The following is a 113,857-nucleotide window of genomic DNA, read 5'->3' as shown; positions in this document are numbered from 1 at the left end:
AGTTCCTTTGGAGGCAGTGTGGCATATTAATGAAACATTTTGGAATCAATAAAGCCAGGAGCTCTGAGTCTGTAAGAACTGAGCATGTTCACTGGTGCCAGAATGTTGACTGGCTTTTGGATGGGAGGGTAGAAAATGGGGGACAGAGGATGGAATGATAAAAGACATGGCTGGCAGCCTGGCACTCTGAAAAGGAGCACCCCACACAGCAACATTCAAAGTCCCACTGAGAAAGAAAATTTTGGAATGATTTCCTGAGAAGTCCCAGGAAAGAGTAAGGGGGTCCATGTTCCAGTTTACATAATGCCCTCAACTGTACCATTCCTAATGCCCAAACTGCCTGCATATGCACATTTATTCTTGTTGGTGCTGCTCCTCATAGAAAATGTTGAATAGTTGGTCATACTGCCCTCCTGTGGTAGAACCACAGAACAGCCTCAGGCCGGGAGAGCATTTGAAGTGGGGAAAGGGAAGCTTTTCACTCTGCATAAACTTCTGTCTCCTATTGAGGGAAGAGAACAACTCCAGAAAGATGTAAGCAACCATTATAGATCAAACTGCGGGAGGCAGTGGAAGACAGGAGCGCCTGGCGTGCTCTGGTCCATGGGGTCAGACACGACTAAACAACAACAAGGGCCTGTGAGAAAATGGGAAGAGAATCATGCTCTTTGTGTGGCCAGAAAGTGCTGGAGGACATGTGGAAGGAGACCGATAGTGCAGATTTTCCAATGTGCTTGCAGATGCAGGATTGATTAGGAAGTACCAAAGGCCCTCAATCTGGAAGCTTTCAAAATATTTAGTGCCCCATATAATTTGGGCCACCAATGAGGAAATAGGTAAAAGTGCTTTTTTTTTTTTTGTCAAATACAGGCTGCTACTGTTGGGCTTAAAAAAAAAAAGTGCTCCATTTACGAAGACTCACGCTTTTCAGAAGAGTAGAGAAATGTAGCTAATTAAAGATGTAAATAAATGTACATCCTTTGTGTTTTTTCCACAATTTGGGTGGAATAAATATGTGACAGATACTTATGTAGCAGCTAAAGATGAAAGGATCTGTCAGTTTCCATCCTTTCTCATTTCCCCCTTACGTTCAGTTCTCATGAAAATTACGCAGCATTTTGAATAGATTTTTTTCCTAATAAACACATTTTTATATGCAATTTTCCCTGATATCCACGAGTTTCTGTATGTTATTTTCACCAGCATCTTCATTTTTTGGCATACTTTCCCCTAACATATGCATTTTTGTAAACAGTGCTTGAGGAACCGCATTGTGACATTCGGATAAGTGCGAAGGAGGACTGTGCTTCTGTTCTCTTTTGAAAAGTGCAAATTTGATAAATTTACTGAACTAAATTTCTCCTCCATCCCTAGTGGCAGCCTTTACTGCCACTGCACAACAATTGGTCGTGGCTTTTAAATTCACACCTAAACATTACTGATAATACTGAAACTTAGCCTGACCTTTGCCTCTGCCCTGATTATAGAGAACAGTTATGACAATGTAACACTTCCCAACCCATCCATTTGTCTCAGTCTGCTGACTAGAACAATAAAGAATCTTGCCGAATCTTAAAAGACGAACACATTTAATTATGGCACAAGCTTTAGTGTCCACTTCACCAGATGTACAGCATGATCCTCAGTTGGTTGATATATACAAATGGATATATAGAAGATGAAAAATTAAAAAGCACCATCCGTTACATGGCAATGAAGTGCAAAAAGCATAGTTGGTGGCAGTTCAATTAGACACGAATTAAATTCAAGCTGCTCAGCAAAGGAAAAAATGTTCCTTTGTTTGTGCAACTTTATTTCAAAACCCCTTCATGGATCAATGCCTTGTCGTGGCGAAGGGGCTTGAATAACTCAGAGAAGCTATGAGCTATGCCATGCAGGGCCACCCAAGATGGACAGGTCATAGTGGAGAGTTTTGACTAAACGTGATCCACCTGGAGAAGGAACTGGCAAGCCACTCCAGTATCCCTGCCAAGAAAACTCCATGGACAAAGACAACATGATCGCCGAAGAATTGATGCTTTTGAATTATGGTGCTGGAGGAGACTCTTGAGAGTCCCATGGACTGCAAGAAGATCAAACGTATCCATTCTGAAGGAAATCAGCCCTGAGTGCTCCCTGGAAGGACAGATCCTGAAGCTGAGGCTCCAATACTTTGGCCACCTCATGAGAAGAGAAGACTCCCTGGAAAAGACCCTGATGTTGGGAAAGATTGAGGGCACTAGGAGAAGGGGACGTCAGAGGACAAGATGGTTGGACAGTGTTCTCGAAGCTACGAACATGAGTTTGACCAAACTGCGGGAGGCAGTGCAAGACAGGAGTGCCTGGCGTGCTATGGTCCATGGGGTCACGAAGAGTCGGACACGACTAAACAACAATTTCAAAGCAAGCATTTGCAGAATGACTTGAATAGAAGCTAGCCTACAAAGGAGGCAAAATGCTGGGATTCAACAGGAGACAACCCCGGTACATTGCTCTCTGAAAAGCTCCCAATTGGAGGTGAACTATGTGGAGCTCCTGAGTGGAGCCAATCCCAGTGCAGCTCACAGTTGAGAAAACACTGGAGGCCTCCAGGTTACTCCTTTGCTGCCTTTGCTTTGTCCATCCCATCACTGATGTCATATGGTGCCAATTGTGGGGCAGGTGGGCATGGCTTGGGAACACTGTTTTTAAGGGCTAACCGAGGACTCCTGCCAGCAGTTTCCCCATGCCTGAATTAGAGCTTAAAGGTAAAGGGACCCCTGACCATTAGGTCCAGTCGTGACCGACTCTGGGGTTGCGGTGCTCATCTCGTGTTATTGGCCGAGGGAGCCGGCGTACAGCTTCCAGGTCATGTGGCCAGCATGACAAAGCTGGTTCTGGTGAACCAGAGCAGCACACGGAAACACCATTTACCTTCCCACTGTTGTGATACCTATTTATCTACTTGCACTTTGACGTGCTTTCGAACTGCTAGGTTGGCAGGAGCTGGGACCGAGCAACGGGAGCTCACCCCGTCGCGGGGATTCGAACCGCCGACCTTCTGATCAGCAAGCCTTAGGCTCTGTGGTTTAACCCACAGCACCACCCGCGTCCCTGAATTAGAGCTTAGGTGTATGCAAAAGAAGCACAACTACCATTTACAACAACTATGAACGTATATCTTATCTGCCAACTAAAGCAGAGAGAGATATTTTTCTTTTTAAAGACACTTTATAGAATAAAATGTGGGCTTCATTTTGGGATGGTATGTCACTTTGATTAACAAAATGAATATTTTAAAGTGGCAAACAGTCACCATCAAAAAATGAAGTCCACATTTTATTCTATAAAGTCTTGGAAAAAATAATGCTTCAGAACTTGTTTGTGTTTTGTTGTGCCAAACTCTCATGCATAGCTGCCAAGTTATCCCTTTTTTTAAGGGATTTTCCCTTATGCTGAATAGGCTTCCTCGCGAGAAAAGGGAAAACTTGGCAGCTATGCTCTCATGAAATGTTGTGTCCAGAACACCTGATGGCGCTGTTTCACCAGGCGTGCATATTTCTGTGTGGTGGATAATACTTAGCACTGAGTGTGACTGGGATCACCTTTACAAAAGGCAACTTAAGTACATCGGAAGCTGGATCAGGCCCATCTAGTCCAGCATTCTCTTGTAACAGTGAATTCCTGAACAAGTTAAAAGGGAATTTTGAAAGTCCTGAGTGAAGATGCTGAAATCTTTACCATGTGAATGGAAAAGTGCTGGAGGAGATAAGGAAGTAAATAAAGGAGATGTTAGGTGAGTTAGGTGCGATCAAGGAATCTCTAAGCATGTGGTCCTCTCGAGTGGTTTCCATTCCAAAGCAAGGTGGGCCTATTAGATTTTGTACAGACTTCAGAAGCATTAATAAGATCACCGCATATGATGCCTATCCAATACCCAGAGTGGATTCTATGTTGGAGTTGTTGGGATCAGCCAGCATCAGGGTTTTTGGAAAATGGAATTGGAATAATCATCTAGGTGTAAAACAGCATTTAACACTGAATGGTATATATGGATTTACTTTTCTTCTGTTTGAGTTAAATGATTCTTCTGCATCCCAAAGGGGAAAAGGAATCTTTATGACAAATGATAATCCCTCCTTATTTTTTAAAAAGCAGTACCAGCAAATCTAACCAGCAAATATGTGTTGCTCAAAAGGACTAGTATCTTAAAATCAGTATTTATTCAATTTCCAGAAAAGGGGGTGGGCACTACAGGTATACTAGTGATTTTTTTCTTTTCTTTTCAGCAAATATTACAGACCTATTACGAAGCTATCAGAAGCCTCCTTCTTTCTATAGGTATTTGACATACAGTACATTCTGCAAAACAACTCCAGAACATGGCTGCATTTTTATTTAGTATTTATATTATTTCTTCTTTTTTAAAAAATATACATGCCAGTTGCTTCACTTTTAGTTAATCCACTATTAACACAAATAATACACTATAAACAAAAAGAAAGTAATTCCAGTACACTTAAATGGAGTTGAAAAGAGCTGTTGACGTTGCATGTGCGTCCATTTACATATGGCTGGCAGAATGACTTTAATAATATACAAAAACCTTCCACATCATTCATGTGGATAACAGGCTGGGAGAAGCTGTTCTCTTTTGCTATAGTTGGTCCATAAAATGTCCCTGAGATACAAATATGGCAGAGAGTCTTTCCAGCTCCCATTTTGCTCAAGCATCTTCAAAAAAAACCCACTCATCTTCCAGCGTGATTAAAGCATTTACTTTGTGCAATATGGTTTTTCACTCTCTCTCTTTCTGTATAGAAACTCACATTAGGCCTTGTCCAAGCTTGGCAAATAAGTTTTTAACTGTAATATGTCGGGTACAGGCTGTTTACTGTCATGGTAGAAGCTTAGTCCCGTAAGAAGTTCCACGTCTCTGACTCGGGTTGTATGGAACTTAATTCTCTCTTCCACCCACGAGGACTCAGGCTTGCCAGTCTGTTGGAGCAGAGAGAAAAGATCATGTAAAAGATTGCTATAGAGTGTGCCTGTCTTATTTAAGGGCAGGGGGAATTGGGATTACTCACTGCGCAGCTTTCACTGTTGTCTTCTTTGTGAGGTATAACATAAGATGCAACATCAAGAGACCCTTCGCATTGCCAAGGAGTCTGGGAAACATTTTTACAACTTGTCAAGATAACGAAGTAGTGAGTTGGAATGAGGACTTCTGGATTATTTGTGAGCCTGGAATAATAATTTTAAAATCAGTATTTTAAACTTTATCCTTGTAAGTGTTTGAAGTTTTGTCACACCACAATAGAATGGACAGTGGGAATCAACAAAACATTAAAACAGCATTAAAATGGCTTGATCCTGCTAAATGCAACCCACCAGAAAGTTCTGCTGTGAGAAAACATTTTTGAAATGAATCATATAGGAGAATTTGCTGATGGATCACGTCCCTTGATGTCAGAGGCATGAAATGCGTTTCTCTGGAACTAGGTTTCCATCTTTTAAAGCTTTACTTCCTCATTTTAAAGAAAACCTACTGAAGCTTTCCAGTTAATGATGCTGTTATTGCGTTGTTTCGAGCAGAGTTCATGATAATTCAAAAGAACTCTTTGGAACCATGAGTCTAGCTAAATGGAAAGTTAGAATGGTTTTCCTAAGGAAAGCTTTGAAAGAAAGAAAAATTACAATAGCAACTCAGATGAAGGAAGGAATTGAATTTGTCGAAATGACGCTAGGTATCTGTATAGCAGACTCACAGGCTGTATTTGGACTGAATGCTAAATCTTGGTTCAGCACTACATGAATGACTGGGCTCCTCTCCTCTGTTCCTCTCCCACAAAGCTGAGCTGCACTCCAGAAGTAGCTGCTTCCATTTCCCCTTAACTGGTTGCTATTTAGTCAGAACTAGAAATCCTATAGTTAGTGTAGGCTTATTTTGAAACAAACTTCAGTCAGCATTAAATCATGTTCCCTGATTCAGACAAAACAAAACAAAACAAAACACAGTTAAGGGAAAGTGGAAATGAAATCTTCCAAAAAACTTGTTGGAGACAGAGGAGGGGGAGTGTTCAAGCTTAGGAGGGGGCTAGGCTAACTTTGCCTAATACATTAAAGTGGGCATGCACTTTTGCATTATTATTAATATAAAAGTAAATGTAAAGGGGCCCCTGACCATTAGGTCCAGTCGTGACCGACTCTGGGGTTGCGCGCTCATCTCGCATTATTGGCCGAGGGAGCCGGCGTATAGCTTCCAGGTCATGTGGCCAGCATGACAAAGCCGCTTCTGGCAAACCAGAGCACACGGAAACGCTGTTTACCTTCCCGCTGTAGCAGTTCCTATTTATCTACTTGCATTTTGACGTGCTTTCGAACTGCTAGGTTGGCAGGAGCTGGGACCAAGCAACGGGAGCTCACCCCGTCACAGGGATTCAAACCGCCGACCTTCTGATCGGCAAGCCCTAGGCTCAGTGGTTTAACCACAGCGCCACCTGGGTCCCTATTATTAATATAATGTAATATAAATTATTATTTATAAATGCACATACTGCTTAACGTCAAAATAGGCTTTCAAGTAGTTCATCAGTTATAAAAAAGGGGAGGGGAAGAGTGAAAGGAATTCCTTATTCACATATGCTGATATACGAACTTAACCAATCCACAACTCCCAAACTAATGTGAGGATCAGAACTTACTTTATCCACCAACATTCATACTTCATGCAATTCTTGACTCAGAAACCATATAAGAATATGTTTAAATACATATTTGGGAGGGCACAGGAATATATATTTTGAAAGAAATGTGTTTTAAAATATAATTTAAATATTTTTAAAAAATATTTAAATATAGATTGTTGGCTAACTTTCCAAAGAAATAAAATCACAGGTGACTGCAGAAATGGAACACAATGAACTTCTAGGTGAACTCATAGGTAAACGCATGTGAAAGTGAAACAGACTTATTGGCCCATCAGTACTGCTGAGAATACAGAAATGGGAGATAGAGATGATAGATGATAGATAGAGATAGATAGATAGATAGATAGATAGATAGATAGATAGATAGATAGATAGATAGATAGATGATAGATAGATAGATGATAGATAGATAGATAGATAGATGATAGATAGATAGATATAGATGATCGATAGATAACAAAATAAATTTTATCTGATGTTTCATCCCAGAAATTAACTATAGTAAGAACTTTTCTATGCTAGCTAGTGACATAAAATTGTAATATGGTTTTAAAAATAGCTACAACTGACATATGTTTACCTTTTCACTTCCTCGGGTGTATCATATAAGCCATTGTAGTCGTGATCAAACACAGGGCCAGCAATGACATGGACACCATTTCTGTCTGCAGCATAGGCTGGCAGTAGGACTGCATTAAAGTAGTTCCATATCACTGAAAACGCAACGGGAGCAGTTGAACAAGGAAATACAAGCACCTTTCCTATCAATCACACATGCAGGATAAGAGGGCATCTTTTGGCATTTCCCTTACTAAGATCATCAGCTGCCTTCATTATTCTTATTTGCCAAACTAGTTTTGTGTTGCAGGAATCCCCTGGTGGCTGGCAAATATGACATCTTTGGGATATTGGAGGCCTCATAACACATAATCTCTGTGGCCTAGGGAATTTCCCTTGATTTGTATATTTTAGGCAAACTGGGGCAATTGCCTTGGGCAGTGGCACGGGGGGGGGGGGCGGCAAGCAGCTGCCCTCCAGCCCCTCTGCTAGCCAGCCCTGCTGCCTCCTCATACCATTCTTCAACACTTGCCTCCAAACATCTTTACTTATTAGTGAGTTTCGGGGTTTTAGGTAGCAGGCAGTGGTTTTAAAAATAGAGAGAAGACACAATTAACCCTTACCCTGGAAAGCATGGTACATTGGTACAATATTGCTTGATAAAAGTGCTTCATTTTTACTGTATCTTTCATCCTTTATCAGATCTGAAAATTAAAAATGTATAAACAACTATTAATTACAAAATTTGAATGAAATGTCTCAAAAAAGGGTTACGCCTCATTCCCCTCCCTTTTCTGCCCACTTCTGGGTCACAGTGATGTGTGCATGCACAGTTGCGTGTCAGTTTAATGCACATAAATCAGTTGGTGCCTTACATCTTATATATAAAAGCAGAAACTGCAACTCTTGCTTTGCTTGCTAATAAATTTTTCTGCTCAGAAATGAAAAGTAAACAGAATTACTTGGTGGGAAAAGAAATCCATAGTTTAGCTGGGGATGACTTTTATAAAATGAACACATCTGGCTGCGGTTCGAAGGAATGCGACTGTCGACATTGAAACAGCTTGGGGTGGCTTCTGAAGATGCAGTCCAATTGTCCTATTTAACAAAATAGAGCATTAGTTGCCGAGTATGCATACCGCACATTACATAAATTGCCAGATACAGATTCACAATTCTCTCCCTTACTCTGACTGTCATCTATGAAACGGTTTAGCCTGTGAAGCTTTTTTTGGGCCAATACTTATTCCAGTCTCTGTTTGGTTGGCTGAACATATTACTTGTGAAGACCTCTCTAATAGTAGAATTTTATAATTCCAAACCCCTTCCAATTTTGCCACACCACCAGGAACAGGTCTATGTGGACCTATTTGGTGAAAATTTCATTTTGGAGCATCAGACATTTTTCAGACCAAGCTGGTCATAGCTAGGGCGAGACAACATGTGACATGCAAACGTGAGAAGCACATGGATGAGTTGTGGTCCACCTGGCCTTTGTCCAACAGAAGACTGTGACAGTGGAGGACTTCAGGCTGCTGTGGGAGATCTTGGATGTATAAACTTCAAATTCTTCAACTTGGAATTCTAATCAATTCAATATCTAGCCCTGGTACTCTCGACCTTTTCAGGCTGAAGCACCCACTTTTAATACAAGCATGCATTTTGATGACCCAATTCTTAATCTTGTACCATATGTTTTCATGGTGGTGGTGATCTTGCTGCAACCCATCTTGGATCAGGACGCAACCCACTGGCGGGTCCTGACCCACCTGTTGAAAACCAGTATCAGTAATTGTCTTAGTATTGTTTAGGCTCACTACTCTTGCCCCTCCTGATAACTTCTTTTCCCCCTTTTAAATATAAACTGTGTCCTTAATTACTGAACATACTTACATGCTTGTTAACCATATAGGCACTCCACAGAGGCATCTTGATCTTGTAGCTAAAGCCATTTACATAATGGTAGCTATGAAGAAGACAATAGACCTGCTTCTTTTGGAGCACTCTGGGCCTCCCAAATGGCAAACTATATTTTTCAATCTTCTTTACTAGAGTAATAGGAAGAAAAACACAATTCAGTTTGCTTCTCCTGGAAAGATTTTCTGCTTAATTTATACTTTTCTCTAAGCAGTTACTGTGCTTACTTTCTGAAGTAGTGAAATTTATCTGTTGTCGAATCTGTGGCAAGAGAAAGCAAAAGGTGAGGTCATCATTTTGTGTACCATCATACCAAGCAAAACATTTCACCAAAAGCGTCCTGTTTTTTATGTTCCATCTTTGTTCCTCTCAATCACAGGAGCCCCATGAGTGGATATACAGAACTCCATGGTTTTAGCCAAGAGTGCCTTCAATTGCTGCATATATTTTTTGTTCTCATGAATACTTACTGAAGAATCACATGGGCAACCACGGTGATCTGCAGAGGTTCTCTGTTGTGTGGAAGGGCATGTCGAAGGAAGGCTTTCTTCCTTAGGATGTCTCGGCATATAACTGGCCTGCTTCAAGAGGTGGTTGAGGCTTCCATAGGTTCCATTGTTGGGAGCCGGTGTCAAGCCAAGTAGATCTACAGTTGTTCAGAAAACAATGGCAAAGATGTTCAAAGGTGCACTTCTGCACTGCAGTCCATTTGCAACTATGATCATGAAAATGCCATGTCTTTAGAATTTCTGAGATTTTTTAATTCTATCTATGCTGGTGGTCAACTGCAAGGCCCACTGGAAGCTGATCATAAGCATAAAAATATAAGACAGTAAAATAAAGTAATCACACGCCACAGGTGGGTCTCCTGGAAGACAGAATTCCAGAGCCTGGGTACTACCACTGAGAAGGACCTCAGACGATAGTAAGATGTGAAGTTGTGCTTCCTCTAAAGATATAAGTGAGTAGGCAGACTCATATGGGAACAAGCAAATCTTTAAATACAGTATATTATAGTCTGCTCACTACCCAAGAAACACTGCTTGTCATATGTATAGAAGACAGCTTGGGATCATCTGCATACTATAAGGCACATTTGCACACTGGCCAACCCCAACCATGATTCAGCCTACAGCAGGGATGTCCAACAGGCTTGGACATCACAATCTACTGGTAGATCTCCAGGAGATTTTGGTAGACCGCAGTCAATCGCTGGTTCCCTTTCCTCAGCGGTGGTAAAATAGAATTGGGCCCCGCCCCCTTGGCTCACCCTCTATTGTTGCAGGATCTCCAGAACAGAAGATGGAGCTTTTGCAGTGAAGTTGATTGTCTCCTTAGCAATCTTCTGGTGAGTGACTTTCCCCTTTCCCCCTAAAGAAAGCTCAGCAACTTTTCCCTGAACACCCCCCCCCAAAGGGAACTGCATTCCCTAAAAGAAGCTCAACAACTTTGACCTGACCCCCCCCCCCAAAAAAGGGGTAGATCGCTGCCAGTTTTTTATTCTGTGAGTAGATCGCAGTCTCTCAGGAGTTGGCCGTCCCTGGCCTGCAGGAATAGTCTACAACTGCAATAATTTTTCTCTCATTTCCTTCACAGGGCGATAGCTTCACTGTTGAGAAAGGTTCTAGAGGTGACACAAAAGCTTGAGCCCCTTGCAGGCTGTGATGCTGCTACTAATGCACGATAGGCTAAAATTCATTCCCTAATACAGAGCAGTCCAATGCAGCCTCAAACGGACAGGGATTTCACGAGTGTGAATAGTATTTACAAACAGTTTTCTCCCAAAGAGAAAATTATGTGATAATGTGTAGAATGCAAGGAAGTTTGTGCAACCATTTCAATAAATGCACACTGAGAAAATGAGAGCACTATTGATGCTAAGGGGAAACAAGCTATTAACCTGGATAATCAGGTCTTCAAGGGCCATGCAAGAGAGCTTTAATATACAGCTCCCATGAATCTGTATGTTGATACTGCATTTCATCACATCACTTACAAAGTTTCAAAATGTAAGACAACAAAACATGTCTTTATGGTGAAGCTGAAGGCTTATTTGGCTTCTTGTGTATGTCCAAAAACCCACGAAACTTAGCACTTCCCTCAAATATCCGCATACACACACAAACTTCATATCTAGTTAAACACTTATTTCAGTGGGCTTTTGGAAACAGAACCTTAAGTGTGGGGCAGTTTGCAATGGGTAGGGAGAGCTCTAAGAAAGGGGAAATAGTAAGATATGGGAATCCTGAGAAGGTGAAACACATATAGAAATAGAGTAAATAGGAAGAGGACAAGAAGGGGCTAAAAAAAGTAGGGTTGTTGTTGCTAGATTGGAAATTGACATGGGCAAGAGGCAGCAGAGTCCAGCAGTTTCCCACTATAAGAAATGTATCCATAATGTATATGTAAAACTCCAGTCCAATCAAAAACTATTTTTCAAAAAGCTTTGTGAGGTGGGGGTGGGGGTGGGGAAGCAGCCACTTTACCATACCACACATTAAATTGTAGATCTCAATGTTTTCGAAGGGATCAACTTCAGTTTGAATCTTGAATCCAGGTCCAAACCCAATAAACAGAGCCTAGAATAAAACAGAAATTATGTTTTATATGTATGAAATGAATCTCTCTCTCTCTCTCTCTCTCTCTCTCTGTGTGTGTGTGTGTGCGTGTGGGTGGGTGGGTGGGTGGGTGACATACTCATTTGGAACATCTATTTAGAGTGCAGTCCTATTCTCATTTATCTGAGAATAGGCATGATTTAATTCTATTTCTATTACTTCTATAAGGTTGCAGAGTTAGTCTTTAACTAACAATGGTTAAATTGCTCTGAATACAAATGCAGTCTAAACTCATCTGAAATGATTCTCTGCTACAGTTATTTCAGGGGACATCAGAATGACCTTTCAATAGGCTCCTCTACTTTATTTAGACTGTATGTGTGAGGAATAGATAGTTGGTTCACATATATTTTTCTGAACTGTCTCCAGCAGAAGTAAACAGTGACTAATTATGCCCCTGTGTCTACGTAGCCCTTAAGTTTATCTAAACATGTAAGACCAAGATAGCCCTTTTTAACGGCATACAGGAAACCCAGCTTTAGTTGAGGTTCTTTTTTACTTTCTTTGAACAAATACAATATGTATTTCCTTGCAAGTGTTATTGAAGTCATAGTATAAATGTTATCATCTACCTTTATTCAGACTACAGCTGCATCCATCAAGACAAACAAAAGCAAATAACAGACTGCTACATTCAAGGCAAATGAGTTTCTTATCTCTTGTGCTAATTTTTTAAAACAGCTGTTATTTGTGCAGTCACTGCTGTCTGCTATATAGAACATCAGCATGCCATGCTTCTCGGTAACAACCGATGTTCCTACAGGAAAGATCTTAAACTACTACTTGTCTCCCGCAAATACCGTTCTTTTGAATTCCCATGTAATTTTCACATTTAATAAAACCAAGATCTAGTTGTAAGACTGCTCCAGTTACCAGAAAAATCTAGCAGACAAGAGCTGATACAGGGATGATACCTGTATTTGAACTACATTTTGCAGATGTACAGAAGAATAAGTGTTGGGTTACCCAGTCTCATCCCACCCCATCACACTCAGAACAGGACAGAATCTGCAATTTAAAGTAAGATAAATGCCACATCTCTGGTATTTTATAAACCTGTATGGGTTCTTGACCCAAATATCAAAAGTGAGATAATTTAAAATGCTGGCTGTCAAGATATAAAATTCTTCACCTACAACCTGAATTTGGAACAGTCCCATGAAAGCAATACAGTGGGGGATCTTTTAAAGATCTATAGATTAGCTCACAGGTGCCTCCCAGCAATGATCCAGCCCCATAATACAGGTAACTGGAATAAGCCTAAGTAGGCAGGACTCAGGTCTAGATGGCAAGGAGGGTCAGTGGCCAGGCATGAGTGAGAAACATAGAGGGAGCATGATAGAGATCCCAGCATCAAAGACTACCCCAGGATCATTAAAAGCTTTGGAAGCGCACAGAGGGGAGGGACCCTATTTACCTGCATATTTGCAAATGCATTGTCCGACCCATGGAATCCACCAGTGCAATACTTGAGCTCAGAGGGCATCCTACAAAACACAGACATGAATACTGTAGATAACTGGCAATACTTGCCAACTGGCATTACAGAAAAAGCTTGACTAGCGCAACCACTGTCCCTCGAACCTTCCTTTTCCACAGTTTGTTCCTCTTCCTACTATTCTGAGCACCATTTGCTGAGACTATGTGATGCCGTTTCCATTGTCATAGCCAAGGATGGCTGCCTCCCCATCAAGTAAATAAAGAAAAATACTTAACTGAGGTTTTGCCACCGTCCCACCCCCCTAAATCCTAGCTACGCCCATGGGTGCTTCTCAAATCTCTTCATTAGCTTCTTATCCCTTTCCATATCCAGGACTAACTCCTTGTCCTGCTCCTTAAAATTCTTCTGACCAACAAAGCTCAGCCTCAAAATCCAACAAACTAGCAGAAGGGAAAACCCAAGGAATGTTACAAATATATAATTTGATCCCACTTAATAGAAATAAGCAACAAAACTCAGAAACATACGATTTGTGTTATGGTGCTGGAATGAAACAATGTTTCTATGCACAAGTAGAGTTCACGGGCCCTGTAAAAAAATTAAATTTTCATAGCCAGGAATGAAAAAGTGGCCACTTACCGAGCAAGCTGCCATTGCTGGTCCATATAAAAATGCACTGGCTCAATCCGGTCATTCTTGGCATAATGAAATCGCTTGGGGAGCAGTTGCTTCAAGTATGCCTTGAAAGGTTGATTTGGGACCAAGCACTGAAAATGTTGAAATTAAAAACACTTATTTAATCCTGTTACACTTGCAAATTTTAAGTGTCCCCGAATGGAAACACTTGAATAACTCAAACGGTAAAGCTATTCAAATGCTTCTATAGAACACTTTCAGGTCCCCTTCTCTCTCTCTCTCTCACCCCATCATGGGAGCCACTTCCATGTGATCTGGTGTCATACCCACAAGGGTAAGCCTGATAAAGAATGTAGCTATGATTTTACAACTGGGCAGATAGTAATGACTATACTTACTGTAAGGTTTCTTACAATGCCTTCGTAATCAACTGGAAGAGTTAGATGAAATAATTAGTTACCTAAAGGTTAAAAGAAAAATGAAAATAAAGGACGTCCTAATAAGTCATAATACTTCATATTCCATAGCAAGCATTCATGACTCTCTCCTTTTTTTGCCATAGCCTTATCTACACCAAAAGCAACACTCTTTACAGCATAGCACAAGGGTGTCAAAAACCAATGTGGACAGTCCCTTGCTGGCATCAGGCTGACTTGACTGAAAAGCCACACACAACATACTTGAGTAATGTGAGATTTCTCTGAGTGCTCAGTACATTAGTTAAACCAAGAGAAGTGTCTAAATAAATAAAAAAACAAGCAGTAACTGTCATCTTTCTGGAACCTACTCGAGTTTTGTGTTCTTTGAAATATCATGCCCTTGGTATGAAACAATTTAATTGCTTTAAAATGTGCCAGCTCTGTATCCCCCCCCCAAAAAAAAGAAATCAATTGCATTTATTCACTCGTGCGAAAGAAAGTTAAGATACTGTCAACTAAAAATGCATCATGGAATTGTAGATTTCGAAAGGGCCACAAGTGCCATCTACTCCAACTCCCTGCAATGCAGGAATCTTTTGCTCAATGTGGGGCTCGAACCCCTGACCTTGAGATTAAGAGTCATGTGCTCTACCAAAGTATGATTACATGTGGCATCTTACTGTATTGTATTATATTGATAGGATACTGGGGCTGTGCCTCAAGATAGTCAGTGGCTGCATTTGCATATAACCCTGGCCATCAGCTCCATGAAGATGCCTGCAAAAACTAGAGTTCTTTTCTACCTCCCCACATCCAACCAGCTTAAGTATTCCAAAACACTTAAGTTATGCTTTTCAAGTGATTAAATCACTGCAGAGTTGTCATAGAGAAGAGCTGCAGTGCAATGGTGCATTGTTCTATCATTTTTGCTGCAATCTTTACCTCATTGACCTGAGAATAAGCCCCACTGAATTCAATAGGACTTCCTTCTGTGTATATATGTTTAGGATTGCACTCTAGATGTTTTTCAGTTGTTTCAGATGCAGCTAATGAACACAATAATTCATTTATTTGTTCAGTTTCCATTTTAACCTGCTCTTTGGTCAAACAAAGGTCAACCATTCCCAGGACTGAAGCGGGAGAGAAGCTTGACATGGTTATTTTGTTATCGACCTCTTGTAGTACAGGCTCGTTCCAGTATTTAATTTGCTGTACTTTTAAAGTTGCAACACACACAAATAAGTAGTATAAATTAGTCTAGTAGTTACATACAAGAGTAATACTCATCTGGAACTTTTTGGGGTCTCAAGCGAGCCGCAGGTCCAGGTACTACAAACAAGTCTTGAACATTATCCAAGTATGTATTTAGGTATGCTGATTTGCTGCAGCTTGCTGCCTCCATTCCTTCAAAGAAAGAAAGAAAGAAAGAAAGAAAGAAAGAAAGAAAGAAAGAAAGAAAGAAAGAAAGAAAGAAAGAAAGAAAGAGAAAGAAAGACTCTTTTTAAGAATAGCTCACTGAGACAACATAGAATCATAGAATCATAGAGTTGGAGGAGACCACAAGGGCCATCCAGTCCAACCCCCTTCCAAGCAGGAAACACCATCAAAGCATTCTTGACATATGCCTGTCAAGCCTCTGCTTAAAGACCTCCAAAGAAGGAGACTCCGCCACACTCCTTGGTAGCAAATTCCACTGCTGAACAGCTCTTACTGTCAGGAAGTTCTTCCTAATGTTTAGGTGGAATCTTCTTTCTTGTAGTTTGAATCCATTGCTCCGTGTCCGCTTCTCTGGAGCAGCAGAAAACAACCTTTCACCCTCCTCTATATGACATCCTTTTATATATTTGAACATGGCTATCATATCACCCCTTAACCTTCTCTTCTCCAGGCTAAACATACCCAGCTCCCTAAGCTGTTCCTCATAAGGCATCGTTTCCAGGCCTTTGACCATTTTCGTTGCCCTCTTCTGGACACGTTCCAGCTTGTCAGTATCCTTCTTCAACTGTGGTCCCCAGAACTGGACACAGTACTCCAGGTAAGGTCTGACCAGAGCAGAATACAGTGGTACTATTACTTCCCTTGATCTAGATGCTATACTCCTATTGATACAGCCCAGAATTGCATTGGCTTTTTTAGCTGCTGCATCACACTGTTGACTTGTGTCAAGTTTGTGGTCTACCAAGACTCCTAGATCCTTTTCACATGTACTGCTCTCAAGCCAGGTGTCTCCCATCCTGTATTTGTGCCATAGCTCACCAAGCAAAATTACTAGAAAGACATGAACAACAAATGAATGGAACAATCCCGTACAAGTTGACTCAGAAGCAAGCCTCATTAAGTTCAATGGAACTTACCCCCAGATAAGTGTGTACAGTACAGGATTGCAACCTTAGTAGTATAAATAGTCTTTGACATTTCAATAACAGAGCAATCCAAACTACAGGAAATGGTGTAACTTCTGCCAGGTCGCTAGGTCTAATGAAAGAGCTGAAGGAGGTTTGGGATCAGCATCACTCTGCTATTTCTCCTTCCTGCTCCAGCCACTTCCCTGGATCATACCCCTTTTTTGGCAGTGTGGGGGTTGGCGGGTTATGCTCACTTAATTTATGCTGCTCATCTGAGCCAGGGTGGAGAATTTACAGTGGCACAGACACAACTCAGTTGGGACAACCCATGAGCTGCTGGATCTAATCTCCCCACCCCAGAAGATTGTTTCGATTGTACCATAAATGTTGTAAATTGTTGCCTATGGTTTTTTTTTCTCCACCTCAATCCTAAACACGGAAGTAAGTCATTGTGACTTAAACTGGATTTACTTCCATTTACTTTGGACCCTTCTGAGATACTGATATGAGATATTACAAATAATGAAGAGTATGAACCAAATCAAGTTAGAGAAAATATTTATTCATTCACACATAAAATTTATAGGCAGCACTGTAACCATAGTTCTCTGGGTAGCTCAACACAAAATTATAGTAAAATGAAATATAACCAATAAAACACCAGAATATTGAAAAGTATCCTTATTATTTGTTTGTTTGTTTGTTTATAAAAGAAGTGTTCAAACAAGACCTGCATAATTTAAATAAGCTTACCATGATCAGAAAGCAGAATAATGTTAATGCAATTGTGGAGGTTCATCTGCTTAAGTCCATCCATCAGTAGCCCAACCATGCTGTCTACTCTCTGTAATGCAAGAATGACCTGCAGAAAATAATCAAAAAAAGGAGAGGCAAAACCAATGATAATTTAACATGTAAATAAACGTTAACGGCTATTCATATTTTCAATATTTCAACAAGTTACTCACGTAGAAAAAACTTTTCTCTCTAGGCCTGCAGCCTGCTCCCAGATCAGCACCAAGAACTGTGCTGTCTTTTGTAATCAAGGAAGGTGTTCACACTATCTATGGTTCTCAACTTTGTGCATAGCTAACTAGTGCTGGGTGGCTGTCAAGACAGCACTGTAACTGAACTTTGAAATCATATATATGACATACAGTGGTACCTCTAGTTACGGACTTAATTCGTTCCGGAGGTCCGTTCTTAACTTAAAACTGTCCTTAACTAGAGGCATGCTTTCGCTAATCGGGCCTCTTGCTGCCACTGCGCCGCCGGCCCACGATTTCCATTCTCATCCTGGGGCAAAGTTCTCAACTCGAGGTAACTCTTCCAGGTTAGTGGAGTTTGTAACCTGAAGCATTTGTAACCTGAGGCGTTTGTAACTCGGGGTACCTGTGTGTGTGTGTGTGCATGCGTGCACACACACACACACACATAAACAGAGACAAATGGAAATCTAGACTGGTATTTTGAAAAAAGCATCACATATATAGTTAGAAGAAAGATGTGTCTTATTTTTTATATTTCACGACTTAAATTAAGAGGTTGCCAGTTACATGTAATACACCATGGCCCGGTTAATGCATAATGCTAAGCCAAACCATGGTTTATAGCACAATCCTAACCATGTCTTCTCAGAAGTAAGTTTTGTTGTATTCAATGGGGCTTACTCCCAGGTAAGAGGGGTGCACATTGCAGGCTTAGTCTGGGATAGTACAGCAGCAGCAGAACCAGGGAAATTCACACTATGCCATGGTTTAGCTGAGCATTGGGTGTGAACTGGAAAGTGCTGTTTTTAAAATGCTGCTTATGTACATGTAAGCTTCCAACAAATCTCTCTTTAAAAAAATATCACTTCCCTGAGCAATTACAGAACTTAATGTTAAAACCAAAAGTAAAAGAATATGAAGTTACTTACTTCACTGCTAACTGGTCCATATCTGTGGCCTGAGGAATCTGGTTCTTCTAAATACAGAGTGTAAAGGTGTGGTCTATATCAAACAGCACCAACATTTTAATATTTTACATATAAATTCAGAGAGAAGCGTGGAAATATTTAGATTCAATATTATTTATGAGAAATAAGTGTGCACCAAGAACAAGAAAGGGTCTCGCGACACCTTGCAGAGTAGCTGAATATCCTAGCTTACATATATTAGAGAACAGGTGTGCCAGTAAGAGAGCAGACTGAGCTATGAATCAAGAAGTCTCCAGTTTGAATCTTGCCTCTGCCATAAACTCATTAGGTAGCCTTAGGCAAGCCATTCTACCTCATCCTTAGTCATGCCTCCCCAGATGATAGATATGGAGAAAAACAAGGACTGAGGGTGCACTCGTAATCCTGCTAGTGTCTGGCAGGTTTCAATGGAGCAGTGGGGGGCCCACCATATTCACATCCCTGCCAAGCACGGAAGGTGAAAGAGGGAACAGAAATTGCTCCAGCAGTTGGGAGATGGTACATTGATCAGCCCTGGGTTGGGGGCAATCCCATCACACAATGGCAACAGGGCTGGCTTGGAATTAAAACAAGTCCCCAGCTGGCTCAGCCCTCCCCTAGAGTTCTCTGCTGGTTGCCACTGCCAGGAAACTCACTAGAAGCACTTCCTGCTGCTCTTGCATTTGGCAGGCAGAAAGGGGAACTCTGCACACAGGTGGCACACAGGGCTGAGCAGACGGACAGCTCCATGTAATCCAATCCCAGCCCAGTGCAAATGGGGGTTAGATTACTCTGCCACTTAAGCGGGTTAAGACTGTAACTAGATAATGCATGAAAAGTACTTGGAAAACCTTCAAAATGCATGAGAACATATGATTAATAATAATGTGACATATAGGCATGAAAGCTTTCTTCGCCATGAAAGCCTGTGCTGCAATAAATATGTAGGGCTTATGGTGCCACAGGACCTTTCACTGCTTTTTCTGCAACAGCTTAAAATAACTATGGCTCTGGAAACTGTTTGTTGTTCACTGAAGCGAAAACAACAAAACCTGTGGTTCAATGCAGCCCAACCCCATAAGCATTGAGTGGGCTGGACTCCCAGGCAGATGTGCATACGCCGGCAGCCTAAGACCACAGTCCATGCAAAGTCAAGCACCCATGAATCCTGCTGATTTCAGAGGGAAAGTGAAATGTGTACTCAAGTATTTGCCACTGAAAATTAAAGGGGATTGAGTGCTGATCATGCTCTAACAAATGTACTTTGCTACAAGACCCTGTTTTTTTCACATGTACCTTCTTCAGATGCTGCATCAGTACAGTCTTACTATAGAAGCTCATGACACAACTAACGTGTTACACAGTATATTGTAATCACAGCTACACATCTGGAGTTAGCAACTGAATACATATCTTACAGGGAGATGGAAGCAGGCATAACTTGGTGGTCTTGGTAAAATGCACAGCAGTATGCAGCGATGTGTCTCCCCAAGATCCCACAAGCAGAATTCTGCCCAAGGGATGCTTCTGCTGGTAGATGGAGTGGATTTCATCATTTCTCCTTCTGCTGTGCTTCCCCTTGGCCTTGGAAATCCACTCCAGAGGACCAGGGGAACCCTCCAAAACAGTGAGGGAGGTGACAAGAAGGATGGTGGAGAAAAAAAGGGAAGCAGCAAAAAAATTCTTCCTTCCCACTTCTGCCAGCAGGAGTCTCCGTAGGGTTAAAGATTGTTCTGTTTGTGGAAGAGCCCAGTCTGAATCCAAGGCAAATAGGATTCAAGTTAATCATTGTCCTGGTTTTCTAACAGTCCTAAGCACAAGTATAGCTTTGAAATGTCATGCTTACCTTTTCTCTTCTGGTAACTGTAGCCATTTAAGAAAAGTCATTACTCTTTCTCCATGTGGGACTGACCTAAATAATAAAACAAAACAAAAAGACTTCAGCCCCAAAACATGCTGACCAGGTATTACCCATTAAATTTGTACAGGTGGATTCTGTTGTCCTCAGACCCTTTTTATGTTTGTGTATCTGCCCTGCAGTACTTGCTTTATTTCTTTGTTTTTGCTTTGTATTAATTGATTTGGTCTGGGATTCATTGGTGGGGATGATGAATCATAGAATCGTAGAGTTGGAAGAGACCACAAGGGCCATCCAGTCCAACCCCCTGCCGAGCAGGAAACACCATCAAAGCATTCTTGACATATGCCTGTCAAGCCTCTGCTTAAAGACCTCCAAAGAAGGAGACTCCACCACACTCCTTGGTAGCAAATTCCACTGCCGAACAGCTCTTACTGTCAGGAAGTTCTTTCTAATGTTTAGGTGGAAGAGAGGAGGTGAAGATGGGTGAGTTGCAGTTCTAAAGAAAAAGATGAGGAGAGGCCAAGTGAAAGGCCATCTCTGTGGAAGAGAGACATGGATGAGACATAAATCAAGGACGGATTGGATGAGCCTTTGTTAGAGCAAAAGAAAAACAAATGACCATTTGATGGATTCAGGAATATTGTGTTCTTCCTATTGTGATATTGGTAGAAGAAACAAGACATGCTGTTTCAAAACTTTTTTAAAATTCTGGGTTTTTTTGTATTTGCTGTTTGTCAACTTAGAGACTCACCCGTTGTATACTTTGTAGATGTCTGGAAAACTTCCATTAACAGTGACATCTGAACCAGGCCAGAAGAACGTGGCAGATTTTAGACCTTGATACATAGCTGTCAGCCAGATCTGTACGAAAAGATAGACAAATGCTATTCATTAAGTCTTTCTAATGAGGAATTTCGGGAACTTTATTGGAGAGATACGTTACACCAGGTCAGGTCAGTGACGCATGTGGCTCAGTGTTGTCTACTTTTACTCGCAGTGAGTTCAGATGTTCAAAGGTCTCCTGCTCCCTCAAAGCCCTTGGCACTGTTTCTCCCTTGCTGTCCTGTATGCTTGAAACTGCTCCTGGAATGCCTGTGCAATGCTACCTCTCTTACTTCCTCAAACTCATTCCCCAAGACCAACCTTTTCCGTGAAGCTCACCTCTCTCTTCTCTAATGGAGCCTATGGCCATCCACACATTTCCAGCTTAAAACACAGCTAAGTTGTTCTTTCTCTCAAATCAGATCAGTTGATGTGTGGGTGTTGGGGAACCATATCAAAAAAGGCTGTTATAATAAACAACAGGATAGAGATGGGGTGGTAGTCAACTAAGTTTGACTCAGAGTAGACACACTGAAATTAATGGACCTAATGGATTGCAGCTAACATCCTTTCTACACCACTTGCCAAAGCAGCAGTGGGAATGCACTGACCGCAGAATAAACAGGACTGTGCCCACAGCCTCTAACTAAGCTTCAGCATGTGAAACTGAAACAGCTACACCAATGAGTAATCAATAAGCTTCTAGTCTTTACCTTCAAACCCTCCATGGCCTTGGTCTCCTGTACCTTTACTGTTCTACCCTGACATATCCTTTCCTGTGACGGTCACTTATCCAGTTCCATCACCTGTTCCCTGAAATGATTCTGCCCTTACTGCTTTGCTGTCTGCCTGGAACTGCTTTGCAATGCACCTCTATGCAAACACCTTCATTAATTTCCCTCAAACCCACCTTCAACCACAGTCCCAAAGATTAATTGTAATTAATACAAAGCATGTGTAATTCACTAACTGGATAGTCTTTCCTGTTCAATCCTGTCTTCAGTTCCCTCCCTCGTTCCTCTTTTGTCTGTTTCCCTTGCCCTGAATTTCAGACTGTAAGCTCCTTGGGGGCAGGGACCTGTCCTCTTGTGCTCTGAAAAATGCCATGCACACTGATGGCACTATATAAATATAGCAGTAGTATAAATACATATTCAGAATAGGTTCCTTTAAAAAACAAAAGGTACTTAAATTTTCATTTCTTTCATGAGTTGTTAGCATATATTATATAATATATTAGCATATATCTTTTGGCAGGAAGGACGGGATATAAAATAAGTAAAATATAATATAATTAGTACTTACTGGCTGTCCTTGGTACCACCGTGGATCAAACTTCTCTGCATTTCTAAGAGTGAAGGTAGCATTTCTCTTTGGGTCGTACATTTTATTATCCACTAGACCATGGGATTCTGGGTATAAGCCCTGAAAAATAAGATTGATTGATTGCATAGGTATCAACATTGCTTCTGCTTCCAACCATCTGGGGACAAGGTACTATATTTGAGCAATAACACTTGCAGGTCCAACCAACTTGACTCCCCCAAGCCGAGGTGAGATATTGCTTATCTTTACCAATGTCTCCCTATAATGTACAGCCCCACCAGAGTTTGGGGTGCTTGTGGGGCATACTCTCCATTCACATGGGACAACAGATTAGTAGGACACACCTCTTAACAAGCGTGGGGATATAAACGAAGAGGCAGTATTAATCTGAAAGGCAAGAGAGAGAGACAGAACAAGAAAGAGGGTAAAGAAAGGCTGGGATGGGAATGGTATCTCAATTAGCATCATGGACTCAAGGGGTGGGGAGAGGATATGAAAAAGGATAGATTGCTTTCATATTTTTAAGTCACTGAGTTTGTGGCAAACAAAAGGTTAAAATATACTTTTAAAAACCTAGCCAGAAGATATCACATTACACACATGTATAATGTTAGACGGTTACTCTTTACAAAACATAAGTGTTCTGCTTCACCAGATTTTGTCTAAGAGCTCCTCCAGCAAATCTCTTTATTGAGCATTCCTCCCGATTTGCTTGCAAGAAGCTTAGGTGGTGTTCGCTATGTCCAGTCCCTATTGAGCATTTGAGCTGTTTTGTTTATGGGCAGTTATATGGAAATGAACATTCCTCCTGCATTCCTCCTAAAAGATGATAACAAGGCTTAATTTGCTTTTTTTTTAGGACACTGATCTAATGTTTTACTTTTAAAATGGCATCAACTGAGGAATCTGGATTTGAGGGGACCAGTCACCAAGCACTTCCGGAGACTGTGAGAATGGCTAATTATTAGCAAAAGGATAACGTGATTCATTAGCTACCCCTTTTAATCTCTGTCAGCTATCATGCACAAAGCAACATGAAAGCTCTGCCTTAGGCAAGCAACTAATTCCTTCCTCCTCCGCTCCTGCCCACCTCTCTGAACTGGTACTGCCTCTTTGGTGTTAGCATGTAGGCATTTCACAGGTACACATTTGCATTATGCATTTTCTGCAATTATCCTTCTGTTTCCCTCAATAATCCTTACACTATTAACAAGCAATGGAACTTGAGTGCCAAAATTCTCTTAAAACATGCTGACTGCAACATTGTACAAATTTGCATAACCAGAGCTCTCTTACTAATGATGTGAACTGAAAATGAAATAGAATGATATCCACTTTCTTCCTCCATAGGATGGGGTGTGGGTGGGTATAGGAACCCCAAGATGCTCTTACCGTGACAATGCTGTAATGATTGGGAAATGTTTTTGATGGATACACTGGTCTCATGCCACGAGCGTATGTTCCACATTTTCCTTTTGTAGGAAGCAAAATCAAATTAGAATTGTCTAATGCCACGTTGACAGATAATACATTTTTTCATACAAATACTTTACAAAGTGCTATAAGAATATGACAAAATTAACATTTGTCAATTGCACTGAAGGTCATTTCCCCAGCTGCATTGACAGATTGGTAGCTGGATGGAACACAACTGCCTTGCAGTGACAGCGAGTGGCAACTGTATTCACATAAACTGTCTGGGGGAGCCATGGGGAGATCCTCCTAGACAACCGCTACCATATAGCAATTTGTTGCCATATAGCAAATCGCTACCACATAGCAATATGCGTGCATCAACTGACCCTCATAAACATGAAGAGAGTAAACATAATATAGGAACTTTTGAGGCTAACAGTTTTCCACTTTAAATTCCTGCCTCTTGTGGTTTTCAGTTTAAGACCACCCTACATTGCTGGATCAAGAAACTAAATCTTTAGAAATCTACAGAGACAGCTGAAAAGACACCCATGGATTTCTCTGGTCTTTGGTTTCTAGTGCTAACTTTAAAAGAAAACAAATATTCTCCAGAACTTAAACTACCATAAACACATTCTAAAGAATGTCCTTCTCATCTCATTCATGACCACTCTGAAATGGGTAATGATGGTCAAGCGAAAGGTACCTTGATAGGAGTCCTTCTGGGCTTTTATTAGGCCCCATGACCTTATTCCTTCACTCCTCATCCTCTTTTCACACTATGGGCTTTTCAGGTTAAGGAGCAGTAGTGGATGGGAGAGCAGGGTGATGGCACTTGCCTGACCATCCAGCAGAGGAATCAATGCCACCAGCTCCTGCTGGCGTGTTTGCACTGTGCTGGCCTCGCCACAGCCTTGCACCTCCCATTCTCCCTTCAGGTAAGCACTGCTGCCCTACCACCCACCACTATTAAGCAGGATGAGGAAGCATTAGGTAAGACCTGAAGGAAGTGCAGCTGGCCCTCCTAGGCAAATCCACAATGTCATTCCTTATATTCAAATAAACAAGATTTTCAGAAACTAGAGATGCAAACATTTTGCTTCTTTAACTCAACTCACGGAAAATATTTGGTAATCATCTCAAAATTAAGTATCCAACATCCCCTGTGTCTCAGAATGATAGGAGGCTACAGGCTCAAAGGTTCAGAACAGGGTGGCTAACAAGGTGTTATTGGACTCCCAACTCCCATCAGCCTTAGGCAGCATAGTCCATGGTTAGGGATGACAGGAGTCTGGAGGGCACCACACTGACTACTTTTGCTTTAGAATAATGCTATGCCATGTCACCTTCCAATCGAACTTAGCCTGTGTTTATGTGACAGCTGTAGCTAATAAACATAGCAAAAGAAAGTTGTTCTAGAAACTGGTTTGTGTGCATGTGTTTGTACCTGTTCCCTGCTCTGATTAGCAAGCTAACTCAACATAAATGCTTACATTACTGTAAAATCAGAAATACTGTGCTGTTGTCAAAACACCTCCACTAAGCACTTGTCTCTCACTTTCTTGACAACTTTTTAGATATCTAAACATTTAAACAAAGAACTGCCACGGAATTACTAAGTTGCTAAGTTACAGGCTAATTCTGCCCCCTGAAGTTTTATATAGTCAATCAATGCTCCATTGTTTTCTTAGTATGCTGCATACCACAGGGTAGACTTTGCTCTTGCAGTGCTACACACCAGTATGCCTAATGGATTTGATCTAGAGATATGCAAGCACAAGTATACTGGTGCGATGGAGCTTTCCCGCACAATGGGGCTTTCCATCTCCCCACTGCAACTCTCTATAATATACACACACACCCGCCAAACAAAAACACCCACTGGTCCTGATGAGATAGGACACAGGCACTAAAGCAAGGTGGACAGATAGAGGGAAACAGGAAGAGAAGTCAACAGGAACAATTTAGGTGAGCAGAACTTCCTTCTGTTTACATTCAGGACTTTGTGGGCTAAAATCATAGGCTTTAGCTATAACAGCTTTAGAAAAGGCTTGTTTGGTTCACTTCAATCCGGCAGAAGCTCCCGCTGGAGGTCAGGGGTGGCAGTGGTTTCCACCAATTCGTCTTCCCCTCTAGCTACCTCCTTTGTATTCTGGAGATTCCTAGCCCACAGCTGTCAAGTTTTCCCTTTTCTCATGAGGAAGCCTATTCAGCATAAGGGAATTTCCCTTTAAAAAAGGGAGGAACTTGACAGCTATGTTCCTAGCCACCCTTCTGGAGCAGATTTACAGGAGGTACAGGGGGCTAGAGGGAAAAGCAGGGGTTGTCTTCTCTCACCCACCCACCCCGAACTCCCCCAGCTTGAAATTCAAATAAATAAACCATGTGTTGGGCCTTTGTTGTGTGAGTTGCTGCTTTCTTTCTTTAAAAAAAAATCAAGTCAACTGAAATTCTTGCCGACTATATTCTATTTTTAACATTCTTCTGCCCTCATCCCCAATACTAACTCCTCAAGAGTCTTGTCTCGCCAAATTTTTCCATGTTTTGGACTGTGGTCACTTTCAAAATGATCACTGTCCAGCCACAGTAACAGTTGTCTAATCACGCCTGCCCTTCATAGAATCCAAGCTTGGCTTCATCAAAGCCCCTCTTGTCTTTTGACTCATCAGCCGCTATAAAACTGCCACCCTCATTTGGGTCAAAATGAGTTTACGGGAAGTGTGAGGAGCTCATGAGAGCAGACAACAGGTTCAAGGGGAAAGTACTGTTTAGATTTATTATTACATTCTTAATAGATCAACATGCTGTGGCCCAGACAGAGAAGCTACTCACGTAATTTGTTAATAACAGGAAGAAGTCTACCCCATGTGTGCAAATACTCAGCTCTGAATCCATCCAAGGAAAACAACAACAGTGGAGGTTTTGAAAATCTGAGCAATTAGAAATGAGACAGTTAAAGGCAAGAATTTATTAGTTGTTCACTCTTTTTTCCAAGTACTCTTTATGCCCTTTGGGTGCTCTTCCCCATGTGCTCATAGAGAGCGGGACCACACCCAATGACCCTACACATGTCATCATGTCCCTGCTGTTCACAGATTGATGGGAAAGTCTGAAGAGGGGAGCCAACTCTGTATGCTTATGCTTCCCTGTGACCCAGGATCCTTTGAAAGGCCAGCAGAGACGCAAAGCTGAGGGCAGGAGCCAGCAGCCCCCAATCACCTGCCCCACAATTTGTTTGAAACCTGAATAGGGTTAACAGGCACCAATCTCACCAATTCTAATTTTTAAAAGCCACACATTTAGATAAATTCAAGCTCTACGTCCAAACCCTTTTTCATTGTGTGAAAAGACTGGGCATCTAGAGCAGGCATCCCCAAACATCGGCCCTCCAGATGTTTTGGACTACAATTCCCATCATCCCTGACCACTGGTCCTGTTAGCTAGGGATCATGGGAGTTGTAGGCCAAAACATCTGGAGGGCCGCAGTTTGGGGATGCCTGATCTAGGGCATGGGTAGGCAAACTAAGGCCCGGGGCCGGATGCGGCACAATCGCCTTCTCAATCCGGTCCGGGAATCAGCGTGTTTTTACATGAGTAGAATGTGTCCATTTATTTAAAATGTATTTCTGGGTTATTTGTGGGGCCTGCCTGGTGTTTTTACATGAGTAGAATGTGCACTTTTATTTAAAACGCATCTCTGGGTTATTTGTGGGGCATAGAAATTCATTTTTGTTTTGTTTTTCAAAATATAGTCCAGCCTCCCACAAGGTCTGAGGGACAGTGGACCGGCCACTTGCTGAAAAGGTTTGCTGACCCCTGGTCTAGACAAAAGTGCACTGAACACGTAGCAAGAAGCATAATGATATATGCTGCATAAGGGGCTACAAAAATGTTGCCCTGAGCCTAGCCAAAGGCAACTCTAGTGCAATAAATACTCTGGAAAGTTCATTTATCACCTTGATAACTACAACGAGTCCTTTCAATTTATTTGAAAAGTTATAAAGTTTTTAACTTTATAAAGTTAGTTTCCATATTTTAGAAAGAATGGTACCCACAAGGCACAGAAGTCAAATAAATATAGAACAATAACATATTGTTAATTATAATTTAATAAATATATCCAAATATCATATAGTGCACTGGAAATGATACGTAAAAGCATATAATTGAAACTAGGGTTATTATTAGAAGTAATAAATATTGCAAGTACTAACTAGTAAAATAAATACATTCATACAGAAATCAGTCCCTATAAAACCTCAATATTACAATACAATCACATTGTTGGAGTGACAGCGAGGAGTGGTGATGGGAAATGGCATTCCTAATGGGTTGTCATTAAAGAGAATGTCAATCACTTGATGTTTATATAAGAGATGCTGTAATGAGCTCAGACTGGAGCCTGAAATATTTAGGAAGAATGTCTAGAAAACCTGCGGAACTGGTTGGGCACTGGTTAAGCTAATTAATTAAAAGAATCTCGATCATTGGGGATCTGTAGGAACAGGATGCAAAAATAAGAGATTGCATTAGTTTTGATGGACTCGACACATTTAGCTAAAATAGTTGGGTGATCTTTTAAGTTTACCTAGGTATTCACTATATACCAAAGTACCCTGTATTGGAGAATAAGATGAATAAGATGGACATGCTTCAGGCAGGTTTTCTGCTGCTAGCAGTGGATTTGGCTTGATGATCCACCTATCTAAGTCAAATGTAGTGATGAAATGTACCAACGTTTTCTGAAGAAAGTGCGAAATGAGTTCTGTACTTTTCTTATGAGCGGATGTATCATCAGAGCTTCACCAAATGTGTTCTAAACCTGTCATCTCAAAAAGGGGGGGGGCACAAAACACAAACAAAGGCTGAGAGAATATCCTTGGGATTTGGGTTAAGTACCCAGAATCCTCATATTTCTATAAGAGTGTTGTGCATTTACTTTTCAGCAGGCAGCTGATTGTCTTCTGTTTAGTTTTTAGCCATCATTCCTCCACACACATGCTCTTTGTTCCATACTAGAGTCTATTTTATAGTCGAAACATATAAATAGCAGATTTTATCCTGGTAAGGCTGCTCTCTGAAGCACATTTGGTGGGAAGTAAGATTCATCATTGGCTACTAGCTATGATGGCTATGGTGCCAGAAGTAGAGTGTCTTGAATACTAGCTGCTGGGAATCACAAATGGGGAGAGGGTACTGGGCTTATGTCCTGCTTATGGACAACCCAGAGACACCTGGTTGGCCATTGGGAGAAAAGGAGGCTGGACAAGATGGTCCTTTGGTCTGATCAGCAGGTTCTTTTAATGTTCCACTGAAGTTGGTAGGACTTCTGAGAAAAATGGCTAAGCTTGAAGTTCTCTCTCTCTCTCTCTCTCTCTCTCTCTCTCTCTCTCTCTGTGTGTGTGTGTGTGTGTGTGTGTGTGTGTTCTATGAAATCTTTTAAAGTTATATTCCTCAGGCAGCGTAAGAGCTTCAAATCAATGCTTAGTGCCAATTTTTTAACTGAATGAAATGTCTAGCCAATTTCAAATAACAGGTTGGGAAGTAACTTGTTTCTTTTTGCAAATTGTCTCCTGGTTTGGCATTCGCAAGAAAAACCTCAAGTTAAATATAGTATGCCACTCATCCAAACTGTTTCCCTTGGATTGTATGTCAATCAGTTTGCCTCATATAAGTGACTGTTATGTCCAAGAAGATTGATAGCTTTGCTTTGTTTACAATGTTCACAAACATTGAGAATGCATCCATACAAAATACCAGGATTCTCCATTCCACAAAAAGAGGCAAAGCAAAACTTCAGTCAGATCTTATCAAATTGTACTACCTTGCTCTACAAGATGACAATGAGTTTTCTCACACTGAGTGGACTTGGGTTAGCTGCTGTGACTGAGAACATGCATGCACCTGCCACCAGACTTGTAAATAGTAGATACACTCCAGGAAATACATGTGATAGCTGAAAAAGACTAGCCATGGCAACTTTGAAAGTTAGCAACTGTGAGGGTATGTGATTGCTTTTAAATGTTCTTAGATATTCTAAATGTTTTTAAATATTTGTAGATATTTTAAAAATGTTTCAGTTGGTCTTTAAATTGTTTTAAATATATTTACTTTAAATTGTACTGTTTTGACTTTTTTATGTTTGCCACCCTGGGCTCCTTTGGGAGTGGGATGGGGATTTGTTGAATATTTATTTTATTTATTTAAACTGGCTATATTGCAGCCCATGTCATATTCCAAGCAGGGCAAAACACCTCCAAATGTGATACGGTTTACTTCTTGAGCTGCTCTTCTGATTCTCAGTGGGCGAGATCCAGTCCAAGTTATATATATTCAGGCAACAATCCTATATGCACTTACTTGGGAGTAAGTCCCCTTGAACAAAGTGAGACTTGCACTACTAGAAATCCAACTGGAATCCATGGGATTAATGTGTTTAACTTTAGCTGGGTCTCTCCCACTAACATTTTTGTTGATGCTTGCGCGGGAGCAATGACTAATTCTATTTGGAGCACAAAAAGTCTGAATACAACCAGCCTGGGCCAAGCCTTATGATGAACGGCTCAATCCTTATAATCTCATTAAAAACTTTCGGAAAATTGGAAAAGGATCAGTCTGGAAGAATGGTTTAAAGTATAGGTGGCTGTTCATTAATGGCTGTTCAACTCCCATCAGCCTCAGTGAATATGAATATAGGCCATGAAATGGGCAGGAAGCCAATGCCAAGGATAATATTTATGAAGAGAGAAACTTATGTCATGAAGAGAGAATGTGACACCTTCAGATGCGGCTGCACAACCACTGCAGAAAGATTTACAGCGCCACAGCACTCTCTCTTTTTTAGAAAGATGCAAAAGATATACAGATTCTTACCCTTCTGGGCACTGGGGTTCGTTTAAGTCCTCACATTTTTCTTCAAGCCAGCTTGTCTTTCCTTATTTTCAAAAAGAGGGATATCAGTACAGTATATTATTCAATTGTTAGTAGCACTGGTAGCATTCTATTATTTGAATGGGAAAAATTGACTTGATACGCAGCCAGTATGGGAGGGTAAAAGCAATGCATTTCCTGAAATTGAAATCCATCAACATGGTCATTTAATGCCTTCTTTAAAAAAAAAAAAGTAGGAGTACAACTTCTAGGAACTCAAGATATAGTTTGGGAGGCAAAAAACTGTGGGATTGGGGCTTCCGTTTCTTGAAGAAGCTGCCAGTCTCAGATGGCATGTTGCCTTCCCCCCACTCACCTGCCCTCTGGTCCATCACATTGCTGCTGCTTATCAGAAGATTGACAGGAAGGGCCAAGCAACAGGGAGCTTGGCATGGCACAAATGCACCAGCAGGAATGTCAGGTTGGTTCTGCAGGTGTGTTTGTACTGCACTGACCTCGCCACTATCTCCCACTCTGTCTCCCAGTAAGTAGCAGAGATGTGCTCAACTGGAGGTCAGGAGAAGTGGTGGTGTCTCATCTGGTACTGAAGCTGACCCCATACCCCATAAAAAGTGCCCCCCAAACAGGATTTTGTTTTTAAACAAAAATAATAAATGAGTCTGAGTGTGCACCTAAGGTACCTCTTGTATCTCAACCCTAAATACTGTACTTCTAATAGCAGCAATTAAGAAAAGGTCTTTTTGAATATTGACAGCATTTCTTTTTAAACCCCCCTCCCCCTATATAATAAGCTGTGATCTTCAAAGTACTTATTCCAACAGAGCTGGCCTGATGGCTGCTGCTTCCCGTATTATTATTATTATTATTATTATTATTACAGTATTATTATTATTATTATTATTATTATTATTATTATTATTATTATTATTAGCTATAGGAGCGGTCTTGGGACTTATGCCCATTCCCATGCACCACCTTCAAACTCTGCTGCTCAAGCTATTTTTTTCTTAGCCCAATGCAGCTACTGCTGGTGAGTCAGACCATGAAAAGTGGCTGAAACAATGAAACACATGACAGAAGGATAGGGATGATGGAAAGTTCATCCGCCACCACCCATGCTCCGCATTTGAGGTGAAAATCAAATGCTTCATCTAAAGTCCCTGTTCTATATGTGAATGGTGAAGACCTGTGAGTGAAAAATTATTTGATTGGCCCCATTACATCTAATCTGGTCCTTGGTATGGGGAAGAGTCAAGATTAAAAGGATTCTTCACCTACACTTACTTAACTGGTGGGATTGTGATTCTTGAGCGGCATCCTCCAATGCCAAATAGCAAACCCATTTTTGAAGGAGAGAAGACAAAACCCAACAAAATGTGCCCAAAACCTTTGGGAAATTCCTAAGATTGCCAGAATGCTGTTGTGGAGTCTGTGGCAGCCCTAGATCAGGAAGAACCAGAATAGATTCCAGATGGAGCCTTCCTGAATGTCCTGAATATTGGGCAGAATCTGCCACACTTACTTATTGTTTTTCAAGCACAGGCTACCTGACATAAGAGTTGTTGTTGTTGTTGTTTTCCCCCATAAAGCGTCTATGTTCTTGACAACTCCAGGCATGGCTACAGTAGCTCTTTGGCTCTCAGCCAGGGATAGGTTTCCTTAGATTTTTCGAATCAAAGCAGCTATCAGTACCTTGACCAAGTAGAGCAAATAACCCAGAGTCCAATACTTCCCTTTCACAGCTTTTAACCAGTCAGCGATAAAACAAACATAATATTTTACCTTCACACACTGAGTAATAATTGGCACAGCAATTGTTATTTTTCACACAGTCTTCTGAACAGGAGCAGAGGTACTCTGGCCGGTTCTTCTCCCCACACCGAAATTTGGTACAGTTCCATATATGAGCTGCAAATGCATGGAACCCGCCCCACTTTTAGTTAAATATGGCTGATCTGGGTATTGTGTACAAGGATATCTGAATGCAATTATGGCTACAAATCAAAGGAGCAGTCTATCAGGAAAGAAAGAAAACAATAAGGGGCTGCGGAACCCAGAGTAGTACAAGGCAATCATGCTTTTCTTCCATTGCCAGCACAGGCAGCTCACAGTAGCACAGACAGCAGCTCCTCGCCATTCATCATCTTCTCCACTCCTTGCCCAGAAGATGCTTCCTCTTTTCCTATCCACCTTGCAGCTTAGAAGAGCCACTGTCTGCATTCCTCTGGGGAAGATGGGGATGGCAGAACTATCAGCAGGAAACAACTGTGCAGTACAACATCCCATGTTACTTTGAGCGGGCAGGCAGCTACAATGGAAGCAGTCAAACAGGGAAGCACTGCTCCTTGCACTACTCTAGACTCCCAGGAACCTTACTTCTTTTACTTGTTCCCAGCACTCAATGGAGCACCAAGGAGAAAAACATAAAGGCACTAAGAGTCCCAGAATGGTGCAGGTGACTCCTGCAGGAGTGCCAGGTGCTGCTATTTCAGTTCTCCACAATGACCCTCATATAGAGTTTTCTCTTTAAAAAAAAACATGTAACAAGCTTTATTAATAGTCTTACAATACATTACATATATATAGTACATATCTTAAAGTAAATTGAAATTTCAATCATGTACACAAAAAAGAAAAAAAACCATATACTTATCTTTTCTTACGTAATTATGAACCTTAAGCTTCAGCTGTTATTTATGCTACTTTTTATGCAATTATTAACAAAATATTTTTAGCAAATATTATTAACAAAAAATATCGTAAAGACTTTGGACTTCCTGTCAATTCCCGTTGTATGGTTTTATTCTAATAGTGAATGTACCTACCATTATTAATCTGTTCTTTATATATTCTCTAATACATTCTTACAGCAATTTGTGGATATAGTATTTTCTGTGAGTCAAGTATTAGGGCCAAGCTAGGCATTGGGTGGCAAATTTCTGGAAACATCAGATGAGCTGGCAGTGGGGATGCATGATTTGGAGGGGGGATGCAGAAGCCAGATGCTTGCCTGAAACCTGTTCAGGTGCACTTTCCTGCCCCAGCCATTTCAAAAACATATATGGGAAACACAGGTGGTGAGAAGTAGCTCAGAGGAGAAGACCAGAGGCGTAGCAAGCCCAGGAGTACCCAGTGTGGAATTTTTTGTGTCTCCCCCCCCCCACGCCACTTTGCTGGGGCGCTGGAAAAGCTGTGCCCTCTTGGGAGCCACAGCTCCCACCCGTCCCCCTCCCTCCCTCCCCTGCTCGCTGTAAAGCGGCAAAGTGGGAGCCGCTTATGGTGAGCCAGGATGGGAGGGAGGTTTGAGGGGGGCTCACCGTATGTGGCTCCCGCTTTGCCGCTTTACAGCAAACCGGGGAGGGAGGGAGGGGGAGCTGTGGCTCCCATCCACCCCTCCCTGGCTCGCTGTAAAGCAGCAAAGCAGGAGCCGCTTACGGTGAGCCGGGGAGGGAAGAAGGCTGGGAGGGGTGGGATCCTCTGCTTGCTGCTGCAGCCGCAAACGAAGGATCCTCTACATGCGGCTGAGACATGCCACCAGGAACACACCACCACCCTGTTGCGACGCCACTGGAGAGGACTTAAGGGGGAAAGTAATAGGCAGGAGAGAGAACTCAGCACACCTTTCTTCCCCATCGACCTCTCCTACCCTCCAGTTCATTCCCTCTCACACTAATCTTTAGATATTCTGCAGGGACCCACAATACAGGGACATCTGACCTGGTCCTTGTATGCAGTAATTGAGTTGTTCTGCCTGCAGAAGATTCCATCATTTTCTAAAATGTCTAAGCACTTTCATGGAACAGTATCAAAAAACCCTGTAGTCTTAGAAGCAGCATTTTGTTTAGGAAAAATGCAGAGTGTTTTAATTAGACTATGATGGTTTGAAATGGCAATGGGACAGCCATAACAGGACAGCAGCTGGTTAGTATCTCCCAGCTCACCCACATGCTAAGCTGCTTCAAGAACGGAAACAAAGTTTATACAAAAAAGTGGTGCTTACCCGGTTCTATACAGGCTTCTTGGAAATCTAAACAGCAGTTTCCAAGTGTAACACATTCTTTGTCGCAGCGGCAACTTCCAAATGTTCTCTCATAGCAACGGCCTTTGCAGGTTTTGACTGAAATGTTTCATATTTACTTGATGTTAGCAATTGAACATCGATACTACATTAATTAACATTTCATCATGGGCCCAGGAGTAAATATGCACGAAAAAAATAGATCCCCTTTACTAATTCTTAGTCTAACAAAAAGTACTGTGGGTATTGTGCATGGATGGTAAGCAATCTGTGAAGAAATATATGAGGGGCAGACATGAGCCAACAGGCTTCCACTGCAACCAATAGAGATTGTGCAGCAATATTGCTATTTAGATTAGCCCCATGAGTTTTTCTTCCTCACCAGAAAACTTAGCTCAGTGGATCTGTGCAGAAGCAACAGAATCTGCCATTTCCACCAGTGATAATGACAAAAGTAATCCATCCCATGCTAACCTCAGCCCTACGCACAACTGAAAGCAGAGCTCAAATGATGTCCCTGGGCTCTGTATTGGCCTAGAACAGGCATCCCCAAACTGCGGCCCTCCAGATGTTTTGGCCTACAATTCCCATGATCCCTAGCTAACAGGACCAGTGGTCGGGGAAGGTGGGAATTGTGGTCCAAAACATCTGGATGGCCGAAGTTTGGGGATGCCTGGCCTAGAACTAGGAAAATTGTTAAATCTGCTGACTAAAATGTCTCCTTCATGTGACAGACATAAATATTTCTACCCATGCAACTCCTCAAATGGCTCATTTAGCATACAATGCAAGTTTGACATGTTTGCCGTTTCTGCAGTATATTAAGCGTACCATTGACAAAACAATGTGGAAGCTTTTGCATGGAACATAACCAACATGAAAACCACAGACATAAACACAGTGTATTAGTCAGGGTACATGGAAAGGAATTTATAGGATGGCAGTCTGACTTTCACTTGCAAATGCCTTTGAGTGGAATCCAATGTCATGCAATTATGATTGTTCCATAAATGCAAGCATTTCTGTCCGATGGAACAAGCTCTCCTCCCCTACCTCTGTGTGGATCTGTGGGTTCTCCCAACCCCCAGAGCCAATTTGGGGACACAGAGCAAGGGGGGGAGTCTCATTGCTCTAGCAATGTCCTGACTCATTGTACTCGTTCCCACAAGTGCACCTACCGGTATCTGATTGAATCCCTCATTTAATTAACTGACTAAGATTTCATTAATTGGGTGACAGGCCTAATAAAAACTTTATAATTCGCATTCATTATTTGTATTCTGACAAGATTGTTAAAGAAATTTTTATGACAAATGGAAAGATTCATAAATGGGAAAATGGGCAGAACCAATAGTGGATACTGTGCACCTAATGAATGCAAGGTGAACCTTTTATATGATATGAAATTTTGTAATTTCATATCATAATTTCATATCATATAAAAGGTTCACCTTGCATTCATTAGGTGCACAGCATCCACCTTTTATATCTAAAGAAACTCAGATACTTATATTAGCATTCTTCATTACTTACCATCTCTTGTACAGCTAGGTTTCAGCCCAAATATACATCCTAGGATTGTTGTTAGCACAATGACACATAATACCTAGAACAGAAGAGATAATAGCAGTCAATATATATAATTACACCAATTCACGTTGCTTATCTTCACTCAACAGAAGTAGTGCTTTTAGTTACTTTTACTTGAAATGAAGCTGGCCCTGGTGACTCCAACACAATCATTCCAACAGCTGATTTAATTAACAACAAATGAATGAATGAAGATTTTCAGAGTGAACTCAAATTGTAGCCAACAGAAGTTGCACAATTCTGCCCAGTCTATGTGATCACAGCTGTGACATGTTGTCACCATGTGTACAACACATATTTACTGTACACTATGCAGAACAACACAGAGAGAGCACTTACTAAATATGTTCTTAATCAACCAAGAGAGTAAACAACAATCAATCAACATCCCCCCAAATCATACTACATTGTGAAGTTAAAGCAGCATTAGGGCAGTGATACAAGAAACCTTACAAGAAACCAACCTATTCTATATGTTCAGCTAGAACTGCATGTTACAGGCATTTAATTTGTCCCACCATAGCATCTAGGACAGCTTAGTTATGTTGTGATATGCTCTTCCCCACATCTACTGCATAAATGGTTGGAACTGGGCATGGGTGTGGAAGCAATGCAGGTGCCATAATCGTAAGTACCACAGGCCCAGGGATGTAAGAAGGCAGCGATTCCCATTCTGACTTGTCTTCATCACAATCAGTGTAGTTTCTGTTCTGCTGCACTTCAATTTCTGCCAGTCTGTTATTTATTGCACTGTCCATTCATTTTTGTGAAAGCAAATGCAATTTAAATGCAGAAAAAGCCATCAATTAAATTTCATTTTCAGGCTAGGGGTAGGGTTGGGGACCAGTGCTGGACAGGTTTATGTTCCTGACATAGGGCAAAATAAGTGAACACTGAAAATTTCTGCTTCTGTTTTCATCAGAATTATCTGGCATACCTAAGCCACAATGTAGCAGCCATAGAATAATTACAGCTGCCCTCTCTTCACAAACACTAAGGTTGTGAACACCAAGAGGAGCCTTGCTTGCACAGAGGTTCTCCAGCTGTGCTAAAGTTTTAATCTTGTCACTTCACACAAATAGAAGAGGGTTATTATGCTCTTTTTCTCTCCTGGATGCCATCTGGTATCTGTTGTGGTGCAGGCACAGGATGAAAGTTAAGTCACATCTTGGGTTTTCCCCCCAGCATCACAGAAAAGTTCTAATTACATCAGAATAGGAAAACTGCACATTTCTGAGCAGGGTCCAACAGAGCTGCTCCAGTGAAAGTTCCACTTAAATGGAGGGAAATGTCACAAGAGCAGAACATTGATGGATGGTGCCAAATGTGGTAAATGTTCTAAGAGAAATAATAATTTATTTGTTTTTATTATAAACAGAGGCTTCTTTCTAAAGGGATTAGAGCATAGAAAGGTTTTCATATTGTCTTACTGAAAAATAAGAAGGCAAAATTGGTACATTTAGAATTCAGCTACTGGGAGCAAGAGTAAAAACCTCAAACCTCAGACAGTTTACTAAAAACCGGACAATGCCTAAATGCCACCATGCCACCTCTCTAAATGCCACAGCTGAATAGTTTCACATTACAAGTGGATATAACTCATCTAAATGAGTACTCCTCATAATATCATCATGGTTGGTAGAGAGAGAGAGGATGAATCCCTTCCTGTGGTGAGGAAGTCTTACAGAAATGATAATGTTACTTCTGAGCTGCACTGATTCATGTCATTTTGGGTTCTCATGTAAGCCACACACAGGCAAGTTCACAGCACCACAAACCTCAGAACATTACAAAAATATTCATGTGTTTACAACAAGTGAATAGTACCTAGAACTTGGAAATGTTGAGCCATATGATTAGCAAGAACATCCCAGTGATATCAACAGAACAAATCAAACTGGAAGATGAACATTTATGAAAATGTTCCATAACCATTCATTTTATTGGATATACTAAAAATTAATTTTTAGTAAATAAAGAGTATGAGTATCTGATGTAATACAGTAGTCCTATTAAGGGTTACAATGGTGAATTATCAATAATGTTTCCCATAACAATATACCAACAACCACTTTCAGTAGGGTGGCACTTTTACATTGACCCACCGCTCACCACAAGCAGAACTAGGTTGTGGGTGCCAGCTTTCAAAGAATAAGATGAAGCTCAATCACATTTCACTTTGTTTCCATCCATCTCCAAAGAACAACATGGTCCTAGTCCAAGGACCATTTGAAGATGCTATAGAAAAGGAATGGCCACAAACTACGCACACTTCTTAGTCTTTGATGAATTTCCTTCCCTTCTAATCATATTTTGTCCAATTTAACAAATATCCTATCCCTCATTTGTCACAGTTTTACTACCCTCTCCCTAAACCTGGGAAAAAGTTAAGCAGCCTCTCTTGGCTATTCTTCGAACAGCTGAGCTACATTCAAATGCACTAATCCAAATTGCTTTGGAGTTAGAAAAGTTGAAGAAAGAAACCAAATCTTAATCTGAACATTTGACTGCAGCTGGAGGAAAATACAAAGCAATGATTTTTGGGGGGGGAGGAAGCATTTAATTGGTTTTCAAAAAGTGTAATTTGACCTTTCCATTAACTGCAGCTTCCAATTTCATTCTTGAGCAGGAGACTCACAGTGATATATGGAACTCTGGAAGAAAAAAATGGAGTTGGCTTTGGGGTTATGGAGAAAAGAAGAAAATGTTCTGGTTTATTCTGAGAGGTATTTTTGTGCTTGTTTATATTTTTTTTGGGGGGGGGAACAATTGTATTCAAGCCATGAGTTTTGTCTCCTTACTGCTTCCTCTGTGTGGGAGTAAAACAGAAAGCATCACCTTGCAAACATTGTAGGCAATGGCAGCAGGTGGTCAGATAAGTGGGAAAACATTTTCTCATGCTGGACAATGAACACTAGGGCATAATAGTTTGGATGATCTTTCAGATGAAAACCAATTAGACTATGAAAGCAACATGATTTTGGTCCTGATTTGCCCATGTTTGCTGTTCTGCAAATAAGCATTGTTAGAAGAAATTATGCAGTCCAAATGGCTTGAGGGTCCAAGTGTGGGTCAAGGGAGGCTGGTCACTACATCTTTTGTAATGTTAGTAAGGTGGTCCAAACATCTTTTTTTAAACACACACACACACACCTCAGAACAGGGTATCTTAGGGAAAATTCTCTCCCCACTGATTCCCCAGCCCCAAAATACAGCAAAAAACAATAATGATATGAGATGGAACAAATGGCTGAGAAATATTCCTTGACAATTCTGTACAATGGTGTATGGATGACGCCATTGTCATCTTTCCCCATTGCTTATTCCACAACCATCATTTGCTGTCCTGCATCAACTCCCATGTTCTCTAAGTTTCTGCAGTCTATCCTTCATAACCTACTATCCACCTGAGCAATAGTTCAGCCATTCACTCTCTTTGTTTTCATTCCTCTTCTCTCCCTCATCCAGGTATAAAAAACTACTTCAAAGGTGTTAGTTAGAACAACCACTATGCAAGCTTGGGTTAACCAAAACATTATTTTGCCTACATTTAATGGAGATCCTCCCCATGAGATTATATTTCTAGGTTTGTGTTATTCTGCATAAAAGACCACTCTCATATCTCTGGGATTACACAAGTGTCTGGGTTGTCAACCCGGCCATTTGGATGAGTGAAACAATACTGTTCTAATCTCCTTTTATATTTCCAGTTCTTGTCTGCTGAATCATAAATACCATTCTAAACCTTCTTCCCATTTTACCTGGATTAAGATTACTCATGCCTTAAAACAGCAAACTTTTGTCCCTAATTTTTCTGCAAGTTCAGCTTTTACTTGAATAAGCATATTTGATAGAGTAACAAATGACATCATACATTTCCAATGAATTGCATATGTGCAAGTTTAAAATTATCCATTGAGTTGCATTGTGGTAAAAATCTTTTTTAATACTGTATATGTGATGCCATAAGATTTAAAAGAAACCAACCCAGTTGAATATCATTATTTCTTAAAAGTATTTTGTTTAGTACCTCTGAAATTGTTGACAATTTCACACAAATTATGCAACCCTTCGGGATACTTCATGCAAAGCAGCAATTATCACCATAACACTAACAAATTGTTCCATGTAATCTGTCAACTTGGAGAAATGCATAGTTACAAAAGAAGGTCTGTATACTTTGCAATGATCCAGAAATAATGATTTCATTAATCAAATGCTCCAGAGTGCATGGAGTGTATTGAATAACTTAAGCCTTTGGTCCTAAGGGCATACTTGCATGGTGTGCTGTGTTAGGGTAAAATTGAAAACGCAGGAATAACCAACACTTCCTTAGACACATATGCAGAATGTGCCCTCTTCTTTGTGTGATTCCTTCCTGTGTGGAGTGAACTCTCCAAGAGCACAGCCTTATACTTTGCCACCAATCAGCCATGCCTATTGCCAGCAAATCAATGTGCAAAAGTGCAATGTAAGTTATAGGGATCTTATACAGTATACTAAACCAGAGCTGGCCCTGTCCTGCCCCAAGACAAACATATGACTGCAGAAGTGTGGCACGTGGAATCCGTGTGTGTGTGTGTGTGTGTGTGTGTGTGTGTGTATCAGTGGTAGTAACTGCATGATGACGAACACTTCACATGGCTGAGACCAAACCCAGATTAGCTTGGATTTTCAAAAGGGCTAGTTTAGTGCCATGCTTTGAATCATGGTGTACTTATTTGGCAGCCACATATGGATGTCATGGTCAATCACCCCTCAGAACTTGGAAACAGTCATCCCACCACCACACCTATCCTTTGGGTTGCCTATTTATTTATCGTGTGGTTGCAGAACATGCATTGCCTGAAATCAGCCAGTGGCAGTGCTTAGTCAGTTTCTCCGTATGAAACCGTTGTGTTTGCAAATGCCTTTCAGCCTGCTTTGACCTTTAGCAGCTCAGGGTTTACTTTTAACAGAGGTAAATTTATTATTATCCCCAAACTTCACAAAGCAATATGCCGAAGGGCTAGCCTTATTAGCAGCTAAAGTGGATCTTCTTCAAAACTATTAGTATGTGCGGTGTGATTTCTACTGAAAAGAACAAGATAATTTTGAATGAATCATTGCCAGTCATTGTGAATAAGCATTGAAGTGTATATTAGGAAATTATGGCTCATTTTCATGCAGGAGCAGGCACTTAACTAATAGCTGACATATCTAAGTACAGAAAGTGCAAAAGGATTGTTTATATGCCAAGTTCAACAGGAGATAAACACGAAAGGTAAGGCAGTTTCACTCTTATTTAAGATAACTCTTCTAGATTATTTTCCTTGAATTGTTCTAGCACAATATTGAATCTATCATAGCTTTCCTCTGAAAAAGATTAGTGTACCTGACTAAATAAAAGCAAACATGGTTAGGTTGTTGTTCCTACTGCTTCAGTGCTTCCCCTTTCACCACTCTGAATTTGCAACAAAACAATACGACAGGCAGCACTTCTTACATCCAAAACTGGTGAGTTGTTGTTGTTGCTGTTTTGCTGTCAAATTCTGAAATAGAAATACACAAAGAGAATAGTTCATGGGAAGATGCCTTAATAGCAAATCAGACCATTGGTCCATCTTGCTTAGTACTATCTACACTGGCTGGGAGCAGCTGTTCAGGATTTCAGGCAGGCATCTCTGCTACCCCTGGAGATACCAGTGATGGAACCTAGGACCTCCTCTACTGTACATGCAAAGCAGATGTCAATTCCAGCAAAAGCTAGAGGACCACAAGTTCCCCATCTCTGTTCAGGAGGCTTATTAGTGAGTTGAAATCAAGAAACGGAGGACCAAGCTGTTGGAATGGTTAAGTAGGGTTCATCTCATGGCAACAGGGCAATTCCCTGCATGCTCACTCAAAAGTAAGTCCCACCATGTTCAGTGAGGCTTATTCCTAAGTAAAGGTGAATAGCACTGCAGCCATGGAGACACAGGCAAGTAGTGACAAAAGCCTGCAAATGTAGGTGCACGGTCCAGAAGAGGCAACAAGTTCATTAGGAAGTTGAGGTATAAAGTTACAGCTGTGCATTGCCAAAAACTGTACATATTTATTCACTGGCAGAGAACCACCTGCTCTTTGATGTGTATGCCAAAGCACATATGATTTAAGGGCATATGACTCAGGGTTGCCTCTTTCTGTTAAAAAGACAATGATTATGCATCCTGCTAGTAATGATGTGGTTTTCCAAGGAATCACACTACTAAATGGTCCATGCTATATAACACTGGACTTGTACATTGTGATTAATTGCTCGTGTTCATATCAAACAGCATTCACTTAGAGGTTTTATTTGAAAACACAGACAGACAGTGCTCTCCCTGCCCCACAATTGAACTAGATCTGTTAGCTCTTAGTTATCCTGCCCGTTTTCTCTTAGACTAACTTTGGTATGAAATTAGAACAGCAAAGTGATTTTAATCGTGGCTCACATACTTGTATAGATGCAAACAGCACCATTCCTTCATATGAGTAGAAGTGATTGTCATCAAAGGTTCCAAACACACAACCAGACAGGGGTCAGTTGGGGGGGGGAGTTCTTAATACAAAAATCAGCAAACTTGGATAAATATCAGCAATTCCAGTCCTGGAAGTCCTGGGAGAATCTATAGAATTTGAGACTTGATAGGCAGGGGTCAAGCCATCAGTACGAAAGCCCTCAGTGCATGGCTGGAGGAGATACCAATTACTGTACATGGTTTCTGCTGATTCAGGCATGCTTATGCACTCTGTGTATCCCCAGCCTCTCAATCTTCTATGTGGCATGGTCATATGGGGGCCCATACTGGATGAGGGGTAAAGCACAAGGCACAAGGTCCCTTTGACAAGATGACTCTTTACAAGCACAAGAACAAACCGTGTTCATTAATACTTTGGTGCATACTTTCTTTGCTTCCATACTAAAAGCTTGTAACTGGAACAACTTTGTGTGGTAACATTTGTTGTTTAAAGACAATAATAAAAATTGCAGTGGGGGGAAGACATCAGTGAATGCTGTGGGCTTCTTCCAGTCCAGTGTTCTATGCTCCCATAAGCATCATATGTTGAAATATTGTATATCAGCCCGCCTTGGGTCTGAGAGCTTGTTTCTTCTCATTGTTCCACCATAGGTTGTAGCCTGCTGTGCACTTAAACAAAATAGGGCCTTTTCCTGTAATTGCATCTCATTTGTGGAATTCCCTCTCATTGGACATGCACGTGGCACTGCTACTATTTGGAGGCACTACCAGATTACTTGCTTTTGAGCATTCATCCTGATATGTTTGCAGGGAGATTAGAGGATGTTTACTATTTAATAAGCATTCGTGTTTGTTGTTGCAAGATTAGATGGCATGGCATCATAGCAAGTGTATTTTCTCATCACTTTGCTTAACACAAAAAGTATGACCTTTTGGAGAAGCTGGTTTCTTGCACAAGACCTCCTAATCAACTGTAATTGTGCAACCTGAGTTTGCTAGCATGTGATTGAATCCCATCCAAAAATAACAAGTCTGGAAGCACCCTGGCTTTTAGTAACCCAGTCCTTTGGGGGAACTTGATATAGCAATGTCAGCTACAACAGATGTCATCTGCTGTCTGCTGTTATTTATTGTTGTTTGAGATTTTAATTGGTTATGGGATATTGTATTTTATAATTAACATTTAAAGGTAAAGGTAAAGAGACCCCTGACCATTACGTCCAGTCGTGACCGACTCTGGGGTTGCAGCGCTCATCTTGCATTATTGGCCAGGGGAGCCAGCATACAGCTTCCAGGTCATGTGGCCAGCATGACAAAGCCGCTTCTGGCGAACCAGAGCAGCACACGGAAACGTTGTTTACCTTCCCGCTGTAGCGGTACCTATTTATCTACTTGCACTTTGACGTGTTTTCGAACTGCTAGGTTGGCAGGAGATGGGACCGAGCAACGGGAGCTCACCCTGTCGCAGGGATTCGAACCGCCGACCTTCTGATTGGCAAGCCCTAGGCTCTGTGGTTTAACCCACAGCGTCACCCGCTGCAAACCACTCTGGGATCTTAAATGAAGAGTGGCTTGTTGTATTTCAGGTATTTATATACCACATAATATTCAAAAATTATAAGCAGTGAAATGAATCAAGTCAATCAAATAATGTATTGTAATTAAATAAATAATCAAAATATAACGGCTCCCGATCCTCCATTCTAGTCATACTCTGTTCACAGATTCAGTTCATTGATGACTAATCACTATGTAATGTCTCCATGTGGGAATATACAAATCTTCGTTTCAAGATATCTATTTGTAAGCTTAAAATGTTACATCAGAAGCAGTCCTGAAACAACCTTTGGTATCCCAAATACCCAGCAGTAGCTTCCAAAACACAGAACATTTCATATTAATGCACCAAACACACCACATTCCCCTGCCCTACAGACACATTCATCATACTCCATTCATTCTCTCTCTGTTCCTCAGCTTCCTGTGTCTACACTGTGTATTCTTGTTGGAAAGGCCATTATGCAGCAGTGCTTAACAACAGGAGGGGAGTTTGGAACTTCTACTTGATATTTTCAACAAGATTATTTAAGATGCAATCTTAACCCCCCCCCCCACTGCCCTGGAGTAAGCCTTTGTGAATTCAATAGGTCTTGCTTCTGAGCAGACATGCTTAGGAATCCACTGTTACTGCTTCAAAGATACAGCACTGGTCCATGCAGCATCCTCCTAGAAAAGGCACATATAGTCATGTTGGTTCATAGAAAAATCCAGAGTAGAGCAATACAGTTCTTAGGAACAACCAAATGTCACAGAATAGTAAGGAAGCTTTTCACTTCTTCATAACTCTTCACCAGGCTGGACATTAAACAAAGGGTTAAAGAGAAAGAGAAAAATGGCATGATGTTAAAACAAAAATCTGTATTTTTAATAGTCTAAAAGACAGAGGAGATTGAAAGGAGAGTAAACTGCAGCGGACAATAAGTTGCTTTGAGTTTAATTCTTTGGAGAAAAGGGACTGATAAAATAGGAATAAGAGTAATATTGTGGACTTTATGAGATTGAAAGAACCAGTCATGGCAGATCTTCCACTACCTTGAAAATATAAAATCTAGTTATTACTCAGATCCTTCTCCTGTACCTATTTTTTATTCATGTTACCTGTTCCTATCGTTCTTTCTTCTCTACTATACTGTAAAACAGCAGCATCTTCAAGATACTATATGACTAGCTTTACAGAGGTCATAGTCCATACCTCATAAAGGTTTTATGGCCTACTGTGTACAACCCAATTAATCAGTTTAGAACCTGACAGCAGGTGAGCCTCCGTATTTTAGTCATATTAATTGCTCATTATGTCACATAATACAAATAGATTGGGAACATTTGATCTGGAAGAAAAGATAAAGGGTGATCCTTTTTAAATTGATCCTTCTATTTAAAAAAATTGTAAAGGCTTGAGGAACAATTCTCCTCACACCTGCTGCACACATGATACAATAAAACAAGCGGAGAGTAAACCACAATTCTAAAAGCTTATTTGCCAGGTTCAGAAATTATTTTGGCCCTTGTGGGTAACTATGGGTGTTTCGAAATAGGCACCAGTTTTGTTGAAACATGGCACAAGCCAGTGCTATTTTTCTAGAAAGAGAGATGCCGGAACTCACCATGAACGCTTCTCTTGTTCTCTTATATTAATACTAATAAAACAACTTGATTATTTATATCCCGCCCATCTGGCTGAGTCTGGGTGGCTCCCAGCAAAATAGTAAAAACACAACAAAACATTAAAAAACTTCCCTACACGGGGGTGCTTTCAGATGTCTTCTAAAAGTCAGATAGTTGTTTATTTCCTTGGCATCTGAAGAAAGGGAGAACGCCACTACCACAGGGAGGACGCCACTACCAAGAAGGCCCTCTGCCTGGTTCCTTGGTTCCCTGTAACTTCACTTCTCACAATGGCAATAGCACCCAGGGCCGGCCCTAAGGCAAGGCTGGGTGGCGCAGGGCGCCAGGGCACCGGACCGCCAGTAGCGCGCCGTGCTGCAGCGCCCGCCAGACAGCCGCGCGCTCGGAAATGGGGGGGCACTGGAGGGATAATTCACACCACGGCGCCAGCTACACTTAAGACGGCCCTGATAGCGCCCACCTGAGAGATGTTGGAACTGAGTTCCAGTGAGTTCCAGCTGAGAAAAAGGCCTGATGCAAGCTATTTGAGTTGCAACAAACATTTCTCCAGACAATTCTCAGCTAGATACCTAGCAGGATTCCATTCCCAACAACCTTCTTAAGACCCAGATAGATAAATTCCAAAAGATTAGACATATCTAATCACACACAGAGAGAGCAAACCCATGCAGTTCTGCCTGCACTCCATCACTTAAGCCTACTAAACAATGAGACACAACCAAGGCTAGGACTTTTCAAACAAACATCAAAGATATCTCTGTTACAAGTCAAAGGGACTGTGATCCACTAAAGAGATTTAAGATCCCACACTCAAATCCCTGGGATGGTGAAGGCTATGATAGTATCTCCAAGCTTTAATTTCCCATTGAGCTGGGTCCAGAAGCGTGACTCACTCTTAAGAGCAGAACACTGCTCCATCAGATGTTCTCCTCTGGGACAGCCCCTGACCCAGCTAAGTATCTCAGAAAACGAGTAAGTGTGTAGACTTTCTTCCAGAATTCCATGTAAAGGGAAGTTCTCAAAAAGTTATTCTGTTTTATCAGATTTTCCATCAAATATGATGAAGAAAAATGCTCAGTTCACTACCAGCATCACACCATGTAATTGGCAGATTAAGAAAGATGGGTCAGCAATGGATATAAGGCATAATCATGCAGGGCAGGGTAGCAGCACAGGTGTATCTTAATATGACACTAACTGTCTTTGTTTGTTTGTTTATATTATTTTCCCACTTCATCCCAAGAACAGGTTATAATATACTCTTAACTCAGTTCACCTTCAAACCATTCCTTTGAAATAAATTATGCTGCAGTTTAAAGGTAAAGGTAAAGGGGCCCCTGACCATCAGGTCCAGTCGTGTCCGACTCTGGGGTTGCGGCGCTCATCTCGCTCTATAGGCCGAGGGAGCCGGCGTTTGTCCGCAGACAGCTTCCGGGTCATGTGGCCAGCATGACAAAGCTGCTTCTGGCGAACCAGAGCAGCGCACGGAAACGCCGTTTACCTTCCCGCCGGAGCGGTCCCTATTTATCTACTTGCACTTTGATGTGCTTTCAAACTGCTAGGTTGGCAGGAGCTGGGACCGAGCAACGGGAGCTCACCCCGTTGCAGGGATTCGAACCGCCGACCTTCTGATCAGCAAGCCCTAGACTCTGTTGTTTAACCCACCGCGCCACCTGGGTCCCCTATGCTGCAGTTTACCATATAATAAATAAATAAATATGCTGCAGAAGGCCACTCCTGTGTGATGTGCAGCAATAAATCTGGAATAATTCTCACTCCTTCACTGTGATAGTCAGTAATGCAGATCGCCATCCTCATTATCCCAGATGAGCTTTCATTAGAAAGGTGGGGCAATCCAACTTGCAACTACTACTCTGAAGTCAAGTGCCAAGGAAAGTTTCAAGAGTGCAAATACCATACAGTGCTAGACTCTTGAATATTAATTCAAAGACATGAATCATTGGCAATGTCAGCTATCAAGACCAGTGTATGGCAAACCACCATTTCAACACACACCAAAGTTTTTCAATGCCCCAATATGAGTGTGTTTAAATCAGCTGGCTCCCTATTAGTGGATACTTTCAAAAAGGAAGGTGCTGTGGTTAAAGCATATCTGGCATGCTCCTAACATCCTCTGCTGTCTGATGCAACACATGCAGGTGTGGAATGTGAGTAACCAATGGCGAGGAAATTTAATTCTGCACATGCTCAGGGGCACCTGTTGTTCACTTGTTGTTTCACATGTTACGGCACTGAATCATTGCAGTGAAAATTGTAGGTGGCCAATTTCAAACCTTCTCTCTCTCTCTCTCTCACACACACACACACAGTATTTTCCCCTGTATTGGGAGGAGATGACTTGCCAAAGGTCAGGCAGCATGTTTGCTGTTCCTAAATTAAAGGCATCCCACTCGGTGAAGCTGTGCTGCCGCCGAGGTGCTTTAGCAAAGCCTGCGTCACTTTAGGATGCGAGCCACATCGTTTGGGTCCCCTTAGCCAGATTCACAGAGTGGCCCAAGCAAATATTTGCTTCTCCCTCTGCAAAAAGACGAAGGTCGCCATCACTTTGGAAAGCTTGGCTTCGCCCAGCGAGCTCGTGACTGCGTAGAAGAGAAGCGTCCCCTTGCAGCCGCCTCGCCACAGCCCTGCGAGGTAGGCTGCTTTGCGCCCGCTCCACCCACGACTCCACCCCGGGGTGTCTCTCGAGGCGCCTGGCTCCGGAGCGGGAGGGGGGGGGCGAGTCTCCTTACCAGGGAGAGGACTTTGTAGGGGTTGGGCTCCTTGACTTTCGCCCTGGGCGCCGCCGCTTTCTCCGGCTCGTCCGCCACCTCCATAGCAGTCAGCATGGGCACCGCGGCGGAGTTGTTCTTCTCCGGCCCGTCGCTGCCGAAGCTCTTCTCCCCCGGCGGAGGAGCCACCTTGGCTTGGCTGTTCCTCAGGCCGGCGCTCTCCATTCTCTCGCACGGCGCCTCCTGCGCCCTCGGCTAATAAAAGGGCCGTGGCTCCGCCCCCTGCCTGGCTTTGGCGGGCTTCCCTCAGGCCGTGCGAGGTGGGCGAGGGAAGAACTCGGCGCTCCGGGCTCCTCGGGTTCCTGCCGCGCCTCCCCCCGCCCCCACCCTCTGGCCGCGCGCGCTCTCTGGGGAGCCGAGTGGCTTTTTCTTCCCCCATTCGTGTTCGCAGGAACCTTCCTCTGACGCGCACCCTTCCCGGGAGATGAAGAGGAGCCTATGCTGCTGGTCCCCCTGAAGGAGCTTTATAGAGGATGGTCATCATCACCACCACAAAGGCTTTATTATATACCTATTCAGGATGGAAGCTGAGAAGGTGGCAACGTGTGGCTCCAGAAGCAGGCGGCTCAGGAAGGTGATCGGGGTTGTTTACACGGGAGAGTGAAGGGACAGCGTTTTCCTCTGCGGAGAGGAAGGGAAAGTGGGTGGCTGGGCGAGGGGGGGGGGGACTTCTAGCCTTCCTATTTACTCAGGCTCTTCCAGAAATCACACCTCTCCAGGCGAAAATGGAACAGAAAACGGATAAAAGATGGAAAGGTGCCATCCAAAGATGGAACTGACTTTTTTGTCCCCCATGGACCACTTGGGGATTGGCTGATGAACACTTAATGATTTTTCTGCCTGTTGTAGCAAGTGCCATGTGCTGTGCTAGGTGTTATATGATCTTTTTTCCCTCCCCACTGTTGTATTTTATTGTATTACAGTTTGCATTTCATATAATTCAAATGGTAGTGCGATAACATACAATACAATAAATAATAGAAAAGACAATAAAAGAAACAATAAAGATTCAAATGAAATCAAGATGAATCTTTAATGCAAGACATGCCATGGGCCCCCGGAATGAGGTTTGCAGACTGCTGGTGGTCAATGGATCACATTTTGGGAACCATGGTTCAAGAACCGTGGGAAATAGTTGTTTATTACATACCATCTCTAAAAATAAAACTCGAAGGCTATTTGATGTTCATCTTTGTCTCCCACATCCAATAAGAAACAGTCTTGCAAATGCAAACTTACCTTCCTTAAAAATTCTGCTACAGTTTGATGCATGGCTACTTGGAAGTGACCCCCACTGAACTAAGACATTACTGCAGAGGAAACATGCTGTGTGTGTACATAGGAACGGGCTGCTCCTTTTGTAAATGCACATGGAACACACACCTGTAATATACAGAGAGAGAGAGAGAGAGAGAGAGAGAGAGAGAGAGAGAGAGAGAGAGAGAGAGTTTTGTTTCCTTTTTTCTTTCTTTGCATACACTCAATAAAACTGCCAATATAATGACATAATTATACAAGTCTATGGTGAGACCACTGTGCACAGTTCTGTTTGCCTCACCTCAGAAAGGACATTGCAGAGTTGGAAAAAGTTCAGAAGAGGGCAACCAAAATGCTCAAGGGGGTAGAGCAGCTACCCTATGGGGAAAGGTTTGCAACATTTGACACTTTGTAATTGAGTTAAAAGGCAAGTAGGGGAGGGGGCATGATAGAGGTCCCCTAGTGGAGCTGACTGTTGGAAGATTCAGGAGCAGCAAAAAGAAAGCACTTCTTCATATACAGACTATGGAATTAGCACCTACAAGGTGGGAGCTTGCTTTAAAAGATTAGACAAATTCAGGGAGGATAAGGTTATCAATGACTACTAGCCATGGTGACTATGTTCTGGCTCCACTATCGAGAGGCAGAATGCCTCTGCATACTAGTTGCTTGAAATCACAAGTGGATAGATCACTGTTGCACTTAGGTGTTGCACTCTGGGGCTTCCTATAGGCCACTATGAGAACAGGATGCCAGACTTGACTTATGAAACCAAAAGCATTCCTCCTAGGAATTTTAGACCAAGATGTAAAAAAAAGAAAATTGGAAATTATTTATGTATGCAACAACAGCGGCAAGAATTATATTAGCACAAACTTGGGAGACAGAACAAAATAAAAAAAAATTCCTTCCAGTAGCACCTTAGAGACCAACAAAGTTTGTCATTGGTATGAGCTTTCATGTGCATGCATACTTCTTCAGATAGCAGAGAGAAGAATTACCAACGAAAGAACAATGGCAAGGGGAACTTATGGAATATGCAGAACTGGCAAAACTAACAGAAAAACTACATGAAAAGGACAACAAAGACTTTAAAAGAGAATGGGAATCATTTACAACATATATAAAGAGGCAACATAAAGAAATGGACTCATTGGCAGGGTTTGAGTAAACAATCACAACTGTATACAACAAAAAATAAGACTATATTTATTGGGGAAATTTTGGGGAAACAATACGCAGGGTGAACAATATGGAAATAAAACAAAATGGGAGTATGAGGGAAGTCCAGGGGAGGAGGGTGGAAATATGAAAAATTGTTATATTGTTAGAAAAAGTATACATGGGGAAAATCAATAAAAAATACTTTTTTAAAAAAGGGATGCCAGACTTGATGGACATTCAGTCAAATCTAGCAGGGTTCTACTTTTTTTAACAGAGCAGGTTTCTTTGGCCCTTCTTTTTTGTTTATTTACATTGCCTTGAACATTTGCAAACAATGTGTAGGGAAATGCAGTGGGGAGATGGCTGTGAAGCTGCTTATAGCCATGGTGTGATTAATTAAAGGCTGAAGAAGGTGAATAAAGCTAGGGAAGAACATAGAGTTTCAGCTGAGGTCTACCAACACACTGCCATCCCTTAGTCACTAGACCTTTTATCTGATGCCGGTTATTTATGCTTGCTTGCTTGCTTGCTTGGAGCATTTGTTCCCACCCACCCCCATCCCAAATCCTACAGAAGGCCATGGAAAAGTCTTTACATACTTCTCAGGACTGAACAAAATAGTCCAAGTCACCACATAGCAATAGCAAAGCACTGTGCAGATGAGCAACAACATTTGGGCAAAGACTTCACATATACCACTTAAAACAATTTTGAGTCTCCCTACCGCTGTTGTGCATGTACCTATGAAAGTTTAAAACTGCTGTTTCAAAATACTTTTTATCAGGTTTGTAAACTTATTGACAGCCATAGACATGTAGGGAAGTGGATTTGCAACTGTATTCCAACCTTCCTGGTTTGTTCTGTCACCTTTGCACTGATGCTCGTTGCCTTCTGAAATGCATTTTTAGTCCTCCATTTATAATTTTACCTCATCTGGATAATGGAACCAACATCTATTTTCCTTAAATCTTAAAGGGGAAACATAAGCCATATTTACATATCTCTCAAAAAAGGAAACAAAACCCCCCACAGCCATTTGTAATTTTCAACATTTTCTAGGTACTGGACATTTCACAAGTCCTTTTAAACTTTTGAACTGTATCTTCTTTCTTTTATGATGTTGTTCTACTTGACTGACTGTGCTAAAATTATATTAGCTATGTTCAGAAATGAACACTGCTGGGCAAGGATGAAAACCACAGTAGCTGGTACAAAGGCCAAGCAATACATATGCAAATTCCATTTATGAGATTTCTATGAACCTTTTCTAGGAAGTTAAAGAGCACTTTGTATGAGAGCAAACATTACCAGGAATTATCTGTTTGGTTTAACATTATAAAATTATATGTTTAACATTCTAAAAATGTATATTTTTATGTTTGACTGTCTAAAAAGATATAATTAACAAAAATGTTTTTAACTATCTAATGGCTTCTATTGTTCAACTGACTCTCCAGAATATTAACTCTGATCTTCTTATGTCAATGGGACTGGACTGCAATACCTGGAAGTAATCCCCATTAAACATTGGATTTTCTTCTGAAAATACATGCCTAAGATTGCACTGTAATTATGGTTGACATTCTTGTGTATCAGCCTAAATAGTTTTTGGATCATGCTTTCTAAACAGCACATCAAAAATTATGAACACCAATGGGCTTTCAGTGAGATAACTGGTCAGTAATTTGTAGACCAACCCCATGTTGGTCTACCAGAGTGACATGGTTGGAGTGATTCTGTAGTGGCTTCCATGCTGCAAATGTGGTATACCTGATGGTGCTTTGGTAAAATTATACCACAAAGGGCTCTGTGTGTTTTTGTGTGTGCGTGCTTAAAACCAAATTCCCAATTGTTGGGTTTTTGTTTTGTTTTTTGTTCAATAAACTAACCATCTTAGTTTTGTCTGTATTATTTACTGTACTTATGGGTGATAGCCAATGTTAGTCATACCCAGAGCAGCCTCGTTGAAATCATTGGATTTAAGTGGCTTAAATCCATTGATTTCAATGAGCCTACTCTGAGTGTGACTTCGGTGGAGATCACCCAATGTGTTTACTTACTTGAATAATGTGTATACCATCCTTCAGCCTATTTGGATTTCACAGTGGTGTACAACAAATTGATCATAATGCAGTAATAAAACAGTTGAAATGCTTGAACCATGTTAAAACATCAGCAATTTAAAGTGTCTGAGTAAATAAGAAAGTTTTTGCCTGGTGCCAGAAAGATTGCATCATCAGCACCAGTCAGACCTCTTTAGGGGGGCAATAAGAAATGTATATAATTCACAAAAGGCAATAATAGTAGCCTATGTATGACAGTGATGAGCTCTCTGCTGAAACTCCATCTGGGTACTGGATTACATCAGCTCTCATTGTGTTTCTTTCTCTGTGTTTTCCTAAGGTAAACATTGCCATAACTATTTTTAATTCTAGCATAACTTCCTGAAAATGAGTCCTGTTATGAAAATGAGCCCAGCAACTTTTATTCAAGCCATCTAGAGTTGTGCACTACATTAGACTTCCCAATTAAGCCTCGGTGTCATGCAATATGTTGATAAATATTAAAAATATTTCTGTTAACTTGCTCAGATCCCTACACAAACCTTTTCATAGTAGTAAATGGACCCATTGATCTTCTCAGAGGCATCATATGAGATATCAGTAGGAGGAAGGAGACAACAGCTTCCCAGCAAGGGTAGCAGCCCTTTGCAGTACAATCTTAAAAAAAGGTAAAGGGACCCCTGACCATTAGGTCCAGTCGTGACCGACTCTGGGGTTGCGCGCTCATCTCGCATTATTGGCCGAGGGAGCCGGCGTATAGCTTCCAGGTCATGTGGCCAGCATGACAAAGCCGCTTCTGGCAAACCAGAGCAGCACATGGAAACACCGTTTACCTTCCCGCTGTAGCGGTTCCTATTTATCTACTTGCACTTTGTCGTGCTTTCGAACTGCTAGGTTGGCAGGAGCTGGGACCAAGCAACGGGAGTTCACCCCGTCACAGGGATTCGAACCGCCGACCTTCTGATCAGCAAGCCCTAGGCTCAGTGGTTTAACCACAGCGCCACCTGGGTCCCATGCAGTACAATCTTATGTACTCATAAATAAGCCCCATTAAGTTCAGTACCAGTTGCAAATGAATAAATTTCAGTGGGTTGCTCTTCAGGTTTTCCTCACATTTGTCACCAGACGGGAGAGGAACCAATTTAGTCCAAATGTCAGCAAGGTGATACTTTGGTGGCAACCCTCTCAAACCTCACTTGATATAAACAATGGTATCTATTTTCATCTGGAAGATGTTGGAAGGTATGATTAAATGGTTTGTGAATTGCAGTTTCAAGACTTCTGAGGCCATAGGGTGATCTTTACTACTGAGGTGGGGGAAAGCAAAGATCTTTAGAAGAGAGTTAAAGCCAGAAGTTCCACAAATTCAATGTCCAGTTTACTCTTCAGAAGTGAGAAAGTAACATCTGGAATCACTGGGATTTTGTGGGTTGCAGGATTTTTCTTTTTCTTGAAGAGTTGTGAAACGGTACGAGGGGACATATTGATGTTTCTGTGGTGGTGTTAGGACATCTTGTTCTGATCATCTTGTTCTGGTTTGGTTGGGGAGGATATGAGTGGCATGTTCAGTATTCATTAAGAGTCACCGTGCTGGTGAGTGTGTGTTCTACTGCTTCTGAGTTCTGCATAACCAATGCCAGTTGTAGAAGATCTGCTTCATTTCTGACACAGCTTGCTACCAGATGACCTGTTTATTGAACATCAGGATTTGTTTGGACAAAGTGTTCAGGAAGCTTATATGATTCCAAGCAATCATTCTGATTGTTCAGTAGGTAGATTACATGGCAGTGCAATAAACAATTGTTATCCCCCCACTTTCCAGGCTATTTGCCAGATACCCAAATATCTTTTACCCTCGTCAGATTTAATGTTCTCCCTTCTGCCTTACTACAGGGCAGATTTGAGGGTAAACCATATACAGCACGGGTCTGCCCTTGTGGCTCGATGGAAGTAGAAACTGCTTCACATGTACTATTATGTTGTCGTTTTTATGAGGATATACGTTTGACTTTTATTACACCTGTTTTGCAAAAGTCCATGAAAGAATCCGAACACCATAGTTTAAAACTACTGCTAGAGGACAAGAATCCCAAGACTACATTAAATGTAGCCAAATTCTGTGTGTCTGCAATCAATCGCAGGAAGCAAGTGGTATCCCATAATGATCAAACTCCTAAATGCTAACTACAGGGGGTACGCTAATAATTAATTTTAATTTTTATATTTAAATCCTTGTTATATTCACACTGTCCTTTGTATTTTTGATATGTTTTATGATCTGTGATACTGTGCGTGTCGATGCTGGTCTGCGACCGTATTAATAAATTCATTCATTCATCATTTTTCTTACTGGAAAAATTCTGGTTTTGTTTTTGTTTTTTTGGTGTTTTTTTTTGAAGTGGGTTTGTTGCAAGTGAATTCCACCCACAAATAGTGATATTCTGGAAGTGGCAGCAGTAGATTTATGGGGTGACGCTAACATTAGCTGAATATTTTCTGTGAACAGAATCAGTTTCAAGCACACTGTATGAACCTAGGAAAGTATTTTGATGAGTAAGTCAAACTAGCAATCCTAAATAATTTGAAGGTCATACCACAATTGAAATGCCATGCAATTCCCCCCCCAGATGTCTCTGCCTCAATTTGACTTTGGTACAACCATAAATAAATCATCTCTGTATAGCAGAGGGCTTCCAGACAGATGTTTATCATGGGATCAAAGCTGTTAATGCATGCATGTTTTTCACAACTTTCACATGATGTCATTGAAATCAAATGTGAGTCCCTATTTTTCCTTCTTTTAATCTGCATTTACCCTTTCTCTTTAAAATTCAATTTAAAAAACCGTCTCCAGTTTTCAGATACCAGAATGATTTGTTTGCAGTTATTTACAAATTTGCAACTTAATCCTCCCTCTGAAAGTACTCATAAACTAATGAAATAACTTTTGACACAGTGACTTTCATTGCTCCAATTGAGTCTCATTGCACAAATCATCTGTTAACACTTCTGAATTCTAAAGTTGTAACACAGACTTGGGGAACATTTCATTAATGGCTTCTTGTGATTCCAGGAGACTCATCTCACTCCGGGAAAAACTTTATGCATTGCCTACAGATAGATGCTGGTGTCCATGAGATGCTGGAAAGCAATGGGCATGCAAGCATTACATTTAAACTTTTGCTCAGTCCAGAAAAAAAGATGTGGGTCCAATCCTCTGCAATTTATTCAGAAGAAAGTGCCACAGAGTTCAATAGGGTTTACTTACAGCCAGCAGCCAATTGTATCATGAGCACAAAGAAAACCCATCTGCCAACTGAAGTTTAGGGGAGGATCACACTTCCATACCACCAGCTAACATTCCTCATGCAGTTGCGACAGTTCCTTATATCCCAGAAGAAGAGCAAATCCAAAGGTCAAATGTGAAAATGCATTCCTGGGATTAGCAGATCACAGCCAAGCAACAGGAACAGCCCCATAAGTTCAGGCTTTCCTTTACAATTTGGCTAGACAGATCATACATTGACATTTCAGAGGCCGTGATCTGCTCATTTAGAGCAGAGATGGATTTCATAAACAGTCCCTCTGGATTGCCTGTGATTAGTTCCATATAACAGAGATGACAAATCAATGCAAGCTTCCTTTTGAGGAATGACTAGCAGGCAAAGTTGCAGCTCTCTCAGCCATGCGATGTGGAGGTGCTGACAGGGAAGGTGTGGCAGCCCCAGGGCATGCTGGGGAAAGAGCAGTAGGAGGTCTGACTCAAGACTGGCAGATGCATCTCAGCTCTCCATATCTGACCTGTCACTTCTCTGAATGTGCCCTGTCCTAGCTTTTGCCACAATTACCTTACCTGTTGGACTGCAGCCTAGAGCAGAGGAGTGAAATGCCGATTAGGGGCTCCCCAATATTGTAAGGGTGAGATGTTTGAGACCAGCAGGTCGGATGGTACCCTTTGAAGCACTGCGTTCCCTGTCAATTGTTATCCTTACATGGGAATGTAGACTAGAGAATGATGGGGAACATTCACTGCCATTATGCATATTTAATCAAAGAGTATTATTACTAAATAAGGAGTCAATCAAATAATAAAGAAAAAGTTCAGTTTACATGTTAGGGAACCTCACCTAGGGCACAATTATTAGTGTCTCAAATCCACTGAACATCAGAATTCTGTAAATGATATTTAGATGCTGCCAACACTCACACCTGCATTTCTTGATTTTTAGACATTTCACAATCTGGGATTGTCAGTAGTCACTTGTAAATGCTGACAATCATCACATGTATGACATCCCTTGCAACACAAGTGCTACTGCACACACCACTTCTATCAAAAGCCAAAGTGCCTGTTGCTAATTTTCTCTACATGGTTTTACAGAAAATAACTGGGGTATTGGATACAACAAGTTCTGAGACTTCTCCAGCTTCACTTCATTTTAAAAAAGATATCAGAGAACAATGCCTGCCAACAGCCGTCACTGTAATACATAGTAAACAGAGGGGTTCCTGTTTATGCAAGCCACAGTGGGTCTCTGAAGATGAGGAAGTAAATTACATGAAAACATAGTGGGGGCCTGTTTAAAAACCCAGTTTTTCTTGGCACTTTGATAGGGTCACAAAATCAGACACTTGGAAGTAAGCTGGACACTGAGGTCCGGACACTGAGGTCCTCCTTCAAGGGACTTCTGGCAATTCCCTCACTGCAAGAAGTGAGGTTACAGAGGGCCTTTTTGATAGGAGATACCAGTGATTGAAACTGGGATATTCTACATGCAAAGCTCATAGAATTGGAAGGGACCCTGAGGATCATCTGGTCCAACCTCCTGCAATGCAGGAATACGCAATTATCCCTTGCGGGTATTGAACCTGCAACCTTGGCATTATCAGCAGCACACATGTCCTACCACTAAACTACCGGTATTTTCCTTTCCCGATACCTGATGGTGCCCACATTTTCTTCCATATTTTTTTTGGGGGGGAGGGGTTAATACAAGAGAGGTTTAACAATCAATCCCTCTTCACAGGGAATACTGGGGATTACAGCTGCTGGAGGGGAATAGCGGTCTACAGACAACTCTCACCACCTTTAGCAAACTACGCTCCCCATAATTCTTTGGGGTAAGCCATAACTGTTTAAAATAGTATCATAGTGTTTCCACTATATGGTGAGCACAGGTATGTCAAAGTTAAAGAGTTCCTTTTGTTTTTCAGGATTGTGCTCTGTTCCCTTTGTGTTCCCTTGCCAGCTCACAGGGTTGGGGAAAACCTCTCACGAGCCTAAGCCTCAAAGTTCTTGCTATGGAGATACAGGAAATGCAGGTTGATAGAGAAAAACAGGCCGTTCTAATCTTGGGGAAAGACAGGGAGCTGCCTGAGTAAACTGGGAGGGATTGACTAAGCGGCATAGGGGCTGCTGTGTCTGCTCCTTTCACCTCCCAGACTTTACTCTGTAGAGGTTTAAGAGGGGCGTAGTGGCAGTGATTTCTGGATCATTTGAGAGATGTGACTGGCCTGCCTTTGCCAGGCAGTTGTGCAACAAATGGTGTAAGCAGGCTCCTTTAGCCTCCCCCTTACAACGGAGACTGTCTAACTCTAAAGCCTTATACTGTACTGTTACAATATTGCACAAAGCTAGTTAGCGTTCTGAGAGAAGAGAGGCACGGCCAATTTGAGTATTTATTAGGCAGGGTCTGGATCAGGAAGGAAGCAACTTAAAGGCTGTCCTTTTTAAATGTCTTAGCAGAAAAAGGAGATGCAAGCAGTCTTCTAAAGTTAGCTGAACTCTCCAAGCAGCCAGGAGAAATTTTACAAAGGCAGGAGATCCTCAGGAGTTGCACTGGGTTGTGGAAGAATTTGGCTGGGCTAGAGGTTTAAGGAATTTGGCTGGAGGTAAAAACCAGCGAAAAACTAGTGTCAATCAAGCCACTTTAAGACCCCAATGTAGGTCTCTGTATCCCCTTATAATCCTAGCATCCACCTTAATAAACCAACAATCTTTGTTTTAAAGGTCATCCTGTCTCTTGTGTAGGTTTCCATCTCATGCCTAAGCCTTCTACACAAGCTACAAGGGTTTTCTGAGTAAATATTGGTGGCAGAAAATCAACAAAGCACAGATACCTAAGCTTGTGTTTATACAAGTGAGATTGAGGGGCTGGGTCTCCCTGACACAGACATCAACAGAAAACTTTTCCCATTAGTAAGTAGTCCTCAACAAGACACAGTACTGGAAAATCTCTGCCTGTTCACTGTATGCACTCATGTTTTTTTTTCATCTCCTGACAATAATTAAGCTTTCAAGGTTAACACAGTGCTCAAAGAAGCTACTTTTGAAGGGTTGAATTCCGACTCAAAAATCGACAGCTCTGCATATGAATCTGCACACAGAAGAATTCAGTTGCATAGCTGGACAACTAAGCAAAGTGGCATTTTAGCCCCTATATTGCAGCTAAACGGTTGGGACTGAGTCCTGATTAGGAAATACCCAAATCTGGTGGCGCTGGCAGGTGAAGTGAGCAGGTGTGCAGCCCCTTGTTATAGCACAATAACATGTAGCAATATTCTTGATAGCAGCTGAAACTCTTTCTTTCTGTCTTTTGCAAGTTTGTTCCTGTTCATAATTTCAGTGGCACATTCTATTATTATATACAAAATGCTTTAAAATCTTTGTGTTTTATTTTATTCATACGTTAAAAGTTCAAGTACAGTAGTTTCGTGTAGTCTGAAGTCATTGTGCCATCAAAACAGAGGGAGGGAGAAATTCCAGGAAAACTTGTGGAACATGGAGCTGCAGGAATGCTGGGAGAGATTTTTCCTGTCTTCATTTATTACCCTAATAGCCTGAAGATCTGTAATTGAGGCTGAAATCTTAAACACACTAATTCCCACTGAATACACAAGTGACTGAGAAGGGATTGAGGATAAATTTGATGCAGTATACATTGCATGTTTATTTATTTAAAGCCCAATCTGTCAAACAATATCCCAATACAGCTAATCTGCTCCAATTCACCCTTTATCTGAATTTTCCATTGTAGTTCTCCAACCAAACAATGTTTACAAAAATGCATTATATTAGGGGAAATTGCTTGCAAAATGTGTACATGAGTCGAAACTGTTTATAAAAAAATGTTTGAACTAAAATGTGATGAATTTTCATGAGGTTTTTTTAAAAAAAGAAAAATAGCAAATTGCTGCAAAATGTGGAGAACCCAATTTAAGATTGGAAAAAATGAGAAATGAAATTGTCATATCCTCGCATCCCTGCTTCCGAGTAAACATGCATTGGTTTGTGTTCTGGGTTCTTCCAACTGGCAAGGAAGGAACCTCTTTAACAAGACCTAATAAATTACACCCACTCATTAAAAAAGAGTTGTAAATATTGGCAAAAATGTCTTCAGTTGTAGGATTTCGGGCAGAGGTTGATTTCTCTCTGGGTAGAAATCCAGACCCGTCAGAAGCTCCACATCACGGACACGAGCTGTATGAGTGTTAATTCTTTCTTCAACCCACAGTGATTCCGCCTGCCCATCCTGACAAAGCAAACAAGCACAAGAACTTCAATTGTACACCAGCAGGCAAAACAACAATGTTGCAGTAGTGTAAGGAATTTCTGCATACAAATGCCTTACAACTTTATTATTTTTCCTAATCAAATTTCTGTCATTGTGGACTGGGGTAACTAGGCCATGGCCATCTGCTGAATGTTTCCTTTGCCCTTGGAACTTGTTCGCTATCTTTTAACAGTACAATGAGCTATGAACAAACACAGCAAGTCCTTTATGCCATATTTGGGAAGAGGGAGGGGAAGGCTGAAAGGCAAATGCTACAAGCAAAAACTACTGGTTTTTTTACTTCAGCTATTGGCACTACCTAGTTAGTGCTTAACAGTATGTCAGGTGCTGACCCTCGGAGCAGAAATCATATACTGTACACATTTTCAGATGCTTTGAACAGCCACTGAGTGGCATATCTCCACTCTGGATACTGTGCATTACTGTCATCTAGCTGTTATGCTTTTTCTCATTTTAAATGCCACCACAGCCACTCCAGCTAGAGAAGGAGAAGTTGCTTACCAAGCACGCCCAGTTATATGTGGCTTACGTTGTCCTGAGACTAAAAGATGCAAAGGAGGGGAAAGCCTTGTCCAATTCCATCAATGCCTCCTTGGTGCCTTTTCAAGTCGCTTCTACACATGCCCAGCGGGCATGCATAGAAACAACGTCCGGTGCCGCTCTGCCCGATTTCCGGTGCCCACACATGAGAAGAGCGGCCCCGGAAGTTGCTTCTATGCAACTTCCGGTGCCGCGCCGCTGCTGATCCCGCATTTTTCAGTGGGAGACTTGGCAGATATGCTCCCTGGGAAACCTGCTGTTTAGCGATAAATTAGAACAAATGGCAATCTGTTGAAAACCCAATTGCTGTTTGTACCAATTCAGCACTAAAGATCGGGTTTCCCCAGGGAAAAGAGGTGGGAAAATGGAGGTATAGATAAGTCCTTAGTCTCTTATCCACTATGTCACAAGTGGTCTGAATAACAGAGGGCATCTGTCACCTAATTTGTGCTTTATGTGCAATTCTTACAAAATATTTAATACTGAACACAATCACTGTCAGTACGTTGAGAGTCAATTGGAATGTTCTCTTAGGCTAGGCCTCATGTTAGATTTTTACTGGGCACTAAAGATTTCTCAGATGGCTGCATTTGTAGAAACCACATCTCCAATAACAAGAGCAGAGGCATCTGAAGTGAAGGATGTTATACTTACACCACAGCTCTCAGAGTTGTCGGGCCGATGAGGAAGGATGAAGGGCAGGACACTCAGTGAGCCTGAGCAACTCAGTGGGGTGTTGGCTTGGTCCTCACAGCTAGTCAGTACAACAAAGTAATGGGTTGGGATGGGAATCTGTGAATTGCCTACATGCCTGTGAAAGAAGATCAATTAAAGGCTGGTTACCAAAATCTATACAGTACTTTTTGTAAAATTATATTGGTACCATTTCATTCAATGAAATTACAACTACCTACCCTGTGGAAATATTTCAGATATGGAGAATACCTCCATACCTGGAAGCAGAAGGAAAATCAGCACTGGTTAGGTAGGATTACACTGTCTGTTTCATAAGAGATACTGCATATACCTAACCAGCAATTTTCAGTTTCAGTAACTGACAGCACAATCCTATACATATTTACTCAGAAGTAACTCCCATTTAATTCATTTGGGTTTACTTGAGGCAAGTGGGTATGGGATTGCAGTTGTGAATCAATGTGGATTGATATTCTGTCCAAAATTTTAATCAACAAAGGCAAACAATTTTAGCAGTTTTTTAAAAGATCAGATAATTCCTCTGATGTGCATGGGTCATAGCTGCCAAGTTTTCCCTTTTCTCGCGAGGAAGCCTATTCAGCATAAGGGAATTTCCCTTTAAAAAAGGGAGAACCTGGCAGCTATGGCATGGGTTGTTCCTGGGGTCAAAAGGCTGAAATAATAAAGCTTTTCCTTTTCATTGCATTTCACTGAATTTCTATTTCTTTAGCTGAAACTGTATTAACATTGAACAAGAACCAATAATTGGAAAGGAACTGTGAGAGCGAAATTCTGATGCCCCTGGAATTACCGGTAGTTTTCTTATCAATCATACAAAGGAGATTCCATTAGCTGAAACTGAAGCAGTGTCACAGATACTCATGCAAATACAGTCCCTTAATGCACAGGGTAATTCCTGTATGAGCCCTCTCTTCAAAAAGTGGGTAGGGTTATCTTGCCATGACTAACTTTGTACAGATTTCGATCTGTTTATAAAAGCTTTTAAACAGCACAGTGTGGCTGAGAGGATATTAAAGCCCTTTGACTGGAAGGAAGCTCTAGTCTGTCATCTCATCCATCCACCTACACTGTGGCAGGAATTCTTTCCCTCTGTCCAAACCATATTTGAAAAATGTGGCATCAAGTCTAGCCTAGAAAACAGAAAATCCAGTAAAACCAGGACCATAAACCTATTTGCATAGCCAAAGTGTCCAGAACTTGCAAATATTCTTTACAAAACTGGCAGCTGGCAAGAAATTATCCTGGGTTCATTAGAGAGCATATAAAACTGATCAGCAAAACTCCATACACTGCTTTATTCATGGCCTCCTAGGGGCCATGGGGGCTTTGGCCCCACAATAAAATATTTGATGGGTAAAGGTAAAGGTAAAGGGACCCCTGACCATTAGGTCGAGTCATGACCGACTCTGGGGTTGCGCGCTCATCTCGCATTATTGGCCGAGGGAGCCGGCGTATAGCTTCCAGGTCATGTGGCCAGCATGACAAAGCTGCTTCTGGCAAACCAGAGCAGCACATGGAAATGCCGTTTCCCTTCCCGCTGTAGCGGTTCCTATTTATCTACTTGCATTTTGACGTGCTTTTGAACTGCTAGGTTGGCAGGAGCTGGGACCAAGCAACGGGAGCTCACCCCGTCACAGGGATTCGAACTGCCGACCTTCTGATCAGGAAGCCCTAGGCTCAGTGGTTTAACCACAGTGCCACCTGGGTCCCTTTAAAGGTAAAGGTAAAGGGACCCCTGACCATTAGGTCCAGTCGTGACCGACTCTGGGGTTGCGCGCTCATCTCGCATTATTGGCCGAGGGAGTCGGCGTATAGCTTCCAGGTCATGTGGCCAGCATGACAAAGCTGCTTCTGGCAAACCAGAGCAGCACATGGAAATGCCGTTTACCTTCCCGCTGTAGCGGTTCCTATTTATGGGTATTCCCATTCAAATGGTGTGGGGGTGTGTGTGCACAGCATCATGTGATTAAATATATGGGGTGGGGCTGACCTGGGCCCCACAATATTTCATTCAAGTTGGCACCCCTAATTTGTAGGTAAATTGTGGTAAGCAATGCAGCTGTTGTTCCCAGAGGAAAGATCCAGGGCGTCCCTCTGAGGCTGGAATTATTCCATTCTGTTCAAGCCAGATGCTGGTATCAGCCGGGCCACATTGGATCGTTGGCATCCATGTGTCTCAAGAGACAATGGAGGAGTGTGTCTTTGGGGGTGAAGTCAAACTGCTGGAGAGTTACAGTGCCTGCTGTGGCTGTAGAGACCAATACAGGAGAGACATGTTTTGTTGCAGCAGGGCCAGATTAAAGGCGTCCAGCTGTGCTGCTGCAGATGCCCCATGGCATTTCTTCTCTCTGTGCTCCTTTCAGCGGACATCCCTCCTCTGGTCACTGCTATGGATGTATGTCTCCAGGCACTGCAGTCATCTGCAAGGGATTCTCACATGGTGAGGTGAATGTTGCCAGCTTTCATGTCATGTTTGCAGACATTTTTGTAATGCAGAACTGGTCTGTCAATGGGCCTGGTGCCTGAAGCCCCATACAGCACGTCCTCAGGGATCCTGCCATCTTCCATTCTGTGGACATGACTAAGCCAGTGTAGACATTGTTGAGACAAGAATGTGAACATGGTGGGAATATCATGCCCCAAATCCTCCTGACGCAGCACATGTGGAAGGCATTGAGGTGTCGCTCCTGGCAGTGCCCACAACTCACTTCCATAAAACAGTGTGCTCAACATACAAGCCTGGTAGACCTTCATCTTTGTATTGGACGTTAGCATCACATTCTCCTATACCCCATTGGAGAGGCATTGCCCTAGCTGCCTTGCCAAAATGCTTGTCTATTCTTTTCAAGCATTTTGGCATCAGCTGCCCCAGTCGTTCTACATGGTGTAACTTGATTCCTTGGCTGACTTTTGCCTGAGCACCTGCTGTAACTTGCTTAAAATCTAGCACAGGGTTCTCCAAACTTGGGTTTCCGGCTGTTAATGGACTACAATCCCCATCATCCCTGGCCACGGGTCCTGCTAGCTAGGGAAGATGGGAGTTGTTGTCCAAAAACAGCTGGAGACCCAAGTTTGGGAAACCCTGAGCGGATGGCAGATGGGCTATTGTTTGTAAGCCACTCTGTGATGCTTGACAGAAGAGTGGGATAGAAGTGATTTAAATGAAAAAATGAAAATGAAACTCGTGCCACATGCTAACATTTAAACTGGTTACCTTTTTTCTTTACTTACTGTGTAATGATATCAAGGGAATCAAAGTGTCCATCACTATTATAATCAAAAATAGGCCCACTGATCACATTTAGTCCATTTCTTTCTGTAGCATATTTTGGAAGCAGTGTATTATGCAAGTAATCCCATAATCCTGCAATTGAAAGTACAGTGAGATAGAATCAGACAAGGGGAACTGTTATGCTGAATCAGTATGGCTTCTCTATCCCATGACCACACAGACAAGAAGAGGCCAGAATGTAAGCATGAACTCTCAGGTAAATAATGCAATATCAAAGTGTAGGCCATTATCAGCACTTACTTTTGAATTCTTTGTACATGGGAACAATGTTGCTGGTAAGTAAAGCATCATATTGTTCATCTGCAGTTGAATTGAAGTCTGTGGAAAAAATTGGGATTAATCATGAAAATTAAACCAAAATTATTTTAAGCTGAGCACAATTTTGTTTACGATTCTGATGGACCTATTCATTAAAATACCTCTTATATTTTATTATTTAATACCCTTTCTGCCCTCTTGCATGAAAACATAGGATCAAACATAGTGGTAACAGAAAGATACATGTAGACCCTGAAGCAAAAGTGTGAAAGTCTTCTCTTCAGGGTTTCAGCCAGCCAACCATGCCCTTTCCCATGGTTGGTTTTCTTGCACAATGAGATGCCATGGGTTGTTGTTGGCTTATGAACCATGGCTCGATTTAACTATTATCTGGTGCCAGAAGCCAACAATCTTGCTTAGAAATGGTTTGCTTCGCCACCTCACCCCAGATGCTCACCGAGCTACAGAGGCACAAGGCAGGAGCAACTGGAAAACAAGCCAAGCTTTGGAGAAACAATCTGGCTTGTTTGCTTGCTTGTGTGATGCCTCATTGTACAATGAACAAAGCATGGTTAAAACAAGCCATGCCTCCATGTTACGCGCAAATGAATCACTGTGAGCCTGGTTTCTAACAGATTCCTTTCCATGCAACGTTTCCATATCTCCTTACTCAACGTAAATCTAAGCCTGTTGAAGAAAAATATTTGACTATGACTTGAGGAGCCTTGTGGTCTGGTACTACAGAAGGCAGTGGCTATAATATAGCAAAGCTATTCTTTCACAAAAGAAACACCACTGAAATAATCCCCCCACCTCTCCCTTTTTAATGCCATGCTTATCCCCAGTGGGTTGTTTCAGTGCTGTGTATATGTTTTTAAACACCCAGCCACATCCAGCCGATTACAACATTATGATCTTTTCTATATAAAGAGCACTACTAACTGGGAGGGTAGAGGAAACCGTGGGTGATGTTCAGGTCTGGCTGGTAGTTGGAGCAGTTTTGGCTCTGCGCTTCAGGGATTCTAACATCAGGCCGCAGACAGTCTGGAGCAGGGGGAGGAAGAGAAGAAGCATCTCCCTTCTGGAAAGGGGGAAAAAAGAGAGAGTATTACACCCACAGTCGTGGCTAACCTACAGTTTTGTGACTTCCTAGCCTAGCTTTCGTTGATTCTTTCTTTTCCTATTTTTATAATGAATCATGTCCCTGCTAAAAATAGAAATGGACTTTAGCCCTTCTTTCCAGTCTGTTTATATCTTGGTCCTTCAGCATTTTGATAATGGATGGGGAGGAAGGAGGGGATGTCAGCCCAATGTAAAGCAGTTGCAGCAAAGATCAAAGCAGCTTTCGGATCAAAGATGCAACGCATTTGCCCTCTTGACTCTAATCAACAAGTTAAGATGTGGGACTCAAACTAGAGCTTCACAGAGATTGCATCATGTATGCCTTCCTGGCCTCCTTTGGTTCAAGATCTCCAGGTAGGGCTGGGGGGGGGGGGAGAGAACCTCCCGTAGGGAACCCCAGGACCTCTGTCAGTCAGTGTAGAAACAATTAAGAAACAAAAACAAATTTATCAAGTAAAGCAATGTGTTAATTGTCTTTTCTCAACTTGTAGCAGAAATACTTTCAGATGATTTTTTTAAAAGCCAAAAAAACCTTTATCTTAGAGTTTAACAAGATGCGGCCAGAGACACCGAATTTCTGCTGTTCTGTGCCTTTCCTTAGATATTTTCTTTAACATTACGTCATTGGGCTGTGCCTTACTCTGCTGCCCCCGGCCCCACCACACACCCAGCCAACAGTCAACTGATGAGAAGCAGAGACCGGCAAGCAAGTGGTGGCAGCCTGGTGTCTCTTATAATGCTTAGTTCAAGCTGCACAGTAGGTCAGACTGAGAGGAAAAGTACAGTCACTGCCTTTGGTAAGAAGAGCATGCTTTAAACAGGAAACAGTAATCAATGTGTCAAGAGGCATAATTTATTTGCATTTTGTGGGACTTTTAACTACAGCATTTGGAAGCAGTTGGTCTTGACTGCCAGGTCATCACTCACCCACTTCCAGGGGTGGTGTTGGTGTTCCTTAAGTGGTATAAGGAAGAAAAGAAAATATATAAATGAGGCATTAAAAAGAAAGATCCCTCATTGATCCAGAGATGCAAACCCTACTCAGTTCAGATGCTCTGTTAAAGCACCAATGCCCTTTTTATCTTTATACAGCACTTTTAGAAAAAACACCAACAGTTATGGGCCCAGTTTCAAAATCGTATTTCTATACCGGGCTCATGAATGTACCAATCCAGGAATGAGTGGCATGTGTGAATGACCCAACATGAAGCAACGAACTTCCACATGGTCCAATGCTACAACAAATGCCCACAGATTTCTGACATTCAGCTGAAAAGTCATGGAACTAAAGTGCAACCAAGTGTTGAGGAACCAAGTGGTATGCATCCCATCAATCAAATTTCCTTGTAGGAAAGCCTTCTGAGGGCCACATGTCAGTGGTGGTCATAAGAAGTGGGTGGGGCCAGAAAGGAAAGTGGGCAGAGCAATGGATGGGACTCTTGCTTTTGTTTTGCTATACACACACACACACACACACACACACACACACACACACACACAGTGGGCCAGGGAACCAAAAGACATTATCATGGGTCAAGACCACATCTTAGCCAGGAAAAAACATTTGAAGATGACATGGAGCAGAGCTAGCACAGAATGTAGCTGGGGTGGCCTGAGGAGAATCCTGAGGGCCAATCTAAGAGGTCTGGCAGGCCACATTCATTACAAAAAAATAGAACCTGGGCTCATTTACAGATCATACACTGCACGACAATTTCAATAATCTGCAGCACAAAGATGTTTACCTTCTTTTCAAACGAGTGAATGAGTCTATGAGTGAGTGAGTGTGTGTAGGAGGGGTTGGTGACTCGGTACAACCAAATCTTTCCTATCCAGGAGGTGGGTTTTTCTTCATAAACTTTGCCAGCAGTCAGAGGGAAAAATCATAGTTTTTCCCTAAATCACGGCCTCGGGAAACTTTGCCAACAGTTAGAGGGAAAAATCATAGTCTTTCCCTAAATCACAGCCTCCGGAAATCTGGCTACTGACTCTACTATTTCACTGACTCATGACAAAGTGCTTTTTATAACCTGAAGAGACTAGCTCAGGATATGCTGGCTATCAAAAAAATAAAATAATGGCATGGATTTCTGAGCCAACACTGGTACTTCAATGCCTCTGTTGCTTAAGGGCCAAACTAGATGTAGGCAGATAGATAGAGAACATGTAACTGTGGGAAAATAACAGAAAATGTCACCTCATGGTGGTATTCCTTCATCAAAACGGATTGCACAAACATCTCCATGTAACCAAAAATTGGTCTATCATGAGATTCTGCTATAATTTTGATTCCATTTGTAGGTCTAACCTGATTGTGGCCACCTGCAGTCTGGCAATATTTCGTAGAAGGGATTAAAACACATACTGAAAATTTGGGCTTGTACGATTAAAGTGACTTAAAGGGCTTTCTCACCCTAGCCCAATTAATCCACTTTTTAAAAGAAGCAGATTTTTTGCAGTTAGGAAAGTGACAGAGAAATGCACTGGAATTAGTGGGATGAATGAATGATTGACACTGCACAAGTGAATCAGGATGAATGCTCAATAAACAGGTAGTCCAGGGGAGTCCTATGATGTGGATCTCCTTTTAAGGCTCTTTTGATTTCACTGCCTGGAGAAGGAGAACAAACACCACACAACAGGAGCTGGAAAATAACTAGTGAGCCTTCTTTTTAGAAGGCTGCTAGTATATCTGGATGGTATCATTCTCTCTTGTTGAAAGATAACAAGGGCAGATAGCAGTTACTTGCATCCATCAGGTTTTAGCATCTACTCAAAGTCTTACTCCTAGAACTAATTGCATTTTTATTGATGTCATCATCTTTAAAACTCTTTCTACACACCCACACACTTGGAAAAGTGCTGGCTTCTTTTTCATACCTTATGAAAAGCAATGTAAACCTCTATCTAGAATATTTTCTCCACTGTGTTGGGGGGGGGGGACCATTTAAATTATCTAGCTAAAACATTACATTGTCACTAAAAACAATCAGAAATTCTCTGATTTCTCTGGCAGTGTCTATTAAGACTGGTGCTTTTTAACTTGTTTCTAAGCTTAGTGGTGAACAGTGAAACAGCCACATTTGCAGATAATAGTTCTGTAAATAATTCAGGGTAGTGAAGACAAAAAGGAACAATGAAGAGCTACAAACAGTTCTTTCCAGGCTTGGTGAATTGAAAAATAAATAAATAAAACGGCATCAAGTTACATTGAACTGTATTTGCCATCAAAAAACATTATGTGTGCTGTGGGGAAAAAAGTAAATTCTATGTTGGAAATCACTAGGAAATGGATTGAAAATAAAACACCACTATTGAAATGCTGCTTTTTAAAAACTGGAGTAGTAAACCCCTGGTCAGCAAGTTGAATATAGCCCCATAAAACCCTCACTCCCCACCCCCGCCCCCGCCCAAACTCTCATCTCATTTGCCTGCTCTGTGGCAATAGTTTCTGTGGTAGTGAATTTAAGGAACAAAACAGAGCTGCAGGTATGCAAAAGTGCCACCAGGAAGCTTGGAGGGCGGCCAAAGCAGTATCTGGTTTGGATAGGTTTAAAGCAGGGGGCCTCAGCAGCCTCTGGTGCCACCTCTGCAAACTTGCTTTTGCTGGACTGCTTCTCGGGTGCTCTCAGAGAATGTCAGAATGTCTGAGGTCTGAGCCCTCCCGTCTGATCCAATGCCCCTTCACTGATTCACAAGTGCTGGTAATGATCGGAAGGAAGGGGAGAGCCAAGGCAGAAAGAGGAAGGCTGGGTGGGAACGCTGTGTGTTTTGTTTGCCACAGATCAGAGAGGGAGTGTGCTTCTGAATACCAATTTGGGGGGGGGGACAATAGCAGAAGAGTGCAATTGCTCTCCTGCCCTGCTTGTGAGGTTCAGAGCATGGAACATAAGGAGAGCCCTGCTGGTCCAGGCCAAAGGGCTACTATAGTCCAGCTATGTGGCCAACCCAATGCCCCTGGGAAGCCCACAAACAGAATCTCAAGGCAACAGGCACTCTCCCTACTTGGGTGTTCATCTGGTACTGGTGGTAGACCACAGCCATTATGACTACTAGCAGTCACTGATAGCGTTATCCGCCATTACTTCATATAATCTCATTTTAAAGCCATCCAGATTGGTGGCCAACACTGTACCTTGTGGCAGCAAATTCCACAGTTTTACTAGGCGGGTGGTTAGGCAGTGTGAGAGGCTGGACTAGACAGGCCTCTGGTCTTATGTTCTGAAGTTTACCACAATGATGCCACCTGGCTTTTCCAGGCTGCCTTAGGCCTCCCAGGAGGAACTCCATCCCCGTTGCAGTCTCCCTAAAGTATGGCAATAGATGCTTCACGTTGTGGAACTGCTGTGCTGTCTAAGTATAAATGGATGCCAAAAAAAGCTTCCTCTGCAATGAGGTCATTTTCCTTGCGCCAAAAAACAAGCCTTAAGAGATTATTATCAGAGATGAGAAGCAGAAGAAACAGACACGCTACTTTTGTGTGGGTTTGAGCCAGCTGTGTATTGTGCAAAAATAATTTTTAAAAATGAGAGGTTATGTATTTATTTAAGCATCTCTCCTGCCAACCTAGCAGTTCGAAAGCACGTCAAAATGAAAGTAGATAAATAGGAACCGCTACAGCGGGAAGGTAAACGGCGTTTCCATGTGCTGCTCTGGTTTGCCAGAAGCGGCTTTGTCATGCTGGCCACATGACCTGGAAGCTATACGCCGGCTCCCTCGGCCAATAATGCGAGATGAGCGTGCAACTCCAGAGTCGGTCACGACTGGACCTAATGGTCAGGGGTCCCTTTACCTTTACCTAATGTAGACATTCATCCTATATCAGGGTGAGAAACCTGTGCCCCACTCCAGATGTTGTTGGACTCCAGCTCCTATAGTCCCGGACCATTAGCCATGCTGGCAGCTGGAGTTCAACAACATCTGGAAGGCCACAGATTCCTCCGCCCTGTTCTATATAAACCCACACCAGATTAATTAATGGATACCAGAGGTGTAAGATTCTGTACAAGACATAGTAGTAAGAGGTCAAAGGTTTCCCACTTCTGGATTGCAAGGAAAGATCAGCTCAAATGTCCATCTAGGGAATGCTGTTTCCCACTGTGAGCAGGCCAGACATTGCCTCTGGGAAGTACAGTACGCATGCAGGACATGAAGGCAATAGCTTTCTTCCACCGTTGTCCCACCAGCAACAAGCATTCAGTGGTACCACTTCCTCTGAAAAGGGATGCTCTATGTTGCCTTGATAGCTAAAAACCACTAATACGGTAGACATTATCTCCCTCGAATTTGTCTAATCCTCTTTCATAACCATCTAAGCTAGAGGCCATCGCAGTATCTTGTACGTTAATTATGCATTGTATGAAAAAGTACAGCCTTTTGTGTCTCCTGAATCTCCAGTCCAGCAATTTCATTGAGGATTAGAAGCTGCTTGCCATCTGGGAAAAGCAGTTTCTGTTCCCTGGTGTTTGCCGCTTTTCTCTCTCAGCTACCAGAAAAACCCAGTACTATTGATGCCAGGGTGGAAGTTGGACAGGAGTCCTGTTGTGAGCAGTGACTCATTCCTCTTTGTTCTCCTCCCCTTTGAATTTCTTCCCAGCAGTGAAGTGCTCCCCCTGCTAGCTCAAAAAGCAAAGTACACATATTGCAGAATCATAAAATTCTGCTGCTCAGGATGTAAGTGCCAGTTCATGTGGGCTTGGTATTTTGGCTTGCCCAGCTGCTACAGTATTGAGTCAACTGGGGTTCGTAGAGTCTTCCTAGCCCAAGGTGGCATGCATGACTCTCGCTCTCCCGTTTCATTCTCACAAACAACTCACAAGGTTGGTTAGGCCAAGACACAAAGACTGGCCCAAGGGCACCCAGTGAGCTTTCATGGCTAAGTCAGGATTTGAACTCAGGTCTCCCAGATCCTAACCTGGCTCTCAAGGTGGCTGACAGTAGTTCTCTGGGGTTTCAATATTGGGGGTTTTCCCCACTCTATGGAGTGCATTCTTTTGCATGCAAAGAATGTTGCTCTGCCATTCAGCTGCAGCTTTTCCAATGGCAATTTGGTAACCCTGATTGTACACTCCAAAGCAGACCAACAACCACTCAGTCTGAACAGCTGCTGCCTGGCCCATTTTACAAACACACAACACAGTGTTAGCTGCCTGATGTTCCTGCAATGAGCAGTTTTGCTATAGCCCTTTCCCATTTATGGCCTTTCATTGCACTTCAAAAGGTATATAAATCTGAAAACTTACTGGTTTGTTGACAGTATATGAACTCCATAGTGGCATCCAGATGTTTTGGCTGTACCCACTCACATATTTATTCTGGTGAAGGAGGCAATAGGTATTCTCTTTCTGTAGGACCTTGGGTCTACCATAAGGCAAATTAGAAGCTTCAGACGCCTTCTCTAGAATATAAACCATAATTACTGAGTTCCACATTTATGTGATGACCTGGGGTGGGGAATGGCTTTGGTGGATGTGCAGCAACTGAATAAAGTCTTTTTGTGAAGTTATGATGAAATGCATGTGTTTATTCAGAGTTTTCGCTTTTCAATAAATTTGAAAAGGGGAGCATGGTTATAAAGATGATTTGAAATTTTGGGCAAGATGCTGCCTAGTATTTTCTCTCCCAAACTTATCTTGCTTCTGGTTCAAATTTTTATTATTCATTGCATTTATATTCCACCTTTTTTTCTCTAATGAACTCAAGATGGTGCATATGGTTTTCCCTGTCCTCATTTAATCAGAGACAGTGATGGAAGAGAACAATATTATTAGAACTGTTGGAAAAGATCTGGACTATGTTGGATTAAAAGGACTGGGGAAAAACTTGGAACTTTGATTAGAATGGCAGCAATTATCGATATTCAGAACCCTCAGAATTTGAAGCATGGGGAAGCAAAAATTTTATAATTTGGCATAATATTTGGTTTAATAGATATATATTTGTTTAATTTGGAATAATTGGTTTGATATGATTGATTTGTAAGTGAAAATCTACTAAAAATTTATTTTTAAATAAATAAATAATCAGAGACAGTGACTGGCCCAAGGTCACCCAGCAAGCTTCATGGCCAAGTGTGAATTTGAACCCTGGCCTCCCAGGTTCTAGTCCAGCACTCTAACCACTGCACCACTGTATCCACCACTTCCTCTTTCACATTCAGCTAAACAACTTGCCCTCGGCTTCTGCCTTTCCCCTGTCTGCTGCTTTCCTTGCATACTCCCCTACCCTATAGCCCGGAGAGTGGCAAACTCATGGCCTTCCAGATACTGTTGGGCCATCATCCCTGACCCGTGGCCATGGTGGCTGGGGCTGGTGGGAGTCCAACAACACCTTTGAGAAGGCCATGGGTTAGGCTCCCCAAATATTTCCCTACCCACTGCCACCATTCAGCTGCTTGAGGGGAGGTCGGGAGACAGTTAATCCAAGACCCCAACACCTGCCCTCCGCTGCCACAACAGATGGACGGAAAAGGAGTAGCAGCAATACTCACTTGCTTCATCAGTGAGTTTCAATCTTTCATTTATCACATTTACATCTGTTATCTAAAAACAAGCAGATAGACAAAAGTGCAAGGAAATTGTCAGCCATAAATATGTTTGTTCTAGGAACTGCTGCCATTGTTTGCTTTACTTGCCAACCCCACCAAGTAGCCACCCCATACCAAACCCACCATACCCTTCAAAACCTCCTGCCTTTATACCTTGTGAACCTGCTTTCCCCCTTCCCTTGCAGGAGTCCCAAACACCCACTGCTGCAGAAGGAAGCCTGAGAGAGAGAGAGAAAACCTGCATTTCCCCCCTTCCTTCATTATTTCCTTCCCAACATCAGTGACAGGAGGAGCTTTCACTCCTGTGTCGGCATCCTTAAATTCTTATTCTTTGTATAGAAATCCCATTGAATCACATGTAAAAGGTGATTCACAAATAAATAGTTCACATTTTAAAAGTTCAAATAAAAAACCCCACAAGAATATGAAAAGAGCTTTCTGGAAAAGGTCATTAGCCCAGCATCCACAGTGGCCAACCAGATGCCATATGAAGGGCCTGACTGCAACAGCACTCACCCCTGTTTTGAACAGCAGAGGTAGCCCATAGGCCAATGTGGTTAGTAGCTTTATCCTACATGATTTTTTTGTATCCTCTTTTAAAGCAATCCAAGTTGGTGGCTATCACTACTTCTTCCCTCCAGTGAGGGGTGAGAAATGAATGTCTAACCATTTTTAGGAGTTACTGGTCCTTTTTAGACTTACCAAGCTGCAGACACATCCAGAAAGACCTGGGGATGCAGCGGAATTCATGGGGCATAAAGAAGGAGCTGACTCTTCTGTCGCAGGTGATGGAGTGTAAAAAGGAACCTTCAGTAGGTGATTCAAGCTACCATGTGTACCATTGTTTGCTGCTGGCGTAATCTGAAGCAGATCTGTCACGGAAAGTGGAAATGATTATTTTTCACTGTACGCAAAAGATTTCTTTGGGACAGGCTCTTGTCCAAAGCTTAACTTGAACAAGAGCTAATTTCCTCTCTAGGTGATGTAAACTTGGCTATTAATAAAAATGCATGAGGATTGCCTGCTAAAGAACTCAACATTACCATCTTCCCCAGCTACTTTGATTCTTGAGAAGAATGCACCAGGTTATTGACTGGAATGTTTTTAGGGTCAAATTGATACGGTGCTGAGTGGCGTGGTAGTGTCTTCTCTGTGGTTGGACTCTATACCTTACCACTGTAAAATTCAATGAAAAATTGTCATGGTGCTTTTGGGAAAGGGCTGGAACTGTGTGTTAGAGCATCTGCTTTGCATAAAGAAGGTTCTAGGTTCAAAATCTGGTATATCCAGGTAAATGTCCCCTACCTGAAACCCTGGAAAGCCACTGTCAATGTAAACAATACTTAGTGAAATGGACCAATGGTCTGGTTCCTTATAAGGCAGCTTTGTAGTGTTCCTATGAATCACTCATGAAGAAAGCTGTCATGCCAATACACTGGTGCGGTCATTTCCCACATGACCTTGTTGTCCCATGTTGGTTCCCTCAGCCAAACATGAGGGCCAGCCATGGTTACGGGGCAACTACATGCACTGTTAATGGGTGAAGTGGGCCTGTACCAAAAGTTGGGCTGCATAAGTAGTACACACCAGCTTTAGGCCGTATCATTTCAATACAGTGGTACCTCTGGTTAAGAACTTGATTCGTTCCGGAGGTCCATTCTTAACCTGAAACTGTTCTTAACCTGAAGCACCACTTTAGCTAATGGGGCCTCCTGCTGCCACCGCATCGCTGGAGCACGATTTCTGTTCTCATCCTGAAGCAAAGTTCTTAACCTGAGGTACTATTTCTGGGTTAGTGGAGTTTGTAACCTGAAGCGTTTGTAACCTGAAGCGTTTGTAACCCGAGGTACCACTGTACATTCCTTTGATTATGCCCTCACAGTTTCACCTGTGGAAATGCTTATCTCCCTACTGTTGATTTCTAAAACCTGCCCTCCCATCTTATGAGTTAAGCAGAACTATTTTCTCTGTGCATAAAGCTGAAGAAGAAAAACGTGGCTGCCATCACTGGCAGGATGATGTCTTCTAAATACAGAGAGTCACACCATGTATACATGGGATGAAGGGCCATGGAATCCACTGCGCGGTGGCATTCTTTGTAGGTGTCCCAATCTGGAAGTCAAGAGCAGTGGGTATGCCTGCTTTTCATAATACAAAATACAGAACAGCTATTCTGTTCCTCAGTACACCTACCACGTAGGAAGAAGGATTATAACCTCAGGGTACCTGTCCGAACTCCACCATATATATTTGCATTATGTCCTGAAGTAGTACAATATGTTTTGTGTAGCAATTAAATGTTCTCTGCATACTGAGTTCGGTTTACTTTGCTTCAGTCTTAAAACTATTTGTGGCAAAACAGACAGAATCTAGTTAATACTCACCACACATTAAATTGTAAACCTCAATGTTTTCAAAAGGCTTCACCTCAGTGTTTTTTTTAAATCCTGGTCCATGCGCCACAAAGATGGCCTGGGCAGTCATAATAAAAATGGTGTTACTAAACAACTTTCAGAAGGTTTGTTTAAAACAATAAAATAAAGCTAGTTTAGCAAAAGTTTGACTCAAGCCATGCATGGGAGAAACTATTGATTTGAGACATGAGGTTTATTCTGGAAGGGGAAAAAAAGCAATTTTTAACAGTCTAGTTTAGACTATTTTGGGTGCATTAGCAACCCAGGGTTTTATTCTTTGACATAAGCCTCCAAGTAGTTCCTTTACCCTCAAAGAGGACTCACAACACACTTCAGGTAGTGCAATCTATTCAACACACCCTCTGGCCCATGGATTGTAAGCCATGTATTAATGAAAAACAATACCCATGCAGGACATGACAAATGTTGGGAGTTGATTCTGTGGCAAATGCTTACAGAAAATAACAGATAAATAGGTATTTATTTATTTATTTATTTATTTATTTATTTATTTTAAAAAACTTTACCTGCATACTTTTGAACTCATTGTCAAAGCCATGGTTACCACCACCACAACGTGTATAACTTTTAGACCTAAAAAAAAGACAGATATTGAACTAACATGTAAGCTTTAACAAGAAATATTAAGTATTTCAAATCAGAGCTGGCTATATTTACAATCAATGTCAAAAGGCACTCCCTTCAGCAATTTTTGTCAATAATTCTGCTTCGAAAGGGTGATTGTATGAAAATACTTCACCTACTTAGGAAGTTGCTGTTCCCTGAATGGGATTAAATTGATCTCAATGATATATTCACACAGCCAAATAGCTCACTGTGGCATCATCACATTCACTAATGGCATGGTTTCTGATTGGACGGTATTATTCTAGGAAGAAGAAAGACCTAACCAAGATAAAATGATACTAAAGCAGCAGCTGATGGGAAAACATGGAACTCTCACCAGAGATGCTTGTCTGGTGCTATGTCCTCATATTTTCTTCTCACTTTTTGCTGTTCTTATTTGTGATTTTAACTTGTAATCTGCCTTAGAAACTGTAGGCATTGAAATATGGAGACAAATTCAAATAAAGCAGTAGCACTCTTCACATCTTAGGCCATTAGTAAGTGTGTCAGGGAAGTGTTGTATTTTGGTGTGGCTTTACACTTTGTGCAGCTAGCATGTCTGCATACCAGAGTTGCAACTGGGTTTTGAGTAACAAAGAGGAAGAGTGAGAACCAAAGATGCTCATCTTTATATCTCAAGGACACATGTTAAGGAGCCATGGACCAACTCCAGCTCCCAAGCTCATGTGGATGGGTGTGAAAGGGGATGTATCCGCCATTCACTTATGTGTTTCTGGCGGGAAACACTACTGCAACAATGGGGTAACTACAGCAAAATGACTACAATATCAAACATAATCTTCTTGGAAATTGTTGTGTAAAAATTATTTAGCTTTATAAAGGAGAAATTAAAGAACCTTTTAATGAGGGTGAAAGAGGAGAGCGCAAAATATGGTCTGGAGCTCAACATCAAAAAAACTAAGACCATGGCCACTGGTCCCATCACCTCCTGGCAAATAGAAGGGGGAGAAATGGAGGCAGTGAGAGATTTTACTTTCTTGGGTTCCATGATCACTGCAGATGGTGACAGCAGTCATGAAATTAAAAGACGCCTGCTTCTTGGGAGAAAAGCAATGACAAACCTAGACAGCATCTTAAAAAGCAGAGACATCACCTTGCCAACAAAGGTCCGTATAGTTAAAGCTATGGTATGGAAGTGAGAGCTGGACCATAAAGAAGGCTGATCGCCGAAGAATTGATGCTTTTGAATTTTGGTGCTGGAGGAGACTCTTGAGAGTCCCATGGACTGCAAGAAGATCAAACCTCTCCATTCTGAAGGAAATCAGCCCTGAGTGCTCACTGGAAGGACAGATCGTGAAGCTGAGGCTCCAATACTTTGGCCACCTCATGAGAAGAGAAGACTCCCTGGAAAAGACCCTGACGTTGGGAAAGATGGAGGGCACAAGGAGAAGGGGACGACAGAGGACGAGATGGTGGACAGTGTTCTCGAAGCTACCAACATGAGTTTGACCAAACTGCGGGAGGCAGTGGAAGACAGGAGTGCCTGGCGTGCTCTGGTCCATGGGGTCACGAATAGTTGGACACGACTAAACGACTAAACAACAATAATAAAGGTGTGGTTCATTTACATATTTCAGAACTATTTCTTTTCTTTCTTTTTTACACCTTATTCCTTTCCTTTGAGGCATAAAAGAAATTCCACCATATTTTGACTAACAATGACTGCATTTGCCTGGAATTTTTTTGCTTACTCACTGCTGTGACTTTTGGAAGGCAAGATGGAATAAACAAGACTGCCAAACTACAGGAGTCATTTACTGGAAATATTTTATGTTGACTCAATTATCTTGTGTAACAATTTGGAGCAACTTCAGCACATAACTCCAACACACACATCCCAATATTTGAAAGCACTTTTGATAATTGGGAAATTCTCCATATGCAAGGCTGAACAATGAACACATGCTAAAACAAATTATTCCCCACTCCTTGAATTGGTAGAAATTGTTAGGATCTAATGCAGGGAGATGGAGGAATCACAGTATTCATCAAGGGTTATGAAATGAAGAAGAAGAAGAAGAGTTTGGATTTGATATCCCACTTTATCACTACCCGAAGGAGTCTCAATGTGGCTAACATTCTCCTTTCCCTTCCTCCCCCACAACAGACACCCTGTGAGGTAGGTGGGGCTGAGAGACTTCAGAGAAGTGTGACTAGCCCAAGGTCACCCAGCAGCTGCATGTGGAGGAGCGGAGACACGAACCCGGCTCCCCAGATTACGAGTCTACCGCTCTTAACCACTACACCACACTGAAGACATGGGCGTTGCCATGCAGAAGGAAAGGGGAACCTGTGCCCTTCTAGACTACAGCTACTCTCATTTCTGAGCCACTGGCCATGCTGGCTGCTGCTAGGGCCACAAATTTCCCTTCTCTACCTTTCAGGATTATTCGTATTCCAAAGGTGGTAGCCAGATACTTCTGGCTATGCACAAGCAGCGCAATGAAGTCAATAGCCTTCTTCTGTTACTGATCCCCAGCATCTGGTATCAACGAGTCTGGTGTCTTTACACAGAAATGTCTGCATTCTGCCTTGATCAAAAGTTTCATCAGCGGTTTGACTAAAAGCTTCCATGTTAACATTTGCAGATGTACTCAGTGGCGGAGGAAGGGGGTGCGGTAGAGGCGGACCACCTCGGGTGTCACCACGGAGGGGGGGTGACAAAATGTTGGGTGGCACTCACCGCAGGGCCCGCAGCGCACCCAAGCCACGCATCTCTCCTGGGAGAAACACGGTGGCCTGGGCGTGCCCGGCTCCACGCTGCCCAGTCTGCCCGCTGCCTCCCCCCCAGCTGTAGGGTGGCTGAGTGGAAGGAGGCAGGCAGACTCCGGAGACCCCACAGTGCGCCACATCCCTATGGGTGGCTGGCCCTGCCCCTATGAGCGGCTTGCACGCCCCTATGAACGGCTCACCACGCCCCTAGGGACGCCGCCCCATGTGCCCGAGCAGCTTCCTCCGCCACTGGATGTACTTGCAAAATCCAGATGGGACAGGCCCTGTGGGATTTGACATAGTTTGGTTTATCCTAACTGCATTCTGATAAAGCTAAGCTGAAATGTCCAGATGTAAGGTCACATGTCCCTATGATTGCATTTTTCATTTTTCAAAAAAATATTAATGAAGGAAATCTACATTCTCAGGAGTTGCAAAACCACAATGACATGATGAGACAACTCTGCCTGACACAGTACTGCACTATGTTAGTTCAAGGGAAGTTGGTGGAATTCTCAGGAGGCTCATTAATATGGAATTTTGTGCAATTCTTTATGCGATTTTACCTTTATTTAGAAAGTTAACATTCACAAGGTAACTTACAGAGATATCCCCAACTGAAAAAAATCAAACTAAAAGAATAGAATGGCTAAAGGGGTGACAAGATATGAAGTTCTAGACCTAAGAGACAAAAATTGACCTGTTTCCCTGTGGCTGCAAAAGGGAGAGAAAGGACACTGGTCCCTGTCACAGTGAGAAGAAGGGCTGCTGGGGAACTTGTACACTCTCCCTGCAAGCACAGTCATACCTCGAGTTGCATTCGCTGCGGGTTGCATATTTTCGAGTTAAGTACTTGGCGGGCCCGGAAGGGTTTACTTCTAGGTTTCACCGCGCGCATGCGCAGAAGAGTTCTGTGTGCTGCGCGTGTACGCAGAAGCGCTATATCAGCGTGTTGTGCATGCACTTAACCACCACTCGGGTTGAGTACTTTTCGGGGTGCGAACGTCACCCCGGAACGAATTGTGTACTCAACCCGGGGTACCACTGTAGTTGCCAGGAAGAAACTCTTGTTTCTTTGGTGTATTTCTATTTTTTTATAAACCTCTCAGAACATTTTATATAAAGGAGGATATAATCTGAATGAATAGATAAAGCACTTGTCCTTTAATGATACCCCAAAATCTGGCCCACATCACTACCTATTTCACCCAAAGAGGTTCCCTGTGAGACCAGAGGGACATCTCTATGCCTTCCAACAAACCCTAATTATTGGATTCTTTTGCCCCATCTTTTTGTGCCTGCCAAACAGCCGTGTTTTGCTTATGGTAATATTTTATTCTCTTGTTAATTATTCTGTTTTAAATGTGCATTTTATATTGGACTTCACTTAGCAATGTGTTGTTTTTTAAATGTTTTAAGAGTTTTTTGTTAACTTTGTTAGTGTTAAATATATATTTTGTAGTTGACCTCCTTTGTAATGTTTTATTTTGAAATCTTTAAGATAACATTTTAGTTTTCTGTTAATTATGTTGCTTTGACTGTATACTTTATATTTGACTTTCTTCAGAAAGGTTTGATTCTGGATTGTTTTATTGATGTGTTAATATGCTGTAAACCACTTTGAGAATTTTCTTAAAAATATAAAGCGGTATATAAATGATGATGATGATGATGATAATAAGAATAATAAGGTCACCATCAGTACCATACCTCACACCCAACCACTGCCGCTGCATCATAAGGTGAACTTTGTCAATACGGATATTGTTAACATAGTGCAATCGCTTTGGCAAATTTGGAGTCAAGTAGGCTTTGAAGTGCTGTGTGGGCGTTCGGCACTGAAATTGAAAAAGTGAACTTATGAGATCTTCACATTGCAGAACACAAAGATACATGTAGATACTTCTAACCACAGAGAAGAAAGGGTATGCTGTAATTCTTTCATAAACACACCAGACAGGAGTCACAAAAGTTCTTATAGATGACAGTGTGCTGATTTTCCTAACAGAAATTCTTGACTGTGTTACACAGAACAAAGTTAGGATGCTAAGTTAATTGAAATATACCAGTATTTGCACATTTAAAATTATTTATCCTAATACCTATAAAAATTGTGATCTATATATTGATATAGGTTACATGTAGCACATCTGCCAAAGAAAACAATATGAGTCTACTGCAGAAATTACACTTTGGAAAAAACGCTTCAACTACATTGTGAACTGCCCTGAGATCTACGGATGAAGCACCCTTCATCCATAGATCTCAGGGCAGTTCACAATGTACAATACAGTGGAACCTCGGTTTATGAACACCTCGGTTTATGAATTTTCGGTTTATGAACGCCGCAGACCCATCTGGAACGGATTAATTCACTTTCCATTACTTTCAATGGGAAAGTTCGCTTCAGTTTATGAACAGACTTCCGGAACCAATTACACCCGTGCTTCAGTTTATGAACGCTTCAGTTTAAGTACTCCGTGGACCTGTCTGGAACGGATTAATCCACTTTCCATTACTTTCAATGGGAAAGTTCGCTTCAGTTTATGAACGCTTCAGTTTAAGTACTCCGCGGACTGTCTGGAACGGATTAATTCATTTCCCATTATTTTCAATGGGAAAGCTCGCTTCAGTTTATGAACGCTTCAGTTTATGAACAAACTTCCGGAACCAATTGTGTTCATAAACCGAGGTACCACTGTATACAAATGTACTGTTAATAATAATAATAATATACTTGCTGTTTTCTTACTAAAGCTGCAAGGAAAATGAGAGATAAAATGCTTACTCACCGTAAGACTTTTAACAATGCCTGCTGAATCAACTGTTTGGAAGAAAATCAATACATTAGACTCTGGATTCAAAATTACATATAATTATCCAACCCATTTAATCCATTTCGACATTTTGTACGAATTTAAGAACCCAATCTGGGTTCAAGCCTGGCTTTGGGACTGGGTCATGGTTTTTTTGCCCTGATGGGTGACTTTTACAGGGAGTGGGATGAGGAAGCGTGACTTTGCTTCTGCTCCTTGATTTCTCTGCAGCTTCTGGTACCATTGGCCATGGTATCCTCCTGGACTGATGCTAATGGAATGAGAACTGGGGGCACTGTGCTACAGTTGGTTCCAGTCCTATCTATGGGGCTGCATCCAGAGAGGAGCATTGGCAGAGTGGATTTTAGCCAGCTGGCAGTCATGGTATAGGGCTGATGGGAATTGTAGCACAAACCATCTGGAGGGTGCTGGGTTGGCAAAGGATGACCCAGAGGGATGTTGAGTTCTCCCTCACTCATTTTGGTCTTTTCAGCATTGGATGGACAGCCATCTGCTGAGGATGCCCTAGATTTCCTGTTCTGAGCAGGGGGTTGTGCTAGATGGTCTGCAAGCCCAATATCCTTCCCAGCTCTCTAATTCTATGGATCTATCATCCTATGTCCAAAGCTTACAGGAAAAGAAGTCCGCTGGAATATTTCTTGATCGAATACGAGGTGCCGGCCCTTCGTACATATAAAAATTAACGTCCTTAAAATAATCTGTCATAGATTCCATCTGTTCACAGAATGTCTGATCCATGCCTAAGGAAAGAGAAGAGACGGTTAAACTATTCAAGAAATATTGGGAGTGGCCACCAATACCATATAACACTGGTCCTGAAACATTGACTTCCAGTATGTTTCCAAGCACAATTCAAAGTGTTGGTGCTGGCCTTTAAAGCCCTAAACCGTCTCAGCCCAGTATACCAGAAGGAGCGTCTCCATCACCATCATTCAGCCGAGATCCAGCGCCGAGGGCCTTCTGGTGGTTCCCTCACTGCGAGAAGTGAGGTTACAGGGAACCAGGCAGAGAGCTTTTTCAACAGTGGCGTCCACCCTGTGGAACACCCTCCCATCTGATGTCAAGGAAATAAACAACTATCTGACTTTTAGAAGACATCTGAAGGCAGCCCTGTTAGAAAAGATTTTAAAGTTTGATGTTTTATTCTGTTGGGAGCCACCCAGAGTGGCTGGGAAACCCAGCCAGATGGGCGGGGTATAAATAATAAATTTATTATTGCGTGGACAGGCGGAGTCCCCCCAACCCCAGGCAACCCCCGAGCGGAATAATTACTCAAGACAACGTGCTATGGGATTAAAATTGGCCACAACTTTATTAAGTTTCAGATGTAGGAAGACCTTGGCTCAGGCATTGGGCATTTATCCTTCCTAGTCCCCAGCCAGTGATCTGGGAGACATCAGGGTTATCCAGAATGTGTGGGGATCGGGCTGGCTCTGGAGAACATATGTTCAAGCAGAGAGTCCACCCCCCGTTTTGCCGCTGTTGGAGGGGAGAGCAATGACAACCTTTTGGCGTATGGCCAATGCCTCCCCTCAAGACCCCTTTAACGGGGAACCCTGGGATCACCACTGCAAAGGGGGTGTGGGTCACCACTTCACGCGCCCCCCATTTAGGAAGATAGACTGAAGGATTCCACCCAAGGCCTGAAACCGCCAAAGTTGTGACATTTTGCTACGGGGAAGGCAAAACCTGCCAATGCAGGAAATTTCCTTTCCGGCCCTTCAACAGCGACCCTGACGTAGCAGTGCCTGCGTACCTATGTACCTGCAAAAGAAGACTTAGCTGAGGGAAGGCAGGGTGGGAGAAGCTCTGGAGCCAACTGATGCTTCGCAGGTGAGATTCACCTTCTGTTGTGTGGGCAGGGCAGTCTCTCCCCTTACCTGGCCGATCCCCTGGCAATGCCTTCCCAGGCGGGATTGGGCAATTGGCTGAGGTAGGCGGAGACCTCCAGGTATCCAGCCTGGGGAGGATGAAGCCAGCACAAACTACCGGGAGTCGCACTAGGATCCGGGGGCTGCGCGCGACCATGCAAAAGTCACCCCCTATTTGATGTGGGGAGCGGTTATTATTATTAGTAGTTTGCAAGATCAATTAAGCTCCATACTGAGACACAAAAGGAGCTGGCCCAAGATATTTTGTTGACTGAGGGAAAGGTCAGGATAGGGTCCTGCTCACCCCGCCCATTCCCTGAGCAGTAGCCAACCAGACGAGAATCTTCCTTCAACACTAGTGATGCGACAGCATCCCCCAGCACCCCTGTGAGCCATAGACTAAGGTTAGGGGGTTCAGGCAGACCACAAGGCACATACAGCTCTGTCCTCTGAACACATCTTGCTATCCTTCCCTCCTCAGGCATCTGTCGCCTGAGGTGGTTGCCTCACCCTGCCTAATGATAGTACTGACCCTGGCATGGAAGAACAAAGCAGTCATACCATGATCAGCCACAAGTATGATATTGACACAATTGTCCAAGTTTCTTTGTCTTAGGCCTTCCATTAACATTCCCAGGGTCTCATCTGCCTTTCGTAAGGCTTTAACTGTCTAAAACAAAAGGAGAAAAGATTTCAATGGCGTTTCCCCTTTAAAGTGTGTTCAAGATCAAGTATACACAACAGAATACGGGACAAAACATTTAAATTGTTTTTAATCCTGGTGTTTTTAAAGGTATTTTTAAACTGGAGTCCCATTTAGTACATCAATTCATTCATATTCAGAGATTCTTGTGTATTGAGTTAATCAGAACAAAATGTATATTTTCATCAATATTACATAATCCTTTTAGGATGCACAGTGAACTATAATATACTGTAACAATCTCCAGGTTCTGCTCTCTGGGTACAGTCATGCAGAGCCCCAATCCTGATTAGGACAATGGAGTAGAGGGAGAATAGCTTACTTTCCCCCTTCTCCATACCTGTTTTCTGTTGGAAAACCCCAACCCACTTCGGTATAACATCCACTTTGTCTGCTTACACCCTTACTGTCTGGTCCTCTGGTGTGTTAGGAGGTTGAATGATGGGCTGTGTAAAATACGTTAGTTCATAGAATCATAGAACTCTGTAGAGTTGGAAGGGACCTGGAGGGTCATCTAGTCCAACCCTCTGTGATGCAGGAATCTCATCAGTTCCTAGCTGATGCTCAACCACATTGCAAGCTGTGCCACACGACTGTAGTTTGTGATTTGTGTATTCTACATGTTTATTTATGGCTTATAGGACTGGAAAAAGAAAAACTTACTTCATCATGAACTGGTCCATATTTATGTCCTGCTGAGTCGGGTTCCTCAATGTACAATGTATAGAAATCAGGCCTAGAGTTAGAAAGAAAAGTGCATTGTGGCGGCATGGAAAGGAATATTGGCCAGCCTCCACTCAAAGGAAGGTGCAAGAATGTGCATGAGGTTAAACTTTTTTTAAGAACAGAAAGCCACCAGCTGGATGGGTGCTTACAAAAGTACTACAAAACATTAAAATGAAATATATTAACCAAAACAGAATAAGAACAAAAAAATATATACATCCAGGCAGATCTAACAAATCCCACCCTGCCCAAAAAGAGGCAGCAAATACCAAAAACCCTCCAAATAAAACCTAGGTAAAAAGAAAGGTTGCAGAAAACACACCCGCACCCTGGCAAATGATCCTTAGTATATAATAAATAGGCTTGATAAACATGTCACAAGAACAAAAGCACTGCCAAAAGCTTCCTAAACTGTTACCTTTCAGATTCTGGGAGTTCAAACCACTTCAGTAGCTCTGTAACTCTCTGTTCAAATGGAACTGTCCTGCAAAGAATAATAATTATTGTTATTATTTAGCCATCGGGGAAATTTATTCTGCAACAGAACAATGATGCAGATCAGGAATGGGGAACTTGTGGTGTCTAGATCTCATGCCCCACAATGTTTCTCACATGAAAATAGGGACATTTCAGTGACCTTGGAAAATGGACCAATTATGATAAAACTTTTGTTATAACCGAGACGCACTAAGAGAAAATAATTTATTAGACGTTGGATACAGAGAATTTTATTGAGTTATGTACATTTGTGTTAAAACATGGGATATATATCAGAAACTGACGGGAAGTCTAATGGGGGAATAGGGAGGGGGAGGAAAAGGGATGGGGGGGGTTGTGAACAAATTTCTTTTTTGTTATTTGCTTTACCTTAGGATGTGGGTTATTGCTGTAATGGAATTTTCTGTAAGTTATGTTTTGTTTTGAAATTCTAATAAAAAAAATATCTTTAAAAAAGAAAGAAAGAAAGTAGGGACATTCTATTCTACATGAGGAAGCTTCTCCCATTCACATATACCTCACATACAAATATGAGCCTTGAGCCAATTACAGCCTCTCAGCCTCCTTACCTCAAAGGAATGTTGTAAAGAAAAAATATGTGAGGGAAAGGATCATGTACAACACCTTCAACAGATAAATAGAATGAAATGAACTTTTAGCTGTAAGATGTCTTGAGTCCCTGTCAGGGGAAATGGTAGGATATAGCAACAACAAAAATTTCTTTTTCTTTTTTTAAAAAAACTCCAACTTACTTGTTGTACACCTTATAGATATTAGGGTATGTTCCATTGATTTTTGCGTCGGATCCAGGCCAATAGTAGGTGCCAGCTTTCAACCCTTGAAACATTACTGTATGCCAAATCTGCAAGAAGATACACAGATTCAGTATCTGAAACTTAGACAGATCTTCATTTTAATAGAACAAACTCATTTAAAACTATCCATGCCCAAAGGTCTTGAGCAGGGGTCAGTAATCTTTTTCAGCCGTGGGCCAGTCCACCATCCCTTAGACCATGTGGTGGGCCGGACTATATTTTGAAGAAAAAAATGAACAAATTCCTATGCCCCACAAATAACTCAGAGATGCATTTTAAATAAAAGCACACATTCGACTCATGTAAAAACACGCTGATTCCCGGACCGTCCACGGGCCGGATTTAGAAGGCGATTGGGCCGCATCTGGCCCACGGGCCTTAGGTTGCCTACCCCTGGTCTTGAGGGAACCCCAATCAACATGCTAAAATCATGCTAATAACTGTGAGATACAAGGTCTTTTTTGAAGAAGCACCTCTGCTAGGGAACTGCTTGTCATTAAGGGGTTGCAACGTTGGTTCAATCTCAATCATTTAAACAAAACTATTTTATCCTATGTGGACTTCGAGTGAGCAAGCTGCTAGGTCTACACATTCCCCTCCAATGGCAGATAAGTCAAAGGCAAACATTCCCTTGAGCTACCTCAGAGCCTGAGGCAATCCAAGACCTGAATGGTCTGAGGTGAAGCAAGCTGGCTGCAAGGCTTCAGAAGAGCTTTGCCACCATAGAGCCTTGGAATAGCATTTTATTTTTCTTGCCCAATTTGATACATTTTTGTACCTCCCACAAATGTCCCCAAAGGTAACTACCAGGCAGAGGAGGAGGAGACGGTGGCAGAGAAGGCACATTTAGTGATTTATCTCAAAGCCTGGGCAAGCTCATATATGGAGATACAATGCTTCAGATAGCCTGGACCCAAGCCAAATATAACCAGCACTTGGAATTGTGCCAGGAAATGGACAGGTAGTCAAGGAAGTGTCCGTTCTGCCTGTAACCAGCTCCAGTCAGAAATCTCCTCTCAGTCTTTTGGACTGAAGCTTCCAAACTTTCCAAAGGCATTCCCATACACAGCATGTTACTGTAATCCAAATGGGATGTAACTAAGGCATGTAGCCAGATCAGACATCTTTAAGAACGGGTGCAGATGGCACACTAGTTTTAAAATGTGCTAATGTACTGCTGGCCACAACCAAAACCTGTGCATCTAGGCTCAGGCTTGAATCCAGAAGTGCACCTAAATTGTGAACTTGATTGTAATGCAATTGGATCCCTAATTCTCAATCAGCCTTTGACTGATCAGGATAACCTGTATCTTGCCTAGATTAAGCCTCCATTTGTTCATCCTCATCCAGTCCATTACTGACACAAGACACTGGTTTAACACTGAAACAGCTTCCTCAGATTGAGATGGAAAGGAGAGATAGAGTTTGGTGTCACCTGCATATTGATGGCACCGAACCCCCAATCCCTGGGCAACCTCTCCCAGCAGTTTCATGTCAATGTTAAATAGCATGGGGATACCAGAAGGCAATGGCCAGGGCAGAGGCAGATTTAGGAGAGTGTGACTGGTTACAGAGTTTCGGAAGTGCCACAGTGGGCACCACAACTATGTTGTAGAATGGAAGACGAGAGGTGTGGGTGCCGAATTATGGCATCACACTGACCAGGGCCTTGAACAGGAGTTCCCCAGCATCCCCTGCTGGGCTTGTCCGTCCAAGAAGGACTGGAGCCACTGTATGAGAGAAAGCACTTTTATCTATCTGTCCACCTGTCCACCTCATTCACATGGAAGTTGAGGAGCACACCGAGAAACAGCAAATGGCACTTACAGGCTGACCACCCCACCATGCAGGATTATTCTTGGTTTCTGAAGAAAGTGAAAAGTTCTCATTTAATTTTACATCATACATATTGTTGTCAATGATGCCATGGGATTCTGGGTACAAACCCTGGGGAAAGAAGACACAAATGAGTTCAAGATGAAACAGTTATCCTAATCTTAAAGTAAATGTGTACTCTGTGCATTGCTATGTACACTGGATCATACCACTAGATGTTAATGCTGCTAATGTCAACCCCAATGTCTGATTTCTTTTTAACATTTATTGTCCGCTAACAAGGAATTTAGCTGTCCAACTTCCCATCTCTATGCAGCCAAAACTGCACTCTTGAAACCTGTCAGCAGGCTTGCAGAAGGTTTTTAGAACTAAAGCAACAACAGCAAGCCGAGGTGAGAGAAACCCACAAAAACAGTCTAGCGTGAACAGAACAGGTGGGGCAACAGGACTGGGGAACTGGGTGAGACAGGAGGTGGAATGGTACATCACAGAAAAGGGCATGACTGACTGGCTGGGCTGGCTGGCTGGCTGGCTGAACTGAAATACTCTACCTAGCAGCAACTTTTGGTTTCAATGTTCTGGTTTCAACAAACAGAAGTAAGATTGTTACATGTCATGCATGGCTTAATCACTCCTTATTTCCTCCTAACTATCATTTTGCAAAAGAGAGCTTTAAGTCCTGTGGATGTTTCCTCAGAAGTCTGTACTACAGATTTCTAAATGACTTTTCCCCTAGTATGCTTGCTTAGAATTAAAGGTAAAGTAAAGGTACCCCTGACCATTAGGTCCAGTCGCGGACGACTCTGGGGTTGCGGCACTCATCTCGCTTTATTGGCCGAGGGAGCTGGCATACAGCTTCCGGGCCAGAATGACTAAGCCGCTTCTGGCGAACCAGAGCAGTGCACGGAAACGCCGTATACCTTCCCACTGGAGCGGTACCATTTATCTACTTGCATTTTGACATGCTTTCGAACTGCTAGGTTGGCAGGAGCTGGGACTGAGCAACGGGAGCTCACCCCGTCTTGGGGATTCAAACCGCCAACATTCTGATTGGCAAGCCCTAGGCTCTGTGGTTTAACCACCCTTAAGAAACTATAATTCCCAGGATTCCTGGTGTGTGTGTGCGTGTGCGTGCATGCTTTAAATGTATGCTGTGCATGCAAGCCTAAGGCTCTAGAGACACAGCAGTGAAAGGGGATAAGGAGGGGCATCAATCGCCTGTGCCAAACACATATTCCTATGTCCTGCTTCCACCTCTCATCAAATGGGCTACCATTCTAGTACCAAAACAAATCTGTTTTCTTTAGGTGGACCTTTTGGGAATTAAGAAGCTGGTGTTTACTTTCTCCTGATTTGCTGTCGTTTTAGATTCTTGTTAGATCATTATTACGATTTGGTGGGAATCTAATGTTGTTGACTGTGTGTTTGTCAAGAGCAGAAAGGTGGGATATAAACATTTTTAGAAATGAAATAAAGCACCTAGCTTTTAAAACAATAGCGACACAGCAGAAGAAATGGCGGGAAAAGGAGGGGAAGTACTTACAGTGGCAATAGTATAGTGGTTTACAAAGGTTTTGGTTGGATAAGCAGCTCTCATGTACTTTGAATGGGTCCCACATGTTTCTGCAACAAATGGTGCTTTGTAAATATCATAAATGATAACCATGACATAATATGGCATATATGCAAAACACAGAGCATGCACACCTCTTTTAAAACATATTAGGGACATAGGAAGCTGCCTTACACTGAGTCAGATGGATCATTGGTCCATCTAGCTCAGTATCGCCTACAGTATTTGCAGCTCTCCAGAGTTTCAGGGAAAGGGTCTTTCTCATCCCTTCCTGGAGATAGTAGGGATTAAACATTGGACCTCCTGCGTGCAAAGGAGATGCTCTACCACTGAACTACAGCCCTTCCCCAAGGCCTGTAAAAAATGCTTTTCATGGATCGTTTCCCATTAGCCAGAATGTGGACGTTTTTCTCTGGGTCTAATCCCCCCTCCCTTTTTGACTGCAAGATGCATCCTGCACTGACTGACACTGCATAGCTTTTTCAGGTCAGTCACACCTCTTTGCTCAGGTTTGTGAAGGGTGGAGGTGAGAAGATGCTTCTCCTACTCCCTGTTTTGTGTCATACTGATTGGCAGCTGCTTTTATTATTATGCTCCATTGTTGTTTTTCTTGCGGTTTTCCTTATACTTGTCATATTATGCAACCAACCTTGCGTTTTCTGACAGAAGGATGGGTAATAAATCTCAATAATAAATAAAGGAGCAGGGAGAGGCTGGGGTTAGAAAATGAGATCCCAGCCCCATAGCCTCTCAGCTCAAGATGGCCACTCCTCAGCTTAAAGAAAGGGGGTGGTTGTCGTTAAAATAACAAAAATGGATGTTATTCATCTAATTTTCACTCAGAGGAGGCCCATCCAAGTTCAAGAACATGCCTAAGTTAGCTCAGCTCTGAGTAAAACATAGTGGAATACTTCCCGTTTTATCTATTTAGAAAACTTACAAACCACTTAATCAAAGAACCCTCCAAGCAGCTTACACATAAAATTGTAGGTGAAACATAGCTAAAATCCACAAATAATGTAAAATGCACATGTACACAAAATTGTCAGCAGTGAATCTTTTGAAACAAATATAGGTGATGAAAATCACTTTTATTATTATTAGTTATTGAAATTATATACCGTCCTATACCCATTTGAGTACTTTATTTGAGTAAGGCTTGCTGAAGCAAAAAGGCTGTCCCCAGACCTCTTACTGAAGACTTCTGCTCAATATGGGAGTATCAAGATGAGGCTCCGGCCACATGCCTTACTTAATACAGGGCATTCATCTAGTTGAAAGACTGTCACAGAACAGCCCTCTCTTTAGGGGGCTGTCTGGCCCAGCCTGGTTTCAAGATAGGGGACAAGGAAGGACAGCAGGGGCCTTGAAGCTGCAACAGTTGCATCTGGGCAGCAGACAGGCAGAGCAAGCTCACACAGGCTCACTCACCTTGCAGATCTATTTAAACTGTAGCATTTATTTATTTATTTATTTATTTATTTATTTATTTAAAATCTGCACCTGCACATTCACAGTACACACACAAATTTCATGCAAATCTGTGCCCTTTTTTTCTTCTTTTTTGGAAGATGCTTTTCTTCCTTTTTTTGGCAGCGCAAAGCAGGTCTCCCTACTTTAAAGTTCAAGCAGCAACTCCCTGATCCACCTCCTCTCAGACCCTTTCTTCATCCTCCTCTGCTAAATTTTAACACTTGCAGCAATACCTATATGCAAGTAATTCAAACAATCCTCTCTGCAGAATGAATTATTAAATAAAAAAATATATTTTCATCCTCAAAACAAGATGACTTACTGAGCTTTCCAATATTTGGCAGTGAATTGCCCCACATTTCCAAGTATTCTGCCCTGAAGCCATCCATTGAAAAAAGAATAAGCGGTGACCGACTGAACCTGAAGTTAAAGAACACAGAGTCAAAAGTCAGGAGGATATTTGGATGCTTGCTGAGAAACATTAGTTGCCATCGTCCTGAAAAATCAAAGATTAGGCAGCCCAAATATGAATGTTAGAAACATTGTGGGCAGGATTCAGCGGAAGCCCTGTGCAAGGACTTTCACTTGTATAATGGGACTTCCCCCTCCCTCCTTTCCCTGCCACCACCCCAAAATTGGGTCAGGAGGTCAGGGGGGGGACTCCCCAGTACATTGTGCAATGGGGAAAGACAGGGAGAGTTGTTCCATCTAGCAAACGTAAATGTGTGCAGTGCAAACTTAAAAGAGTGTGATGTTGAATTGTTCCCTGAATTGATTTTAGGTCACAGGGGAACTAAAGGAAGGCTGGCTATTGAGGGAAAGTCATGTTCCTCTGGCTGCCAAAACCACTTCAGCATAGTAAGGAAAAGGGGGCCTTGCCGTGGGCTAGTTCCTCAATCAAAGACCAGGAATAGTGTGGCAGAAGACCCTGAAATTACATCATTCCCAATGTAGGAAGCTGCAGACCTCCTGAAGCTCATCCATGAACCTCCTAGGGTCCATGGACTACAAGTTAAGAAACTCTGTTGGCATCTGTCTGTCTCAAGAGACAATGCAGAACACCTCTGGAGATGAAGTCAAGCTGCTGGAGAATCACAGCACCTGCTGTGGCTGCAAGGACTCCACTCCAGATTTGTGTAAGCTTTACTCTTTAGCCTTTTCTTCTCCCTAAGATACCCCACAAAGCAGCGGGTACAGATTTTTCCTTGGGATTTACTCCCAAAGCCTTGCCCAAGAACAGGCATCCCCAAACTGCAGCCCTCCAGATGTTTTGGCCTACAACTCCCATGATCCCTAGCTAACAGGACCAGTGGCCAGGGATGATGGGAATTGTAGTCCAAAACATCTGGAGGGCCGAAGTTTGGGAGTTTGGGGGTGCCTGCTCAAGAATGAATATAGCCACAAGCCAGAGGAGATTTAGGATCAGAGTTTTCTTCCTCCTAGATGGGCTACCATCCCAGGTGGACAAGCCCTATCTGCCCCCCATTTCCCTCTACAGCACATGCAGAAACCACCTTCTTGACCAGGCATCCCCAAACTTCGGCCCTCCAGATGTTTTGGACTATAATTCCCATCATCCCTGACCACTGGTCCTCTTAGCTAGGGATCATGGGAGTTGTAGGCCAAAACATTTGGAGGGCTGCAGTTTGGGGGTGCCTGTTCTTGACTGTTGGACACACTCTTGGTCTTGTCCTCTCAGTCCACTGCAACCTGTCTTCACATGTCCCTAACTCACCTGTAGAGTGTTATAAAACCTGCTGTAGGTATTTCATAACACTTCTGCTGTTCTTTTTCAAAGGTAGCCAAAATAGGACAAGTAAGAAACACATTTATGATTTTATGGAAGACTATTAATCAAAGACTCAATGCTCATAGACACGTCATAAATGGTGATAAGCCAGAACTATAAGCAATCTCCTGACCAGTTGGACCCTATAATACATTATACTACTGCTTTACGATTTCATAACTCGTTAACCGATTTGAAAATGATTAAAGTAAGTTGAGAATCCATGTAAAGTGCAACTATTGATTTAGGGGTCAATAATGCATTTATAAAGCCCCTGAAAAACCCTAGCATAAAACATACATGTTTGAAATTCAGAACCTCATAATCTTTCTGCAAATGCTTTTCAGGATTGCTATTTTGCTCCTGATTTACTTTTCTTTTGATCTTTCATAACGAGTGTTCTGTTTCTGAGCCCAATCACACTTTCCTCAATATAGCAAATACTGCAGTTCTTCACATACTTTTTCCAAAGCAAGTTTGAAATGAAGCTTATTCCGAAGTCTGTGTGCTTTGAGCCACAGTGCAAAGCCTCTGCTGAGTAAAAGCATGCTTGGGGTTGCCCCGGTAGATAAAATTCACTATCAGGTACTGAGAGATCAAGATAGCTAGAATTTGCAGGAAAAGCTGTTAGCTGGCTGTACTTAAGACTAAGGGTCAAGTTACACATAACATGCTAATGTCTGTAGCAAAAGAACCCCTGGTGGTTCCTTCCAAAGAAGGGGCAATTCATGGAGGGGCAATTTGGAATGGAGAAAGGACAGGAGGGAGGAGGTGTAAATTTTCTGATGCAACTTCCCCTTCCAAGATCACTTTTCTATCAATGGGGTTCCAAACACCTGAACATTTGTATTGCTCTGTAAAGAGACCTGCGTGAAGTGTTCCAGGGTTCATGGGATTCCCACCTGTCCTTACAAATTGAAATTGTAGGCTATAGGCACTTCATAAAGGAGCACAGGTGCTCCTTAGAACCCCTTAGAGTGGGTTTCAGAGATTCCTTCTGCAAAGGGAAGGGACTAAGATCCAGCAGAGGATTTGTTAAGGAACATGTTTCATGGGTTAATTTCACATGAGTTGGTAATGCTGACTCATTCCCTACAGTGCAACTGTCTTATATCTGTTGCTGGACAGAATTTTGTACCTAGATATGGAACAAAAGTTGCAGCGTTCCGTGCTGGGAAAGTGTGGGAGAGCTGAACAGTGGAGGCTGATTGGAATCATGGAAGAAAACAGAACATTTTGTGAAGAGCTGCAAGGACTTTGGAAGCAGCTAGAGTCAGGACTTGCTGTGGACTCTGCGGCAGCAAGAATTCTGAAGCAAAGAACCCTCTCTGAGATCAGCGAGAGATGCCTTCTTGTAAAAACTGTGTATGGTGTGTGTGTATTGTAGTGTATGTCTGTGTGTGCCAAGTACAAGTGAGCTCTGCTAAACAACTGTTTCATGTGGCGAGTGCAACTGCTTGACCGAGCTTCTGTGGCGCATGTACACAGAACATAGCCAAGAAGATCTCATGATGGAGGAGGAAGGAAGTGCATGTTCTTGTTGCAGGTTTGGGCAGCTCAAAGCACAGCAACAGAGAAAGTGTTCTCCAAATGCAATGCAGGAAATGAGAAAGAAGGCCTATGCAGCAGTTACACAGAGGGTAACTGCAGTGGTGCACAGATAAAATAGGCTGTCGGGATGGCAGAGCAGAGGCAATTCTGTGGCAAGGTAAAAAGAAAAAGGAAATCTGAAAATACTATTGGGGTACAGCACTAAACTCTTTCTCAGAAGTCACTGTAACTATTCATGAACTTGCAGAATGATCTAGCCCAGGCATGTCCAACAGGTAGATCATGATCTACCGGTAGATCACTGGACGTCTGCGGTAGATCACTGGTAGATCATTGACTCCCCCCCAAAGAAGCTGAACAACTGTGGCTCCCCTAAAAAAAGCTCAGCATTTTACCTCCTCAACGACTTTGACCAAACCCCAAAAAGGGGGTAGATCACTGCCATTTTATAACACTGTGAGTAGATCATAGTCTCTTGGGAGTTGGCCACCCCTGATCTAGCCCATACATTTTATTAGGTCTTCTAAGCTGTGACTAACATCAACTTGGAATGATGGTTCTCAATAAATAAATAAAATCTTTGTGTGCTTATTTACATAACAAAACCACACACAAAATACAGACATCCTAAGTGAACAGTTGTGAATACTTTAATCTTACCCTGCTGGACACTGAGCTTTGTCAGAAGAGGTACAACTTTCTGTCAACCAAGATGTTTCTCCTGGGGGGGGGGGGACACACACAAAAAGATGCATTGAATGAAAGAGAGAGAACTGAGCAAGTTCTTAGCGTCACCTCAGATCTTTGTGAAAGCCTGTTTGAATGTCATAAATGTTTTTTTAAAAAATTGTTTAGCCAAGCCCATCCAGATACGGTATGTAGAAGCCATTCTTTATGTGGTTGTATACCATCTGGAGGAGTAGGTCTGTAGCTTGTTGGTACTTCTGGATCCTTTCCAGTTGCTTGAGGCACAGGTGGCCTCAGTGGCACAGAGTGTTTTCTTTGGTTGGTGGCCCAACTGTCTGGATAGGGATAGCCTAATTACTGTTGTCTATGCTCTGATAACCTCTAGGGTAGATTGCTGCAATGTGTTACATGTTGGGCTGCCCCTGAAGACATTTCAGAAACTTTACCTGGTGCAGAATTCAGCAACCAGGTTGCTTGCTGACACAAGAGCATATTACACCAATTCTGGTCCAACTGCACTGGCTGCCAATTAGTTTCCTGGCCCAATTCAAAGTGCTGGTTTTGACCTATAAAACCTGAAATAACTCACGATTGCAATGCCTCAAGGACTGCCTCTATACATATTAACCGACCCAGACCCTGCAATATCATTTGAGGCCTTTCTTCATGTGTCTCCTCTATGGGAGGTCCAACCACACCTTTGGCTGATTAACATCCTATACGCTTTTAAATATGTTTGTGGGAGAGGGTGGGGGAATGGGATTGCAAGATGGTGGCATCAGCATAGAATAGATAGAGAGAGCCCAAGCTATAAGTAAGTAAGTAAGTAAGTAAGTAAGTAAATTTAAAGGCACAGTGGAGACTGCACACGCTCAGTAGTTGTCAGGAGTATGGGCAGGAGTCAGGCTCTGGGGCCTGTAGTGCTTTGCAGGACTGGGGCCTGCCTCAGCTTGTGCTGGAGAAGCAAGGAGTGGCCACTCAGGTGAAGACCTCAGCTTGTTCTGGAGAGGCAAGGAGTGGTCACTCAGGTGAGGCCACTTGATACCTCACTGCACCTGGTGGCAGGAGCTGGAAGGGATAAAAGCTCAGCATTTCCCTTCAGCTCTTGGCCACAGCAATGCTATCCTTGCCTGGTTGCCTCTGGACCCTTGCCTTGATCCTCGACCCTTGGACTCTTGCCTTGCCGACGCCTTGATCCTCGACCCTTGGACCTTTGCCTTGCCGATGCCTTGCTCCTTGACTCCCAAACCTTCGCCTCTGCCTTGCTCCTTGACTCCCAAACCTTCGCCTCTGCCTTGCTCCTTGACCCTGCGACTGCCTGCTGCTGGACCCTCAGCCCTGCACTGTTCCTGCTTCTACATCACCATCTTGCCCCTGGTCCTGACGTCCTCAGTCAGGGCTTCAACCGCCCGCCGACCGGACCGTGACAGTAGTTTCCTAGAGTCACTGAATGTTGTGCATCAATTGGAAAGGGAAAATGGAGGGGTGGAAGATGAACTTGGTTGCTTGAGCCCTTCATATCTTAACAGTATCCAGGATAATAAAGCTATTGAGGAACACAAGCATTTAGGGAGTGGGGATGTAATGCAACCTGTTGCTTTCTCCAATTGCATTGCAGCTGCTTCATTTGGTCAATAATACTCATTTCAGGAAACATACTTAGCTATGCATAAGCATGCTTTTGGAACTGCTCACCTTTGCAAGTGCATCATTTTCTCACAATGGCCAACTAGGTGACTATGAGAAGCCCACAAGCAAGAACAAAACAGCACTCTCCCCTCCTGCGGTTTCCAGAAACTGGTATTCAGAAACATAATCCCTCGATCCATGGAGACAGAGCATAGCCGTTGCGGCTAGTAGCTACTGGTAGTCTTTATCCTCCATGATTTTGTCTAATCCTCTTTTAAAAGCCAGTTGGCTATCTGAACCTGCTGAGCAAGCAAGTTCCTTGGTTTAACTATGCAGTGTGTGAGCCCAAATTGTTTATGCTGGCTAGGGTTGATGAGAGTCCAACATCAGGGGGTACAGGTTCCCCATCCCTGCCTCACAACAATGGCAGGTATGCCTCAATCTGATGACCTCCAGGTGTTTGGGGATAAACAATCCTTGATCACTGCCCATGCTAGGTGAGACTTGATGGGTGTTGGACTCCAAAACAGGTCAAGGAAGGATAACTAAAGGAGCAGGTGCCTCCTTAGCGGTTGTTGTTTTTAATTATTTTATCCTTGTAAACCTCAGGGTTCCTATCAGCATGTTGATCATACAATCATAGTTGGAAGGTACCAAAAGAGTCAACTACTCCAACCCCCTGAAAGGCAGGAATCTTTTGTCCAATGTGGGCATTGAACCCATAACCCCAATATTAAGAGTTTTATGCTGTACCACCTATCCCAGCTGTGTCCTTGTTCAAACCCAGTCAGCACTCAGCACTTGAGTTTATTATTAGAGGGAATGGTGTGAATTTTAATTCCTAGGATGTTCAAAAGATATTTTAAGATCAGTCAAGGCTAAGAATTTATATTCTCTTATCTGGAGGAGAACCATTCATCCATGAATTATCAAGTATTTTTGGTTATAGTACTTTAGAATGTGGGTGTACTCAGATTTCAAATATTACTGTATTTCATTTCTTCTAACCTACACTTTTACTTTGGCACAATGTTAGGTACCATGTTTCTCACATTTTAAGTCATGTCTTATATTTATTTTTACTCCAAAAAACCCCGCCATGGCTTATTTTCAGGGGATGTCTTATTTTTTTTGTTAAGCTTTTTAATTTTTTACCGGTATTAAGCTTTCAGAGTTTTGCTGGGTCGGGCTCGGTGCAGCGCGCGCTGCTGCCCTTGCCGGCTCCCGCTGGGCCGGGGCTCTCCCTCTCTGAGATAACTACCGTACGAGCTCTTCTCCTCCTCACCCCCCAGTCGTGACACGGCCGCCGCGCAGGCTTCCTTACCCGGGTTGCAGTGCAGCGGCAAGGGCGGCGTGGCGACGGGCGACGAGGGGGCCGGGGAAGGCTGAAGCAAAGGCGACAGCGGAGGCAGCGGCGGGTCTTTGGGGCCGCCAGCGCCCGGCGAAGGTGCAGCGGAAGGCGGCAGCATGAGGTAGCGATGCGGAGGGGGTAGGCAGCGCACACAGAACGAGTGGAGGCACGGCAGCAACAGGTTGAGCCGCGACTCTCCGTCGGCCCGGTCCGCGGGGCCTTGCCGGCTTTCAGCCTCGTTTTCCCCACCCATGGTGACAGGACCGGCCGCGGTGGGCCCTGCTCCCGCCATAGGCTCGTCCATTGTTCGGCGGCGGCGGCCATTTCAGGCGCGAAACGCCTCTCACCCAATGGCCGCTTCTGCTCTCACCCTCCCCCCGGCCTGCTCACGAGCGGAGCCCCGCCCCTTCACGGCCGCCGGGAGCAAGCGACGTCGGTTGCTCGTCGGTGTGATTGGCAGGCTGTTCTGGGCTTGGTCGAATTCGGGGTGGGGGATTCATTCAAGAAAGAGCCGGCAAAGACAGCTGCACGCGCTGTACCGAGCCCCAACTCAGCGGGAGCCGGCAAGGACAGTAGCGCGCACCGCGCAGAGTCCCGACTGAGCGGGACCCGGGAGAAACAGCAGCGCTCGGCGAGGCGCATGCTGCAAAAGCACCATGCAGACCTGCTCCCACCACTGCTCCCACTCAGCATGTCTTATTTTGGGGGGATGCCTTATATTTTATTGCCTCCAGAAAATTGTGCCATGTCTTATTTTATAGGGACGTCCTAAAATGTGAGAAACACGGTACACAACATTCTATGACTGGTTTGTGTAGGATTCATGGGCATTTATTGTGCAGCTTTCAGTTACTTTTGGGTGGAAATGCAATGAAAGCTTTTCATGTCACCCACGAGGGAAATTGGGCAGAACAAATTGATAGAATACATAGAATTAGTAACCATGACCATGAAACTGAGGAATAAGGATGAGTTAAAGATAAAAGAAGAGTGGAGGCAGTCATCTCACCTTGCCTTATGGGCCCTGCCCTAGACCTAAGACATTTTTGACCCCCTTTTAGTAAATTGAGGAGATTGTGAGATTACCTTCTCGTGTTTTCCTTAGTCCAAGTCCCAAGCCTAGTCCAAGGGATACAGCCACCAAAGAAACTAGAAGAACCTGTTACAAAATAACGCATGTGTCACGGAGTATAAAAACAAACATATTGCATATATGTGGTTAACAAACGGTCCTTCCAATTAAATGGAAACGATATCTCTCTCTAAAATGTGGGCCTCTACAGTAGCAAGAGGTTTGGGAATTGCAGCTAAAGTCAGGCTGAGATGAGCCTGCAAGCTGCAGGACACAGTGCTAAATGGAGATCTGGAACCTTTCAGGCTGTCCATTGGGGTGGCAGCTGCTGTAAATCTCTACCTTTGCTCAGCCTGCGTAACGTGCGTAAATGAACCCATATATTGCAAAATGTCAAGAAGGCTTCAATGACTTCATTCCACAGGAAACAGAACCAAAGTAACATGCTGAATTTCTGGAGATCTCACAGTTGGGAGAATTGGAATGCATGCAACAATGCTTGTTTAGTTAGGAGCAGAGGAAGCTGTCTTACAATCACTCAGGTCATTGGTGTGATCTAGCACAGCACTGTCTACAGTTCAGAGATTGACAGCTTCTTCGAGCCAGTGGGCACATTTGACTGGGTGCCAGTCACAAAATGGGGGCATGGCATATCATAAAATGGATGCCACAGGGGCACAGATAATTAATTCCTGCCTTTTATTATTATTATTATTTTTAAAACATCTTTGTTGAAAGTTCAAAAAGTACATAATTATATGAGCACTAAACATAGTGAGACATACATGAAACAAAGAAATCGAAACCATGTAGAAGAGAAAATAAAGCCCCCCCCCCAAAAAAAAAACCTGTATATTTTACAGGGTTGTTATTGTACTTGACCTATTACAATATTTGTAAGAATGGATTCCAAATATCATTTAATTTGTCCATGGCAAGTCTGCGTTTGTATGCAAGCTGTTCATACGTTGCGAGTTCATATAAGTCTTCAATCCAATTGTAGAAGGATTTTGTTTACAAAAATTGTGACACATATATTTGGGTGTTTGGAATGGTTCTGTATGTAACAAAGTGTGTGTGTGTGTGTGTGTGTGTGTGTGTGCTTGTGTGTGCTTGTGCATGTGTGTGAATAGTTTAAACACTCAAATGAGGTGTTTAAAACTGACAGAAGTAGTTCTGTGTTGTTGAAACATGAGAGTAGTTTTTAATTTAACCCAGCTGGAAATCATGCAGTCTAATCTCTAAAGGGGGACCACGTGTTAAGATTTCTGCATTGCAGGGGGTCAAACGTGATGACCCTTGGAGTCCCTTTCAACACTATGATTCCTTCTGACCTCACTGATTATAGCTCAACAGCAGTGTAAAATCAGACACTGATCAATGATGGAGGGACTGGCTCTGAAGCCTGCTTGCTCTTCTGCTGATATGCTTCCTCTCTCAAGCCAATCCCAAAACTGCCAGCATAGATGTCTGGTGTAAAGCTTGCTCATGATGCTGAGCAGACTGATTGGAGGACCAGCAAATTCAGGTTACTCAATTATAGTTGATGGGGAGGCCATGCGTAGCAAACCTGTATCTCCCAAAGATGGGACCTTTTGCAATATGGAAAGGGACAGGGGGATGCACTGGCAAGTGTGGGACAACACTTGCTTGACACAACATCATCTGCCCTCCTCAGAAACAAGTCTGAATGAATGCTCAATAATTTGACAACATTGTCTAGCCTCCCTGCAAACAGTTCAGGACTGGCAGGGAACTATTGTCCTCAAGTCCTCCTATTGGGCATCCATTTGGGCATTGTAGGAAACAAGATGCCAGACTAAATGGACATTCAACCTGAACCTTATTAGTTCATGTTAATCCATATTCTCCAAGACACAGGTGCAAATTCTACTGTTTGGAGCAGCATACCGTAAGTAGGGACAGCATGGCCCAGCAGCCCAGGACATCTCTGTCCAGCATGCTTCACTGAGCTCTAAGCTTCAGAGAAAAAGGGTGGGCAGAACAGAACATGATGAAACAATAGGCAGTCGCTATCACCTCATGAGGAATCCCCCAGGTCTGCACAAAGCAGAGGTTTACTAAAGTGAAGGGGGGGGGGGATGTGAGGTGACAGGAAGGAGGTTTGAGTTTTTTAGTAAGGTGTGCACTGGTAACAAGAAGAGAGAACAAAGAAGAGTCCTCCATGTAAGGAATTTGAAACAAGATGCAAATTAGGCTATCTGGATATTTTTTTTGTGGTGGTGGAGGAATGTTGTTGTTGGCATCTGTCTATCTTGAGAGACAATGGAAGAGTGTGCCGTCAAGGGTAAAGTCAAACAATTGGAGAATTACAGCGCCTGCTATGGCTGTAGAAGAATTAGAATATGGTGGTGAATTGGGGCAACATGAATAAAGCTATATAAGCCTTTATACGACACCAGCAAAAATCACCAAGGATGAAAGACACATATCATAGCTTTTCTCATCCCATAGATTAGATTGATTGCCATACCCAATAAGCGAAACAAAAGCAAAAGTTTCTATTTAGCAGTGATTCCAACTTATTTGTAGAAGACCAGCAGAATTGTGTCTTTGTAGGGGAGCCAGGGCTACGGATACCATTGTCTATCCTCCCATGTCGGCCTTACCTTACGCTGCATATTTCCAACAGCACTACTCTGGATGTTATGTGCAGAGCTCTTCCTTCTTTCCTCCTGTGCTAGGGAATATGTGCTGTACTGTCCCAAGTGGAGCCAAAATATGAAGGCAGACTTACGCAAACTTATGCAGCATGTGGGAGAAGGAATGGAGACAGGCTCAAAGGATCTAACGCCTACCTCCCAGCTTTCATCCCACCCATCTTCCATGCTCAGTTGTGTTTTATTTATTTAACTTATAATATTTCTAACTGGCCCTTCATTCAGTGAAGCAGAACATAACAGTTTCAGGGCAGCTGAAAGAAAGTAATTTTTCACCTGATGCATAGTTAAACTATGGCCTTCACTCCCACAAGAGGCAGTGATTGCCACCAACCTACAGTAGATGGGTTTAAAAGACAATTAGAGTACTCTTGTGCTTGGCTCCTGCTTCTAGAATACCATTCAAAACTGCATTCAAATGCAGTTTTGAATTGTGTTCTATAGTGAGTACTGCATTGAACACCTTTTGGTACAATTGGTTCCTGCTTTTGACAGCTGGTTGGCCACCCTGAGAACAGATGCTGGACTAAATGGCTTGTTCCAGTTTGTTCAACGTATGGTGGGTGTTTTTTTATCACGACTGCTCAGGGCAGGGAACAATGCAGTTGAAGCTGATACAGACTGAGCAAACACCATAAGAAATCCAAAATGAAGTAAAACAAATATAATCGAAACCTAAATCTTTAAAATACAGATCTGTATCGGTGAGTACACTCTCACAAAACCACTGCTTAAAGCACCGAGCAGATTTCCACCTCCAGCAATAACTAACTAAAATGAAAATCCTGCAAATGGCTGGGGAAATACTGTAGGTTTCTACTTGGCCCCAGAATGAGATGAGGAGGCACTAACTATCTCTCCAAGGCATAGATGTGGGGAATCTTTGGCCCTCCAGAAGCTGCAGGACTACACTTGCCAAACCCCAGGGAGATAGTATTGTATCAACCCCAGGATACAATACTATCTACCCTCAATAAACTAGAATTGGGGATGGGATGGGGGTAAATGAGCCCCTTTTATCTTTTCTGACATTCTCCTCAACTGTTGTTTATAGCAGTTATTTACAAGAGGGCTTGCTTTGAATATAACCGGGAGAACTCAGTTTTGTGCATTTTACTTTTTTTAAAAAAAAACCACCAAACTGTTAATGAACTATTTCAATCCTCCTACGTCTTCTGCCACAGTCTTTATGAAAACCAGAGATTCAAGTCAATTAAAGGATTAAAGTTATATAATGACTGGCTTGTAAATATAAGCCTTTGCATCTACACAAGTATTTCCTAAAGTGAAGTTCCTAAAAGTACTTTCTTTTACCTGTCCTCAATTTTCCAAGATTCAGTTTCACTAGATGTCCACGAGTTCGAGTGTTATGATGGAAAAAAACTTTCCTCTATTCACTTTCTACATGCCATGCATTGTATGAACATCTTTCATGTTGCTTTTTCCTCACCTTTTTTCTAAGCTGGAAAATCCCACATACTGCAACCTTTACTCATAGGAGAGTTGCTCAGGCCCCTTAACCATTTTGGTCCCTCTTTTCTGACTCTTTTCCAACTCTACAATATGCAGTCACACCATAGATTTTTATTATGGCATCATGATTTTATTTTCAATTCCTTTCCTGACGATCCCAGGCATGGAATTAGCCCTTTTCACAGCTGCCGCACACTGAGTCAATATCAAGCTACAGTATCTACAGTGGTACCTTGGGTTACGTTACCTTCAGGAAACGTAATTTCAAGTTACAAATGTGGCAAACCCGGAAGTGTATATTTCCGGGTTTTGCCCCGCGCGCATGTGCAGAAGCACTCTATCGCGCCACGCACGTGTGCAGAAGCAGTGCCTCCAGATACGGACCCCTAGGACGAATTAAGTTCGTATCCAGAAGGTCCACTCTACTATGACCCTAAGGTCTCATTCCTATTCAGTCACTGCTGGTTCAGATCACACGAGTTTTAACAAGGAGAAATGTAAAGTACTACACTTGGGCAAAAAAAATGAAAGGCACAAATACAGGATGGGTGACACCTGGCTTGAGAGCAGTACATGTGAAAAGGATCAAGGAGTCTTGGTAGACCACAAACTTGACATGAGTCAGCAGTGTGATGCAGCAGCTAAAAAAGCCAATGCACTTCTGGGCTGCATCAATAGGAGTATAGTGTCTAGATCAAGGGAAGTAATAGTACCACTGTATTCTGCTCTGGTCAGACCTCACCTGGAGTACTGTGTCCAGTTCTGGGCACCACAGTTCAAGAAGGATACTGACAAGCTGGAATGTGTCCAGAAGAGGGCAACGAAAATGGTCAAAGGCCTGGATACGATGCCTTATGAGGAACGGCTTAGGGAGCTGGGTATGTTTAGCCTTGAGAAGAGAAGGTTAAGGGGTGATATGATAGCCATGTTCAAATATATAAAAGGATGTCATATGGAGGAGGGAGAAAGGTTGTTTTCTGCTGCTCCAGAGAAGCGGACACGGAGCAATGGATTCAAACTACAAGAAAGAAGATTCCACCTAAACATTAGGAAGAACTTCCTGACATTAAGAGCTGTTCGGCAGTGGAATTTGCTACCAAGGAGTGTGGTGGAGTCTCCTTCTTTGGAGGTCTTTAAGCAGAGGCTTGACAGGCATATGTCAAGAATGCTTTGATGTGTTTCCTGCTCGGCAGGGAGTTGGACTGGATGGCCCTCGTGGTCTCTTCCAATTCTACGATTCTATGATTCTATGAGTGTTTATATGAAATAAAGATTCTTATTTTTTTGCACTGTCATGCAAACACACCCACAACATCTGTCCAAAACTACTTCAACCTGCATGCTTGTTTTTGTAGTTTAAATCACTTTATTGAAAATTTGGGTTTTCTTTAAGTCAAGGAAAGGCAGGGCACAGTGTTCCTTTCCCTGCTGCCAAACTCATGTCTGCTTAAGTCATCAAATGCTAAGCTCTCGTTCTTAAGTCCTTGTTGAGCACTTCCTCATTTCTGTAACTTTCTGCACTCTGCTATTCTTCTCAGTACCTTGATGGAGTTTGGCTGGGATTACAATCTACCAGTGAACGCTTAAAGAGATTAAGAGATTACATAAATGGGCATGTTTGTCTTTTCCTCATTTCTTCAGCAAAAAAAAGGTCTCAAGCTTATGCTGTACCGCAGAAGCGTACGGGTCAGTAATCGCACGGTTTAAAGATGGAGTGAACTCTTTATTAGCAAAAACACAATCTCCACAGACTTGGTTGCATGTTGAGCCTAATGAGCAGAGAAGCTCATTCTTGGTGGTCTTCCTGCATGAAAATCGAAAGCCAAGACTGAAAGTCCCCACCTCCCCACAGCCATTTAAGTCCCCTCCTCTCCAGGCCTTTTTGCAAGCAACTGGAGACTGCACCTGTAGGCAGCCAAACTCTCCTCCTCCCTTTTCATGTCTCTTCTGGTTCTGGGAGATAAGTGGGGAGGGGAGTTTGTTGCAGCAGGAGGGGGAGGCACCTGTGACACCCACCTGACTCTCTGCCTTTTGTCCACCCTCATTCCACTCTCCTGCTTCAGCTTCTGCCTCTGATTCTGGACTTTTCTCTGCCAGACTCTCCCAGCTCACTAAGCCCTGTTACCGCTTCAGCTTCCAACACCTCCTCTTCTGCATCTTCTTTCTCTGACCATTCATGATTGCCCCACTACCATTCCCCAGGCTCCAAGCCTTCTTCCCTTGGTTGTTCCCCAGCTGGTTCCTCCTAGCATGCCTCTTAACGAGCCCATGACAAGCTGTCACAATAAAATTGTGAGGTATCATTCATCCCAAAACAGGAAAAGGGTGCAGAATGCAGATAACTTAAAGGATGTTTTCTTTGAGTTCTGAGTGTGGTTTTCCAGGCAAATTAGGCACAGCTGGTTATTTGTATAAAGAGAAGAAGTTACAGTTTGCAACTGCCTGCAGAAAGAGAACATCCACATGTTTGTATAGTTGTTTGAGTATTTTACATTAGTCTCGTGGTTCTGTTGCCAGGGAAAATTTGCCTCCAATAAAAATTCCCTAGATAAAGGTAAAGGATCCCTGGATGGTTAAATCCAGTCAAGCTTGACTATGGGGTTGGGCACTCATATCGCTTCAGGCTGAGGGATCCGGTGTTTGTCCACAGTTCTCCAGATCATGTGGCCAGCATGACTAAACCGCTTCTGGCACAACGGAACACCGTGACGGAAGCCTAAATAACACTTGTTGCTTAACATTTTCCCAACTTCTATTTGCTCCCTGATTTAGAACCTGGGAGATGCACATTGTATTTCCATGGGTGTTGGCATTGGGGAAGGGAGTTACAGAATCATAGAATCTCAGTTGGGAGCGACTCCAAGGGTCATCTAGTCTCCATATAAAAATATTAGCTAGCAGGTGATCTGCAGTCCTTTGTCTGGAACCTTGGACTGCCATTACCACCTTTATTACTACTATTACATTTCAATTTTCTCCTTTCTCCCAAGGAGCCAAGGGGGCAAACAACAAGCAATACAACTAAAAAATTAAAACCTATTTTAAACATTAGAAAATATTACGAACATCTAAAAACTGGTTTTCACACACCCTCACAGCTCTAATTTCAGTATTGCCAGGGACCGTATCTTTCAGCCCTCAAATGCCTTGGTGAACAGGAATGATTTGAAGGCTCAGTGAGGACCTAGATGAATAAACAATGGTGGCTTCGGCTCGTTTGCAGTTATTGCACTTATAGCACATTAGCTTCTAAAGTGCTAACCACTTGTGCAATGCATAGGAATGCAGTGCATGAGGCTGGAGGAACATCGCCCGGCTGTGAGTGTTAAGGCCGCTCTCCGCAAGGCTCTTTCCACCTGGCCTACGGGGTGAGGCCCAGACTCACAAGCCCTACTGAAGAGGCTCCTCATGAGGCTGGAGGAACATCATCCAGCTATTGTTTTATTGATTTAATAAGCTGTAAACTGCTTTGAGATTTTTATTTAAAAATATAAAGCGGTATAGAATTTTTTTTTTTTAAAAAAGTGAGGAATCACATTTTCCTGCCTTTCTATCACAAATGGGTAATCACAAGCATTCTCAAAGCTGGCAATATCACCCTTAGAACTGGGGGGAGGGGACAAGAGTGACCTTTAACGACAGGGTGGTTGTGTGTTGAGGCTTACCAGAAATTACCTCAAAATAACTCACAACAGACACGAGAATTATGGTTTGGTTTTTGGCAATTAATTTAGGCCACAACTTTATTTAAATACAAATTTTAATCCAAGTGTTGGCTTAGGCTTTTGGTTAACCATTCGTCCTTCCCTAAGAAGGACTATCTTCATCTGTCCACTATGGACAGGACTCAACTCATCTGTCCCCTTTGGACAGGACTCACATCATCTGCCCACTTGGGGCAGGACTCACTTCAGCTGTCCCCATGGGACAGGACTCACCACTGTCCGCTTGGACAGTACCCGCTCCGACTTCCAAAAGGGAAGTCAAGTGAACATCCCTGGGAGAGGAGGTAGCTGAGGCCAGGCATTCCCTCCTCTCTTTTTCCAAGAATGTTCCCCAAGGCTCGTACTCTTATAATTGGCCCCTCCATCCCCGCCAATGGCGGGGTTGTAAGGACAAGAGCGTAAGCCCCGGGATTCCTTTAACGGAATACTTCTATGTGGAGCAAAAGGTGGTGGGGGTAGGCATCTGGATGCCACACCCCTCTTCCAACCGATTAACCAACCAAAAGCCTAACCGCCAACCTAACAAGTTGTGACAATTTGCTAAGCAGTAGGCGAAAACCAAGAGGCAAGGCCAATCAGCCAATTGGAAAAAATCCTACTGGCCTCTGAATACAGGCAGCCCCAAAGGCAAAGCAATGTCAGGCTAAAACCTGCAAAAGAAAGCGGCGGGTGGGAGGGGATTCGAACGCCAAGGCAAAAGTGAGCTTAAAATGGAGGGCAGAAGCTTAAATGGGGGCCCCCTCCACCAATCCCAGTACCTGGATTTACATAACCACGCCCCCATTACTCAGCATGACCTGTGGCCTAGGCTACAGCCCCAAACCCTATATTAAATTTCCTAGCAGCCCTACCACAACCCGCTTTATATTGGATGATATAAAGTGCTTTGTCATCTGTTCAATCCTCCCTGTATTTCATGACACATTTCTTTCCTATTATTTAGTTCTTACATGTTCTAGTTAACTCAGACTGGGATATAGCCACCATGAGCCACTAGGACAGAGTGGGCTGTGAACAAAATAAATAATATAAAACAGCCACAAATGCCTACTATTTGTAGCTGAAAGCTGAGGGACCGGGCTTTCTTTCATCAACTTTGAAAAAGTCAGGCATTCGTATCTGCCCTTTAGCAGACTGTGAGCTGAGAACATCAACAAGAGTTGTTGGTCTGTTAAAGCGGCAGTTTTATCCACGCTGCCATGCCCTGCCAGGAAATTTCCAATGGTCTGTGGAAAGTTTATACTGTTAAAACATAATGAAACTTGAGCCAATAATGCAACAAACCTTAACATTAAAGTTTGAAAAGGAAGCAAATAGCAATACTTACCGCACAAAGTATCTGGTATTTTGTAAGAGTGCTCCTCTTAACAACGTCCTCTGCTTCTAAGCTCATCAGCTCCATCTTGCTGTCCCCCCTTATTCTTGTTTCATGAGCAGAGCTCATTTTTCAGCTTTCCAGACAGTTATCTGTGCAACTTTGTTTTCTCTCTTTTGTCCTCTGCCCTTATAGCTCTGCTGCACCCCAAGCGTGTGAATGAGTTCAGAGTCCTTGATGGCTGTGGCATGAGGAAGCAATCAGAACTCTGGAGCCAGCGAAGGAAGCATTTTTGAGCACATACTTCCAGTAACATTCTGGTGTTTTGATATATGACATTCAAAGGGGGGAAAACAACATAGTGATGTTCTTAGAGGCAAAAAAGCAAGGAGAACTTAACTGAATAATGCAATGGGGATTTGGTAATACTCAAACAGTAATACTTGAATCAGAATTGATCGTTGTTTTCACAGTAATCCTGGAAAGCAAAACTACTTCTCTTTGGGCAAGGTGAAAGAGGCAATGAGTGGATACTTTAGGGTTTTTATTATTTAAGTAAAACATACCTATGTTGCTGTAACCTGCCCTGTGTCCTTTTGGTGAAAGGTGGGTAAGAAATCTAATATCCAACAAAGAAACAATACACTGCCTTTCTACCATAAGGCATTCATTTAAAACAATAACAGGAATAACAGAATAACAGGAACATATAATATAATAGGGACCCAGGTGGCGCTGTGGTTAAGCCACTGAGCCTAGGGCTTGCTGATCAGAAGGTCAGCAGTTCGAATCCCTGTGACGGGGTGAGCTCCCGTTGCTCGGTCCCAGCTCCTGCCAACCTAGCAGTTTGAAAGCACCTCAAAGTGCAAGTAGATAAATAGGAACCGCTACAGCGGGAAGGTAAACGGCGTTTCCATGTGCTGCTCTGGTTTGCCAGAAGCGGCTTTGTCATGCTGGCCACATGACCTGGAAGCTATACGCCGGCTCCCTCGGCCAATAATGCGAGATGAGCGCGCAGCCCCAGAGTCGGTCACGACTGGACCTAATACCTTTACCTTATAATATAATAATATAATAATAATAATTTATTATTTATACCCCGCTCATCTGGCTGGGTTTCCCCAGCCAACCTGGGCGGCTTCCAACCGAATATTAAAAACAGTACAGCATCAAACATTAAAAACTTCTCTAAACAGGGCCACCTTCAGTTGTCTTCTAAAAGTAAAATAGTTACTTATTGCCTTGACATCTGCTGGGAGGGCGTTCCACAGGGCGGGTGCCACTACCGAGAAGGCCCTCTGCCTGGTTCCCTGTAACCTCACTTCTCGCAATGAGGGAACCTCCAGAAGGCCCTCGGTGCTGGATCTCAGTGTCCGGGCTGAATGGTGGGGGTGGAGATGCTCCTTCAGGTATACAGGACTAATAACAGCATCTTAAAATAAATAAGCAGGATTTTAAATCAGTGTTCCCAGAAAAGTCCACCATCTGGGTGCATTATTTACTATTATTACATTTATACTTGCCCTGTGATCTTGAGATGATGGATGGTATATCAATTTAATAAATGATATCCCCTGATCTTCCCAGAAGCCTAGGACAGTGTACATACCTACTTTTTCCCTCCCATCAATGATAGATTAGACCGGGCATCACCAAACTTCAGCCCTCCAGATGTTTTGGACTACAATTCCCATCTTCCCCAACCACTGGTCCTGTTAGCTAGGGATCATGGGAGTTGTAGGCCAAAACATCTGGAGGGCCGCAGTTTGGGGATGCCTGGATTAGACTGAGAGCTGATGACAAGATCAAGGGTATCAAGGCTGAGGAACCGAGGAAGCTGCGTTATACTTTCAAACCATTGGTGTACTGTCTACACTGACTGCCAGCAGCTCTCCAGGGTTTCAGACAGGGGACATTACAAGCCCTAGCTGGAAATGCTAGGGTAGGGTTCTAACTAGGACCTTCCACCTGAAAAGGAGATGTCCTACCGCTACGGCCCTTCCCAACTCTGAGATTTGAGCTTAGTCTCACACTTTAAGCACCACACCACACCAGCCATCTAATCGCTCAATACTTACATTGTTAAACAGAAGGGGATTTAGGACTTGAAATGCTTATACAGTATGTTCCAAGGCCAACCATAAGCACTAGTTTTGAAGGAAAATGGGTACACATTTGTTTTCCCCTTGAATCCAACTTCAACAAGATCAACCATACCTATCCAGGTTCAATCAAGGTATGCTGTAGATGAAACATGAGCAATGTGGCTATGTTGCACATATTCTGCTCTTGTCCAAGAATAAGATATTTTTGGATGGCCATAACAGGAGTTCATATGTCAGAATACCCTTTTGTGACCATCTTTGACTATGTTTAAGACTTGTGTCTCAGAAGATAGAAAGATGGTGATATATCTAATCGCAGCTGCCCAAATAGAAATTAACCACAACTGGAAGGAAATGAATTCCCCCACATTGGAGGACTGGATTTTAAGGGTGTGGAAAAGGTGCAAATGGTAAAATTGAGAAACATAAAGTAAGGGAAGAAAGACCACTCAGCAACTGCCTTATTGAGAAATTGAGATTATTGTTATGTATTGGAGTAATAAAGCACAAGATTTTTAATCTTCACAGACCAGAGTCCACTTCGTCTGATGCATGAAATGTTGTAGCACATATACATGCATGTAAGTATGCAGACAGAAAAACAACAGCTGGAAACAATGGGACCTAAAGACCACGGCATGCAAGGGTAAAGATCAGCTTGTACCCATATAAATATATACTCCATATAAATTTAGCTCTTAATATCATCCAGTCCAGTCTAGATTAATGAAGCACAAGTAGGTCTTGTTTATGCAGTGTGAATGTCTGTTCTCTGTAAGTTTTCAGTTAGTAACAAAGAATAGAAATTCCCACTACGTAATCACTGTTGAACATGACATTTTCGGTTGAACAACCTGCTGGGAAACAATAGGAAAGAATTATTGCCATCAAGTCCTGCTTACAGGCTTTCCATAGGCTTCTGCTTGGCCATTGTGGAAAACAGGATGCCAGATTAGATTTGGTCTGATCCAGTGGGCCTCTTCCTCATTAAAAAATAGGCAAAAACAATTTTTAAAATGAAGGAACAAAAGTAAAACCACGTTATCTACAAACACCAGATGAGCAATTAACTCTCTAATGCAGGAAACAATTAGATCAAGATAAGCCATAAAACATTACAACTTCATATGTCAAGATTTTAAAGGCCAAAAGGCAATGTAACTTAGCATTTTATGTTTAAGCACTAACTATACAGTACTGTATAAACAAGAAAATTAACCATTTATTTTCAGGCATAAGCATAAACAGGGACAGGTGGGGCCCATCTATTTGTTCTATCATCCCTGAAAAGCAGAAAATACTAATGAAAAGTGTTAACTCTGCTTTTTCTATGATATAAATTTACATGAGAGTTTGAAACCCCAAAGGATTTTAGTTTAAGGCTGTAAATTCTTACCTAGAACTAAACCTCAGCTAGCATAGCTGGACTTCTGAATAAACATGCATAAATTAGAGCTATGAATCTATCTGTTTGGCACTGGTAAAACATCAGCACAAAGCCAGTTTGTGCTGTTGAATGGATTTATATCCCCCATTTCAGGCACATGCCTGTTTTATGCTGTAAGCGTTGGAACTTTTTCAGATGCACACTTTGTCAACTCATTTGTGCAAATAACTGTTAACATTAGTGGTATACTGAAAGCCATTAGTATTATCACTGGATAAACATATCAATGGAAATATTAGCAGGGAAGGACATTTAATTTCACAAACACTTCTGCTATGACTTATTCCAACATTACAGTTTAAACTGGCTATTTGTACTAGGCTGCACAAGCTATTGGTTTCCATCAAGCAAGGGCTTATTAAATCATGTAATCACATCACTCATCAGATGAAACCTGCTCTAGGCCAGGGATGAAGACCCTCAAGCCCAGTGGGAAAATCCCTCTAGACTCTC

General features: G+C 42.5%; 2 protein-coding genes across 4 annotated transcripts; both read right to left on the bottom strand.

Annotated features, from left to right (window-relative positions):
- Window positions 1-4,180: 4,180 nt before the first annotated feature.
- On the bottom strand, window positions 4,181-50,993 carry ENPP1 (ectonucleotide pyrophosphatase/phosphodiesterase 1). Its single transcript, XM_035108976.3, has 25 exons — window positions 48,902-50,993; window positions 36,427-36,499; window positions 34,876-34,992; window positions 32,658-32,783; window positions 30,858-30,918; window positions 26,817-26,914; window positions 23,961-24,040; window positions 22,548-22,667; window positions 21,172-21,281; window positions 20,406-20,471; window positions 18,542-18,614; window positions 17,377-17,485; window positions 15,551-15,682; window positions 14,258-14,289; window positions 13,863-13,990; window positions 13,200-13,269; window positions 11,656-11,743; window positions 9,635-9,810; window positions 9,392-9,425; window positions 9,141-9,295; window positions 8,210-8,345; window positions 7,871-7,951; window positions 7,270-7,402; window positions 5,067-5,223; window positions 4,181-4,977 (listed from the first exon to the last, which is right to left on the bottom strand). The coding sequence occupies exons 1-25, from the start codon at window positions 49,103-49,105 to the stop codon at window positions 4,810-4,812; spliced, it is 2,727 nt and encodes a 908-aa protein (XP_034964867.1). The 5' UTR covers window positions 49,106-50,993; the 3' UTR covers window positions 4,181-4,809.
- A 9,345-nt stretch (window positions 50,994-60,338) lies between these two features.
- Window positions 60,339-110,146, bottom strand: ENPP3 (ectonucleotide pyrophosphatase/phosphodiesterase 3). 3 transcript variants are annotated; one of them, XM_035108977.3, is made up of 23 exons: window positions 109,865-110,146; window positions 100,673-100,745; window positions 96,580-96,640; window positions 92,902-92,999; window positions 91,077-91,156; window positions 89,525-89,644; window positions 87,635-87,744; window positions 86,803-86,868; window positions 86,322-86,394; window positions 85,517-85,625; window positions 83,696-83,824; window positions 83,040-83,071; window positions 81,958-82,085; window positions 77,415-77,481; window positions 76,858-76,945; window positions 75,176-75,345; window positions 74,417-74,468; window positions 73,170-73,324; window positions 66,748-66,886; window positions 65,788-65,865; window positions 65,487-65,619; window positions 62,193-62,349; window positions 60,339-60,956 (listed from the first exon to the last, which is right to left on the bottom strand). In XM_035108977.3, exons 1-23 carry the CDS (start codon window positions 109,979-109,981, stop codon window positions 60,786-60,788), a joined length of 2,406 nt encoding a protein of 801 aa, XP_034964868.1. In that variant the 5' UTR covers window positions 109,982-110,146; the 3' UTR covers window positions 60,339-60,785. The 3 variants fall into 3 exon arrangements, with proteins under 3 accessions (XP_034964868.1, XP_088522288.1, XP_088522289.1); XM_088666162.1 differs by lacking the exon at window positions 109,865-110,146 and adding an exon at window positions 103,289-103,348; XM_088666163.1 differs by lacking the exons at window positions 60,339-60,956; window positions 62,193-62,349; window positions 109,865-110,146 and adding an exon at window positions 103,289-103,362 and having other exon boundaries at window positions 65,483-65,619.
- Window positions 110,147-113,857: the final 3,711 nt, after the last annotated feature.

The sequence above is a fragment of the Zootoca vivipara genome, chromosome 3 (assembly GCF_965207765.1).
Source record: "Zootoca vivipara chromosome 3, rZooViv2.hap1.1, whole genome shotgun sequence".
Classification (NCBI taxonomy): Eukaryota; Metazoa; Chordata; class Lepidosauria; order Squamata; family Lacertidae; genus Zootoca; species Zootoca vivipara.
This window is presented reverse-complemented; position numbering and strand designations above follow the sequence as displayed.

Excerpts from the sequence above, each read along its gene's own strand:
- ENPP3 (XM_035108977.3), bottom strand. The coding sequence starts at position 109,981 with ATGAGCTCTGCTCATGAAACAAGAATAAGGGGGGACAGCAAGATGGAG. Across the intron at positions 93,000-96,579 it reads AAAGCTCAGTGTCCAGCAGG|GTTCAGTCGGTCACCGCTTA; the intron begins GTAAGATTAAAG and ends CTTTAACTTCAG. Across the intron at positions 62,350-65,486 it reads TCCCTTGATATCATTACACA|GCATGTAGGCAATTCACAGA; the intron begins GTAAGTAAAGAA and ends CTTCTTTCACAG.
- ENPP1 (XM_035108976.3), bottom strand. The coding sequence starts at position 49,105 with ATGGAGAGCGCCGGCCTGAGGAACAGCCAAGCCAAGGTGGCTCCTCCG. Across the intron at positions 24,041-26,816 it reads TCCTGTTATTAACAAATTAC|GAAAATGTGGAACATACGCT; the intron begins GTGAGTAGCTTC and ends TTCCTACAAAAG. Across the intron at positions 15,683-17,376 it reads TATTCTGCTTTCTGATCATG|GAATGGAGGCAGCAAGCTGC; the intron begins GTAAGCTTATTT and ends CTTTCTTTGAAG.